General features: G+C 43.2%; 3 protein-coding genes, 1 long non-coding RNA gene and 1 other non-coding gene across 9 annotated transcripts; 2 read left to right on the forward strand and 3 right to left on the reverse strand.

The window, feature by feature from the left end:
• The first annotated feature begins 25,556 nt into the window (after positions 1-25,556).
• On the forward strand, positions 25,557-46,950 carry LOC4350436 (phospholipid-transporting ATPase 2). Of its 4 annotated transcripts, XM_015761888.3 has the most exons (26): positions 25,557-25,688; positions 27,393-27,591; positions 27,717-27,930; positions 30,106-30,222; positions 31,585-31,677; positions 31,755-31,929; positions 34,322-34,488; positions 35,775-35,879; positions 36,302-36,399; positions 36,481-36,623; positions 37,204-37,297; positions 37,385-37,494; positions 37,592-37,756; positions 38,025-38,179; positions 38,259-38,339; positions 38,422-38,542; positions 39,365-39,471; positions 39,544-39,675; positions 41,112-41,265; positions 44,101-44,218; positions 44,351-44,524; positions 44,838-44,889; positions 45,457-45,584; positions 45,677-45,827; positions 45,911-46,033; positions 46,713-46,950. In XM_015761888.3, the coding sequence occupies exons 2-26, from the start codon at positions 27,470-27,472 to the stop codon at positions 46,722-46,724; spliced, it is 3,111 nt and encodes a 1,036-aa protein (XP_015617374.1). In that variant the 5' UTR covers positions 25,557-25,688; positions 27,393-27,469; the 3' UTR covers positions 46,725-46,950. The 4 variants fall into 4 exon arrangements, with proteins under 4 accessions (XP_015617374.1, XP_066161601.1, XP_015617373.1 ...); XM_066305504.1 differs by having other exon boundaries at positions 37,204-37,494; XM_015761887.2 differs by lacking the exon at positions 46,713-46,950 and having other exon boundaries at positions 45,911-46,526.
• A 3,150-nt stretch (positions 46,951-50,100) lies between these two features.
• Positions 50,101-52,848, reverse strand: LOC107276133 (cyanidin 3-O-rutinoside 5-O-glucosyltransferase). The gene has a single exon (XM_015761016.3). The coding sequence runs from the start codon at positions 51,752-51,754 to the stop codon at positions 50,240-50,242; it is 1,515 nt and encodes a 504-aa protein (XP_015616502.1). The 5' UTR covers positions 51,755-52,848; the 3' UTR covers positions 50,101-50,239.
• Positions 52,849-55,551: 2,703 nt separating this feature from the next.
• On the reverse strand, positions 55,552-55,967 carry LOC136354005 (uncharacterized). Its single transcript, XR_010737669.1, has 2 exons — positions 55,766-55,967; positions 55,552-55,697 (listed from the first exon to the last, which is right to left on the reverse strand). It is a non-coding gene; the product is annotated as an uncharacterized lncRNA (long non-coding RNA).
• A 16,240-nt stretch (positions 55,968-72,207) lies between these two features.
• LOC112937227 (small nucleolar RNA R71) lies at positions 72,208-72,314 on the reverse strand. The gene has a single exon (XR_003239742.1). It is a non-coding gene; the product is annotated as a small nucleolar RNA R71 (small nucleolar RNA).
• Positions 72,315-83,221: 10,907 nt separating this feature from the next.
• LOC4350437 (short integuments 2, mitochondrial) lies at positions 83,222-92,516 on the forward strand. 2 transcript variants are annotated; one of them, XM_066305208.1, is made up of 8 exons: positions 83,222-83,343; positions 86,545-86,649; positions 86,799-86,876; positions 88,180-88,321; positions 88,401-88,471; positions 89,217-89,313; positions 89,524-89,735; positions 92,029-92,516. In XM_066305208.1, the coding sequence occupies exons 2-8, from the start codon at positions 86,644-86,646 to the stop codon at positions 92,272-92,274; spliced, it is 852 nt and encodes a 283-aa protein (XP_066161305.1). In that variant the 5' UTR covers positions 83,222-83,343; positions 86,545-86,643; the 3' UTR covers positions 92,275-92,516. The 2 variants fall into 2 exon arrangements, with proteins under 2 accessions (XP_066161305.1, XP_015615567.1); XM_015760081.3 differs by lacking the exon at positions 83,222-83,343 and adding an exon at positions 85,720-86,014.
• Positions 92,517-144,179: the final 51,663 nt, after the last annotated feature.

The following is a 144,179-nucleotide window of genomic DNA, read 5'->3' on the forward strand; positions in this document are numbered from 1 at the left end:
GAACCTAAGGGAACTTCGGCTGGGGACGCCCAAAGCCGATAAGGCCTTGTCGGATCCTATAGAGACGAAAGACCATGTAAGATCTAGTCGTGTAAGAGTTCTCGCCGTGCGTATTAACCAAGCCGTGTAATCGGAAATTAATTTTCAACTTCACTGCTGGGGGCTAGGATCAGTGCTTGTTCAACCGAGGCAGGTCAAAGGTCCAAGAGCCTTATCTTCCGAGAAGGATTCTCCGACGACAAGGCTGGGGGCTAGGGAGAGTGTATAACTCAAACGACTGATTGAAGTCGCGAAGTGAGAAGACACTCTTACACACTACGTCCAGACTAAGAAAGCTTAGTTATATAGATTTCTTTTCTATTTCACAAGTACTTCTTACAATTCCGCAAAAATCCAAAATTATATTACACTCTTCCCTAAGATATTTGTCATAGGACACGGAGACTACCAGGAAGGCCAACGCCAGTCCATCGACTGGAAGACCTTCTCCGCCAGCGGCGCCATCGACTTTGCCAGGCCATCTATCTCCGTAGAAGTTCTCCGAGAACAAGAGAACCCTTCGTAGAGGAACTCGAGGTGCAGCTGCAGACGATGATCTCGTATGCAAGCCAATACATGCCCTCCGGCATATCGGCTCGATCGACGGCACTCCTGCTTCAGGGCCTCGTCAATACGCTTGCCGATGCCTTCGAGCTGGGCGCAGGCCCCATTCAACCACAAGATGTATCCAGCCGCCGATTCCTCGGGATCCTCGCGGGATACTCGGAGCTCTCTACAGACTCTGGTCATGGACGTACAGCAACTCTTCAGGTACGAGTAGAACCACACCTCGCGACCTCGGAGCGTTTCCACGGCCTGGTCTTTCTTCACTTCTAGCATAGTCCTCTCGAGTTCCGCTACTTGAAATTTTGTCCTCCAATATTGGATGAGACGATCTTGGTCAGCAAGCTGGAACTCAAATGGGCCGGAACGATCACTGGCAACTCAGGCTGCCCGCGCTGCTGGACATCCTCGACATCAACATCTCTACAAACGACAACAAAGTACTCGAGATCAAATGCTAAAGAAAACTAAGGTGATGACTGCAGACACGAAGGCGGTTGGAACCAATGAGAGTTTTACAAAGCATGACTAAAGAGTACAAGGGAGCCAAAATCCTACTCTTCAAAAAGCGGGAGAACGGAGTCCCCCAGATCGCCGACTTCCTCCATCACATCCTTGCGCGCGTTGCTAGCCGCCCCCTGATCCAAGATCTTCTGCAGATCGAGTTCAGCGTGCACCAGCCTCACACACGCAAGGACATGGCATGCCCTGGTATAGATCCCGTTAGACGTCTCCTCTCCGATCCTGGCCGCGTGCTTGGAGGGGATTGCCTCCATCGCCGTCGCCAGTTCTACAAGCAAAGACGTCAGCGAGAACTCGTCGGGATTCGCCGGTATGGTGGTCTTGACGCCACACTCCCCAGCGAGCTGGTGCAGACCAGTGTAGGTGACCCGGAACGAGCCACGGATCTCCGACAAGTTGTTCTCGAGCTCTGACATACGATGCTCGAGCCCTTGCCGTTGTCGCTCATTGCCGGCCACCAGCTCCCTCATCTTCTGGAGGTCCTCGCGAACCTCCGTCAGATCACACGTCAGCCGGTCGGCGCGCTCATTCGCTGACGACGACGCCGCCGCCCTCGCCTCCACGATCTCGCGGTAATGCCGCGAGCACCAGCTTCAAGGAGGCGCCCCATCTCGACCTGGAGCTCCTCCCAGGTGAGGACGGTAGACGGCGGACACCGACCAGCCGCAAGATCGCTGGCCGGGCCACTAGGCGTCGCCTCGCGGCTCCTGGGCACAACCGCGACATCTGTCGAGGCCACAGTAGGGGACGTGCTGGAGGTCCCTCCAGATCCGTCCTGTGCTGCCTTTGCCCATGCCGCCCTGCGAAAGGTTGCAATTGAGACAGGCTGCAAGTGTTTGACGAAGTGACAAAACCTCAAATTCATCCACTTACTTCTCGCCAAGCGTCACAAGCCGCTATCGTCGCGGAGGCGGGGGAGACGCGTCCGAGGCCTTGAGTACAACGGGTATGATGTGAGGTGGAAGTTTTCCGGCTACGCGATGAAACACCAGGAGAGCTTACCGAGGGGGTGGGTGTCTTCCGACAATTTCCGATCACGGAGGAGATTTTCCTCCCCTTTTCGGAACGTTGCCACCACTTATTGTGGCAGCAGCGGCAGCGACATCGGACGCCTCCTTGACGACGTCCTCCTTCAGCGACGCCGCCGCCTGATGATCCACGAGTGGCCCGATGATATCAGTCAGAGAGAGAGAACCTACGCTTCATGAAGTTACAATGCTATCTCGGAAGAAAAATGCAAAAGGACCGCTGAGTACACTCACATTGATGGCAGTTTCGTGTTCGGCTGCCCCCTTATCGCAAAGGGGGACGGGGACGTTGTTCGCCATTGTCGGGCCGCTGATCATCAATTGGCCGACGCGGCGCTCCACGGATTCACTGCTCAAACCTGTAGATCGAGAACCAGAATTCGATAAGTCAGGAGGAACACGCACACAAGGAAGTCAATTTAAATACAAGAAAAATACCCCAAGGAGAAACCCGGGTCGCGTCCTCAGGTCCAGAATAGTCAAAGGCTAGGTGGGCTCGAGCCTGGAGCGGCTAGATCCGTCTACCAATGAAGTCGGCAGCGACTTCATACCCCGACAACCCCCGTACTTGGAGGTCATCAATGATATCGATGAAAGACTGGAGGGATGGGGCCAAGGCGGGTTTCGCGGTCCAAGACGAAATCTTGTCTGGTCGTTCCTCAGGAACAACGAAGACTGGATCCGAATTTTCTATCTGAAGATAGAACCACCTCGCCCGCCATATGCTACAAGAAGAAGGGCACTGGAACGGGATATAGTGCGACTTCAGGCCATCCCGGAGTTGGAAACCGACACATGCGGATACCCTGTTGGGTTCCATCCAACGCAACTCGTAGTAGAAACGAAAGAGGTCAAGAAACGGCTCTACCCCAATGTAGGCCTCACAAAGATGTGAAAAAATACTGAGGAAGGCGATGGAATTGGGGCTCAAATGGAGCAGAGAAAGGCCATAGAAATTCAAGACCAAGAGAAGAAATTCAGAAGGCGGAGGAAGAAAACCACAGAGAATGTAGTCCTCGATCGCAACCATGCGACCCAGGACAGGCTGGGGTTCAATACCTCCTGCTTCTCTCTCCATGGTCCCGCGACCGGGAAGGGCGCCATCCGCCTGTAGTTTCTTTAGCGACGCGCTGGTGGAGGTGGACTTGTCGAGATCCATTGCCGCCGGAGATCGCCGGAGAAGGGACCGAGATGAACTAGCTAGGGTTCTTGCGGGAGCGGAGAAGACAAGGAACGCTCGGAGGCTGGAGGGTCTTTTCACAACAGGCGGACTTCGAAATGGATCCCCAAAACTCCCTTAAATAGTCGCACTTCCGACGATGCGAATTCCAAGGAAAGGAGAGAGATAGCTGCCGGAAATTTCTGGGTCCGTTACACGCAGCAGTTTTTCATACTTCAATTTAAATTCACTCATGACCGTTGAGTTTCACTGGGCGTTGTCGATTAATCCTCGTCTCTCGGTCCTCACATCGAGAACGACAACAACCTCGACATCAGAAGTCACGATCGGTTACATGAGTTCATTTAAGCAGAAGTCGGGGGCTACTGTCAGGGTTACGGGAAAGGTATACCCTCTACCCTTCGATATATGTCACATATCGATATGGTATACTTGCGCGTATACGGACGTTTTCGGCATATGTTAAGGAAATTCGCCATGGAGTTCACAGATGGAAGGAGTCCTACTCGGACAGGACTGGGTCGTCATTGTATCGTGCCGGGTCCGATGTCTCCGAGTCCTACTTGGAGACCAGTTGACCTGCGATATAAAAGGGAGCCCCCGGGAAGACCTAAGGCATCAAATCTCATAGCCAACACATCCACCACAGCCTACGGAGTTGAAGCCTACAGGAGCCAAGTCGCCGGGAGATCTAGTCGTACCTTCTCGATTACGATCTCGGCGGTATCATCGAGTTCCGCTTTCCCTTTGTAATCTGCGGTCTCCATCATATAATCCCATATCAACTGGATTAGGGCTATTACCTATCGAGGGGCCTGAACCAGTATAATCTTTGTTTTCTGCCTGCTTGATGTCGTATTACGTAGATCCTCGTACCAGCGTACCCCAATACCCTCTATATCCGGTCTACGGGTATCCCCCGTCGACAAAAACCATCTAAAATATATAATGGGGTGCCTAGTCATTGTCCGTATGTGATTTTTACAAGAGGTCATCTTAAAGAACCGTCTATAAAAAATAGAACTTTATTTTACACATAACATCTCTAGTTTATTTTGTGCTAACGCTCCACCCAACCCAACTCCGCTCACATTTCAGGTCACTATAAAAATACGATTTTTCTATACGAGGACCCATTTAGGTTGCAGACAACCCATTTAGGTTGCAGACAGACCGTAATTGGCATCGACCTTCATTTTCGCGTACGGCTCATTAAGAGACCCGCATGCAAAAATCTATTTTTGCAGACGGGCCTCTTAAGGGGGCCGCATGTGAAAATAAGACCTCTTAAGTGGTCTGCATGCGAAAATACCACCCCTTCACATTTTTTTTTATCTTCCTCCACTATCTTTTCCCTCTCACTACTTCAATTTTTTTTTTGAACTCCTCTCCTCTCTCTCCCCCTCTCCTCTCCTAATTATTTACTCTCCTCTCTCTCCCGGCCCCACAATGGGCGGCGGCGGGCGGTCATGGCGCCGCGGATCTGGTGTTGGCCCCGCGACGGCGGGCAACATGGAGCGGCTGGCAGCGCGTGTGGATCCAGTGATGACAGCGGGCGACCGGGAGCAGAGCAGCCGAAAGCGGCGAGCGGCACCGACGAGGTAGCCTAGAGCAACGCCACCCTGTGTGAATTCGACAATGACGACGGGTGCCGGCGACCGGGAGCGGGCGGCGATGGCTCGTCCCCTCGTGGAACTGGCACCAGCGACGACGACGCCGACCGGGAGCGGGCAGCGGTGGTGGCCCATCCCCACGTGGATCTGGTGCCGGCGATCTCCATCGCGTGGATCTAGTGCCGGCAACGACGGAGGGAGGTGGGTCCGGTGGATCCGATGGCGCCGCCGCTGACAACGATGGCGGGCGGCGGATCTGATGGCACCGACAACAACGACAACGGTGGGTGGTGGATCCGGACGGCGGCGGCGGCAGGCCCGAGTTCACCCTGGTTATTTTTATTTTTATTTTTTTCACTAAATTTATTTTTGTATGCGGCTGGTATATGAAACCGCATGAGAAAATGGAATTTTTGCATGCGGTTGTCCTGGCCGTATGCAAAAAAAATCCCATTTTCACGTACCTTTTGGTGCATGCAGTTGGGATGGCCGCATGCAAGGGATCACTTTTGACCGTTTGTAAAATGGTTTCCGTAGTAGTGAGTGAGGCTAAAACTATTTGACTGAGAGGTGGAGTTGGAGCTGTGCTAAACAGCCCGGAGTATACACTACTGCACTATATATGCTACTCCTTCCGTCTTGAAATATAAGGGATTTTGAATAGATGTGGTATATACTAGTACTACGAATCTCTTATATTTTGGGACGGGTGAAGTATTTATTGAAGAGACTGTGCATGGATTGGGTCCTCTCTAAATCCTAGGTATTGTTTAGATCAGGGACTAATCACATCGGATGTTTGATACTAATTTGGAGTATTAAACATAGAGTACTTGTAAAATTAATTATATAAATGAGAGCTAATTCGCGTGAAAATTTTTTTAAGCCTAATTAATCCATAATTAGCCCATGTTTACTGTAGCATCATATAGGGTAATCATGGATTAATTAAGCTCAATAGATTCGTCTCATGAATTAGTCCGGGTTATGGGAGTTTTAGTCCATCCAAGCCCCCCAAAGTTGGCTGCTTACAAGGGTAACCTACGTACACGTCGATACATCATACATGGAATGGGTCCTTTTTCAAAGAAATGATTACGACGTTCGGTGCGCAAAGAACTGGACAGACATAAGAACACGAAAGGCAGACCAACGCATGCTAGAAAAATTTAAACGAGAAGATTAGACCGTGTGCTCACCAAGAAATGGTTTCAAAACATCCTGTGTATCTCACCACTATATAGAAATAACTATCTGGAACGTCTGAACGTGTCGAGTAGAACTGTTTGTGACGTACCATACCATCGTGGCTAATTCTACTGTCTGTCACGTCTACAAGACCCTTGTATATATGTATCGGTTTTTAGATGTTGGCTCATTTAAAATCAGCATATAGATAGTTTTCCATCTTCGAGCAATGAAAATATATAGAACCGACACCTTTGAGAAACTATAGGTGTTGGTTCAATAGGAAAAAATCGGCACCACTACTATAGGTGCAGAAATTTTAAAACAACCGACACCTATAAATATATGGAATAATTGCTCATTTGACCATGTTTGGAAGTCTAACTATTGATCTGACCTTGCTTTTCATAGTTTGCTTATTTGACCATGCTTTTCAAAATCTAATACCCCATCTGACCCTCTTTCCATTACACCGTTAGTGTTTCATTTAGAAAAAAGAAAAAAAATATATTTACTATTTAAACCGACTAAAATACCCTCAAGACACTTTAACCCTACCCAGCCCAACCCTATATATCTCTCTCTCCTCTCCTCTCTTTCTATCCTCTCTCTCTCTCTTCATGTCCTCTCGTACTCCGAGCGGGAGTGGGCGGTGGCGGGCGGCAGTCGGGAGTGGCTTCGGTGGCCGCGAGGACGGGGGATCAAGCAGCGCCACCCACGGGAGGGCTGGATCTACCGTCCTAGGGAGCGGCAACTGGCGACAGCGGGCGGCGAGGGTGGTGGATCCGACGACGCCGTCCCCGGGAGGGCCTGATCCTCCACCCTAGGGAGCGATTGCGATGACGACGGCGGGTGGCGGATCCACCTACGCTGCCCTCGAGGGTGGCGGATCCGCCAGCTCCCCCTCTTCGGATGTGGTCAGCAGCAACAGGAGGGGCGTGTGTGCCCTCCAGCCCCTTCCCGGCGCGCGGCGGCGATGGCGATAGCTGGCGAAGGTGCATCCGTCGACGCTGGCCTCGAGGGTGGCGGATCCGCGCGGGCTCCTCCTCCGATGAGGTCTGCGGCGACGGGAGGGACCTGCGCGCCCTCACCCCCTTCCCAGTGCACGGTGGTGGTGGCGGCAGTTGGCGACGGCGGGTAGGGCGGCGACGGATGGATGCTCCCGATTTTTCATTTTTTATTTTTATTTTTTTTGGCCGATAATCATTTTCGCAGTCGGACCACCTAACACTTCGCATGCGAAAATCCCGTTTTTGCATGCGGTTGGGCTGGCCGCATGGTAATATCGCCATTTTTACATACACCTAAGTGCATGTGGTTGCTACATCCGCATAAAAAATGCAATCTAACTATATCAAAAAGGGTTCCTGTAGTAGTGTTAGTAATAACGAGTGTAAACCGCTTCTAGATAAATCATCTTATAATAAGTGCCCTATATTAAGGAAACAATCAGTATCGGACTAGCTCATTTGGATTCTCTACTAGTGTCTATAACTTCCTTAGACCTTATCAAAACAAACGGGCTCATATATTACAACACGAGACTATTCACTCAAGAGATAGGTGTTGCAGCCACAGCAGTCTGTGCAGAGAAAGGCAGTAGTGCATGGCCGTTGCCCAAGATATTCTTCTGTGCTAAAGCCGGCCAACGCAATGCCTAGAGGACAGTGTGGGCGTGGATTTGGAGGCACGGGACGACGGTGCCGTCTAGAACCAACCCTGTCCGTTGGTGGTAACATCTCAAAGTGGCAGCCATCTTTCACTCTCTCCCTTTCCTTTTAACACCAGAGAGATGTCACAGAGAGGGTGCGTGCATGCTGTATAGTAGTAAACCGGTGGTCCAAACGGCTCCCCATCCCGTGCACGCCTTTGCATATGTAATCACCCAAAAGTTGGGGCCTTTTGGGCGAGCCATATCGAAGAGATATATCACGAACTCTCACGCATGTTACGGTCGATCTGATCTGACGACCGTCGTCCAACCTACGCTCTCACCAAAGACAGCCGTGGAATCGTATAGATTCCCTACTCCGTTCTAGGTCATCACCTCTTATAGATTTTAGCTATTGTTAAAGATATAAGAGGTCAGTGATAACTTCACCTCATCTCTAATGAATAAAGACATGTCAGTGATGATCAATACCTCGGATGTGTGTAAGCAGTCCGTCACATTAACCATTGACCCAGCGGTGTTGCCACATACTCCCTCCGTCCCAAAAAAAGACAAACCCTGATTTCCGTGCCCAACGTTTGACCGTCCGTTTTATTTGAAAAAATTATGAAAAAAAATTAAAAAAACAAGTCACGCATAAAATATTAATCATGTTTTATCATCTAACAACAATGAAAATACGAATTATAAAAAAAATTTATATAAGACAGACAGTCAAAGTTGGACACGGAAATCCATGGTTTGTCTTTTTTTGGGACGGAGGGAGTATCATAGATGTGAGCTCACAAACCAGTTCTAACCCGTCACAGGTCATGAGCTTAGCTCTGATGGATTTTACCATTAATGATGTGTTCTTCGGAAAAACAAAACCCACGTCCTTGATAAACCCAGAAATTCCTTAGATCTGGGCATCCGGCAACATATCCACATCCATACATAGGAGAACTCACAACTGTCAGGTTTGTACATGAAGCTTGGTAGGTGCAAACTCTATACCTGTCGCAAGTGAGAGGTTACCTCTGGCGGACCTATGTGTTTGCCCGTTAGAAGTGATTTATCAGGTGCAAATTAAATAAGAGGCCCATCACATATAACCTAGCTCTTACCTGTAATGAGCCGCACCCTACAGCTTCATCTATTACCCTAATTGAATCTGTCACACATGTGATCATTCACGATGAGACACTTTTATCCATCACAAATAAATCGATATATAGCGTAATGATATTCTCGTGGTCATGCTAGCTGCAGCCGCCTGTAGATCACTTGCAGCTAGCTAGCTAGCTTTGGGTAAGTAGGTAATTGGATAGGTTAGGTATATATGTCGCTGCACTTTTGTGTTGGGGTTCATTTCGCCATCGGTTAAACGGAATGTGAACTAACAGCAACACGAAGATTAATTACCAAACAGATTAACGGTGAATTGGATGTACGGAAACAGCTAGTAGCGAGTACCTTGTTGCCCGGGCAAATTTCATTCTTCGAGCACAGCTAACTGGCTAATTAACAAGCTGTTTGGGTTTGGAGCATTGTACCGCTCAACTGAAACTTGGCAACGGAGGTTGGCAATAATCATGAAAAGCTGTAATACTATACGTGAAAGGTCATTAGAGTAGGTATAATACCAGACTATAAAGCTAGCTATAAACATATTTTAAGAAGATAAAGAGAAGATAGAAGAGTTGCGGGCTATAGATTTATAGCCAGCTACAGCACGGACTATAAAATACATCTGTGTATGATAGATGGGACTATATATTAATTATGAAGTATATGTTTATATGTATCTATCTATCTATTATAAACTAAAAGTCCATTAAACTTCCTAAAAATACTCTTAAGCCGCCACGTGGCACTCCTATAAACTCTCCTAGACCGCCACATGGCACTATCTAATCTCACCGTTAATTTTCACTTAAATTGGTGGACCCATTAATTTAAACCATTAGATTAGATCTATTATTAAAAAGGTGATATCTTTTCATGCAAATAAAATATGCAACTGGTGGCTTGGGGAAAGGAAAGAAAACAAAAAATGTCCGTACGTAAGTATAATCGAAAAAAAGAAAACAAATGAACCTTCCTCCCATTAGCCGGAAGGAAAAAAATGACATCTGCGATAAAAAATAATAAAACCAAAAATAAAAGCGTACTTATTACTAGGAAAAAACGACGGTCTAAAATAGGATTTTGTATAATATAATATAAATATCAAATATCAAATCAAAGTCTCTAAACATCATCTTTTAAATTATTTATAATTATATGCCCAATTTATGATCCATTGTATTCGTTTAATTATATAAACTATCGATGTATAAAAGTTATTTTTTAGTCTTAAATACATCACGACACATCGAGTCGACATATAATAGTTAACGTTGGAAACTAAAAGTCCATTAAACGTTATATAAACGCTCCTAAACAGCCTTAGGACACTCCTAAAAACGCTTTTACGCCACCACGTGATGCTCTAATAAATTAGAGAAAACCTTATAAATTTAGAGAAAAAAGAAAAACATCCAACCCTCATTTTCATTGGTGGACCTACTATTTTTAAACCATTAAATTATATTTATTTAAAATACATCCATGTAACCTCCCCGAATAAAAAAAACAACCGTGAACTACTCACGAAAAAAAAGATAAAAAAAAATGTAATTACAATTGGAGAAAGAAGAATTAGCCCTGCCACGGTCCCACCTAATTGTCAAGAGTGACACGTACATACGTTCCGTTCACCCAAAAACTGAAAAAAAATTCTCACATGTACAATACGTACTATTATTCACCGGATTAAGAAAAAATGTACTATTATTCACCTGATTAAGAAAAAATAAATTTCCAGGGTACGTACATACTACGCACCGTACTTCCCTCATTGAATCTTATACATACAAGAAAAAATCACCCGTCCCCTAATAAACTTATCTAAATTAGATGTACATGGGAAAATATTAGGACTACATTTGATATTAACTATATTTTAATTTAAAAATTATCACATGGAAACATATTTAGCTCTTCGTCCATTAAATATCCAATAAACACTATTAAGCAGCCATGTAGCACTTCTACAAACGCACATACACCGCCATGTGACATTTTAATAAATTAGAAAAATCAGAAAAGTTATGAGAATAAACAAAAAATCCGTTTATCGATTTTCACTAATATACAGTGGACCCATATTGTGCGGACGTATCTCTCCACCTATTTCCTTTCTCTCCTTTTTTTTCCAGTTTATGTTAGATGGAAAAACTATTTTAGGATAACAAATTTAAATAATTATATTATCTAAATCATATAGCTAACTTTTTATTGGTGCATACCATTAGATTATTTACTATAAAACTTAAAATTGAAGATCCATGTTAACTATATTATTAAAAAATTCATGCTTTGGGTCATATATATTCTATGGACTAGTTATTGTTCACTCATCCATACTTTTTCAAGGAAAAAATCATATAGATTTTAAAACCTTTCGATTAATAACGTACTCTTAACTTAGAATAATTTTAAACAATTTAATTGGTTTAATTAAAAATACAACACCCAAAGTACTTCCTAAAAGATTTATGATTAAATGTATTTATGAAAATAGATGACTCAAAACTAGGACCGACTTGATCTATTTTAAAAACAATAATCTCCTCTGATCCTCCTGCCTCGTGTATATCTCTGACCTTCCCTATCTGCCTCAGCCATCAACTCCTCTCCAATTCAATTATCTCCTCTTCTATTTTTTTAACTTAACACAATATAAAAATATTCATAACTATTGTTTTATTTATAATTAAATAAATAAATCGAGATCGCATTAGCCATATTTTACTTATAGAAGTTAACATACAACATTTGATGGTAGACCTTATCGTTTGCTTGGCAACTAAATAACAACGATAAATTAATTGAACATATGTATTATGTTATACTAAATCACTGTATATAACAAAAATCAACTAAACACCCCTATAGCGCTCATGAATTGCTGTATAATATGTCATAAAATTATAAGAAAAACCAATTAAATTGACGTATCCATGATTTTTAACTATTAGATCTATTTTTTTTAAAAAAATATTAAGTTGCAATGTGTCACATCCTATAAAAAACAGGAAAGACAAGATAATGAAACATCCCGTTATTGGCTTTCACTTAAAGCACTTAGAAAAATTAGAAAAATAAAATCTCCACCACCTCCTCACATGTACAAAATACTATCGTCCCCTCCCTATTATTTTATGTATTAAATTAAAAGAGAAACAATAAATAATATTTGATACTCTTTTTGAGAAACAAAGTATAAACGCAGACGCTCACAATGCGCGTACATTTACTCCTATGAATGTAGACATACCGCTATGGGTACTTCCAAGAGACTAGGCTGACATATTTTGACATTGACGAAGTCGCCACATATACCTCGCTGTCGACGGGTACATCGCCTACCACTAAAAGAATTTGTCAAGTCCGGGACTTAAACTCGAGTGGGCAAGTTCCACCACAAGGAATAATATTAGATATTAAAACAATCATAATATTTAAGCTACATTTCTAGAATACCCCTATGACGTTTAAACCGGTGGAACTATTATTTCTAACCGTTAGATATATCTTATATAAGAACAAAAAGCGTGTATTCATGGTACATCACATTTCAAAAATATTATTGTGTAATTATATTTCGTCGTTATTGTATTCACGTCTACCTTTGTTTCAAATGATGAATAAGATTATAAATAATTGCTTATAGATATTACTTAAATATAATATAATATAGTTAGAAAATTATAAAAGCATGCCGACTAAAACAATTTAGGGAGAAATCGTGGTAAATGTTCTCCGGTTAATATTTCACTCGTACAAGTGTCTCAAACTTAGTGTACGATGTATATCCACGTATCCGGGCGGGCTACCTTTCTATTGTATGAATTGTCTATTGAGTTGTACTTGCTCTTAGGACGTGGTTTTTGATGTGGACTTAATTAAGGACATAGGGGTGCTACGTGCGCACGTGGCGTGGCAGTGGGTCGCAGCCTCGATCGTCACACTTAAACAAATTGCGATGGCCAGTCAGAGATGCTGGATCACTTTGGGAGGAGCGCGGAAACTATACTTAGGAGGAGCTGATAGTAATAGCAAGTTTAATAGTATAGCCAACTCGCTGCAAATTATCTATATATAGTCAACTTAATAGCCAATTTATATAATAGTTACCTATAAATATATACTACACAATTAATATATGGTCCCACCTGTCATACACACATGTGTCTTGGAGTCCGTGTTGCAGCTGGTTACAAATCTATAGCTCGCTGCTCTTATCTCTTCTCTTTTACCTCTTTAAAATATATTTATAGTTGGTTTATAATTTGTTATTAAAATATATTTATAGTTGGTTTATAATTTGTTATTGTACCTGCTCTAATACTCTACTAGAAAAAAATTTGCAAACAGGCTAAATCGGTCTATCCAGGCAGCCTTCGGATTTGCCTGCAGGCAAAGGCCTGTGAACGCAGGCAGCCTTTGGATCCGCCTACGAAAATCATTTTGCAGGTGGCCTCTTCTTTTTTGTAGCCACCAAATTCACCCGCCTGCGAAAACATTGCCAGCGCACAAAAAAAAAATTGCCTGCCACCACCCCTACCCGCCGCCGCCCTACCAACTCCGGCTAGATCTAGGGTTTTGGGAGGGAGAGGGAGGGGAGGGAAGTCATACTGCTGTTGGCCGCTGCCGCCGGAGCTGGAATGGAGGGAGGGAGGAAGCCGCAGGCCACCACCGTCAGATCTGGAAGGAGGGAGGGAGCAAGCCGCATCGCCGCCGTCCTCCCGCCCCCTCCGGCTAGATCTGGGAGGTGGGGCCGCCGCCGCCACCACCACAGCTACAGGGGGGCCACTGCCAGATCTGGAAGGAGGGAGGGAGGAAGCCATGCCGTGGCAACCCTCCCGCCCTCTTCGGCCAAATCTGGGAGGGGGGCTGCCGCCGGATCTAGAAGGAGGGAGGAAGTTGCCCCGCCGCCGCCCTCTCCGACCAGATCTGGGATGGGGGGCCGCCACCACCAACGCTGCACCCTCCGATCGGATCTGGAGGGAGGGGAGCCGCTGCCGCTACAAATGTGCTCCGCGCCGCCGAGTGACGAAGGGAGCCACCTCCGCGCCACCACCATCGCGTGCCCGCGCCACCGCCCTTGCTGCGTCCGGGGGAGCCGTCGTCGCCACGCGTCCGTGCCGCTACCTTTGACGTGTCCAAGCCGCTGCCGTTGGGATGAGAGAGAGGGAGAGCCGCCTCCCATCCACGTCGCGCCGCCGCCACCCTCCCTCCTCTGGTCGGATCTGGAAGGGGGAGGGAGGGAGGGGAGGGGAGGGGAGGAGGGAAGGGGCACAGTGAGGGGAGGGGAGGCAGCACAGTTAGCAGAGGCAGGTGAGCGACTGTAAGGGGAGGGAGGTGAGGAGTGATTTTTATAACTAAAAAAGCCTTTTGCAGGTGGTATTTTTGCAGGCGGAGCTCTTAGATGGTTCGCCTGCAAAAATCGATTTTCGCGGGTGGACAATAATCTCATCCCACGGATGAGATTTTCGTAGGCGGCGAATTAGCTCCAAGAGACCTACCCACCTGAAAAAAAATGCCATCAACTAAAAAAATGGTTTTTCTAGTAGTGATAGATGGATCGATTATCAATTGGACTAACTGTATTGGGCGAGCGCTTGCTTACACGGGTTCTTTATATATATTTCGATTGATCTGTAAAATATATGGAGACCAAACAAGGATCCAGGTTGAAACCGATATAGCCGTAGAAAAACCTATAGATGCTGGTTCTAATGAGTCCATATAGGCATCGGTTCCGGTATCAGCATCGATTATTCGGCACCAATGACACAACACATTGGTGCCGGTTCTTAAACTGGCACTTATATGACACCATAGGTGCCTTGCCGGTTCTAAATTTAGAACCGACACCTATAGTGGTGCAACCTTTTAATTTTCCAAGTGCTAAAAAATAAAAAAATAGTATTTAATTAGGCACCTATACAGTCACAGTTCACTTCCCACAAGTCATATGATTTTCTCAACCCATATCATGTACATGCTTTAAGGAAAATTCAAAGTCAAGACCTTTCTCCGTGTCATATTATATGCTGTTTTGATTTTTTATAGTCAAATTTTGTTAAATTTGACCAAGTTTATAAAAAATTAGCAACATCTAGAATATCAAATTAGATTCATTAAATCTAACATCAGATATATTTTAATAGTATGTTTGTTTTATATTGAAAATACTACTATATTTTTTTTTAAATTTGGTTAAACTTAAAAAAATTTGACTAAGAAAAAAGTCAGGATGACTTATAATATGAAATGGAGAAAGTATTGTCTTGAGACTATTGTTATCCAAACTTATAATCCATATTTAACATCATATATGAGCTTAAAAGAAAATTGTGTCAACTACAAAAAAAAATTGTATGTCATCTATACCTACAACTTTCAACTTTCAAATAGATTTTGCATCCATCCGAGATCGTTTTTAGAAAATTTAAATATTCACTTATGTAAATAGATCTAAGACCTTATAACATATTTTCGGACATCCAAACAACTATCAACTACAACTTTTGTAGATCTCATCGAGCTCTACAAATTTGATATTAAGTTTATCTTTATCCGAATTTATATAATAAAAAAGTGAGATAAAAACACACACATATGAGTTGTGTTATCATAGGTGACAATTTTAGTTGTGAACTGAAATTTTTATTAAGAATCGGCACATATATGATTCCCATACGTATAGATTAGGAGAAATTTACTGAGCTGCCTCTTCTTAGTTTGCTAGTTGATTAATTACACATTATTATTTAAGAGAGAATCCCTTATATGCCACTAGAATTTGGCCAGCTTCCTTATATGCCACTCAAAATTGGCTTCTCCCTTATATGCCACTAGTTCAAGTTTTTCCACCATTTTATGCCACTCCCACCACTATAGTGTTAGTTGACTGTTAGTCAAAGGTTAGTTTTTTCGTAAATGACCAATATGCCCTCTCAACTAAAAAATGTGTAAACTTCAAAAAATCATAACTAATTTATTTTAAATCCTTTTTGAGTGAACAAAATTTTGTCAGAACCAGTGAAAAATGCTCTTTATATTAAAAATATTGTTGGAAAACTGCATGTTTTATGCTTACATTGAAAATTTATTTGTGATGGTAATGGCTAAAATTGCATGTGATGCAGAAAAAATCAATTTTCATATGTTGTATCCTAGCTATATTAGTACTAAAATATCTATTATTGGTTGTATACTAATTCTAAAGGGCAAATGCGTCTTTTTACAATGAAGTTAACGGAGGAGAAACTTGAACCGGTGGTATAAAAGGGAGAAGCCAATTTGAAGTGGCATATAAGGGAGCCCGTTAATTTAGAGTGGCATATAAGGGATTCTCTCTATTATTTAATCCATCATATTAGATGTATTCTCTATTCTTATTTAGTGTACATCCAAACAGTCCTGCTCTGATTTATGGCCAACTTAGTTAAGTACTCCATATGTATGTTTTGCATCTGTTGCTTTTAGTTTATTTGAGCATACACATCAAAGCTAATTTGAAGCACTTTTTCATGATAATATTAATGTGTATAGTACTACTCTCTCCAAGCAATAGCTAGATGTCTTTTTTTAGTAACTTGAAGGACAATATACATATATGCCTAATCTTACATAGTTCTTTTGGTCTGTAGAGTTCCTCAAGATGTATTGAACATCCTAATAATTTGCCTTATAATATGTTACAACCTGTATTTTGATCATATGCATTCTTAATATTTGACATCTGATTTTTCCTTTACGTTACTAGGTAGTATTGGATTGATCATGGATAAGGGATGGATAGAAGCATCTAGGTCGAGTGTTGAATATAGTATCGGCGTTAGTATATTTCTAGAGCTCGCCTTGTCCAATTCAGCCAATGACAATACAATTCTTGTTGGTGTTTATTACGGTCACAAATAAAATCCGCAAGCGCACGGATATACCGATGTAGCACTTCAGGAGGAAGTATTCCCATGTATGGAATCTGCAGGGAACATGTGAGGTTATCTCTTCTTCAGGTTTATCCAAGGACACAAAATAAATGTGGGCAAAGGATAGAGAAGATTTTCTAGTAAGAAACAGTGTTTACAGAAAGCTTGGTTTAATCCTATTGCAATACTTGCAATACTTTAGGCACTGGCTTGCTCGCAGCTACCATAGCGCGCTCTACTCCGTACTCGTCCAGGGAGGACTGCAGTGATCTCGAGTGCTGTCACTACCTCTACACCAACCTCTAACTATCTGTGGGATACGTAGCAATTGCTGGTAATTAACTACCTAGGCATCGCGTTTATGCAATTAATTACCACTCTAGTGTTAGCTAAATACTAAAGTAACACTATTACTAGTGACATTAATCCAGTATGCTAATAGGAACTAACTAAGATATAATTCTCACAAAGTAAATCTTAATTACTCAAAAGAATATTTCTATTAAATCAGAGTAATTAACAAGATACAAAAAGTAAAAGTAAGAGTAGATTAGTGACAACTCCGGAATTACTCCGATTTCTTCTACCTTACTCTCTCTCTCTCTATTCCAAGTATACAATAAAGCATACAAAGAGCATGTTATAATTGAGCTTAAGCTATATCTTGGTGTGTGTTGTGTATGAGGGAGGAGAGGGGTATTTATAGGAGGAGTTTGCTTGAGAGGATGATGATGCTCCATGGAATCCAAAGGGCATCTTCACTCTTGAGCCTCCACCTATCCTCTCTATGACGGTTTCTACCAGTAAAAACGCTCCCAACCGTCATAGCAAGTCGGCAAGTAATTGCCTCTGAAAAATGGGGCCGATTGGGCTCCTTTTGGGTTTGGCCAAACCATGGGTTCAGCCGAACCCTTGCCGGCTCTTTTTGCCCCGAATTTTCTCGTGGGCTCTGGTGAAGAATCCCTCAGCCCATATGTATGGTGGATGGGCCCATTTGAATGTGTTTTGTTAGGTTTGTGGGTGCAAAACTCCATAGGCTTGAATGTGGAAGTTTAATTAACCTCCTTCTTTATGTATCTTTTGTCTCAACTTTGGTAGTTTGTCACCTGCATCCAAATATACACCAACACTCGTGGAAATTATTAGAAATAAACCCTACCACTATGTTGCATGCTTTATACTTTCATATTTATGTAGGTATTGACGACGTAAATTTGGCATTTAACAGCCGCCAACAATCCTTTGCCCTTGCAAAAATCGTGGAAATAGATATTGGTTAGTGAGCATCTGATTTGTGATGGATTCTTGGTTGTGCACACCTCATGTATTCATCATGGAGGAAGCATGTTTACTTCCAAGCCAAGTGTTGCCTCAAGTTCACACCTCATGGATTCACTAGCCTATGCCGTCGTACATTCTCGCGACCCTAAACATTCTATTATGTTACATGGTACGTGAAAGTCACAGTATATATATTGCTCACAAAAAACGTGGGTCACATAAGTGATATTATCTTGATATATATATATAATGAATGGCTTAATATATATTGCAAACTTTACATCCATATGAGTCATCATCTTATAACTGTATGTATTGTTGCATGACCCCCTTATCCTCTGCTTATTTTCCGTTGGTGCGTATGCTTTATATGTCATACACATATTTTCTAAGGTTTTTAAGCATTTAGGTTATTTTAATTTTAAATTTGTATGAAATCATTAAACCTATAGAAAAATCATTATGAAATCATTCTAAAAATTCAGGTGATCATGCCTGTCTTGTTAGAGGGAATGTGTATCTCCTTGTAGCGATTTTTTTTTCTCAAACATGTTAAATATTAATTGTTAGAAAAAAATAATATTTGGTCATATATTTCGAATATGCCCTGAATAGTGCAATATTGACTAATGAATCCTTACTAAAGAATGAGGGTTTATTTGTAAAATAATTTTCTATTATATGTGCAAATCGTAAAATTATATACACAAGCTTATCTCTTCGGGTGCTTATTCTGTACCATTTTTTCCCTTTTGTCTTTCTTTCTAGTAGCTTCATGCATTTCCAAAAACCTCTTGAATTTTATTATCTATCTAATTCAGTGGTCAAGATTGATTCACTCTCTTTTCGCCTAGTGAATCCTATGGCTAATATTTTATCGAGAAGCAGTGGTAGAGGTAAATGCGGCGTTTAATCTGGACATGGCGAAACTTTCACCATGAAATCCATTTTTCTCCTCAGCATTGTTTGTTTTTGTTTTCCTCCTTCTATGGTCAAAGTTGCCTAGAGCATTTATACTCCCACACGTGTTTTCTGGATCCTTTATAGTGAAGTGTCCTGACTCTGCCCTTTCTAGATCAATCTAACTCTTCTCCCTAAATCCAATGGCCCAGGTTATGTTGCATACGTGGCACAATAATAGATGGAATGAACATCCTTCGTTCATTTGATGATGATGATGATGATGATGATGATGATGATGATGTATGCTTGCTTAGTTGCAGGGGTGTCTTTTGAATAGTTGGGACTGGATTTAGTATTTTAATTAAGTAGTGCTTGTAACTATTTGCTTTCATTAACTATAATCTACCAACACAACTGATTTTTCCTTGCATCTGATATGTTTCTATTTATGTATCTTGCATCTGATATGTTTCTATTTATGTATCTTGAATTGTTTAGTTCTGCTAATATATGACGCTACCTTGCACAAGGTGCAGAAGGTACTCCCCAAAAGTGAAGCATAGGGTAGTATGTTCAGGCCAGTTAGCTGAATATATATAGTCTTTGCATTATGAGAGGCTCAACGAATAATTGGTCATATATTTTGGATGAAGCCACCATATTGGATCAGCTCTTTTGTTTCCTCAAACAGTAACGTCATAAGTCCATTCGAAATGCTACTAGAACCTTGATGCTCACTTTATTCTTGAGCCAAGGATTAGAATGCCAATTTTCTGTGGGATATTCTGCACACAAGTTTTTTCCCCATAAACTTTATGCACAGTTATAATTTGGGTTATAATTTTCTACAAATGCCTCCCTAGATTTCTGTGGTTTGATGATATGTTTGAAGAGTTGAGCTGCTATCTGTCAGACTGTCACAAGTGCAATTAACATCGGAAACGATTTGAAGCTACTCTGTCAGAATTGTCATCATATAAATGGCTCTTATTAATTGTATTAATTGGTTGATGTCTTTTTCTTTCACTTGTAACCAATACTTCACTCTAACATCTAGTTATATCATTTTGTTAGCTGTAAATTATGTTGTGAGACGGCATTTGTAATTGTTGGTGTTGGATAAGTCCTGAATTGGTTGTTTTACTAGTTGGTATGTTGCAATGTGTGATGCTGTTAATTGGCCACAATTTAGGAGGTGGGGGAGGGGGGGAGGGTTCACATAAACGCCTCAATAAACCTTTTAAGGCGTTATGGGAAAATGCCTTCCAAAACTACAATGGCATCTTGAAAATGGCCTCCAAAAAAGTTTTGAAGCATTCTTAAAAATGCCTCAAAATGTATTTTGCAAGGCGTTTTTTAGATACGCCACCAAGCACTTTTCCCGCCCATAGTATATTGGGTGTTCTAAAAACCGCTTGCAAAGGTCAACTGAGGCATTTTTTTTCTGGCATCTAAAGCATTGCAGAATGCCTTGAAATCTCAGTCGTGCTGTAGTGTGAGGGGCGACACGGTCTCACGGTCGGGTGCGAGCGCGTGGGGTGGAGGAGGTGGGCAGGGTGGTGTGGAATCGGCGGCAACGTTGGCGGCGTGGTTCGGCCGGTCAACCAGCTGGATGTTGAAGGAGAGACCGATAGATGGGCCCCACCTGTCGGCGGCTCAGGAGAGAGGAGGGAGGTTGGGTGGACTTTGAGGGAGAGGGGAGCCAAGCGGGCTGGGGAGGCATGGGCTGGCGGAGGGAAAGGAGAGGGGGCTAGCTTGAGAGAGAGGAGAGGAAGGAGGAGCGAGTGGGCCGAGGGATAGGAGGCAGACTTGGGCCGGAAACGCCCCAAGGACAAGGAAGGAGAATTTTAATTATTTTTTCTTTTTATTTAATTGATTAAATGAACTTTGTGCTTTTTTTTCTTGAGCTCCAAAATTCACGGGAAATTTCATAGACTAGTCTAGGGCATGGAGAATATTTAAAAAATATTTCTAGCCATGATTTTTAAAGGAAATTTTTAATTCTCTCGTTAATTCACTTGATTAATTTGCTTTAAATTTTAATATAATTTCTAGGAATCCCTAACAAAAATCGGGGCATGACAGAGGTGGCCCAGAAGTTCAGCCGAACTGGGAGTTTGCCCGAACTAACTTCAGCTCCTCTCGTCATCTGCTTCCACGTGTATGCTCTTGATGACTCCCGAATGGCGGTTATGACGGTTTCCCCAAAGTTATCGACTTAAACCACCGTCATTGAGTGCTATAACACTACTACAAAATGGAATTTTCCTGGTGGCCAGATTAGGTTTTCTACGGCGGCTAATACTTCCGGGAGCAACTAATGCCCAGTGAAAATACATCATTTTCACCTGTGGCCACCAGCCGCTAGCAAAAAATCATTTTCACTGGCGGGCGACCTAGCCCAGTCGCCAACGGAAGTGGTTTTCGCTGGCGGCTACATTAAGCCGATCATCTGCGAAAGTCCGATTTTTGCAGGCGGCTAGTTAAGAAAACTGCCAACATAGATGGATTTTGGCAAAAAAAAAAAACCCCACATGCATGCAGCTGCCCATTTCCATGTATCAAACACGACATTCAAATCAAATCATTCCATTTCCACATATCAAACATGAAATTCAAATCAAATCATCTGCATCAAATGGAAGAACAGTAAAAAAAATTTCATCACTGCAACCCTCCCAAGCGTATCCCTGAATTCACAAGAATCTTAGCCGCCATGGACGAGCTTGCTGATGACCTTGGGGTTGCTGAAGCCACTGTGGATGAGCCACCGCCGAAGCCACCTCTCTATTTTGCTGTCGCCATCCATCGGCTGCTTCCCCTCTGGATAGATCTAGAAGGGGATAGGAGGGGATGGGAGGGCGGGGGGAGGGGGCGCCACTGCTCATTCTTCTGCGCTGCCGACCATTGCCGCCGTCACCAAGAGCTCCTCACGAGGGAGTAGCTGTCACCAAGAGCTCCTCGCGAGAGCAATTGAGGGGGAGGGTGAGAGAATGAGGATTCAGAGAGAAGTGGAGAGAGAGGGTGATTTAATACTCCTCGCGTGCCTGGCAGCACCAACTTAAATATGACAGAATTTTTTTGAACGGTCCTCTTTTGTAGCCGTAAGTAAAAATTGATTTTACCCTCCAATATATTCTTACAATTGTGTGTTTATTAGACCCGCCAGTAAAAATAAAAGTGTGGTGTCATGAAAAATGATTTTTTAGTAGTGTGAAAGGTGGAGAAGCTCTCACTCTCAACACACACAACTCAAGTGGAGTATAACTCAATTTAATATCTATCTATTATATTATTAAAACATCTTTGAAAGGAGTAACCACGTTCACTGTGGGGGGGCTAGAAATTCCCACATTAATCGAATAAAAAGAAAAGAAGAGTCCAAGTAGAAATACAATTTAAAAATAGCTGAAATTCAGAATTAAAATAAGCAGTATTGAAAAAGAGTCCATATAATAACCCAATACGAGATTAATCAAAATTTAGAATAAAAATAAAATAAAATCTAAAATTAGAAAAGAAAATGAGAGTCCAAGTAGGAATACAATTTAAAAATAACTGAAATTCGGAATTAAAAATAAGGAATATTGAGAGAAGAGTCCATATAAGAACCCAATACGAGATTAATTAATATTTGGAATAAAAATAAAAAAGGTCTGAAATTAGAAAAAAGAAAAGAAGAGTTCAAGTAGGAATACAATTTAAAATTAACTGAAATTCAGAATTAAAAATAAGCAATATTGAAGGAAGAATCCATATAAGAACTCAATACGAGATTAATTAAAATTTAGAATAAATAATAAAATAATACCCTAAATTAGAAAAACTAAAAGAGAGTTCAAGTAGGAATACAATTTTGAAGCAACTGAAATTCAAAAATAAAAAATAAAAATATTAAAAGAACACTATACGGTATTAATTAAAATTTGATTTTTTTTTCTGAAATTAGAAAAAGAAAAAAAATTCAATTAGGAATACAATTTATAAATAACTAAAATTAGTGATAAAAAATAAAGACTGTTGAAAGAAAAGGCCATCTAAAACACATGACGAAATAAATTAAGTATTAGGCCTATAAAGGAGTAGAGTGGTGGCGGTTGATAGGACATATAAAAATTGTTAATAAAACACAAAATAGAATCCTAATGATGATTAAAAGGAGGGACGACAGGCAGGCTATGAAGCAAACGGGCAAGGCGGTTGCCGGGACTTCTAGAAAGTAAAAAAATAAACCCCATTGATAATCATATTTGATTTTTAAAATCTCAAGGACAATAAAAAGGAGAAACAGTGGGCGGGATGTATAGGAGTATAGTTGCAGAGCCGCCGACGGTTGGCGGGACTTCTAGAAAATAAAAAATGAATTCCAACGATAGTTATGTTTGATTTTTAGAATCACAATGACAATAAAGAGTAGGCAGCGAATGGACCGTAGAGGAGTATAGTGACATCGTTTGACGGGACTTCTAAATATTATAAAAAATGAAACCCAACAAGACAATAAACACTAAAAACTAAAAGGTCCATTTTTTAAAGGTTCGGAACTTCTGAAAAGTAAAAAAAAAAACCCAATGATAATCATGTTTGATTTTAAACTCTCAATGATAATAAATAAGGGAGGCAACAGGCAAGCCATAAAGGAGTATAATGGCAAAGCCAGCGATGGTTTGGCGGGACTTTTAGAAAGTAAAAAATGAACCCGAATGATAATTATGTTCGATTTTTAAAAATCCCAATGACAATAAAGAGAAAAGACAATGAACGGGTCGTAGAGGAGTATAATGGCAGCGTTTGACGGGACTTCTATAAATTATAAAAACGAAACCTAACGAGACACTAAACTCTAAAAACTATAAGATCCAATTTTTAAAGGTTTCAAAAAGAATGAATAGAAATATTGGTAGATCAAGCAAGCAAATAAAGAACGATATGACAGAAGTAAGGGGTAGTAGCTGGTGTGACTTTTAAAAACTATATAATTAGAAATACGGGGATGATAAGGTTTGGTCTTTCAAAATCTTAAGACAACGATATAGCAATTTAATAAATTTTAAGTAAAATCATACTGAAAAATATATGATTTTGTTTATGTGCTAGCTACGCAATTGCGTGAGCCACCCAGCTAGTTTAGGCTACTCTCTAGTTGAGTTAGAATATGGGGAAAAAGAGAGGGGAAACTCCGAAAGGGGTGCAGCAAAGTTTGGAGTTCTCTCTAGGGGAGTTCCAGAGGAGTGCTAGGGTTATCGGCATATTTCCCCCTATTTTTACCGTATTTAAGTGTATGAATTATCATGTATATTTTTGTCAGGGTTACGGATAAGGTATACCCTTCTACCCTTGGATATATGTTGTATACCGAAACGGTATACCTGCACGTATACAGATGTTTCCTATATACATTAAGGAAATCTATTATATGATAGAAACAGAATCCACATATGGGAGAAATCCTACTTGGACAAGACTGGGTCGTTACTATATCGTGAAGGGTCCGGTACTTCTGAGTCCTACTTGGAGGACAACTGACCCGCGATATAAAAGGGACCCCCCGGGAGGATCTAAGGCATCAAATCTCACCACCAACACATCGAGCACAGCCTACGAAGCCGGAGCCTACAGGAGCCAAGTCGCCGGGTGATCTAGTCGAACCAATTCAACTACGATCTCGTCGGTATCATCGAGTTCCATTATTTCCTTTGTAATCTGTGACTTCCTTCATAAAATCCCATACCAACTGGATTAGGGCTATTACCTGTCAAGGGGCCTGAACCAGTATAATCCTTGTCTTCTATTTGCTTGATGTCGTATTACGTAGATCCTCGTACCAGCGTACCCCAATACCCTCTATATCCGGTCTACAGGTATCCCCCGTTGACAGTTTTAGCTTATAATTTGAGCCCTAGGCGTCGAGAGATACTGGTCCGCCACTAAATTGAAGGAATCCATGGCGAAATTCGACGCCGCCGTCACGCTCCGGCTCCTGACCTTGCCGGCAACCACGGCGAAGCACTTAAGCTTCACGATGAGGAAAAGGAGAGAGGAGGAAGGAGTGATGACGTGGGTTTTACTATATTTTTTTATTTGTAACCGGACACTCACCAACATGTGGGTCCTACGGTTTCTTTTATTTTAAGTGCCATGTCAACACCATGTAGACACCACGTCAATGTAAATTACCATCCAAAGCGCCTTGAGATTTTATTTGCATTAGTTTTAGGAGTTGAGAGACACGTCGTATCTGGTATTGCGGTTCATGGATAAATTTCGGATTCAGCGACAAATTAAGGAACCGAAAGTGAACTTATTACAATGTTGATTTGTTGGACCATGGCAACTTAGAGAGCTGCCTGGCCTGGCGGCGTCTGCAGAGGGGGAAGTGAGAATGCGAGCCTAGCGCCGGTTGGGCCGACTGGGCACGACGGTGACCGGGCTGGGCCTGAGCGAGAAGCCCAATCGAGGAGCAAAGTTTGGCTGGGCCTGGATCCAGCATTCCGCACGAGGAATATTTCCGCTCCCCGTCCGCTCGGCGTCGACTCCGAGTCTCCGACTCGTCGTGAGTTCGCCCGCTGTCTCCGTCTCCGCCGCCGCCTCCGCCTGCGCGGATCCCCATCCATCCCGCGAGCGAGCAGGGGCGCCGTCGTTCGTCCTGCCCTCTTCCGCCGCATCCCGGTGAGCATCCACTTGTTACGCACATCCTCCTTCTCATCTCTCTCTACCCACGCACTTTTTTTTCTCGAATTTGCGTCAACCCTAGCTTCAAGTTCTAGAAAATTTGCCTTAACCTTAATACTAACCTCAGTTTGTTTGTTCCCAAAATGTTTGGGTGTTCAACTGAATCCCCATGTCCCATGTTAGATCCGCCCCCTGATTTTTGTATGTGTACAAACAGTAGTAGCGTGGAATGGCCGTGATCTTGTTTGATATCTTGTGAGATTTTGAGACCATTTGTAGAATAATTGGTAGTACGTAGTTGGATGGCTATGGTTCAACCGTTTAGGATATGGGTATATTTTTGATGCGGGAACGTGTAACACATGCCTTATTTTAGTGCGTTTGTTTTTTGCTGAGAACGTTTGTAGATTCACGATCTCTTGTTTGTTCATGACCAACTCAAGAACATGTAGACAAATCCGAAATTTAAGAGACATTTTTTTCTAGGTTCTCCCTGACATGACTTTGCCAGAAAGCATTTAGAGAGCTGGAATTTAAGTTCTCTTTTCAGTTCATATGAGAAACAACATTATTCTTGTGCATGCCATTTTCTTCTATCTGTACAAGCTTTATTATGCCATTCTTCAAGGAATGGTTGTTGATTTGGAAATAACTGCAGCATGTGTGCCCACTGTATGTGCTTATATGACCTGACAGGTTATTTGCTCTTTTTAGTTGTACATACATTGGATATGCCATAAACTAGATACATAAACAAATGACACCTAAAGGGTATGCCATATATTCAGTTTAACAGTAATAGTGGTTACCGAGTAATTGAGACAGAAACAGGTTAAGTTGGTGTGCTCAGAAAATCCAAATGACTCTCATCCTATTGGTGAATATTTTATGATCTGATGAATCATTGGTGAAAAGTGAATGTAAGACCCACAGAAGCAATATGGTATAGTTACACTGGGCCTTTTGTAATCACTAGCGGAAGGGGAAGCTGAAACTAAAGAGCAGATGCTACAAATTTCATGCGTTAAGGATGGGACCAGACCACTGCCTATAATATATGGAGCAAAGCAATAACAAGAGATTAAACTAATTGTGGGAAGAAATAATATTTCACATCAGTGTGGAAATGCTAGAGTACACATAACTAATTTTTCCTGGTGCATTCATTCGACCTGGATCTGTTCAGTTTGTCAGATCATCTGTCCTTCTACCTTCTTTGCAGTTGGCCGTAATAGTAATACTGCAGCAGGCAACCCTAGTTTGTAGTAAATATGAATGGCTTGACTAGATTTCACGGCATGCTGTTTAACAGGATATTTTAAGCGAGGTTGGGGTTGGGGGATAATAATTTTTCACTCATGTATTCTGAGTGCAGTTTAATTGTGCATCAGTCACTCCCTTTTGTTTTTCTGCCAAAAGCACCAGTTATTGTGGATTAGGCCAGTACTTCTAGTTATGTAACATCACTTCTTCAGTTACACTTTCGTTAGCTCACCATTGGAATCCAGTTTCCATTCACTCAGCTGGTCATATTCTATGTTGATTATCTTCATGGTATGAAGCCCTTGAATTTCTTTCACTTCCAATTTTAAGCTGATGTTCTTAAGTTACACAGCTTGCTGTTTTCATTATTAATGTTGATTCACTTGTATTTTTCCATATCGCTTCCATTTTAAGCTGATGTGCTTAAGTTTTCTGCAGGACTTATCAGTTTCAGTTAATCTCATGTGGGCAACCAGAGGGACAAATTACCATAGATTGCATGGTTATTTTTAGCAATGAAGCGTTTTGTCTACATAAATGATGAATCTTACCAGAATGACTATTGTGATAACCGGATTTCTAACACAAAGTACACCCTACTAAATTTCCTGCCAAAAAATCTATGGGAGCAATTCAGGTTTGTACTTATTAGATGCATTTATTTTATGTTCTCTTAAAATGGAAGTCTATTGGCTTTTACATCATTTGGAGAAGCACTGACTAATAGTTAGTAGAAGCTGATATCTCCATTTCATGTTTCAGGCGTTTCATGAATCAATATTTCTTGCTGATAGCATGCCTCCAACTGTGGTCACTTATCACTCCTGTAAATCCTGCAAGCACATGGGGCCCGCTTATTTTTATATTTGCCGTTTCAGCAACCAAAGAAGCCTGGGATGACTACAATAGGTATATTTCAGACAAGCAAGCAAATGAAAAAGAAGTGTGGATTGTAAAGAATGGTACCCGGAAACATGTACGTTTATATGGCAATTTTTCCCATTCATAAAAATTTGTCTTTCTTTGGTATTGTCCTTGTGTTCTTATACTAAAACATTTAATGGTATCAATGATATACAAGCAAGAAACTGGAGATGTATTTTTACGTGAAAACCTGGATTGTATGTTAGTTTTACACATGAACAGTCCCGCTACTGTAGATTAGGATCACATATTCTATTTCAATGAGCAATGAGTTAGTTTTCTAGGATAGGGGTTAGTCAATTGCTGTCCTATTAGTTAGAGAAAGTTACAATTGATTAAAAATTTAGAGATGATTTGTTTGGAAAGTATAGATATAGTATGTGCTAGATTGCATTTGCATTAGCTGCATTGTGTCTTGTCTTTAGATTGTTTCATGTAGTTTTATCCTTGAGCCCCTTATAAATGATAAGGCAATGCCACCACTTTTCATTGAGTAAATAGGATGAATTAGACTCTCTCATCTAAAGTCTTCTTCCTGGTCTTACGGTCTACTTCTCCTTTCTTTTCCCATAATCCTCTCCCAACTATACTGTTGATTTTTAAAGGCATACCCTGGATTCAAAAGGTCAAAGTTTGTAAGGTTTGGACCAACGGTTAATCAAATTACAAATACATGTAAATGTATAAAAGTTATACCAATAGATTCGATTTCAAAAATGTCTTACACAAGGTTGGTTTTATACCTAGTAAATATATATGATGAGAAATCATTGGTCAAATTTTTATCTTGAAGACCTTTTGAAATTATAATACATCCTATAAAACACAACAGGGGTACTACCATTCAACCCTCCTTTCCTCCAGGCATAAATACATTTTATTTTGGAACACATCGAACTGAAGTTACTAAACTATTAAAACTTTGAGTATCTACATATTTTTTTTTGAATAAGTAGAGTAAATACATGAAAAGCAGGCGTGTATTATCTCAAAGTGTATTTTCATAATATTATAATTTTATTGGATTTTGTAAAGAGTAAATTGCGCCTACGATACAACAACTTGGCAGGTGGGTGCGATATAGTGCAAGAACTTAATAATTGAATGTCCAAGTGCAACAACTTGACAAATAGGTGCGTTCTAGTACAAGAACTTGACAATTTAGTATTTTGGTGCATCAACTTAGCTAAGCATTTGCTAGGTGATTTATTTTTCACAATATCAATATGTCATTACATAGCAATCCTATGGATATTACCTTATAATATTGAATTTAATCTTTAAGAATTATACTGCACATCCAAATTACCTTTAAGAATTTTTGTTTTCTTCACCTTCTCAAATCTCAACCGAAATATAATAATTTCTACATCCAGTTATATTGACTTTCAGTTATTAGTTATTAGGATAAAAATATAAATATGCTTATACAAATCCACACTAATATATTGACAAAATAAGTACTTAAAAATTAAATCTGTATAAAAAATGCTCCAAATAATTAAGTTGTCACATAACTTCTTAACTTATTGTATCAAAATCGTACCTACCTTGTAAGTTGTCGCATTTATACGATCACTTATAAAGTTCTCATACTAAATTTCATCTATCTGATCAAGTTGATGCACTGTAGGTGCAATTTACTATTTTGTAAATATATTACTATAGAAATTACTGATCAAAGTTGCATTTTGGAGGGTGCCATATGTACCGACTAAATATGTTTTAGTCATCATTCTTTCTAATTAGCAGAACAGAAGTATCTCCGTGCCTCTATCTCTCCTGCTCTTTTCCACAGAACCCCTCTGTCCACCGAGCTTCACTTTCTATCTGCCATGTGATTGCCATCTTAAGTGCTACTCTCCCTGCCTTCTTCACTCCACTAGGCTGTATGACCATGGGGGCTCATACGCATATCAACCATAGCTATCCATCGTGTTCTATCTTGAAGGAACATGAAAGCATAACTAGACTGTCTGTGTGCTATGTATGGCCAACAACAGCCCATTACAGATATCAGATAGTTCCATAAATCCAATACTTTTTTTATGCTATCTGTTTCTCATTCTTCCTGGATTCGATATTATTAGGAAACACTGAGGATCACAATTGTATAAATTTTGCTAGTAATCACACCATTGTAATCTCAACCTTTTCCGTAATATCTGATTCTGATTTTTTTAATACTTGTATGCCTATGAAATGACACTTTTCAATTGTTATGTAGATCCAAGCACAAGATATTCGTGTTGGTAATATAGTATGGATTCGAGAAAATGAGGAAGTACCATGTGACCTTGTTCTGATAGGAACTTCCGACTCGCAAGGCATTTGCCATGTTGAGGTAAGACATGAATGAATAGACTAAAAATGTTTAACCCCTACATTTGTTGCATGACTGATATCAAGTGAACACCTATTTTTCTTCAAACTAAGAATTTTCTAAAAATTACTAGCTAAAGGGCCAGTGTTCACTTAGTCGCTAAACGCTAGTCGGACGGCCACCTACTGACTAGCGACTAGGCTGATTAGGCGGCGACTAGACGGATTAGGCGAATTAGACGTTTTTTCTATTTCTTTCACACAAAAATACTGATTCTAGACATTCGGTACTCGGTAAATATAGGCATTTAGGCAAATAGCATAAATCATAGTTAAGTTCAGAAATCATCAAGTCCATACAACGCACTGACACTGCACACGAAGCATTGGGTTTAGTACAAATCTATAGGGATAGCGAACACATCAGTATTGCCACTGTACATGCACATCATAAATCATAAATCATAACTTTATAGATCTGAGGGGCTGGAGCTAGGAGAGAGGAAGAAAAATTTATCTAGAACTGGAAGAACAGAGGAGGTGAGGTGGTGGAGGGGAGTCTGATCCCCTGATGGCCTGATCTAGGGTTGGCGTAGGCTGCTTGAGTGGTTTGGTGCTTGACTGCTTCAATCGGTGTGTTTGCCACCTTCCATTGACGGCAAGGATGAAGGATGAGATGGAGAGCAGGAGCAGCAGAGGAGGGGGAAGAACATGGAGCAGCAGAGGAGGAGAGGGAAGAACGTAGCGGCGTGGTGGAAGATCGATGGGCGCGGCGACGGAGCCGTCGCTCGTGGTGGTGTGAAAAAGGGGGTAGGCAGGGATTGCGCTCTCTCTCCAGGCCCTCAAATAAGGCAACCTAAATCCCCTTCTATACTGAGTCGGTCCCGCGTGGCGCTTCTAAATTTTATCACGCCCAAATTTTGATTTCTATCACCTAGTCGCCGCCTAGACGCACTGTCCCGTTGTCTAATTGCGCTCAGGCACCGTCCTGTCCAGGCCGTCCAGGCCGCCTAGGACCGACTAGGACCGTCTAGGCGGTAAATCGACTAATTCACTGCCTAGGGTGTAAACTGGACAAATTTTCGTCGACTAGCGATTAATCACCGTCTAGATGGGCTAGGCGGCCATTTAGGTGAACATTGTAAAGGGCCATGCATTTACTACGGAGAAGAATGAATTGTACATACTGTCGACCTTTATTGTCAACATAGATGTTGACCTAATAAAAAGTATTGGTCATTCGTACAATTTTTTTTCACCTAGTTTTGTAAATTCATCTGTTACCTTGATCTGTTTTATTCCTTGTCTGATATCAATTTATAATTTGTTTTACGTATTGAATCTTCATTTGCCTAACATTCTTGAACCCTAATTATTTCCTTAGACAGCTGCTCTTGATGGGGAAATTGATTTGAAGACGAGAGTAATCCCATTGACATGTGTAGGACTGGACTCTGAACAGTTGCACAAAATTAAGGTATCATGCATTTTTGAAAACATATTTTGGTGCTTCTTTTATTTTCTTTTTCACCCTTGCATGCCGTGACTAAACAGGGTGTTATTGAGTGCCCAAACCCGGATAAAGACATCCGAAGATTGGATGCAAACATACGGCTGTTTCCTCCATTTATTGATAACGACATTTGTCCATTGACTATTAGTAACACACTGCTACAGTCATGCTACTTGAGAAACACAGAATGGGCTTGTGGTGTGGCAGTTTATACAGGTACCTTGAACTAGCTTTCTCCTAATTCACAAGACTGATGTGTACCTCTTTTTCCATCAATAGTATTATATACTCCAATGAAGCTGAAGTTGTTGTAAAATGTTTCCCCTGATATTTGTGTCAATCTTAGTATATTGTTTATTTCTGTATCTCCATTTAGCGGGTTAGGCAAAATGTTGTGAATATGGTTGCTTGTTGGTAAGTAGCCAAGATAGACAATCTGTCATTCAGACTACTTTGCTATTCTATCACTGCCTTGAAATTAGCATTAATCTTTCTATGTACTTCCAGGAATCTGTTTCATGTAGCTTGGCAAGGAAATTTTCAATCATCAATACAGGGTCCTTTATGTTTAAGACCTATTGCTCATTGATTTGGAATTTTACGCTTTGATTGTGTCAGTCAGATGGAATCAATAAAGTGGTTCTTCTTCATTATTAATAATCAAGTTAGGTTCAAAGAGTTTCATAGAGTAGTTTGTCATTGACTTTCTTCTACAATGAAGAGCTGCCAAGCTCCAAAACTTATTTACCCTTCTCCTCAACACGGGATCCTCCATGATCTTTGCTGGATATGCTTGACGATCTCCTAAAATACACTAAACTTGGGGACTTTTTGGTCCATCCTTTCCAAGAGTCTCCGCTAACCGCATCCAAGGCAATTTAACAAGTGCAGAACGTAAATAACTATTTGCACAAACTGAAATTTGACAAAAAGAACACTCAATTAAACAAATGAGTTCCTAATGCACTATATATTTTTAAGGAAATCCCTTGTTTCTCACAGAAGAATGTCCCTTCAGTGCGATCTAGGTGTACACACAATTGGTTGCGCTTATTCAATATTGTTTTTACTTGCCGTTTTAATATTTTATTTTTGTATCTGCTGAGTCATCAAATTACCTTCCTTTAATATGTTTTAAAGTACCTGATCAAATATATGGGAGGTACATGATTTGCTTTGACAGGCAAACATGGTTTGCTTTTGATTGTGTATAATGACTTGTAGTTAATTCCTAGTGTGATGTTATGATATACTCCCTCCGTCCCACTCAACAGGGTGTGTAAAAATTTTCATGCAGTCCGACGGAACAAGGTGTGCAAGTGCCTCATCTCCTCTTTTCCTAGCAATGCCCCTATGAATGCATTTGTGTTGCTTCGATGCCTCCATAAATTCTGCATGCAGCTTCTGCATGCAACAGCTTTGCATGCGCGTGGAAGGCTAAGCGATTTCTGTATGGAACTCTGCACATATTCTGTGGATATATTAACTAACCATGCGATTAGGTAGGGGTAGACAACAGCTTTGCGAGGAAGGCTAAGCGATTTCCAAATGGAACTCTGCACATATTCTGTGGATATATTAACTAACCATGCGATTAGTTAGGGGTAGATTAGGAATTATAGAACCATGTCCAGCTGTCTTGGTATTGCAGAAAATTTTTATATGCCCTGTTGAGTGGGACAGAGGGAGTACTTGGAAGTAGGTGTAAATGGTTAAATCTTGTTCTGTATTGCTAACTGACCATGTATTGCTGATGGTGAGAAATCTCTCCAGTATTATTTACATAGGGAAATAGCCCTAAATTTATCAATAAAGTTTTTAATTTTTTGAAATGAAGAGCATTCTATAATCATTGTTTGGTTGGGGCATAACAAATATCATGGTCATGAAGGCCTCTATTAGAACAGTGACTTGTGGACAACATATTCACTCTACGTTTCACATTATATTCCTAACTTTTTTACGACACATTAATAGTATGTTGAGGAAATATGTAGAGGAGACGTATCCTTCAGTATTGTATGCAATTCAGGAAATAGAGCAGTTCTGCAGTTGTGTATGCTTCATAAAGTTTAAATAATTTGCATCAAGGACTAATTGATAATAATGTGAAGTGTCACTAATTTGCTTGCAAGACTAATACTGAAGGATACAATATATGTGGCAAATGTAAGCCTTCAATCATGATTCTGACCATAATGCACAGGAAACGTTTATGATTTCAAAAACTTTCTATGGAACATTTCATATATTAATAAGAGCAATTTTACGGTTCTTGAGGAGGTACCATGAGGTACCAATTTTTCTATGGTAAATTTGGTACCTCTTGGTACCTAGGTACTATGAGGTACCATGAGGTACCAAATTTTACACTAAATTTTTGGTACCTCATGGTACCTCCTCAAGGACCGTAGAATTGCTCTATTAATAAAATTCCAGTGACAGAATAACAGATCATAGAACTATGAATGGCATTTTTTTATTTTAATTCTTACTTTTATACAGGTGAAACAAATTGCTATCCAAGTTTATCCTAACTTGATCTACAAGGCTAAGACTGAGGTCGAGTTTACAAAAGGGCTGATTATTGTCAATTTCAACTTTTCAGGCAATGAGACTAAGTTGGGAATGAGTAGGGGTGTCCCAGAGCCCAAGCTTACCTCCATGGATGCAATGATTGATAAGCTTACTGGTGCAATATTCTTATTTCAAATAGCTGTTGTTGTCGTTCTTGGATCTGCAGGCAATGTGTGGAAGGACACTGAGGCCCGTAAGGTACTTCTCTTTAACTGCTGTAGATGAAATGAGCTTGTTTGATTAGGCTACATGATGCATGCCTCCTGTTATTTTGTGCCATGGTTCGCTCCAACAAGGAGATGGAATCATGGAAATAACAATTTTTTTATTCAAATGAATATCAACATTGCATTTTGACAATAGCAGATGGGCTAGGTATGTTGAGCAAGCAACATAGTCAGTAAACTACATTGGTTTTAGGCACAATATCCTCTCAAACCCTGTTTCCACAGTTTAGTTGCTCCTGTTCCGATTTCTCTCCATGGTTACTTCCTAGGGACTTCCTGTGGTTTGAAAGTATAGTATTTCCACCCAAACTTCAGATAAAAGCCATGCCTGTGTGAGTTGCCAATGACGATGTGTCCTTGGTGCTGCAATAGCCTGTGCCTTTTGTTTGATTGACACTAGATGGTTTAGATGGAGTTTCCCAGGAAAAGTAGATGGAGCGAATCTATCTCTCCTCTTTTTTTTGGCTACATTGGTTGGAGTAATTGAAACTAAAGATAGCACATAGCTACATACAACTTAGAATTTTCTTGAACTTGACTTCTGTTATGACAGCTCATTTGTGATAGAGGGGATTTTCCATGCTATTTGGAAATTGAGCTGATTTGTAAGATTTCTTGTCATTTATGATCCCTAAAGTTGTGGTCTAGATTCATATTCTGTATTCTCTTAGCTTATTATGCTGGTAGTAAATAGTTGAGAAGATAGTAGCTCTGAGATTGACATACAAATTCGAGTGATTTAATGCATCTTGGTGCTACTTTAGACTTGGTCCCTAATGCATATTATCAACTAGTTCCTGGAAATATTTATTTGATTTTCTGGGTGCAAAGTCATAACTTGATTGCATACGAATTCGAGCTTGTTATACACTATAATCAAGACAAAGATAAAAATGATCATGTGAGGCAATGCGACAAACATAACATGACTGATAAAAATGGAAGTATGAAACATTGAATGGCAGTTGAAAATTATTTCGGTGGCGGCATCTCCAGAAGCAAAGATTTATTAATAATGATTGTTGTCTGTAGCAATGCATGGTCATTTAGCTAGTTCCTTCAATAATTTTGCGGCAAAGATTAGCTTGGAAGGGAAACCGCCTATACTCAGACCTCCTAGTGGGATTCAATGAACTAATTTTTATTATTAAGTGGGCTAATCACTAGGTGGACATGGCCCTATACTAATCTCATTACTAATATGAGCCATCAATATTTCTTCAATACATACCTGACAGCATTTTGCATTTTTTTTAGCAATGGTATGTCAAGTACGATGATGATGAACCATGGTATCAGATTTTGGTTATCCCCCTGCGGTTTGAACTGTTGTGCTCCATTATGATTCCCATTTCAATAAAGGTATGACTCTTTGAAGTATTTAATCCTAGTTTACTTGCTTGTGTTTTATGTGGCGATGTTTGTGTAATCATAAAAAAAATTTCTCATGCTTAATATTCCATCATTGAAAAAATTAAATACAATTTTGAATTTTGATAGCAGTAGTAGCTTGAACAAACTTCTTTCAAATGTTTTGTCCTTCAGTTTGAGTTTCCCTTGCACTTTGAGACCATAAGACACAACCAATTTACAAGGAAAAACTCTATACCATGATCACTAATGTGTCCTGTCTGGTGCCGTTGGTTTTGATTTTTAAATGTGAACACATGAATTTAGACTTCTGATTCTGATAGACAGGCAATGTAGGATGTGAATGTTGCCTCAAGGTATAATGCAGAATTGGAGGAACCCTTGTTAAATAAAGTTATGAATGTGTCTTGCAGGTTTCTCTAGACTTTGTTAAAAGTCTCTATGCAAAGTTCATAGACTGGGATGAGGAGATGTATGACCATGAAACAGATACACCTGCTCATGCTGCAAAGTAAGTAGGCATTTTACTTTTATCTTGGTAAGCATGATCTTGTTTGTTTCTTATATCTAATCATCTCTTCATAACTACCAGCACAGCAATTAGTGAAGACTTGGGTCAAGTTGAATATATTTTAACAGACAAAACTGGGACCCTGACTGAGAACAAGATGATCTTCAGGAGGTGCTGTATTGGTGGCACCTTTTATGGGAATGAGAGCGGAGATGCACTTAGAGGTCTTCTACAATCTTTCATAAGCAATTTTTTCTTCATTCTGTCAGTAGAAAATATAATAAAGCCAGGGTTCTAATCGTGCCATTGTGAGGTGACCTGCTGCTGATGAATTATTTTCATTTTTGAGCTGAACATATTAGGTAGGATCATAATGTTTCCACAAGGAATGCATCTGTAAAATCTTTATACTCCAGCAGAGGTACTATATTTAAATATATGATGATATTATGAAAACTTATGGTGGATCAAGACTCTGAAAGGAGATAAATTTGAGAATCTTGTGGGTCTGTCATGTAGCCTAGACTCTAATGGAGAATTCTCCAGATAGTAATGTGGGGGTTATAATCTTATTTTTGTAAAATATGTACTGTGGATGATCGGATTTTTATCAAACGGCTCGGATCATTTGAGATGGGTGTGTGATTTCTTTGCTCTTCTTCACTCAACTTTAGAAGATAGATAATATGCGGATATGCCTTATATTAATCAATGAGTGCTAATAATCTATTCTTACTCTGTAGAACTTTCATGATGCACATTGCAAGTTTGTTAGTATGTGTACTGATCTACTGTTATGTTCAGATGTCGAACTCCTCAATGCTGTTGCCAATAATTCTCATGTCATCAAGTTTTTGACTGTCATGACCCTTTGCAATACTGTCATTCCTATAAAAAGGTTATATTTTCATCTGTTTCTCAATTACTCTTGGCACATATTTATTTCTTTCACCTTAACATTGCCAATTTTGTTGTTAAAAAACAGTTCTAGCGGAGCAATTTTATATAAAGCTCAGTCCCAGGATGAGGATGCTCTTGTTAATGCAGCCTCTAATTTGCATATGGTGCTTGTCAACAAAAATGGAAACACTGCTGGTAGGTTTATTACATTTTACCTGTCTCGTTTTTTCATCTATTTTCCTTTTCTTGTTCATGTTGTCTTGACAAAATAATAAGACATGTATTTAAGCAGAAATTCACTTCAACAGACGGGTGGTTCAATATGAGATACTTGACATTCTAGAGTTTACATCTGATCGAAAAAGAATGTCTGTCGTAGTATTGGATTGTGAAAGTGGAAAGATTTTTCTCTTATCCAAAGGTGCAGATGAAGCAATTATTCCATGTGCTTATTCTGGTAATCATAATATGCTGAATATCTATTTTCATTCATTTTTTTTGAACTGTAATATTTTAAACATTGGTGTTTTTATTCACTTGTTTGCTCTTTATTTCATGTGACAACTTATAGTTCCTGCTGCGAACTAATTGTAGTATCTGTTCTGTTTTGATCCTTGACCTTTGTAAGAACAGCACATAAGAAATAAAAAACAAGTTCTTAGATTCTGTTCAACCAATTGAGAGCTTGTGTTGGTTTTCAGGTTGATGTTTCTATTATTTTTCAGGACAGCGGATAAAGACATTTGTTGATGCAGTCGACAAATATGCTCAACTGGGATTACGGACACTCTGTTTGGGATGGCGTGAACTGGAATCGGAGGAGTACCTAGAATGGTCTCGATCATTCAAGGAAGCCAACAGTGCATTAATTGATAGGGAGGTAAGTATCGTGTTGATTTCTTTTATTAGATATATGCCTAATGCCATGAAACTAATGTTGCAACATTGGTTCCGATCAGTGGAAAGTTGCTGAGGTGTGCCAGAAACTAGAGCACAGCTTAGAGATTCTTGGTGTCAGTGCTATAGAGGACCGCCTCCAGGTTTTATCTTCGCCTTGATTTCTAGTCAAAGTTTCTTTCATCATTTTATATTCCTTTCTCATGAATCTGTTGATCTGTTTAGGCTGGTGTACCAGAAACTATTGAAATACTGAGGCAGTCAGGAATAAACTTTTGGATGTTAACTGGCGATAAACAAAGCACTGCTATTCAAATCGCGCTTTTGTGCAATCTCATTTCTTCAGGTGACAATCTTCTCACTGAACATGTTTCACTAAAAGATTCCACTATTTTTTTTTACTCATGTTATTAGTATTTATGTTAGTGTTCCACCAATGATAGTGGGTAGAATTGCCAACTTGATGCCCTTCCACTAGGTAGAATGGTCAGGAACACTGTTCACACAGATGAACAGTATCCCTCGGTACTGTAGGTTAGAATTTGTTAGATAATATATTAGAGTTAAGATTAGATTGAGTTGTTGCCTATTTTGATAATTTTAAAAATAAGTTTAAGGGTTGAGGTATCCATTTATGTAAGGATGGGGTTTTATTTCCTTTCCTGAAGCAAGCAAAGGCAGATTGAAAAGTTCATAGTCCCTAAACTCTAGGGTTTGTCTCTCCCAAGACCAGCTGTAGATCTATTTCCCCCACCTATCGGTGCTGTCCTTCGTCTAGCATGTTCTTAATTCATTGCTGTCTGACCTTCCTGCAACAGATATTTACCCCATGATGCCATAGGGAACCAAGGATCATCACATTTCACTTATAAACAATGTTCCTGCCCATGAAAAATTATCTATGCCTAGAAATGTTCCAGTCAGTAACTGTTTTGTTCAAGTCCTTTTATTACTTCCAACTGTGATATTTTTAAAACTTTTCTCGAACTTAACCCAAGATTTGCATCAATCCTTCTCAAGTAAATTATAATCCTGAATAAGCTTTAAGTAATGAAATAGGTGTTCAATTGCTTGAATCCCAGGTAGGTTGACCTCAATTTTTTTAAAAAAGGGGCTGTGTAGGGTGACTTCATTAAGGTGTTGAATGACTTCTATTTTCCATATGTAGAGCCCAAGGGGCAACTCTTGTATATCAATGGAAGAACTGTGGATGAAGTTGCTAGAAGCTTGGAAAGAGTTCTACTTACTATGCGGATAACTACTTCTGAACCTAAGGTTAGTTTAAATGTTGTGTATTAAGACGACTGTGCATTTTGTATCCAGTGATGTAATATTTGCATGGAACAGGAGCTAGCTTTTGTTGTGGATGGTTGGGCTCTTGAAATCATCCTGTCACGCTACAATGAAGCCTTTACTGAATTAGCAGCTCTTTCAAAAACAGCAATATGCTGCCGGGTTACACCGTCTCAGAAAGCACAGGTAAATTCAGTGGCATTGGTTTGCTCATGTTTGCTGGAGCCAAATATATTCATTAGTCATTACTCCCTCCATTCTAAAATATGAAGCATATTAGCTTTTTACATGGTCTGCAATGGTGTACTTTGACCATTTATTTATTTTATAATATATTATCAGTAACTATGAAATTAACATCATATAAAAATACTAATTTCAAATACGAATATAATGATACTACATGCATGACACTAAACACACATATTATTAGTCAAAAGTTTTCATATGTTGACTTTTCTAAAAGCAAGGATGCCTTATATTTTAGAACAGAGGGAGTACTATCTTTATTTTTACTGTTAAATTTGATAGCTCAAAGAAACATTGCAGTAAGTATGACATGCCCTTTTTTTTTTTTTGAGGAAGCAGTCCATTTAGCCTCCACAGTGCAGTTCACTCTCTTGATCTCCTCTGATTAGTGTTCGCTTGCACGGCCTAATAGCTAGTTGGCGGCAAGATGTCCTGTTTACACCCTAGTCAGTGGATTAGTCGTTTCGCTGCCTAAATGGTCCTAGTCGGTCCTAGGTGACCTGTATGGGATGACGTTGTGTGTATTTGGACAGTGGAGGGGAGCGTTTACGCGGTGACATGGCGATAGGTTGTGACCAAAGCTTGGGCGTGATGCACGGCAACAAAAAAGGGAAGCACAGGGCTAGCTGCATTATAGAATGGAAGGGTATTAGGTTCTTACCTGCGTGCGAGCCATTCTATAGCACCATTACGCTCTTCCCCTCTCAGCTCGAAGCAAGAGGGGAATGCATAAAAGCTCCCCTCCGTGGGTATACCAAGTCATACATTGCTATTTTTGGTCAATATTGTGTATTTCTATGGAAAAAGTAGAAAAAACGCCTAGACCGCCTAATCTGCCCAATTGCCACCTAATCAGCCTACTCTACTCAGTGGGTACCTGCCCGACTAGCGACTATCGTCTAGGTGAACACTAGTAGCCCAAATTTTGTCCTGAACTCCTGGAACCTGAGAAAATATCACCCTCCCCACAAAACCACCACTTTTTACTTATGATGCAGTATACTGTTTTCCTAAATAATATGGCATTCCAATTATCTGTACATGTTAAATAAGAGAGAGTATGCAGAGGCAGAGGAAGTTCTGTATCTCATTTTTTATTTACTCTTAGGAAGGGAGAAAGGGGCTTCGAGTTTGCAATCTCAATCATCAGATTCTTGTTTTCGACTTGTGCACAGCTATGTCATGTATTTAAATTTAAAACTATTTCATGTTTTTAGAAAACCGACCAACATCTATTAGCTTATACGTATGCAAGAAACTGACCTGTCCATGATATCCATCAGTAATCTACCTGGGCCCTAGTTTTAGTAAACATTGTGTAATTGATGGATTTCTATTTCCCAGTGCTTATGTTGTCGTAATTCATTTTGTAGCTTGTAAAGCTTCTAAAATCATGTGACTATCGAACTTTGGCTATTGGAGATGGTGGGAATGATGTCAGGATGATACAACAGGCTGATATTGGTGTAGGAATTAGTGGCAGAGAAGGTCTTCAAGCAGCAAGGGCTGCTGACTATAGCGTTGGCAGTAAGTCTTTCTTATCAAATTGCCCTTCATGTTATCCCCCATTACTTAATGAAGTTTTGTACCTCATCTTACTATTGAATTGATGACAGATTCATAAGATCTTATTATTTTATAATAATTTGCGTACTATGTATAAATCAAGTATTGGATGGGACACATCCTAGTACTATGAATCTGGAGCTAAAACTATGAATCTGGTGCCTATCCAGATTCGTAGTACTATGATGTGTCCCATCCAGTACTAGGTTCTTATATTTTGGGGCAGAGTTAGTATGTGTTTTCATTTTCTTCTAATGTGAATTCTAATATGTTAAGCACATGAGCAGTTATTAGATTGTAAATACTTTTATCTGTTATTCTGGTTACCAAGATTGATTTATAACAAATATATTATCAAATATCCACTCTTTAGTGTAAGTCATATGTAGGTCTTATCTGCTTGAATGGATGGGAACTTATCCTATGCACACAAGCATTCTCGTGTACATACCGTGCACACCAACTAACAAACTTCACCAAAAATTCTAGAAAAATTTGTACATGTACTTTTTGTAGCATCACATTTATGTGTAAAATCCCATCTTCTAATTCATTCTATATATGGAGCACCAAAAAAGACAATTCTGACCGATTTATACCCTTAAAACTGTTAGAAATTTTATCTTTTTTGTTACGGCTAAAATATAATGAATTTGAGGTTAATACTTTACACATAAGTGCAATGTTATTTTAAGTACATGTACAATTTTTTCTATATTTTTTGGTGAAATTTGTTAGTTGGTGTGCATGGTGTGTACATGGAAAACTTGTGTGCACAGGATATTTTCCCTGAATGGATTGCTGGAAAAACAGAAGAAATTGAAATTGATATGCCTGCGTGTGTTTTGGACTAGCGAAGTTTTTGCCTTCCAAAATAAATATCCTAGTGTAGCAGTAGGATTAGGGAAAGTTTTACGTTCCAAAACAAGAAATTATTTTATAAATATTTAATTAGTTTCCTAGGGATTAGTTAAATGGTATTCTATCTAGAAGTTTGGAACCTCTCGATTCAGTTAGGAAATTAGAGATATGGGTTTTTAGGAAGGTAGAGATTATATTCTTGAGGGAGAGGTTATATTATAGTACCAACAGGTACTTCAAAACACGAATCCCCCTAGAAAGGAGTCATTATGTACAACAATAAATCTACAAAGTTAGTCCAGCAAGCCTAGGAGCCTCTCTTGCCATGTCAGAGAAAATAATTGCCGGCATCGTCGTGGAATCTTTCATTGTGTTTCGGCAGTTCCTGGTCATGCCTTGTAGTGGCACCCAAGGATGGTCTTTGGTAAGTTGGAGCTGCTGTGTCGAGACATTCGATGAGCTAGGCAACGATGCCTCGAAGCCATGCTTGCTTGCAGGCGGTGCTTGGCTATTGTCCACTGGAGAAGTCAGAGCTGCTGCGTGGGTGCAAGCTCGGCAGCGATGACTCAAGCCTGACCCTGTGAATCCTGTTTTGTTCTGGTGTGTTTCAGCAAGTTGTTGAGCAAGTCAGTCGCACGATCACGAGGGTGATGGTGTGATGATGATGATGATGCCACGTTGTTGCCAGCATGTGGGGAGTTCTTTTTGTTCTTTGAGCTTGCTAACCGTATCTGGAGTTCAGTGTTGAGCTTGGAGGTCATACTCCCACGGTTGTGGTAGTTTAGGTTGGTTGAGTTTGTTGTAATTATGGTTTTTGCCCAATTTTCCCCAATTAATTGTGCACTGTAAGGTTTTGCTTAATTTCTTCTTAAAATGAGGCACCTTCTTATACAAAAAAATGCCAGCAATGTGCAATGGCTGGCTCGGTTCAAAAAAAAAAAAGGAAAAGCATTGCCAGCACTGGCACTCTCTTGGGGAGCGAGTGGGAATATGAACAGGACTGCATTGATAATGAAATTATGCTGGGAAAATTTGAGTAGTATTAAAAGAAAAAAAATGACTTATTGATTGTCCTCTTTTTCTTTGTCAGGACTTACTGAATATTCTCAACCAGATAATCGAGTATCAAACTAGTCTGTTTTGTGATGCATTTCAGGGGAATAATCTCTTAGATGTGGTTGTTGTGGAAGTTATCTGATGTTGATACTAGTTATTAGGAACATTTCCTATCTTGAACTGGAAGATATCCGCATTTTTCATTTGTAAGATGCAAATAGTTGTCACCGAGGGATCACAGAGTGTATAAAGGTTTCTTTGATAAAAAAACATTTTTTAGGCATTTATCAATATTTCAGTTAACTTTTTGACTGATGCACAATCAATGTCACTATAAGAGTTGCTATTGTACATAAAAAATTGAATGTAAGAGCATGTTACCCATAAGTCCAACTGTTGGCTGGACAAATCTCCCATGAAAACCAAAATGCATTTGCAAAAACATTGAACGCCAAAACCGGCACTAAGCTTCTTGTTGGCTGTCTCCTCCACCCCTCAATGGTGCATCCGTTTTGTGCTAGCCCAGCAGTTTGTTTATTGTACATGAAATTGGCATTTGTTATGAAGGAAAGTAGGATGTTTAGACACCGTGCATCTGATTAAATTTACCTTGTTATAATAGCACTGACTTTCATTTTACTTTCTTTAGAGGCTTCATGTGTAAAAGGAATGTAGCTAATGGTGTTACTGAAGTTGTTGCAACAGTTCTGGTTGTACATTACTCATTTGGTATCTAAAAATTCATTTGTAGGGAGTAGTCCCTGGAGCTATATGTTTCATATTTTGACTTTATTCTCTGATATTTTGACTATGTATTGGTTCATACACTGTAACTAAGATTATTTATGTTCTTATGCTTCTGTTTTTCTGTCTTGGCAGAGTTCAGATTTTTGAAAAGGCTGATTCTTGTCCATGGGCGATACTCATACAACCGTACAGCTTTTCTTTCTCAGTATTCTTTCTACAAGTCATTGTTAATTTGCTTTATCCAGATACTGTAAGTCAAACTTAGTCTGGCATCTTTTTGCTTATTTGAGTTCTTAATGCAATAGTATTCTCAGTCCATTTATCTGTAAAAGAATGCTGGATATATGCTTCTCTTATCAATGTTCTCATTTTATGCATGCAGTTTTTCTTTTCTTTCTGGTATTGCTGGAACAAGTCTATTCAACTCGGTTAGTTTGATGGCTTATAACGTCTTCTACACAAGCATTCCTGTTCTAACTACTGTCCTGGATAAGGACTTATCTGAAAAGACAGTGATGCAAAATCCAGAGATATTGCTCTACTGCCAGGCTGGAAGGTAATTTACACTTCATTACCTGCTTATAATATTTGAGTTGACAGTAGCAATGTAAATTTCTGCACCTGCACCCCTCACTCCCATCACAACTAACAAGACAACTCAAAACTCATCTTGTTGGCAAGTTAGTGTGCAGTTAAGCTTTAGTATTATGAGTTCTTTTGTGCTGCAACACATGGACCCACTGCTACAGTGCAAGTTATTAAAAGTTCGTTCATATTGTATATGTGGTCTGTAACTTGTATTACCAGAAAATTACTTGAAGCTCTTTATATTCAGTTTTGGTTGCTCAACTAATTCATGCCTTTTACAGGCTTTTAAATCCAAGTACATTTGCTGGTTGGTTTGGTCGATCATTGTATCATGTAAGTTCATCTTTCTAAATGTAACGTAGTTTTGCATATTGTGCAAATAACAATTGCAAATGGTATGGGGCAAAGTTCCATCATTTTAATTTTGTTAAAAATAAGAGAATTTCTGAATTTTTATTTGTGTGCTCTTCTATATCACAGCACAGAATCTTTTTTTTTTTTTTTTGCTTTTTGGTACTTCAGTTGTTGAAGTGGTAAATGAGCAAGTGATTACTAAAAAAAAATGGGATGTGCTAGGAGGAGACGCTAGGTTGACTTGGTATAAGAGGAAAATAGGCACCCAAATTCGTTTCGACGAGGATTCGAACTTGGAAGGTGTAAGCGTACACGGTAAACCTACACCATCGGTTCCTCAGCAAGTGGTTACTGACATTATTTATTTGAAAAAAGGATCAATCAGTCTAAACTAAAAAACTTTTTTATATGTTCGCTTCATTTCCATTACAAAATGTGGGCTCACTATATTGGGTTGGAGCACATGTTTCACTAATGCATGAGCTACAGAGGTACCTGAACCATTTCCGGTGGTTGATGTCAGTGCCTTATCTTGGTTGATTTCAGGCGATTGTTGTTTTCTTGATTACCGTTCATGCTTATGCTAATGAGAAGAGTGAGATGGAGGAGCTGTCAATGGTTGCCCTCTCAGGAAGCATTTGGTTGCAAGCATTTGTTGTGACATTGGAGATGAAGTAGGAAAACAGGACCCTGACTCATTACGCTTTTAAGAAATGCAATTCAGATTATATTTATCCTGACCTGTCTTCTCTTTTCCATTTTGTAGTTCTTTCACGTTCGTGCAATTTCTAGCCATATGGGGAAACTTCATCGCGTTCTACATCATAAATTTCTTCATCAGCAGTATACCATCTGCTGGGATGTACACTATCATGTTCCGGCTTTGCAGACAGCCAACATATTGGGTAACACTGCTGGTAGGTATATTACACACTTTTGATTTGCTGTGCAAAAAATATGGTAGGTTTATTAAATTAACACTGTTCTGGCAATGTTTCAGCTAATCAGTGGAGTTGGCATGGGCCCTGTATTAGCTCTGAAATATTTCAGATATACATACAGACCTAGTGCTATTAACATTCTTCAGAAGGCTGAGCGATCACGTGGGCCAATGTACACACTGGTAAACCTGGAGTCTCAACTGAGATCAGATATGGAGAACACGAACATTTCCATTTCAACACCACCAGTGAAGAACAAGAATTCTGTTTATGAGCCCTTACTTTCGGAGTCACCCATTTCTTCCCGAAGATCTTTAGTGTCATCCTCATTTGACATATTTCAGCCAGCACAATCGAGGACCACATCCTCTTTCCCCAGAAATATCAAAGCAAATTAATCTTTCCTGGTGGTTGTAGCACAGATTATACCCTCAGTAGTATTGTCAGAAGAACAAAGACCAAAAAAAAAAAAACCTCCAAAAAAGGAGGCAAAACAATATAAATTGAATTAGATATGATGTACAGAGCCGTAAAGGATTTGTTTGAAATGTCTAGGAAATAAACAGGAGACTGATAAGTGAAGGATTTTGTCTTATCACGCTAATTTATCAACATAGTTCACATATAAGGATGCTCAATGTTGATGTCAGATATAATGAAACTAACTTGGTGCTATAAGTGTTGCTATTTTTTTTATAAACTTGATCAAACTTTTAAAATTTTTTGACTTATAAAAATTCAAAGCGACTTATAATATGAAATGAATATGAAATGAAGGGAGTACATATTATTTATTTTAGAAAAACGCTTATGAAATGAAGGGAGTTGATATTAATATATGTGTAACCTTTTTTTTTTCAGATATGCCCCTGAGTGTGTTTTGAGCTGATTATTCCTAGCTCCAAGGAATCATGTGGTTGGCGTTAGGGCTAGACGAGGGTTGTTAGAGAGATTTTAGTTTTACAGAGGTGACTGATACCTCTAATTGTAACCATGTTATCTACTAATTAATTAACTAAGAGACAATATTAATTAATTTACTAAGAGACAATATGTATAACATGTAGTATTAAAAAAATATGTACTACTATAACCTCAATCAGTCTCGTTCTCTCTTTGCACCTTCTTACGGTTTGGGTAGAGGTTGTCCTTTATACTAGCGGTGAGTCATCCTCCATCTTTTCTCCTTCATCTCATCATCTAATTTTATATGGCACTTTTAGAGGTTGCACTATATGAAAACGGATGGATAATGCTCATATCATAGTTGTTTTTTTTTTTTTGCCAGATATGAAGATGATTAACTTACATGACGAGTACGTACTGCAATATCATGCAATTTGAGCCTTGCTTGAAATCAAAGACCACATGGTGGAGCTCACCCACCATCAGTCAACTGCCGCTCGTCGTTGGCCACCCCGCGCGCCGCTTGCCGTCCGCCACCGCGCCCGGCGCCGGCGAGGTGGACGGCGACGAGTGGCGGGGAAGAGGAGATCGACGACGAACGACCCGATGATGAAGATGACCCGACGACGACCCCGCGACGGAGACGACGGCGATGACCCCGCGACGCTGCGTCTCGCCCACGCTGCTCGCTATCAGCCACCAGCGGCGACGGGTGGAGGGAGAGGGGTGGCGGCGCATTGGGATGGAGGAAAGAAGAGAGGAAGCGTTGAAGACGAGAAGAGGAGAGGAGGCAACAGCGGGAGAAGACAAGAAGAGCGGGTGAAGAGACAGAAATGAGAAAGAGGAGAGAAAGAGGCGTGGGTGGGCTGGCTGGGCTAGAAGGTAGGGGCAGGGGTGGCATTTTTCACCTGGGGCTACCTTGGGCCGGAGATACCCTGTTGTGGGCTAAAGTATCTTCATCAAGTGGTCTTAGATTTTGAAGAACCTATTAGGGTTATCCTCCACTAAGAGATAAGTTTCCTAGAGATTACCTTGAGTTAGTGAGGATACTCTTAAAATAGCTTTGGTTGTAGATGCCCTAATCCAGACGGAGGCCTGTTAATCCATACCTGGCCACATGCGTAGCTCAGCCCTCCGCCTCTCTAACACCCACACAGCCATGAACATGAGCGTGATTGGACGGTATCGACGGTGCAGCAACAAACTAGCGACGAGCCGATGAGGAATGAATGGATTGTACGTGTGGGCACCAATAAACGTGGACAGGGACTTTTTTTTTTAGCTTTTTTTATTTATAACAAACCGTCCGACTCAACGCGAGAAAAAAACCAGTGTTTATAAAAAAATTCTGGTTATAAAAAAATCATCCGACTTAACGCGAGAAAAAAAACCACCGTTTATAAAAAAAAATATGGTTCGGCACCGTGCAATGCAAAAAGAAAAAAAACCATCCGATTTGAGTAAAAAAACATCCGATTCCAAAAAAAAAGATTTGTACTCCCTCCATTCCAAAATATAAAACACAACCACTCTTACCCCAAAGACCAATAAATAATTATTATCACCTCATAGTTTGAATTACCCTAATAAATAGAATGCATGCACCCAATAAAATTAGAGATCTTGATGGTGGATGATTTAAATAATAATATTTTAGTGGAAAAGAGGTGCTAGTTAATGAGATGCATGCATACATATTTTATATTATGAAACATCTTTAAAAAATAGTTGTGCCCTATCTTAATATGTGAAAGCAGCAAGCTTTCTTAAAAAATGATGAGCCACGTCATTAGAATTACAAGAACCGTCCGATGAAATTGGTAGAAGAATGTAGACCGTTGGATTATTTACGAGGTGATACGTTGGACCAATCATGGGAGACTCAGATCAACCGGGAAGTTTCTGGACAAAAGGCCCTTAGCAGCAGCAAACTCACGTTGATAGTCAAATAGTCTAGGGAAAGACAATACGAAAATTTTCATAAACACAATACTTCACAGTACACAAATATAGAAGATTATCTCAGTAGCTCGCAGTGGCAGAGTATCAATTTTTTCACTTCCTCCATCTATCTTTAATATTTGTTATAAAATATATATAGCTACCACTTCACATATTCCTTCATTTCAACTAATTACAACAATCTTATATTTATTTATTTTTCCTCTACTTGATTATCTCAACCAAATATAAACTTCACCCTTTCTGTAAAAAAATAAAAACAGAGCATGACCTTCCCGTTTAATTTTATTACCCTCTTCTTAATTAATTAATCGCTTCAAAACATATACATATAGCTACTCTCTCTATCTACAGATATAAGCATTACATGTATTTAAAATTCTCCCGCAAATATAAGAATTTATACAGTACTACTTGCCCATCAATTTCACCTCCCATTCAAAATTATTTTCTACTCCCAACTAGACAACTACTGTCTCAACTCCAACCATTCCTTAGTAAGTAAAGGAAATAAAAGTCTTCGCTCGATCTTAATCTTTGTTAAACAAAATAAAAATTATTATATTTGAGAACAAAGAGAGTAGTTTCATGAAACCTGTCATGTAATTATCAAGAACATTAGTCCACTAATATACCTAGGTTATGCCGGTACTTAGAGTCGCGCGAAGTGCGACGAAGTGGCTAGTATTATGGAATGGAGGGAGTAATGTTTTTATCATTCATCGTATACCACGTCGGTTTGGTTTTTCCAAAGCGTTGGTCGAATTTTCTGATAATCGGATCTAAAACAAGTCTTGCTTAGATTTTTTAATCTTAGAATGAGATCAAGTTGATGGATGCTTGGGTCTGGTAGGATCCATCGATTTTTTTTCCATCTATACGTCTTTTGATTTCTCATCTATTCTCCTATATTGGAGGTCATGTATGTCTCTGTTGACAATTATCAGACTACTTTTTTAGATATAGCTACTATTCTTATAACATATTATATGGAAATAATATGAAAAAATAAACATGTTTTTAAATTGTTATTCAGAGTGAAGTGCACGGTGGTTACCTGACCATGCGAGACAATGTAGGATTTGATTGGTTGCAAGAATGAGATTGAAACAATATTTAGATTATATGCATGCTGCCACATGAATAATCTAATTCTTTTGGGCAAAGCAAGCATTGGTAAGATTGTCATCGCCGAGGTTGATTTATTAAATTGAAGATGTTCCAATTTTTCTTATGAAGCCTTAGATATAACGATCGATACAAAATATTATCATTGACATGATTATACATGAAAAGCGTATATTGTCATTAGATTTTTTTTTATCCGTTGCAACGCACGAGAATTTTGCTAGTCATCTTAAAAATATCAGCACACAGCTATCCAAGTATATCCATTCATCTATCTGTTTATAACACAATACCACAATATAGGGGGATTCTAAATGTCCAGAAATCATTAAATCATAGTCAATTCCCAAACTACCCTTGTACAGGGAAATTAAACCCAGGCTGCCCTCCAATTAACTCTGCCCTGCTTGCTTTTGCTCGCGCTCCCGTTCTCTGCTACGTACGCCCTGCACAAATCGTCTCAGGTTGCGCGCCGCCGTGGCGTCCCCGTCAAACTCGGCGTCGTCGGCGGCGGCGTCCAGCGCCATGGCGGCGCGCGCCTTCCATGTTCTTGCGCGCCGGCGTATCGCGCGGGCGCCGTCGCTGTCCCCCATGACGGCGTCGATGCCGCGTGAGAGCTCCGACGAGAGCACGGTGCCGTCGGCCGCGGTCTCCGCGCGCACGCCGACGCCCCACCGCGCCTCGGCCATGCGCGCGTTCGTCGCCTGGTCGGACCACTGCGGCGCCATTACCGCTGGCACGCCGCACGCGACGGTCTCCAGCGTCGAGTTCCACCCGCAGTGGGTGACGAAGCACCCCACCGCCCGGTGCGCCAGCACGCGCGCCTGGCTGCACCACTCCACCACCATCCCGCCTGCCGGCGGCAATAATCCGGTGGCCGCGCCGCCGCCGCCGCCGCCGTCGCGGCTGTCGCGCCGGACCACCCAGAGGAAGGGCCGTCCGGTCACCTCGAGGCAGTGGCGTATCTCCTCCAGCTGCCTCGGCGAGAGCACGGCGAGGCTGCCGAACGCGACGTACACGACGGAGGCGTCCCGCTGCTTGTCGAGCCATTGCATGTAGCCTGCGTCGTCGTCTTGCTCGAAGAGGTCGCCGCCGCCGTCGGCCTCCGTGTCGGTGACCATGGGTCCAACCGGGATGAGGTCAATGCCGGGGACGGACGCGAGCGCCTTCGGCTCGAGCGCGTCGAAGGTGTTCACAAGCACCCACGGCTTCGCGCCACTCTGGCCATGGGCATGGCACGACGCGGCGGCGGTGGCCTCGACGACGTGGAACATCTCCCGGAAGGCCGGGAGGTAGGGGCTTGACCCGGTGAGCAGCGACGGGAGGTCGCGGGCGCGGAGGAACTCGAGGCCGGGGACTTGGACGCGGCGGTTGGGGTCGTCCCGGACTCCGGCGGCGGCGTCGACGAGGCCATGGCGGCCGTGGAAGTAATGGTAGTAGACTGAAAGCACGGCCGCCGGCATGGTCCAGAAGAAGTACGCCGGCACGTCGAGGTCCCTGGCGACGGCGGCGGCGAACGGAAGGAGCAGGGTGTACACGACGCACGTCACGGGCCTCCCCCGCGCGCGCAGCGCCGCCGCCAGCCGGGCCAGCGACGCCGGGCCGACGAGCTGGAGCCTCCCGACGAACGCCGCGCCGTCGCACCGCTCGGGCTGGAACCCGTCGTCGAACCCGTCGGTGAACGCGGCGTAGTCGACGCCGGCCCCGTCCGACAGCACCACGGCCCCTTCACCGGCGGCTGCGCCGGCCGCCTTCCCGGGGAACATCCTCCTCAGCGCCGACAGCGGCACGGCCAGCGTGGCCCTGATGATCACCCCAGGCTCCGCCGCCGCCACCAGCGCGCGCGCCAGCCGCCTCGCCGGCGTGATCTGCCCCTGCGCCGCCCCCGACACGATCAAGAAATGCATCTCCTCCCTCCCTCTACCGCCGCCGCCGCCGACGACGACGACGCTCGATCACGAGCCAAGCACAGGTGTTCGACACCAGAAGCGCTAGTTTTTGCTGGGGGTGACAGCTCGTGACACTTGTACGCGCGCAATTCGTTGTGGCGGGAAGCGATGTGAAGCTAGGAAGCTTGGCGCGGGGGCCTTTTAATGGCGGGAGGGCGGCCGGGGCGGGGGGGCCGTGGCTTATACGGCGGCGGATAGTTTATGATATCCGCGCGCGGTGGGCCAGGCGAAATCGGTGGTCCGCACGCCGGCGACACAGTGGTGGTGGTGGCGGCGGCGGCGGCGAAGGAATGTGAATTTGCGGCGGTGGCAGCGTTGAGCTGTAGGCGGCAGCGGGAAGATGTCGGTGGCGGGAGAGGTAAGAAAAACGCGGCAAAGGAGTCGATCGGTTTTGGTTTAGAGCGCTGGGTGCTGTGTATGTCCTCCTACCGTCCTATGTCCCAGTGCTTTGAACTCTTCTCTTCCACCGGTTACTTAGTCTCTCCTTTCTTGTTGGTTTTTTTCTTCCTTTTTTTTTAAAAAAAAGAAGTTTTTTTTCTTATACATGGTTTTCCTCTATATTTACATCATGGCCAAGAGAAAGGGTTGCTACATATGTCGCCCCTGGTTTTCTTAGTATGGATCTTAGTAGGTTTTTTTTGCCTAAACAGTTGAACGGTACAATCCTTTAAAAAATATAGAAAATTTGTTTTAAAAAATCATATTAATGTTATATTTAAGTTTTTTTAAGCTAATAGTTAATAAATCATGCGCTAATCCGTTGTTCTGTTTTACTTGCTGAGGAGGAAGGATTCCCAACACTCTCTAAAGAACGAGCATCATTTGGTTAGTGGTGATGTGCGACCTTCACTGGGGTTTTAGCCGCTTTTTTAAATGACTATGTAGGTTTAAGTTTTTATCGGTCTGGTTTTTCTTATAAACTCAATCATTTCTCTTCTTTTTATTAATAGAAAGGAGGAACTCTATGTACTTTTGGAGGTCGCTTTGAAAAATTTACTGCAGTACTTATCAATATATATAAGCTCATGTTAATAAGCTTTTAAAATTTAATATCAACATTGTGTTAAGTAGTTTTCAATAGATAAAAATTGTTTTCAATTTCACAAATACGCCACAACAACGATGAAAAGAAATTTAAATAATCCACTAGGAAACATTATAAGTACGTTTTATTTTCAGTACATACGTCAACATATATGAATAGTTTTATCACTGCAAACGATTTTAATACGTCTACATAAATAAATAGTTTTATCACTGTTTTGCAAATATAGTGGCTCTAAACTGGCCCTATGGCTACTTGTGATGATTGAAGAAGCTGGTGTTATGTGTATATCATACGTACGAACCACCTAGGATATATGGACACGAACTACATCAAGCTCTATGTGCATGAAAACTGACCAGAGACCTACATATGACTACTGTTCATTCAGATTGTATGTCTTCAGTTTCCAACCGCTTCATCTGTCTCCCTGTGTATGTGTGGGCAGTAGTCATTCTTATTTAGATAGATGTTACTATATGAGTTGCAGGAAAGTTGTATGATAATAAGTAAACAGTAGGTAAATAATAAAATTGCTTTATATCTAGACAATTTGACTTCACATGCTTACACAATTCCATCTTCCATGAATCGTCCAATGCTATAAATATATTTGATGTGATTCATAACAGAGAATAGGTAGACAATAGGTACTGAAGGATCTAAATGCTCGAAATAATTTGAAGTGATCCTCCAATGCAAGAATATAGATATATAGTTAAATTAGAGACAACACGATAGTATATCAACAATCCTGATGCTAAAAATGATTTGAGGTTTGATTGTGGTTGAGATGATTAGTGGTTATATCTTGTGCGTCATATCAATTGTCCTTGTGTTCCAACTGGATTAGGTGCTCTCTCCATTCGAAAATACAGCTGAAAATATAGTTTATGTAGTTCAAAATTTAAACTACAAATGTAGCTGTATTTTAAAACAACGTAAACGCGCGGCTAGTTGGAACAAACTTTTCCCAATTAAATTTCAAGGAATGAAATGGAATGGATAACGGGCCGGGTATACTTAGCTCCCCTTAAATGGTAGTATGATTTTGCTGCAAAACTTTTTTATATATGAAGTACTTAAAATATTTTTAAATTGCATTGATCGTTTGTATATATCATCGAATAAATTATTCAATTCAGCACAAATAACACAACGTAACACCGGTTATACATTTCGGACACTCCTAACACCCCCCTTGTTTCATATTATAAGTTGTTTAACTTTTTTTTTTGTCAAACTTTGTTAAATTTGATCAAGTTTATAGAAAAATTTAACAACATTTAAAACATAAAGTTAGTTTCACTAAATCTAATATTGAATATAGTTTGATAATATGTTTGTTTTGTGTTAAAAATACTATTGTATTTTTCTATAAATTTAGTCAAATATAAATAAGTTTGATTAGAAAAAAGATCAAACGATTTATAATATGAAACGAAGCGAGTATACTTTCCCACACGATGTCATGTCTTTTATTGAGCGTCCTGACAAAACATGCAGACCTCCAGATCGTCTGTTGGTTCAAGCAAACCTGACTAGCCTGGCCAAACTGGACTGTACGTAGAGTTGTTCCAACTTCCAAAATGGCATTTAGTTTGAGATTCGCCAATTTAGTCCATTATTTCTCTCAAAATTCAAACCATATCAAGTCTATGACTTTTTCTATACAGATCACAACTATATATTCCTAGATGGCTAGCTAAGTTTACATCAAGCGACTATGTTCGACTCCTATAAAACCAAGAAAAAAGATTGAGCTCTATCCGTTCCCAATTATATATACTTTCCTCCGTGTTTCACTTTCACATGTGGAGCAAGATATGGTTCTTAGCTTTCTCTATCCAGTTTTTGCCACTATGTACACTTTTTAAGGTTATAAGCAAAGTCCAACGGCATATTTGTGGTAACTCCTTATGTATGTTAAGACAAACATTGTTCTTACCATGTTATCATTACTCACCTAAGGATATGCTCTTTTAAGGTGGAGTATTGGGAAATTGAGAGAAAGTGGTATATAGGTCAAGTCAACTCATAATGTCATATATGAATATATTAACACCTACCAATATCATATTCCGAACTAAAATTTAATGATGGCATATCTCAAAACTGTCATATTCGTTGTGACATATAGAGTTTCCTTTTTATTTTGATTTACTTTGATGATCGATTTCCCTTTGAGACGACACAAGTACTCCATGAATATAAGCATTTTGAGAATTTAAAATTTGTCCACTCGAATATGAAGATTCCTATAATATACTTATCCTAACAATTACCTTTCATTTATTTTTTCCAATCTTACCTCTGAGCACCCACCCATACCCTAATTATCTCTCATTTGACACTAAGTTTTTTTTTCCGAATCTTAATCTATGCTAAACAACTTAAAACGGGACTACGAATCCGGGACTAAACCATTTTTAATCCCGGTTGAAATATCCGGGACTAAAAATAGATATTTAGTGTTGGTTCATAACACCAACCGGGACTAAAGATTTAGTCCTGGTTGGTGTGTTTTTTTTCTTTTCTCATGCCTAATATCTCCAAATCATTAAAAAATAGTAAATCACAAATCACAGATTACGTTCACACATATCACACATCACAGATCGTTCACTAATCTCAACATCCCAAATCATCCACAGCAACAACCCAATATCTCAACATCCCAAATCATCCAACAACAACAAACCACAGATCATTCACACATCATTCTCAAATCACATATCAAATCAACAAACAATTATTCACATTATTCACACAATTGGAAGGAAAAAAGAAAAAAAAAATCTATGGAGCCTGCCACCGCGTGGCATTCCGCGCTGGGCCGCCGCCTCCCCAGCCCGGCTCGGGCCCGGCCGCCGCCGCCTCCCCAGCCTAGCTCGGGCCTGGCCGCCGCCGCCTCCCTAGCCTACCTCGGGCCCGGCCGCCACCACCCCTGCCTAGCATGAGCCCGCTGCCACCAACCCCGCCCGGCACAGGCCCGGGCGCTGGCGGCCGCTTCTCCCACGGATCTGAGGAAGAGAAGAGAGGAAAACTTAACAGAAGAGTGGAAGAGGAAGGGGAGAGGAAGAGATGAGTGAAAGAGGAAGGTGAGGAAGAGATAAGGGAGAGACAAAGGGTGAGGGGAGGAAAAGATAAGGGTGAGGACTCAGATGCGGAGAGAATGATGGAAGAGAGAGAGAGAGAGAGCGAGACGTAGGAAATTGATTTTTAGACCTAGTTGGTATAAACAACCGGAAGACCTGCCACATCGTGACGATGAATAAACCGAGACAAAAGATGATCTTAGTCCCGATTGGTAATACCAACCGGGACGAAAAGATCATTGCACTTTTAAACAGGGACTAAAAATATTTTTTTAGTCCCGAATTTTTAAGCAACCGGGGCTATTGTTGTTTTTAGGCAATTGACTAAAGATGGTTTCTCCAGTAGTGGCATTGACTCTATACAATACCTCAACAACAATCCATTGACAAAATATATATGTTAATGATGGCCAATGATGACAAATTAAATTATCAATATTATTATGTTAAAATATATTTTTATTTTTTTTCAAGGCTGTTGTCCACCGGATAGGTGGGTCCCCTAGGGAACAGCACCCAAGCCAGCACGTGCAGTGCCTCAACATACATTGCACATGAACTTGGAACCACATATGTGCTACTTAATTTATGCTTTTACAGGTGCATCCAAGTTGGTGAATACCACTATAGTGTCGTGTAGGCTCTGACAGCCACTCGTTGGGGACAACCGGTTTAGCAAACCAGCCAGGTTTCTCTGTCCCTGCCAATAAAGGTTGTGCTTGTCACTTAGCGTGCAATACGCATGGCTTGATCACTCCTGTCGTCTGGAGTGTAGGCAAGTGTCCCAATTGCGTTTGTACATCACATATTTATTTATTTATTTTTGTTGTTACCCTGTCAACCATTAGGTGTGATCTGTATTTTCAGAGGTCCCTAAATCAAATAATTAATGGTCATATGAGAGAAGACAAATAGATCTCGATCGCGTGTACACATCCTGAGGTTTATAGTATTAAAAGCTAACAAGGACAACTACTAAAAATAGTTAGACGGGTCCTGATAGATACTTCCTCCATTTCACAATGTAAGTCATTTTAGCATTTCTCATATTCATATTGATGTTAATGAATCTAGATAGATATATCTAGAATATGAATATGAGAAATGTAAGAATGACTTACACTGTGAAACGGAGGAAGTAGCTATAATTAGCTGCACATTTGTTTTATCAGGACATTTGTTCACTTGAGTTTTGATTTTTCGATCTCGAGCACGGAAGCAAACTTATTTTATACTATCAAGAAATAGCATTCGAACTTCCATGTGAATATATATTATATGAGTGAAAGTACATTTCAAGGTTAAATGAGTATTGAATTTAATTAATCAAGGTCCATAAGAAACCTTATAAGTCAGCTTTTAAATTACAAGTGACCTCTTCTTTCCGGCCCCACTGTCCTATTTTAGTCACCAGTACGTCTCCTTTTCACTTGTTTAAAGAAAAAAAATGTTATCTGAGAACTCAGTACTTATTATACAATCATTATTTGAGTTATTTTGGTATATTTATTATGAACACGTTTGTGAAATTGTATGGATTTTGTACTTGTTTACACTGAAATTGCGTACGACAAGTACCAAAATTGCGTACGACAAATTATATCGAACAATGTAGCTCGAACTCAAATAATTCAAACAAGCAACTTATAATCATACAATGATGAATGGCACCAACGTGTGTTATTGCAGTGTCCTTGCATAGTATCTTCCACCATTTCATTTTACTTAGTGCAAGTGGCCACTTTTTTCCCAAATACTTATAATCACACTCTGTCGATCGTGGGAAAATATGTAATGCAACCCTATATATAGTGCAAACTTAATTAGAAACTATTGTAGGATCGAAAAATGGACGTTCTAGTAAAATTTTTACTCGTGGTGACGTGGACGAATCTCGGACGTCTATTTTTCGATCCAACAGTAGTTTCCAGGTTTCCACTGCATATATAGTTTACACCCTATATTTTTCCCGTCGATCGTTTCATTTTCAAAACAACTGCCCCACATAGTGTGAGGTCTCATATTGGTATAGTAGAAAGAAAACTAACAAAACCATAGCACACAGGGAGGCTACAACCAGGAAAAAAATATAAACAACAAGCTACACTACACACCTACAACAAAACGAACCCGCTGAGGAACAAACATGAGTGTAACATCTCAACTGCACTCAACTCTAGCCACATCTTTGGGTTGGAGAGGGTGAGGGCGAGAGAGGAGCGAGATGGATCTGCTCTGTCTCGCACAGACCCACAAACGTAGCCATCCTATGGCGGTCAGAAATGGAACCACAAGAGGACAACATACCATCTATAGTAGAGATCGATAGGAAATGGACCATCAAATTGATGTTTCTAGGAAGGTCGCGATGCCGAGGATGCCACCGTCGCCCACCCAAGTAAACCAGGACTGTCGGAGGATGAACTCCTAGAGCAGGGGACTAAGGGGCCCCCTTTCAGTTCGGCCGGAGGCAGCCGGTGAGAATCAAAGTTTGGTGGAAGGAGTGATGTGGAGGGGGTCGGGCCCCTCAAGAACGTTGAGACAAAAGTAGTTTATATAGGTTCGGGCTGCTGAGAAGCGTAACACCCTACTCCTGTGTGTGCTTAATTTCTGTGAGGAACACAATGTACTAGTTGGTTCAATCATAGTCTACAGTCGATCCCCCCTTCACTAGACCTAGACCTCCTTTTATACCTCAAGGGGTTACCACAACAACTCCACAAGGGCCCAAAAGATCTACATAGGGGAAAAGGAAGACATCCTTTACATTTATTACACGCCTTATTCCTCTAACAAAGGAAATCATGCCTTCGGCCCTCCAACATAGCCCTATCAAATCACGGCAGGTGACACGGAGGACGTGTGCGTCATTCCCCATTAACCATCTGCAGACTTTGGGTACCCGTTCCCACTAGGGAATGGATATCCTGATTTAAATTAGAGTAGGAAATCATTCCCGGCTTTCACTCGGGACAAGGGGTTTCTTATTATGGTGATGTGACTAGACGGCACTGGCCATACGCCGCCTAACAGCGGGCCAGTGTGCAGGCGGTCAGCATGGCAAGCGCACTCACCCTGCCACGCTGGTCAATCAAGCATCACTCAACCTGTTAGCCACTCTCGCTTTAATGCGGTGTGACGCGGCCGCAGCATCCGCCATAAATGCGGTTAAGTGGGTGCTACGCATGCCTACCTAACCCGCGCACGCCGGCAAATGCATGAAGGGGGTCGGGGCAGCCCGACCCCCAACTGGGAGGGGCAGCCGCCGCTCCATCCCAGGCCTGACCCCCTCGGGGAAGTGCCACGTGGATTTGGGGGTGGCCTCCTCCCTCTAGACACAATACCCCTGGGCCCATATCACCGAGAAGGACATTGTTTCCACATGAGGTATTCCACCAGCGAGATGAAGGATCCACAATACCATCTAGTGAGGTTATGGCGCCGAAAAGTGTCGATGTTGCCGGCTCGTCTCTTGGTTGGGCTTTCACCCGAACACATCCTTCCCTTGCTTGCCATCACGTCCCTGTAGCTTCTGTTGACTGCTACCATCTGAACACCATAAGTGCACCGCCATAGCGTTGCCCTAACATCAACCAATTATTGAGAGCACCGATGACCCGCATTATGCCAAACTGGCGAGTAGCCAACATGCCAGCTGTCATTTCCCCCACACCACCGGGTGTACCAAACCCTCAAGCTCTGCCGCCGCCGCCATCTTCTGGCTGTCATTATAACCCCTCTGTGTTGCCACCGCATCGCAGCATAGCGTCCGCACTATTGCGATCTCACAGGACACCGCCCACCCATCATAGTGCCAAATCTAACCTCGATAACTCCAGCCAACACCTCATGTTGCTGCCATGGCTATCCCATTGTGGCATTGTCTCATGCCAGCAAAGCACTGTCTCATGCTGTTTGCTCGCGTCACCGCCGTCTTGCACCATCGTTGCTCAGGCCTCGTTGGGTCCGGCCTCACCTAGTACCCAGGGTGCAATCCACGCCCACACCACATTGGACCTCATCGTGTGTCCCTCCCACTGTCATCCTCACCAGGAAGGGGATTGGTTTTGGCCATGGGGATGCCAGACCTGACCGCACAAGCATCCGCCTATATGTCGTCTTCCCCGTCGTCACTCTAGTCCATGCTGTTGTTCTTGCCAGATAAACACCAGCGGATGCATCAATTGCGCTCCAACCTGTGGCGCAGATCCTTACCAGATCCGCCTAGGAAGAGCTTGGATTTAACTGGTACCGCTCGGGTGGCGCCAATGTATGGGGAAGAGAGGGGGTGGAGGTTGGTGGGGGGTGCCCTGGGATGGAAGTGACACACAATAGATTCTTTCTACATTTTTTCACATAAAGTTTTGGCGCTTGACATCCTTTTATGCAAAAGATTTGTCATGGCTGTGTATTTCAAGTCAATGCTATGCAATATTGTACAATAGTACACCGTTAGTTACCTCAGCTGGAAAATACGAACAGGTCTAGGATACACATGTTAATTACTACGAAAATCATTTTTCCAAAGACGGTTAGAAAATATATGTTTACACACGAATGGGCGAAACACTTGTGATTTGGGGCTCATGTAGAAATCAATCGGATTTTCATAGGTGGCTCTCTTAAGAATCACCGGCGAAATTAAATAAATTTCCAGTATTGTTATTTTTGTAGGTGCAAAAAGAACAAAAAGAAATATTTTGTACTTCATAGTCACAGCTCAGGAGATTTTAATTACATGTGAAATATGTGCACGTGCGGAATATAGGATTTGAACATATGACCTCCCACTCCATGCGTAGCCTCATTAGCATCTTAATTACCTAAAGGACTTTGTGGCTGGGATGAATGCTATTCGTTTAACTTCACTTGTTAAAACTTGTAAATTACATTTGGCACTCTAAATTATATTAAAAAAACATCATCACTATAGTTGTAGATGTCGTCATGCATATGTTTACATACAAGTGGTTTGAAAAACTAAAAAAAATCATTTTTGAAAAACTAACATTCGTTTTTTCAAAATAGATTTGAGCGCTTGTAACGAATATTTCAGTCTCTAAACGATCTCAAATGAATAAAACCTTGAGAGCCATAAAATAAATTTAAGGGTGGTTCCTTAATACAACATTGAAAATATAATTTTTAAAGGATTTTATGAGAACCGCCAGTAAAAACGGTTCTTCTAAGTCTACATATGAAATTTTTTAAAAATTTCTTTGAAAATAAATAAACTTTAAATTTCTTTAAAATAACATTTTTAAATATAGTCGGGTCCATATTTCTTTAGAACATTTTCTTAGTTCTTTAAGTAATTTGTATATGAGGGTTATACAACGTTTAATTTGTCTCATTCTGAGTTCTTTAAGATCCTTACTACACCCAAGCATCGCAATTGGCCAATGGGGAACGTATCCTATAAATACAAGCCTTCTCATATACACACCAACTAAAAAATATCACCAAAATATCTAAAAAATGTACATATGTTTTTTACTCGTATTACATCTATGTGTAAAGTCTCATCCTCAAATTCATTATATATAAAGAGAAAAAAAATAAAATTATGACATATTTATATTCTCAAAACTGTCAGAATTTTTATCGTTTTTGTTACGGCTAAATATAATGAATTTAAGGTTAACACTTTACACATAAAGTGTAATACTATATTGGAAGTACTTGTCAATTTTTTATACATTCTTTTTTGTAAAGTTTGTTATTCGGTGTACAAACGGTGTGTACATGAGAAGGTTTGTATGCATACGATATATTCCCTTACAATTGACACACATATAATGTATATAATAATATAATCGACCCATTACATGTAGGGAACATTTTCTACGGTAATTTTCTAAATAAAATAGTTACATATTATAATTTTATACAACGATAAATGTAATACTCCTGACAATGTTGACTTTTTAAATATAAATTTGACTATTTGACTTATTGAAAAAATATGTAATTATCATTTACTTTGTGAAAATTTGTTTTAGCTTTAGGTAGGACTTATATTGTTATATAGTTGTATAATGAATTGCTTAGATAACACGAATGATAAATGTATATTATAAAAATCAATGAAATTAAACTTTAAAAAATGGAGGAAGCATGTCCTACCGGACAATACGGTTGGTGAGGCAAGTTACTATTCCCACCATCCAATAATAAGTTCAGTTTTGTCTCCTCTAGTTTATCCTAAATAAATTTATTTTTAAATAATCATAAGTAAATTGTAGTTTAGGTTATCCTTTATTACAAAAGTTTTACTTTGACCATCCCTAAACCAATCATTTCACATTGAACCGGGTAACTTTGTCATATATTCGTTTTTGACCACCTAATTATCCTTATTATTCATATCTACTCTCTATTGGGTGATCCACCCAAAGTAAAACTTTCATAATAAAATATGGTATAAATTATAATTCACTTAATAATCATTAGAAATTATATTTTAGGACGGAGGTAACGATGGTACAATGCGATCTCGAGACAGCAGGGATTAATTAACAGCAGCACGCACGCACACATCCGTGCGCACACACGTACGCAAGTGCAACCACTGCAGTACGAAATCCGCGTGAGATATCGATGGACACAGACTCCATGGCACTAGCAAGCTAGCTAAGTTGATGTTTGGATCCAGAAACTTAATTTTAGTCTCTGTATTTAGACACTAATTTAGAGTATTAAATATAGGCTACTTACAAAACTAATTACATAAATGAAAGCTAATTTGCAAGATAAATTTTTTAGCCTAATTAATCCATAATTAGAGAATGTTTACGGTAGCATCACATAGGCTTATCATGGATTAATTAGGCTCAATAGATTCGTCTCGCGAATTAGTCTAAGATTATAAATGTGTTTTATTAATAGTCCACGTTTAATATTTATAATTAGTGTCCAAACATTCGTTTAACAATTAGTGTCTAAATATCCGATGTAATAGGGATTTAAGAGTTTTTAGTTCTAGCTGGTCTCGGTCGGTCGGTCAGCTGTCATTGGACACACACTCCATGGCACTAGCAGGCTAGCTAAGCTTGTGCATCCATGTGTCCCCTAGATCACATGAATAACAGAACAAGAGCGAGCAGGCAACCTGCATAATGGCTGCATGGAAACAGCAGCAAACATTGCACACGCCCCCATTGTTAACACTATACAAGCCCCCACATACAAGAGCTGGAGTAGTACCAAGCCGGCGCATATACGCTGTCTTGTTTACGATATTTCTTTTCTACATATCTATATCATAAATAGATAATTAAATTTCATTACAAATTACTCCCTCCGTCCCATAAAAAATCGATTTCTGGGGATGAACCTGGACAAGCATTTGTCCAGATTCATCCTAGGAGTTGTCTTTTTTTTTACGGAGGGTGTACTTTGTTATTAATATATAGTACCATATAAAACATAATATAGTGGTATCATCCCAACACCACTACTTTTGCATGTTTTAAAAATTAGATATTTTTTTATATTGTGAAACTAGAAGCAGAAACATCCATTATCAGGTGAAAGGGGTTTAGAATATGAGGAGGGAAAATGCACTGGCCGGGAGCCTAATCGACGCCAGAATTCATCACGAAGGGAATCCCCTGTTGGGATATGCGTAGGCTATGATAGTATAAATTAAAATTTTTCTACTGCGTAAACCAAGAATCATGCAAGTATTAGATCATATATCGTTACCCCTCGACGCGCTGCGCAGCGGAAGAAAGCGTTAAGAAGGCGAAAGAACCCTCACGATGTAGCGCGCGTCGATGTAGAGGAAGTAGTTGATTGCACCGGCTCGACCTTCTCATCCTCGTGCGTTCTCCTTGCCGTACTCCCACGCTGATCAGCACCGCAAAGCAGTGGCGCCTCTACCGGTATGCATACGTATAGGGACAGAACGCCACGCGCAGATGTGCTAGCACCCGCGCGTTGGCTAGGTTTTTGCTTGGGGAGGGGAGTGGTGGCTACGGTTTCTTAGGTGATGCAATGCATCCTCCGGTCACACCCCTCACGAATATATAAAGATCCATGACTCGGGCCTCCAAGGCTCGTAGGACTCCTATTTGGATCTCTATTGGAATTAAGCTCATATTGGATCTCCGTCCAATTCTCTTATTCCGGCCCAATAAGCGTGCGACCCTGTAGGTTCATGCACACTCGGCTGTAACCCGAAAACTCATTTTCGGTCCACGTGTCAACAGCGGCCCCTAGCAAAACGTATTGATCGACCGGGCATACACAAAGATCATATCGGTTGAACCTCTAGTGTATACTTGTATGAACCCCTTTGCCTCACGATATCGATTAAGCTCAAGGCTAGATATGTGACATCCTCTAATAGCTCAATCATTCACTCGAATTTGTGATAGATTATGTAACTTGTTATTGACTTCTCAATCACCTTTAGCATAGTCATGCACTTCCATAATCTATAACATCGAGGGGCCCAGAGATATATCTCCATAGGAGGAGCAAATCCTGTCTTGATTATTCATATCCCACTACATGTTTCATAGTATACCCCGAAAACTACTTTTATAACTACCCAATTATGGAGTAGCGTTTAGTAGTCCCTAAGTAAGCTACTACACATGTTGGGAATCATAATAATCTCAGGTCTAAGGATTCAACACCAACACTAAATGAGATCACTGATGACACAACACATATAGCTCTTGCAGTGTCTCATGTTAGGTCTATCGAACAACATGTTTCCTAACATGTGTCCACATTATTAATTTGGTAGAGATACCATGATCCATGAGACATGATCATCAATTAATACATGTGCTGATCATTTAAACATATTTGTTCTACATATGATATTTGATCAGGAATCCTTTAAAAATAGTAACATACAACATAAAGAGTCTCATGAAATAATCGCATATTTATTAACCAATAATGAGTTATCTATTTTAATGAACAATGTTGGATAAATATGTAAACATAATATGTGATACAATCATCTCTATGATTGCCTCTAGGGAATATCACCAACATCCCCTGGGAGAAATTCCATCCCCTCGGCGGATCATCAGAAAACGGGGCCACCATAGCAGTCAGCCAGTCGCCACTCCGGCCGTCATCCATGTCCTCTGAAGACCTTAACAACTAGTTGTTGTATCAAATTAAACTAAATACTATATCATCATCAACATATTTTAATCGTTGGATCAAATATTTTCCCTATTAAATTACGTACCAGGCCTGAAACAATGGATAATCAGGCCCAAACTAGAGGTTACGCCCAGATGGATTCCCACCTCACTTGTTTTTCTCAGCCCACCTTGTAAATAATAATTTCTCAAATATTTTTGGGGCAATTTTGTTTATGCCCCTCTTTTTTATATCTAATATTGATTTTATCCATTTTAGGTTTTCATTTTTACCCTACTTTTTTTTAAACGCTGGAGGCGTTTGCTTCTCTTTTTTATGGAAGTGAATGGAGCCGGATTTATTGTGGTAAAGAAATAGATAAAAAAAGAAATAATGATTTTCATACATATGAAGAACATCAAAACGGAGTCCGAATGAAATCTGGGCGATAATTTTGGTGTGGTATGCTCCCTAGATTCTGAGGTAGGCTCGAACTTGATATGATTTGCGCCTCCATCTCCAAACCTCTCTCTAAGTGCTTTTCCAATTCTTCCTCATGTGTATCCAAAAGAGTGGTGTCCTCATCATGTCCTAGCAAAGTTGTGAAAATATTGAGCTGAACAATTGTGGAATCACTATCCGCTTGAAAACTGAAATGTGGAGGAGTGCGGGAGGGGAATAAAACGGAAGAAAAACCAGAAGAATAATGAAAAAAAACAGAAGGAAGAAGGCTCTCGGAGACGTTCGAAGTATTAAATAAAGAGTTGCACATGAATTAGCGCTACCACTAAATTGCACCTATTTTACAAGTGTGTACCATCAATATCAATGCAAGTTACTCTTCTAGTTTGACACCAAGCAAGCAGTCTCTAGCAATGACCCTTCAACTAGGTGGTCACTAGCTGATTTTTTTTTTATTTTTACATTTTTTTATTAACATATTTACAAAAGTAATTCTTTGTTTCCAAAATTTACAAATATATTTGCTTCTCGCCCTCCGGAAGGGCGGTTTTAAAAATGGCCCATCCAGAGGGCGTTAAGGGACCGAAACGCAAATTTTTATTTGTGTTCAAACCCTTTCCACTGGTTTTAATTGCCTAAAAATAAATAATACTTATTCAACACTCTAAATGATTTTAAATGGAAAATTAATAAACTATAAAGTTGTAGATATCATCGAGATCTACAACTTTTATATAAAGTTTATCTCCATCCGATGTCGTTTGAAATGTAGATCTGAGATTTTTTAAATAGGTTTTATATTTTGTAACGAATATTTGGATATCTAAAAGATCTTAAATGAAAAAGTTGTTAACTGCAAAATTGTATATCTCCTAGAGCTCTACAATTTGATATAAAGTTTTATTTCATCGGACTTTATATGATATAATTTTAAATTGTAAAATCATATAACTAACAAGTTATGCTGGAAAATTTACATTTAGATCTCTTAGCGTCATCTTAAAGGGCGATTTTTAAAAATCGCTCTCCACAGGGCGAGAGGCGACTAGATTTGTAAATTTTCGAAACCAAAAATTATTTTTGTAAATATTTTAATAAAAAAATGTAAAAAAATCGTCACTAGCTAGACTAAAATCATCCAACTGGGACACATAAATGGAGCCCAATCAGTCCATGGTCTCGTTTGGTAATTAAGATAGTGGGTTGTGTAGTTGGGTTTGTCTTTGAACTAGGCTCCCAGCTTGGACTCCGTGCTTCCACAATTTCACTATTCACCCTCGTCATAATGCATTCAGCAGGCACAACGCCAACCATGTGCAATTGTACACAATGATACAGCGGAAAACATAGAAATACCAACCGTACATGAGCAAGTATATATGAATAGTGACTTAGTGAGTGAAATTAAGGAGAGGCTGAGTACGTTACCACTAACCAGTAGCGAATGCTGCCTAACCATGTCTAGTGTAAGTGAACGGAGTATAAAATGAGTAGTGAGCTCAAGGAGGGGGAGGCATGGCAATATTGCCCGGGAATCCCTTTTTTTTTTAAGATGACGGTAGGAGCCCTGCCGAAATTTAATTGAGAGGGAAAATAGTGCTTACAGACCGTTGTTTACAAATAAAAATATGATGCGACTTAAGGAGGCTTAAAAGCCCAACTACGAAAATCCATATCCTAAATAGGCAAGGTCCCTTTCTGAGAGTGTATTGTGGTGGAAAATTCTTCAATTTCTCTCTGGCCAAACATTTCACCACGTAGTGAGCAATGCTCAGCGCAACTTATTATGCATCACAAGCCCGGGAATCCCAGTTAACAGATGCTTTTTCATGTATGTCAAACAAGGTGTGTGCATATGCTAGATCATTGGGATGGGAAGCACCAGGAACGTGTGGCTCAAACCTGACTTGGTGTTGTATCAACTAAGTTGCTCTTCGGCCTAAGCATTTCTCCGATGCTAGGGATGCTTTGCAGTGATGCACTCCCAGTCCTTTCGCTATTGGTGACCAGCAACATAAACATTGCCGCCACATGCTAGCTGCATCGGTGCAGGGGTTCCACATGTCGGCAGAGCTTGTGTGGTGGTGGAGCATCGGTGCTTCAGCCGTGGTTTCGCAGGTGGTGAGCGGCGGGTGAAAACCCAGTTCCGGCCTTGGCCAGACCGACAACGATGATTCCCCCTCCTGAGGGCGTTGTCGTGCTGTCTCACCCCTCAAGGGTGATTGCCGGGCGTAAGCCCAGTCTTGGCTCCTTTGAGTCCTGATGGATGGCGGCGGCGGTTCTTCCGTCGCTTCTCTTCTTGAAGACGTCGTTTTTGGCATCCCCTACGGGCGATCTCGTCTGAGTCCCTTTGTTGGTCTAGAGGCGGTCGGTCACGCTTAGCGGCGACCGGTCCGGTGTTAGTCTTCTCCTGGGCATGTGTGTTGGCGATGTCGGTGTGTGGTTGGTGGTTTATTTCTTTTCTTTTCCTTTTTCCTGGTTACAACCCTCCAGGGTTATAATCTTGTAATTTTTTCCTGCTCTATCAATAGAACTTCGCACCGTCTCGTGCAAGTCATTCAAAAAAGCATACTAGCTGCATCTGTGCCTCAATGCATCTGCGCTGGCAATACTTTTAAATTGTGTTTAGTTTAAACATTTTCTTTTCTAGAATTGAAGAGGGTATAAACCTGAATATCTCCTCACACTGTACAAATCCGGTAATCTGGGCTTCAACATTTGATCCAAGAAAAGTATCACTTCAAACTATACCTCATAGACAATTCTATCAAGCAAACCATGCAAATATTTATATTTTATTTAAAGCAATATATCTAGAGACTATTGAATTAACTTCTCTCCAGTGAAGCAAATTTATTTCTCAATAAAATAATTACGCTATCTTAAACTAAGAGTACATAATACTTATTTCAAAACCAAATCTTTTAGTTGAAATTAAAGTTCATCTATGCAAATCACAAATCAAATCCAAATCAAACTTCACATATATAGTGGTAAACAAAACAAGCCCATATTTTTATATATAAATGTATTGTTACCGAATAATGCAAACAAGTCATATACTTGAGTCGAAGCAAAATATTTTTTCTGCTAAATTAGAAGTACAAATATAAGTTTAACTCATCTTGACTAATTCCTAGTTGACTTAACATTTTCCACAGTCTATACAAATCAAATACATCATAATATATTAAATTCAACTAAAAATATACATGTTAAGTTATCTAGTTGGGTAGTGTTCTAAGTTCCTTTAGAGTGTTATTGTGGACCTTAAAATGAGTGTCGATAACCATAACCTATACCATCATAGACCAAGCATCTCAGGATTAGACATCTCATATGCATCATATTAGTATCGGTGTTCTTGTACTTAGTTTTTCTTTGTTGTATTTCTTTCAGTTGGTTGCTTATCTCGTATTTCTTGGAGTTATTCAATTCATTGGTTTATTTGTTCTTCAATTTGTGGGTATCTCATGCAAGTCCAATACCTTTGACCATCTCTTGTTATATTTTCGTAATTGCAATCTATATGTGCCATATTGTATTAAATTATACCTTTTTGTAATTAAAACAAATATGATGGATTTGATTCACTGGTGGAGCAGTTGGTCATATTGTGGGTGCATTCCAAACTTGCTATTGTGATGGCGGTTCCATTGTACATATTTATCATCGTAAGGTCAAACAACAATTATTGTATGGCATGCAGACGCCATAGTGATCGTGTCGACCACATCACATGACCTGGAATAGGATGAGATAACCTAGTACTTCTTTTATAGGGTGTGTTTGGTTGGGCTATGGCTTTTGAAAAAGTAGCTGTGGGTTGTGGCTCTTTGAAAAGTAGCTGTGGAATATGGGTTGTGGTTTTTGAAAAAGCTCGTTTGGTTCAACAGCTGTGGCTTTTGAAATAACTAATCCCGCTGACAAGCGGGCCCTACATGTCATACACACGTTGAAAAAAAAAAGAGAAGCTTGAGATGGAGATGGCCATGGTGAGGAGGAGCGGCGGCGGCGGTTTGGCGAGGAGGACGTGCGGCGGGGAGGTAGACGCGGCGGCGAGGAGGATGTGCCGTGGGGCGGCAAGGATGTGTGGCGGCGACGGGGAGGCAGACGCGCGGCGGCATGTGTGTTGGCAGACGCATGGCGCAGCGGGCAGGTGTTGACGGTCGTTATCGATCAGTTTTGACCGTCAATATTACCAAAATAGGAGAGAACTAGTGATGCTTGCAATGCATATGTTTGTTAGAATAATAATATTCTACTAGTATTAGGTTTACTAACCTTTTGCAGAGAATGATCATAAAGTAGAGGAGAATCGACATCAACTCAGACGATAAATCAATTGGACGATGTCGAGAACCAGACTTGTGTGTGAATAGGCCAATAACTCAGAATTGACACGATGAATTAGGCCAAAATTCACAAGTCTACGGAGTGGAGCAATAGAGGAGGCCACCAGCCGAAATTGGGCTGGATTGGGCCAACCCCAGGTTCGGCCGAACCAATCCTGGCGCCGTTGGATCCAGGTTTTGGCATGGACGTCTAGGATTGCATCCCAATGACGGTTGGAGGGCACTTCGGACAATTCCCCTTCCACAACCGTCATAACTACCTCTATATAAGGAGCTCACTCTCTTCACTTCAACAGACACCTCAAGCAATAGCTCTCTCATTTCTCTCAAGTTTAGTTTAGTAGTAACTAGCTGGTGGAATAGAATTAGAATAGGAGTCAGGAGTCCGGATTCGGGTATGGCTCTAGTAGCTTTTCTCTTCTCTTTTGTAAGCTTTGTACTTTTATTAGAATACTCTTCTATATACATTTATGGTATTGAAATACTTTCCGAGTATATGAGTACCTACTTTACATTATGTTCTTATTATACTGAATATACGGCTAGCTTATCTGGGAGATGCTTTGGTGCGGGTATAATGTTTGCTTATGCAATTACTCTATGTCATGACGATGATATTAGAGTAGTATCTGGTAGTTTAGACGTGGTGTCTAGATTACGGGATATCATTATTTGGGGTTATATATTGCGGAAGAGAGGTGAGCCGCTGATGGTGACAGCTCAGTACGGGTATTCCTCCGCGCCTATATATAATCCTAAGTTAATTTCCTGGGGAGGGTATTCCTCCGTATTTAGCCCCGGTTGTATGGTCATGACGGGCTGTCGTAAGGAACTCGGCAGTCAGGGGTGGCTTCTCGAAGTACCAGGAGGGCATCAGATAGAGGGTATTAGCTAGTATATCAGTTAACTAGAATGTATGTATACTATATATATTAGAAGTATAGAAATAGATTCTCTTTCTCTTTTCTTTCCACCTAGCTTAGATTAATTATTATGAGGATGAGTAGTAATGCTTGTGTGTCACTCTACCCTTGGATTATCTTAACCCCTGCTTAGAATATGATTATCACAAGTAATATATAAGTTATTAGTTGAGTTCTCTCTATATGTTCTTCCTATGGGATAAAATAAATACGATGCCCTTGGAATACTCTCGGGTGAAATGCTATAATGGTATATCCGTGCGCTTGCGGATGAACTCTATAATCATAATATACCAGAAGTATTTCTGTGCCATTGCTGGGAAATATATTTCTAGTAATGTTGTCAAAAAATACCAATAAGCATTTCTGGCGCCGTTGCCGGGGAAGATTCATAATAGATATTACTTGAACTAATACTTTATATTACCGCTGTATAATCATTTCCTTTGCAGGCTAACCTTGGTTGTTTTCACTTTTCGTTGTGAAAACAGGGTAGTGCATGACTGGTTTCAACCTGCTGGAAAACTTCAAAGAAAATCCAGAAGCTTTCTTCCGGAGCTTCAGGCCGCAAGTCGTTGCTCCGCAGAAAACTCTACCGACACCCACGGGATAAAATAAATACGATGCCCTTGGAATACTCTCGGGTGAAATGCTACAATGGTATATCCGTGCGCTTGCGGACGAACTCTGTAACCATAATATACCAGAAGTATTTCTGCGTTATTGCTGGGAATTATATTTCTAGTAATGTCGTCAAGAAATACCAACAAGCATTTCTGGCGCCGTTGCCGGGGAAGATTCATAATAGACATTACTTGAACTAATACTTTATATTTACCTCTGTATAATCATTTCCTTTGCAGGCTAACCTTGGTTGTTTTCTCTTTTTGTTGTGAAAACAGGGTAGTGCATGACTGGTTTCATCCTGCCGGAAAACTTCAAAGAAAATCCAGAAGCTTTGTTCCGGAGCGTCAGGCCACGAGTCGTTGCTCCACAGAAAACTCTACCGACAAAGAAACCAGCCGTACCAACGCCACTGACCTTCAAGACAATGGCCAGCAAGACTCTTCGCGAGTTCGCTTTTCCCTCTGCTGACAATGTGGCCGTCGAGCCACAAGTCAACATAGGAGATGTGGATTTCGATTTGAAGTCCAGCCTCATCATGATGGCGCAGGCTAGCCTGTTCTGTGGCAAGCCTAATGAGGATGCCAATGCTCATCTGCAACAGTTCCTGGAGATTTGTAGCACGTACACTATCAAGGGCGTCAGTCCCGACGCCGTCAGGCTGCGGCTGTTTCCGTTCTCCCTTCTCGGGAGAGCGAAGCAGTGGTTCTATGCCAACCATGCTGCTGTCAACACCTGGGACAAATGCTCTACGGCATTCCTCTCGAAATTCTTCCCAATGGGCAAAACCAATGCTCTTCGTGGACGGATTTCTAGTTTCCAGCAGACAAGGGACGAGTCTATTCCGGAAGCATGGGAACGACTGCAGGACTATGTGGCCACCTGTCCTCATCATGGGATAGACGACTAGCTGATCCTGTAGAATTTTCATAATGGACTCACTCCAATGTCCCGTAATCACCTGGACACGACAACTGGAGGAGCCTTCTTCTCTAAAACGGTCCAAGGAGCCGTTGAACTCATAGAGAAGATGGTCTCCAATATGGGTTGGAGCGAGGAACGACTCCAGACCCGTCAGCGAGGCATGCACACCGTCAAGGAGACGGAGTTAGTTGCTGCCAAGCTGGAACTCCTCATGAAACACTTGGACGACCACGAGAAAAGGCCACAAGGCACCGTCAAGGCCTTGGACTCACACGTCACGTGTGAAGTCTGCGGCGGCACGGGTCATCTTGGGAACGACTGCCCGGAAACCCGTGAGGAGGCGATGTACATGGGCAACAACAACGGGTACCGTCCATAAGGAGGTCAGGGGTGGAACCAACCACGCCCATATTATCAAGGAGGTAACAACAACGGTAACTTCTCTAACCAGCCCTCCTTGAAGGATCTTGTTTTTGCGCAAGCTAAAACCACTGATTCGCTAAGCAAAAAGCTTGCTGCCAATGATAAGATCCTAGAGAACATAAATGTCAAATTAGATGGCTTTGCTTCCGCATTTCAAAACCAGCTGAGCTATAATAAGATGATAGAAACCCAGTTAGCTCGGTTGCAATCCTTAGTCCCTACAAATGAAACTGGGAGGATTCCGGGGCAACCCGACTCCTCCATTGAAAATGTTAAGGCGATCACGATGACGGGAGGTAAGTCCACTCGTGATCCGCCGTATCCTAACCCTGCAGGAACTATCGGGATGTCAAAAGAAGCGCCATCTAATGACTCGGCTGGCAAGGAGATTCAGCCAGAAAAGACCGTGCCGCAGGAGTACTGCAACACGCGGTTGCTGCCGTTTCCCCAACGAATGAGGAAACCGTCAGTGGATGAGCAGTTTGCTCGTTTTGTTGAAGTAATCCAAAAGATCCACATCAACGTGCCATTGTTGGATGCTATGCAAGTGCCGACATACGCCCATTATCTCAAGGACATACTCAACAACAAGAGACCGCTCCCAACAATGGAGGTGGTCAAGCTGACGGAACAATGCAGCAACGTCATACTCCACAAGCTCCCGGAGAAGAAGAAATATCCGGGGTGTCCCACGATCACCTGCTCGATCAGGGCACAACAATTCGACCAGGCCTTGTGCGATCTTGGAGCTAGCGTCAGCGTCATGCCAAAAGACGTCTTCGACAAACTCAAATTCACGGTGTTGGCACCAACACCGATGCGCCTCCAACTGGCTGACTCGTCAGTTCGTTACCCGGCAGGGATAGCGGAGGATGTGCCAGTTAAGATACGGGATTTCTTCACCCCGGTTGATTTTGTGGTGCTAGACATGGATACGGGGAAGGAGACGCCACTCATCCTGGGACGTCCGTTCCTTAGCACCGGAGGAGCCAACATTGACATGGGAACGGGGAGTATCCATTTCCATATCAACAGGAAGGAGGAAAGGTTTGAGTTCCAACCGAGGACGGAACAATGCTCCATGGTCAAGATAAAGTACAGGCCGAACCCGCAGAATATTCAAGTAGTCGAAGTGGAGCCACCCAAAAAGGACAGCCTGGTGAAATTTATGCAGAACTTCCTGGAGAAGGAAACAATGATGCCCAGGAACCGTTATTGGAAAACACCGGTAAAATCACCCGTACCGGCCAAGAAGTTAGAGCAGCCGGCTCAGAAGAAGCTGTCTTCCGCACCGAAACCAAAGAAGGTGTGGAAGGAAAAGCCAAAGACACCCGCTCTATCACCTCCGGCGACGGGTGGAAAATCCGTGAACTAAACCGAAAGGAGGTACGGTCTTGCACGTCGGACTTTAAATGACGCGACCTTCGCCAACAGGTAAATTGGTATGTATCCGCATATTTGCTTTCAACAATTCGATATTTTGCATCATCACATATTTGAATTTCAAATTTGCATTTAGGTTTTTTGAATTTTGAGGAAATTCTTCAAATGAATTTTTCAGAGCAAACCAAAATAAAATTCTCAACAAAATTTTACTGTGCCATGACCACACTGACCGTTGGAATCCAACGGCCGAAAGTGGGGCCGGTTGGGCCCACCAGGGGTTCGGCCGAACCGGCCAGGCAACGGTCGGCTGCCTCACTTTTCGAGGCAATGGCTAGTGGGCCCCACAGGTCGGTTTTGACCGTTGTGGGTGCACTACTTAAGCCAACCGGCCGGGAGAAGGGACTTCACCCCATTTCAACACATTTTCATTCCCTCTCCATGTTTGCTCTCAAGTTCATTCAAGCTTTGATAATTTCCCTCAAATTAAAAAATTTAGTTGCATATATACAAGTTGCTTTGGTGAAACTAACCGGCGGGTGAAACTCTTGTCATTTCTAACCCCCACCGAGTTAGTCTGTTCTTGCTCCATTGTGCAGTATGAGGAGGCGACTGTCTCGTCTGTTCAAAGGGTCCGGTTCTTCATCAAGTCATCATGACGAGTCTAGTATCATTCATCAGTTGATGTCTTGATGGAAGACGCCGAAGCTCCGTGACAACTCTTGAACGACGCTGACCTCGACCTTGTCAGTGATCGGGAGAGACAAGCCTACTACATGCTGAGCGACCGGGAGTATGCTCACACGCGAGAATACTCACCGGAGTTGCTGAAAAAGATAGGTATGGATGTTGAATTTCGTTCTATTTGGAAAGCTATTGGTTGGCAGAGATTTGCTGTGGTAGATGAGCCTAGTTCTCGTCTGCTTACTTTTCAATTTCTATGCACTTTGAAAGAAATAGAAGATGGTATTTCTTTTCGCTTTTTCCGTAAGGAGTTCACACTCACATGGAAAGGCTTGAGTACACTTCTTGGTTTTCACGATTCCTATAAAATCGATCTCCAGAAAGGAATTTCTAGGTTCAACAAAAATAGGTTTTGGGAAGACATTTCTGGTGCTCCAATTTGCAAGAAACCTAGAACGAATGATATCCATAATCCTACACTTAGGCTCATGCACAAAATGGATTGCTATGACTTTGTTTCCTAGAAGTGATCTGAGACCCATTAGGGGAGATGAATTAATTACCATGTTTGCCATGGTTAGAAAAATCAAAATTTCTCCTATGAAATGTATGATAAGGCAATGGTTAGAAAGTATAAAGTCCTCTGCTCCTGTTGAGTGCACTTCTCTGATTACTCGGTGTTGACGAAAAAATCGAACACACCGGCCTGGGAGATCTGCTTAACTCCAGTGCAGGTCCAAAGATTGGTGAGATAAGAGCGTGCCAGTCAGTTTGATCCTGCAACTGACAAGATATACAAATAGTAGATCAAAACAGCCGATCGGCTGACAAGCCAATGGAGTAGTTCCAGTCGATAGCGATATTAGCCGATGCCGATACCAGCCGATAGTGATAGGGTTTAAGCAATCGGCTATATGTCCAATGTAAATAATGATATGAAGGCAATCGGTTGATGTTGATGTAATAAAATAACAATATAATCCAGTAGAAACCAATCGGCTAGAAACAAAATATAATAAGCATTGATCCGAAGGTTAAAGCATACATCGGCTGGAGGTCCGATGTCATGAAATCCACAAGATTAGATTAAACAGTGAAACCTTTGTCGTCATCGACTAAATCCAACTTATATGTATATGCAATCCTTATGAGCCGATGCAACGTCCAGATAACTCACTGGCTGAAACCCCGATGAAACCCTTATTGGCAGTCAAAAAGCAGGCTAGAGATTATGGTTCTAAGCACGACTTAGTAGATCAAACTTAACTGATGCAACACTAAGTATGAAAAGAAACATAATATCTAGACAATCAAGCTGTTGACTGAGTTTTTAGGGTGGTAGATGTCTAAACTAATCTAATCTAGCAACACGATTTAGCCGATACCGGTAGAAACCCTAAAACGAGAAGCAGCCGATAGAGCTAAATTGATATGCTAAGACTAGATTAACAGAGACATATGATAAATAGGTAGGCAAATATATCATCCAAACCGGAGCAATCCAAGAGGTCGAATGTACTGATGCAGCCTTAAACGACGCCGACGTAGACGATACAATTGCCTGGGCCGACGGAACATTGGACTTACCCCTTCGCCGGAGATCGAACACCGATGCAGCCCCGCGTCAGGTGCCAAGTCCCGCTGGACGATAAAATAAAGTAGAAAAGGTAAAAGGTGGCGATGCGCCGAATTGTATTAATCGTGAGGATAGATTACATAGACCCCGGGTGTACATATTTATACCCATGGGTTGATACAAGTCCTTGTCGAACAAGAAAGAAACTTTCCTAAAGATAAAAGGAAAAGATAAAGTCCTTATAGGACACTAAACACACTTTCCTAAAGATAAAAGGAAACTAACAAACTATTCCTAATTAATAGATAACTTGCCATGCCGCATTCTCTTTGAACTCGGTCTCTTCTAGATAAGCTTCCTTTAGTAGATCAATTTCCTTAACAGAATATAGCAAGAATCCGACAACTGACGACTTGACAACTCTCATCGGCTAATCTCAGGACTTCGAAGCCGATGCTGACTCTAAGCCGATGACTACTCCGGGCTTACCAAATTTCACTGTTAACACTCGGATAGCAAAAGGGCTAGGGGTCATTAGCGACCAAATTGCTTTTATCTCAGCCGCTCGTCCGCGTATTGATGAGGCTTATCTAGTGCATGGGCATATTTTGAAACATGGAGCAGATGGATCTTTGATATACTTTTTTTCCGGTTGTACAAATGAAATCCCGTTGCCAAATGCGGGGTATCATTTGTACAACTGCCATGAACTAACCATTCCCCTGCAGACCATAGAAGAATCTCGTGCAGGTGGAACATACAGGGAGACGTGTAACATGACAAGGAACGAACGAGAAAGTTCATCATCCTCGACACCCGTGCAGATGTATGAGGCAGGTTGGGCACCAACTGGGGATGCACCTGGATGGACCCAAGCTCCACGCCATAGTGTCGGAGTCTCAACCTGGGCAAGCGCCAATGAGGACCGGTGGCATGCGCCTCATGACATCCACTGGGGGACAACCAACCCTCCAGATCAAGTGGTGTGCCTCCATCTCCAAGTGAATGGCACTCGAGTTCCTCTCGGTTGGACTTGGGTGAAATCACTAGGAGAATGGACACCCTTGATGTGCAGACGGGGGAGATCCAGTACAACCACACGGAACACATAGCTCAAACGCAAGAATGGCAATAATCTGCTGATGCTCAGTTCGCCAACATCAACAACATGATGGACTCTGAGCGAAAGCCAAGCTTGGGGGGAGAGATCGCTCCCCCCACTGAGGTAACTTGTATCACATTGCATATTTCCCTTTCCAGTTGCATATTTGCTTTCCAATTGCATCTTATAAAACTTGAATACAACATAAAAATTTGCAAAATAGAAAATACCAAAAAGATAGGATAGGTTTGAGTCATGCTAGGTAAGACAAGCTAGTTCTCTTTGTTGAAATGATGAATAGTTGCTGTGTTTTATATCTCTGATATATGGGTTCTTGGTAAATACTCTCTCAAAGGTTAAATATAAGTAGCCAACAATTATCCGGGAACCTGAGGTAAATGGGCTGCACTTGCTGATCTAAGTCTAAGCTGTTGCAAGATATGAGATATTAAATGTGAGTTGCTATAATCCTGATAATAGTTTTACTTGAATTCCGGATGTTTTGCTTTTCAAAAATGATAAAATTGAAAGTTCCTCATTTGATATAGATTCCTACTAGAGCCAAAAATGTGCTATCATGATTAAACCATATACATTTTAGTTGCTTGACATTCCATTGAACTTTGTCAAACTCTTGTGACTTGTGTAGATACTCCTCATGCTCTATGATCAAGATCATACACCCACATATATGCACATGCTAAACTCCTACACTGGGAGCTAAGCAATATTCCATTCCATTTCCATATTACCACCAAAATAAATTCTCCATGCTTTCATTTGCTTTTTGCTCCTAAAAAGAAAAAAATCCTTTTGAGAAAAAAAAGAGAGAGGAGGGAAAAGCATGGTTATGAAAAAAAAATAATAATAAACAAAGTTATGCTCCATCAAGCATGAGCATGATGTTGAAAAAAAAATGTAGTCATGCCCTCTCCTAATTAATAAAAGAAGGATTTTTGGGAGAAGAGAGTAAGCACAAAGGAGAAGCATTTTTTTTTATTTTTCATCATATACCATTTCCACTATATACCACACACACATTATGTATGATCTTGATCTTGAGTATGTGTAGTTATCTGCTTTACTCTAAGTTTTTGACTTAGTAATAAATGTGAATGCAAGTATACCATGTTTGATCCTTACCGAGCTCCACATATCAAAACCTTAGAGTAGGAATCAAAAAGGCACCAATTGGTGAGGAATTCAAATTGATAAACTTAGAGAGACTGAGTGAATCATTTGAGGAACTTGGCTTTCTTTTTCAAAATCATTTGAAAACTTCTGGAATAAGAGTTGAATAAAGATCGGGTGATTGGTGCTCTAATTGTTGTTCTGTCTTTCAATCGCCCAAGGCAAGGAGAAGCAGTGTCTCGTGGGAATCAGGGGTAAGGGTAAGCCACTGTGCCAAAAATTATTTAATCTGAGAGAGTACATATACCTTGCACCTGTATCTTTGAGACATGCAGCATAGTAGCAACTCCTGATCAACAACCAAGGCTTTGTGTCCTTTCGTCCTTCACTCGGGATGAGCAAAGGTTTAAGCTTGGGGGGTTTTGTTGACGGTCGTTATCGATTAGTTTCGACCGTCAATATTACCAAAATAGGAGAGAACTAGTGATGCTTGCAATACATATGTTTGTTAGAATAATAATATTCCACTAGTATTAGGTTTACTAACCTTTTGCAGAGAATGATCATAAAGTAGAGGAGAATCGACATCAACTCAGACGATAAATCAATCGGACGATGTCGAGAACCAGACTTGTGTGTGAATAGGCCAAGAACTCAGAATTGACACGATGAATTAGGCCAAAATTCACAAGTCTACGGAGTGGAGCAATAGAGGAGGCCACCAGCCGAAATTAGGCTGGATTGGGCCAGCCCCAGGTTCGGCCGAACCAATCCTGGCACCGTTGGATCCAGGTTTTGGCATGGACGTCTAGGATTGCATCCCAATGACGGTTGGAGGGCACTTCGGACAATTCCCCTTCCACAACCGTCATAACTACCTCTATATAAGGAGCCCACTCTCTTCACTTCAACAGACACCTCAAGCAATAGCTCTCTTATTTCTCTCAAGTTTAGTTTAGTAGTAACTAGCTGGTGGAATAGAATTAGAATAGGAGTCAGGAGTCCGGATTCGGGTATGGCTCTAGTAGCTTTTCTCTTCTCTTTTGTAAGCTTTGTACTTTTATTAGAATACTCTTCTATATACATTTATGGTATTGAAATACTTTCCGAGTATATGAGTACCTACTTTACATTATGTTCTTGTTATACTGAATATACGGCTAGCTTATCTAGGAGATGCTTTGGTGCAGGTATAATGTTTGCTTATGCAATTACTCTATGTCATGACGATGATATTAGAGTAGTATCTGGTAGTTTAAACGTGGTGTCAAGATTACGGGATATCATTATTTGGGGTTATATATTGCGGAAGAGAGGTGGGCCGCTGATGGTGACAGCTCAGTACAGGTATTCCTCCATGCTTATATATAATCCTAAGTTAATTTCCTGGGGAGGGTATTCCTCAATATTTAGCCCCGGTTGTATGGTCATGACGGGCTGTCGTAAGGAACTCGGCAGTCAGGGGTGGCTTCTCGAAGTACCAGGAGGGCATCAGATAGAGGGTATTAGCTAGTATATCAGTTAACTAGAATGTATGTATACTATGTATATTAGAAGTATAGGAATAGATTTCCTTTCTGTTTTCTTTCCAGTTATCTTAGATGATATAATATGAGGATGAGTAGTTAATGCTTGTGTGCCACTCTACCCTTGGATTATCTTAACCCCTGCTTAGAATATGATTATCACAAGTAATATATAAATTATTAGTTGAGTTCTCTCTACATGATCTTCCCACGGGATAAAATAAATACGATACCCTTGGAATACTCTCGGGTGAAATGCTACAATGGTATATCCGTGCGCTTGCGGATGAACTCTGTAACCATAATATACTAGTAGTATTTATGCGTCATTGTTGGGAATTATATTTCTAGTAATGTCGTTAAAAATACCAACAGCAGGCAGATGCGCGCAGGGGGAGGAGGAGGCATTTGTGACGACGCCGCCGTCGGCCACCTCACCTCTATCTCCCGCATCCACGGCTGATTATGAGGAGGAGGAACGGTGGTGGAGGCGGCTCAGCAGCTCAGCAAGGAGGAGGACGTGCGGCGGCTAGCCGGGGAAGAGTAGCGTCGACGCCGCTTCGTCTGGAGGTTGCCACCTTGCTGCTTCGCCAGGAGGTTGCCACCTCGTTGCATCGCCGGGAGGTCGCTGCCTCGCTACTTCACCGGGAGGTCGCGACCTCGCCGCTTCGCTGCCTCACCGGGAGAAGGGGCAGCGCCACCATCGGGCGGGGAGGGCGGCGGAGTGGGCTGGAGGGGACGAGAGGAGTGACGGCGTCTTGCCGAGGAGAAGGAGGAGTGTCAACGGCGGCGGCTCGTCGAGGCGGCGCGGCGTCAGGCGAGGTCATCGTCAGACGGGGAGGGCCGCGGCCTGCGTCAGGCGGGGAAGGGCGGGGAGGGCGGCGGCCGACCAGCTAGAGGGTAGATGTGCCGCTCCACCCCCACTACCGCGCGCCTGTGACGTAGCGAGAGGAGACGGGAATAGATTGTAGAACCATTTTCATAATGGCAGAGATGGGTGTTGACGGCGGTTTAAGTCACCGTCAATACCTGCATAAAATCATAAATGTGAAACATCCAACATAGTGGTAGGATTTATTTCTAACAATTTCCATGAGTGTTGGTGTATATTTGTATGCAGGTGATCAACCAACAAAGTTGGCAGAGAATGAGCATAAAGAATGGAAATATATTATGCGCTGATGGACTCACATGGTTTTGAGCTACAACATATAAAATGTGCAATCATTTGGAGCCAAAACATGGAGTATCATAAAGTGAGGCCCACATGTCAGCATCTTGAAGAAGGATGTGGGCCAAGGGAGCCAGCCAGGGTTCAGCCGAACCCTTGGTTCAACCGACCAGCTGGTCCAATCCAGCCCAACTTTGGTATGATGGTTGTGCTCCTCATCCTATGACGGTTACGAGCGTTAATACCGGTAGAAACCGTCATCAAGAGGACACGTGGCAAGAGGAGAAGGAAGATGCTCTTTGGATTCTATGGAGAATATTCCTAGCATCAACACATTCCCAAGCAAGCGCCACACTATAAATACCCCTCTCCTCTCCCTTATTCACACACACCAAAGCATGAGCTGAATTACAAGAGTCTCTAATGTACTTTATTGTATATTAGAATAGGGAGAGAGTAAGGTAGAAGGAATCGGAGGAATCCCGGAGTTGTCGGTAATCTCCTCCTACTTTTGTATCTTGTTAATTACTCTGCTTTAATAGAAATATCATTCTGAGTAATTAAGATTTTCTTAGTGATAATTACTTCTTGGTTAGTTCCTAATTAGCATACGGGATCATTGTTCGCTATAGTTCATTTATTTATAGTGATTGCTTTAGTGTTTAATCGATACTATAGTAGTTATTAATTGCGTAGACGCGGTGTCTGGGTAATTAATTTCCAGTGGTTGCTGCGTATTCCACAGTACGTTTGAGGTGGGTGTAGAAATGGTGACAACCATCAAGAGCACTTAAGTCCTCCCTGTCCGGGTATGTAGTAGAGCGACATCTGGGAACAGCGGGTTGCCAGTGCCTGAAGTATTGCATTAGGATTAAACTTAAGCTTTCTCTAGACACTGTTTCTCATTAGGAAATCATCTCTGCCCTCTGCCCATATTAGCTTTGTGTCCTTGGATAAACCTGATGAGGAGATAATCACACAGGTTCCCTTGGATTCGATACCCTTGGAATACTCCGTAGGGGAAGTGCTACATCGGTATATCCGTGCGCTTGCGGATTCTATCTGTGACGTTAAGAAATATTAACCGTGGGTAATTTTTTCCCCCAAAAGGAGGTGAAAGCAGGGGGTAGAGATGCTTTTGATTTGTGCAACACCAAAAGTTGGCTTTGGGCAAAAGCAGTTGTGTCTTTTGGACCCTTTGGTTGGCTTTTGGCTTTTGCAAAAGCAAAAGCAAGTTGAAAAGCCCAACCAAACACACCCTTAATGGCTTTATCCTGCGAGCTTAAGGACTTTCATGAACCCTGTAAGCGTGAGCTATCGATGAGGATTGTTGTTGTTGCAGAATCAAGTAGAGTATGTGGATCGTTGTTTCTTTGAAATATGATGATATACTATTGTGGTAGAGATCACCCGTAGTGATAAGTGTCAAATGTGATTGATGAAAAGCTAGTAACCTTAGCCTTGCCACATACACCATGAAGTATGCTTAGGCACTAGCATGGTGGCAATGTAGTGCGATGTTAACAGGTTTAAGGTATCTATGGGTACAACGACACACATTTGCAGAGTATATGAATTGTGATATGTCACTCCCTATTTCTGATAGAAAATGCAAACATGGCAGAAAAAGAACCTGTCGGAGGTTTTAATACCTATGGTGCCATATATGCACAATAAAATTAATGTGATCTTTTGCAACAATGTTTATAGGCATGCATGGTACATTTTGTGGACCATGGGTTTTTGGTGGTATAGTGATGCAGGTAATTATGAACATATATGTGTTGAATTGCTATAATTGGGACTTGTTGAATACCTTTCATATGCATCCCCTATGTATAACCTCTTTTGTAGATAATTGTGCTAACTTTGTTACTGTCTAAAAAGTTCAACCTCGAATGATCAAGACTAAAAAATCAATTATTCAAGAGTTTACCAAGGAAATGAAGAAGTTGGTATCTATATTGATTCAGTATAGAAGATCTTGATGGTGGCAAGGTTGTCTAAAGGTAAATTTAGTTATTATGTTGGTAAAGGCTAATTTCTAATGTTTATTAAATAGGTTGCACTACAATTGCTTCTGCTATGCTACTTTAGTGTGCCAATTTCTCAAAAAGTTGATTTTTGCCGAGAAATGAGCCATGGACCATTATTCGACCTCGGAAGTAGAATACAAGGGTTGCTATACCGCCTCCCTAGTCGCACCGCCGTTCCTTGGCGCCAGCACCCACCATAGCTCCTGCATTGCATCCCCCTTCTCCTCATTGCCTCCCCGATCCACCATCGGTGATGGCAAGCCACACGACACCAAGAACACAACAGGTGGCATCACCGGGGTTCTTGGCGCTGCAACGGATGTACTCTACTCACTCTAGCAACCAAACTCCAACCTCCTTGCAACTCCCCTTCTCTCTTTTTCTTGGAAGAGAGTCGGATTGGCCATCGCTTGGGGAGAGAGGGGGAGGGAGAGGGGTGATAACATGTGGATCCCACTGTTTTGTATTTTACTTTTTTAACCGGATACCTACCAATATATGGGCTCGGCCTATTGATTTTATTTTTTTAAAAAAAACATATTCCCACTAACATGTGGCCCTCGTTGGTGTTTTTTTATTTTTAGTTTGCTGTGTAAGCAAGCAAGGAAAAAAACCCTGAAACCATCAGTAGTAATACTACCAAGAGATTTAATTTGCACTTATTTCAATAGTTGTTTGAGGGACGCGAATTGTTAAGGGATATAAAATGGACTCTTTTCCTCCACATTCCCCGTCACTTCGCTCTGCTCCCACTGTGTACACACTGCGTCGCGATCCACCGGCCTCCCAAGGCAGCGTAGATAGGAATAAGTTCACTTTGACTCCCTTAAAAGTGACCCAAACCTAATCAATGACCCTAAACCGCAAAACCGGATATTTTGACCCCCGAACTATTGAAACCGGTGTAATTTAACTCCCTAGGTGGTTTTCGAGGGCGGTTTTGCTGACATGGCGTCTACGTGGCGGTATTGACCGAGTCTTCTTTACGCGTGGCGTTGACGTGGCGCTTAAGTGGCATTAGAATTAAAAAAATAATTCATTTATTATTCACACAAAGGAAGACATGTGGGACCCACTGGCATGGAGGCCCACATGTCATCCTTTCTCCTCCCCCTTCTTCCTCCTCACTGACTCTCCCTTCTCTCATTCTCTCCCCAGCCTTTCTCTACACCGCAACACCACCAGAGTGGCAGTGGGGACGGCGGCGGTGTCCGGCGGTCGGGACGGGTAGGGATGACGGCGGCGTCCGGCGGTCGGGATGGCCAGGGACAGCGGCGGTGTCCGGCGGTCGGGGCGGCAGTTGGGAGACGGTGGAAGGGTGACAGCAGCGAGCGGCGGAGACGCGAGTGTGGCGGGGAGTGAATACGGCAGTGGGGACAGCGGCGGCGTCCGGCGGTCAGGACGGCTAGGGACGACGGCGGCGTCCGACGGTCAGGATGGCCGGGGACGGCGGCGGTGTCCGGCGGTCAGGACGGCGGTTGGGAGATGGTGGAAGGGCGGCGGTGGCAAGCGGCGGAGACGCGGGCGTGGCGGGGAGTGAATACGGCGGCATCTGGCGGCGGCCGCCATGGACAGGGTGAGGTGGGGGATCTCCTCGACAACATCCGCTGCACCCGCTGCCCTCCTACAGCTGGATCGACGGCCGCCGCCGCCATGCCGTGCAGGCCGGCCGTGTGCTCCGCCTTCGTCCTCGCGCCGCTGCACCACCGCCTCCTCCCCCTCGTCTGCGCAGCTCGCCGAGATCCCCGCTGCCGTGACCATGTCGCTCTGCCGGCGCCGCGACCACATCGCCCTACTCCTCGCGGTGAGCCGCGCCGCCAACCTCCTCCTTCGCTCGCCACCCAACTCCCGCCCATCGCTGTCAGCCTGCTTGCTCCCGCCCGCCGCTGCGGGCTTGCTTGCCGCCACGCGCTGCGGCGGCCGAAGGGGAAGAAGAAGGGGGAGAGAAAAGAGAGAGAAGGGAGAGAGGGAGGAGGAAGAAGGATTGAAACAGGACTGACATGTGGGCCCCACCTGTTAGTGAGCCCATATTTTTTTTATGTGAATGACTAAATTACCCTATGCATATTTTTTAATTCTAATGCCACTTAAGCGCCACGTCAATGCCACGTATAAAGAAGATCCAGTCAATACTGCCACATAGACGCCACTTCAGCAAAACCGCCCTCTAAAACTGTTAAGGGAGTCAAATTGCACCGGTTTCAATATTTCGGTTTTGTAGTTTAGGGTCATGGATTAGATTCGAGTCAGTTTTAAGGGAGTCAAAGTGAACTTATTCCTCGTAGATATGATACTCCACTTCGGCCCAACCACGGTGTAAATACGATGCCTCCACTTCGGCCCAGAAGAGAGAGGGGTTTTTCAATTTCGAAGTCCATTCACGCGCAGCCTACGCGCGGCGACACGCCGTCACACCGTCTGACCGCACCGCCGACTGCACCATCCGGCGCCGCCGCGGCGCGCTCGCGCGGGGGTGGGCACGATGCGGGGGCTGGCGCGGGCGGGGAAGCGCGCCAGCGAGATGGCGTTCAACGCCGGGGGAGGCGCCGTCAACTGGTTCCCCGGCCACATGGCCGCCGCCTCGCGCGCCATCCGCGACCGCCTCAAGCTCGCCGACCTCGTCCTCGAGGTCCGCGACGCCCGGGTGAGTGCCGCGCTCCGCTCCGCTCTGTTTGCGCTCCTCGGTATACCTGCCTCTTTCTTCGCCTTCTCGAATAAATGCCGCTCGGTGGGTGATTCTAGTCGCTCCGACGGTGTTCGACGAAATGTCTCGCCTGTCTGTGAGTGTGTCATGTAGGAATGCGGTGGAACGTGAGTAGTGGAATCAACTCCGAAACAGCACTTGATTGTGCAGAGTTTCATACTCTATGTACTATAATTGTGATCCTCGTGCTTAAGTAGCTTCTACTTACTTTAAAACTAGTTCTTTTTTTTTTCTTTTAGAAATTGTCTTTTACAAGTTGGTGAATAATTTGGCTGTGTGCCTACGGGCAGAGGCTGGAGATGTAACCCATTTCCATTATCTAAAAAAAAACAAGTTGGTGAATAATGTTCCATTCAATTCAATTATCATCTTTTGATTTTTTATTGCTGCATTTTCATGTGCAGTTCGTTTGTTCGTCTGTATTGTATTCCTCTGATTACTGATGTACACCTATTGTAAGTTATGTCCAGATTCCGTTGTCCTCAGCGAATGAAGACCTTCAACCTGTGCTTGCATCTAAGAGGCGTATCCTTGCTCTAAACAAGAAAGATCTAGCAAATCCTAATATAATGAATGTAAGTGTACACTGATTTTTAGCTCAGCTCCTCAAACTTAGTTGTCAATTCATGTTGAAACATTATTACTTTCATGTACCTTCCCAGTTATGTTGTTTGGCAAATATGATTTATTATTTACTCACAAGAATTTTACATATTATTTGCAGAGGTGGCTTCATCATTTTGAATCATGTAAGCAGGATTGCATTTCGATAAATGCACATAGCACCAGTTCTGTTAGTCAGGTCAGTTGACTGTTAATTCCTATTTTATCCATTTTTTTTCTATTGTAAACTTAACATAATATATGTCTCTAAGCTTTAAGAAGAGGAGTTGACAATGCTTTTGGTGTACTCTATACTGATTCTCTATAGATGAATCTATGTAATAAGATGTGGCATTCTTAGGGTTTTCTAAAATTATTGCATCCTCTATATAATGTATATGTTTGATTCATATGATTCTATTTAGTTTCAGATTTCAAGTTGATCATTTTGTCATTTTAAAATTAGAATATACTCCCTCCTATTCTTTGTTGTGTTCCTCTATGCTCAAATTCCTAGAAATCCAGTCACTTACCAAAGTAACCAATAAAAACATGCAGCGGTCAAGATGCAAGTATGAATGCCTTGCCTCCAACTGCATCCATGCATGAATTGATAATAAGTATCTTGTAGAGGAGCATTACTGTATCAGAGAAACATAACAAAGCTAGGTGCTTTCGAAATTACATGCATCATGCATGCAACGGCCATTCCTGAGTATCAGGAAATTAATTTTACAGCACTGTTCAACAAAAGAAGTAGAATGGTATATACTTACATGAAAACCAGTGCAATACACAGGAGGTAGCTACCTATATCATAAGTGGCAGGTGGTGATGTGCTCCAAAACCTTAGCGTAATGTTGAGAGTAGGCTATTGTTTATCCTATTAGCATTTAGAATACTGATTGGTGTTTGCTGAAATTTGTATAACTGGTATTTCTAAGGTGCAGTGGACCAATCGTTTTGTTAAGTATTTTAAATAGTTTCCAACAAATTAGTAAATTTACACTGCATTCAAATTTATTTGATTTTTTTTAAGTTTTCTTGGGGTCATTTAGTGGAAGTGTACTATCTTTATTTTTATAAGGTAATTGCACTTTGCATATAAGTAACATTGCTCCTCCTTGGTGCATCCATCCGAAAATTCAAAACAATGCTTCTTGAAATGAATGAAGGAAGCAAATCTTTTTTGTTTCGTACAAAATGCTGATACATATGTCTATCTGCGCCAGTAAAGTCCTCAATTATTACATTTAACCACCTAAATTTGCTCTCCTTACCCCCAGACATTTTCTATAGGAAAAACTAAAAACTTGAATGAAATGCAGCTGTATATCAGTATATGTTCTGCAACAATGCTATTCTATTCATGCAAACATCCTTCATCCTTGCAGCTTCTGTATGGTACAGACTGTGTTCTGGCTAATTTAACATTCCATATGACTTAACCAGTTAAGATACTTTACATTCTTAGTATTTTTATAACTCTTGTAAATTAACAGCTTCTTGGGCTAGTGGAGTTCAAACTAAAGGAAGCAATCTCAAAAGAGCCCACACTTCTTGTTATGGTTGTTGGTGTTCCCAATGTTGGCAAGTCTGCCCTCATAAATTCCATTCATAGAATTGTCACTTCTCGTTTTCCAGGTATAATATTTACAGAGTAAAATATCTATGCATCTAATTTATGATTGACTATTCATGTTTGTTGTTTCTCTACTCCCAGTGCAAGATAAGAACAAGCGAGCTACAGTAGGACCATTGCCTGGTGTTACTCAAGATATTGCAGGATATAAGGTGAGTCTGTAAGTCCAATATTTTCTCAACATCTCTTAGTTTGCTAGATTGATGAATCCAGTCCGTCGGTAATATTGAGCTAGATATGAGAAATATTCATGATAGCACATGTTAATCTGACGTTTTTCAGTTGTATTATTCTATCCCACATGTGTTATATCTGCGTTTTGTTTTGCTTGTTGCTCTTTAATTTTCATATTAAATACTAGATGTGACAAAATGAATGGATGAGGCTCATGTCCATGGATATGGATGGTAACAAGCTTAGACTCTTTTCCCTTTCTTTGTCTGAAAATATATTAAGTTTCCACAATTCACGTTACAATATAGTTAGGCCTTTCTTGTTCAGTCCTATGTTAGGATAATAGGTATTAACTGTGGAAGAGTACAGGAAAAATGAGGCTTAAGAGATAAAGATTACCTTTGTTTGATCCAAAATTTACCTCCTGAATCATTTTGCCTACAAATTAAACACATCCCACACCACAGGCCACTTAGACCCACTTAAGCTGCCATATCCAGTTCAGCATATCTCATGTCCAGCCTTATTACGGTTCCAATCCATTTCCTGTTGCCATCTACCCTGACTCCGTTCTTTTGTGCACCATCAGTTTGCTTAGTTTGCAATTACATGGTTCAAGTAAATGCATTCATAGTGACTAATCATTGATCAGATGGTTTCTTTTTTTCTTGTTTTCTTTTTGCTATAATCGAGTGGATTAACAGCAATACTTGTGTCGGATAGATTTCAAGCCAGCCGAGCATTTATGTACTTGATACACCAGGTGTTCTAGTACCAAGCATTCCAGACATGGAGACTGGTTTAAAGCTTGCTCTGACAGGTTAGATTATTTTAGCTTCTGTATTTTCTCTTCTGTGCACGAATTCATCTGAAGAATAAGAATATTATCGTGTTCTCTGCTTAGAGAACTTATCCATATTTGATAAACACAAGATTAATCATGGTTTACTCTTGTTTTACCTATCACTGATATCAAGTTGTCCATACTTGTACTGCCACATTGCTAGAGCCCTTTTTATATTATTTACAGGAGCCGTCAAGGACTCTGTGGTTGGAGAGGAGCGTATAGCGAAATATTTATTGTCTCTTCTTAATATTAGAAAAACCCCTCTACATTGGGAGCGACTAGTTTACCGAAGAGAACAATTCAATGAAGATGCATTCAATAGTAATGAAAAAGACTATAGAGATTCACCACGAAGGAGGAGGCGACCAAATAACTCTGACGCCTTATATGTACAGGTACCAACTCTTATCAGAAAGTTTACTGCATGAGAAACCATCGTTATGGGGATATAACTGGGCAACATAATCGGAACTCCCCATGTATACATATGATGAAATTTGGATGGAATAAATTTATCCAGGCTTGGCGACCACATTGATCAATATTTTGCAGATTATACCACAAAATAAATAATCATATATGAGTGATCTCACCATCTGGATCCGTTTCAAAATCTGATGCAGCCAAAGATCATAAAATTGCATCCGAGTATACAGCTAGCTTTTATAAGTTGCAGAATAACATGCAATGTTTGATATTACTAACCTGTTGTATGTACAATTATCTCACTGTTTTTTCCCCTTTATTAAATGAAGGCATCAATTGACTACTAAATGGATTAAGCATTATGTAACATTTGATCAATCCTTATAACACTAACTGTCCATCCAGTGGTTTTACGGTGCATTTTCTCTTTTCCTCTTGAGGTTGAATGGCTGCCCTTCAGAAAGGGCGTGTTAAATGAAATTTAAGAATCGCATATCATTCTACCATGTTGTGGTTAGAGGTTTGCTGAAAAATTGTGTTTTCATGCTTAGATCTCAAAACATTATGCAGTTATGATTATAGAAGTCCAATGGTAACTTATCCCTTGCTAATAATGTTTTCTTGCCATGGAGTGTCTTATTTTTGCTGGTGTTCATGTTGCTATACACTGGGATATGCTAGTTTGTTGGCTTTTAAGTAGCAGATCATTCAGAATTCTGGCTTAGTATCTCGCAAAACATGTTGGAACAACCAGGTAGATAATAATCTGTTTTTTCCTATATTATATATTTATATTATTACCGTTCAGAAGGTGGTGAAAAAAAATGTTCTCGTTCTTTTTTTCATTAAGTTGTGCTCCTTAAATATTATATTTTTGTTGATCAATTTTCAGTATTTCATTGTCATGTCAAACCCATCATCTCAGAATATGTAGAGCAATATCTATATTTACATTTTTAGTGCAAATTTGTTTATTTTACTATAGCTGTCATCGAGCAACGTCATTTAGTTGGGAAATTTCATGTGTTCCGTGGAGCACAGGAGCACTTGAGCTTCAAACCAACAAAAATAGTGTGCACATATTTATAAAAATATCTACGAAAAAGTAGCATACAGTATGTCGTTATCCATTACTCTGTAAAATTTCAAATTGAAATTTGAACATGGAGTAAAATTAACATAAACTCTGCTGAAAAAGGCATTGGAAATAAAAATTATTACTGTCAGAAGAATGTCTTTTTTTATTTCTCCAAGTGTACATCAAATCTAGATTTGAACTTGTGTGGAGTGATGGATGACAACACATTTTAAATTTATTCAGAATTTGCTATGACTGTTGGGATGTGTTTTTGTTGGTTTTAAGCTCAGGTGCTATTCTGCTCCATGCAGCACCTGAAACTTTCAACCAAAAAAAAAAACAATATTACCTTAGCGTTGATACAATATGTTTCTCCAATATTATCAGTGGAGAAAGAGTGTATTCAGTTTTGCAACATGTTTCCATTGGTGGAGTTGTACGCGCTTTAGTTCAACCCTTGGCTTATAGGAGACATTAATGGTGGTTGAGATTTGAGAAAAGGCACATCATCAGCTAGCAGCCTGTTCTTGTTGGGCTGGAGTACTTATATGGACATGTTAACCTCAATGTTGTTTGTCACACACACACATTGGGCCACTCTGCCTGTGTGGCATGTGTAGTTGGTGTATCTTACAGAAACATTGGGGTGGCTGGTGGGATTATGGTTGTAAGCTTGTATGATCATGCTACTTTTGGGTTGTCTTTGGCACCGTGGACCATGGAAAGCATCCCCTGGATAGACTTGATGCCATGTGTGGTTGGTGACACCATGTGATTATGTCCAATGGTTAGATCTGTCCATTATTATTTTAATGTAGTTGAACAATTAACATGGTACGTCTGTTGACTTGCCAATCGCTCATGTTTGATATATTTTCTTTTGTGGGATCGTGTTTTTAGTATATATTCTCCTTATGACATTATTGACTGACTGCATTTCAAGATTGCCGTGTGCGCTAAACTTCCTAGTTAACTCTTACCGTTATTTTCTGTCATGTCATGAACTTGTTGCATTACAATAGGCCGTTCTATGTACATTTAATCAGAAAACCAAATTTGTGCAACTATTTGTAAGGTACAGATTGTACCTTCGCACCTAATTGTGCTGCCCATCGTACTGTGGCAATTAATGAGTTCTCTTATCTATTTTGTACAAGTTCATAAACCTCGCCCCTCTTCTCCAGGACATGGTGATGGAGGTCCAGAGAACACTTTGCAGTACATTTATGGACTTCGCGGACAACACTGAGGATGAGAACGAGCTTGAAAGCCTGATAGACTCACAGCTTGTCGCTCTTCGCAAGGTGTTCAGGATACCTCACAAACCGTTTGATGAAACGCATGGTCCGGCCTCCAAGAAGTTGTTGACTCTTTTCAGATCAGGGAAGCTTGGCCCTTTCATCCTCGACGACCTTCCAGATAATCAGTAAAAGGCTGGGGTGCATGGCGGAGCTTAGGACTTTAATCCTGTGAGGTCAATTACTAGTAATTTGTATTTAAGTGGAGTCATTTCTCTAAATTTTTTGAATTTATACATGAAAATCAAGGTTTGTAGGGTGTTTTTTAAAAAGCTGTGGGGTCAGCCGACCCCCACAGAATATGCCTGGATCCGCCACCCGTGCATGTATGAATTATATGTATGTTTATGAGCAGCTAAGGATTTCTCCTGATAGAGATGGCTCGATATGATAATGATAGATGGTGATGGGCGTCCCTCTAGGGAGCAGCTTTTTTTTTCTTTTTTAATCCTCTTCCCTAAAAGTAAAGCAAGATCCCTTCAGGCTTCAAGATGTGATAATGTCGGACCTGTTCATTGTAATGTATGCTGTCTTGGGTACGCACATTAGACCTTTTCATTGGGTCGAAGCTTAGGACTGGTTAATAGCAGGATATGTTTTTCCGTCTGTCATTTTCTTTCTGTCTGCTTGGACAGAGCAGAGCTTCTGCTTGTTTCAGAATTGAAATGTTGGCCTTTTGGTAGTACTACGTTTTGTGCTCACACTGAGACAGGTTATTAACACTAAGCATGAGGAGGCACATGTAGCTTGCCGTTCCAAAAGAGGATTAATTTGGATTGAGCAGAGCAGGTGTTGCCCTTCCAAATAGTAGCAGAACCTGGCGGTTTCAAGTTTCAACCGATGGCTCTTTGAGGGGTGCAGGATTAGTTGCTCCGCTCATTGCTGGCGCTCCCAATTTGACCGGTTTTTCACCGGTTCTTTCCGAAAACCGGCGGTTCAATCGGGTTTTCTCAGGTTGATTGCACGTCTGATCTTTAAACTAAGGGGCGGACCTAGGAGTGGTGCCAGGTATGCACCGGCATACCCAAATATTTAAAAGAAATTATAAGATGTAGTATTCATTCGTGGCCTAAATATTTGGTAAATGCCCTTCTTCCTGAGCAAACGGAAGACCAAAAGGCCTACTTGTTCTCGCTTTCTAGTTGTCTTGGTCATTTCTGTTGGTCAGTTGGTGGTGCAAGCAAACTAGCGGAAGCAATGGCCATACAGTATATGTTGTGGCGGCCGACACGGCGAGGCTAAAACCAATGGACAACGCAAACCACGTTACGCCGGCGCCAATGTCCTGGAGCCTTGAAGCCCTAAATCCATCACTGAACTAGTAGCCTTTTACCCTTCTATAATTTTTCCTCTGAATATATGATTCTCAGACCAGTATTACTTGATTCAAATTCACCAAAACTAAAATGCAAAATAAGTGAGCTATTAATTGAATACTACTACTTTTAGGAAAAGTCCTAGTGGTACACACTAAAATAACCTTGAACTACTTAAAACAACAGATACGGATGAACTCGCTTAGCTGCTCTCTTGGTGAAAAGCTTTCCAATGTTTATGTAATTTGTATGATTAGATTGAATTGAATCAATTAAATATGAAGAGTGTGTTTTTTTCAATTTGAAGGGCATTCACCATGGTTTGTGACAATGGACCAAGCAGGTGGTGAAATGGGTTCTTTCAAAACTTTTCTACATTTTATCAACTTTTCATGAATTAATTTAACTAAATTTTGATCAAATTACATAAAATTTTTGCTACCTACAACCAGGTAAGTTTTAGTTAAAAAATGGTATTATACACCCTAGCGTGGGCACACCCAGTATGATTTTTCTGGGTCCGCTACTGACTAAACCGGTTGAGCACTTGGTTCTTTTTTTTTTCCAGTCGGATTGCCGGTCCGGTCTGATCCTAATAACTATGGTTTCAACGGATGGCTCCCTCCCTTTGAGGGGTGCAGGATTGGTTGCTCCGCTCATTGTTGGCTGCCACGTCATCCACATAAAAGAGAAATTAGTGGCCCTCTGTTGCCAAACCACCTTTTGAATCAGCGGCCTTTTGCCGCCATATCCCACATCGCTTTACGCAATCTCGGCCTGAATCTCTCGCCCATTTTAGGGGAAACGCATACTAGTACTACTACTATATGCCTTTGAGAGCGCCGTACTCGTGTAGTCCGAGTCTTTTCATCTGGTATTTCTGGCGAGTGTGATGCTATGCTATACAGTCCGTAATGCAGTAATGCTACCCGTACCAACCTTTCGGTCGATAGCTTTTCATTTATTGCATTGCATGCGCGCTAGCTGTTTGCCTGTTTCTGTGTGTGAATATCAGTGAGTTTAGAAAGACAAATGGAGGGGAAAAGGGAAGTGAAGGCACATTAGAGCAGATACAATAGCAGAGTATAAGTTAGCTATAAACATATTTTAAAATGATAAAGAGAAAAAGAAAAGCAGCAGGGCTACATATTTGTAGTCAGCTGCAGCATAAACTCATATGACAGGTGAAATCAAATATTAAAGAGATAATCCATTATATGCCACTGACTTTGTCGCACATCTACGATTTACCACTGACTTTGTCACGTTCTACAATATGCCATCGACTTTTGCTTAACTTCTACGATTTACCATCGCCGTCCAGTTAGCCACCATTAGTACTGTACAAATTTGTCGAAATGACCAAAATACCCCTATGACAAAAACTTCCAAAATTTGGATAAAATTATCAAAATATTATATTATAAACATAAGATTGTAAACATCCAAAATTTGATCAAAAACTTGAAATATGATATTTCATATTTTTTATCCAAATTTTGAAACCTTTTCTCCCAGGGGTATTTTGGTCATTTTGACAAATTTGTACAGTACTAACGGAGACTAACCGGACGGCGATGGTAAATTGTAGAAGTTAAGCAAAAGTCAATGGCATATTGTAGAACATGATAAAGTCAGTGGCAAATCGTAGACGTGTGACAAAGTCAGTGGTATATAATGGATTCTCTCAATATTAAAAGTGTATTAAGTAACTATTGAATGAGTTAGAGCATCTCCAACAGCATCTCCAACAGCATCTCCAAATTAGACTCTCCAAATACCCATATAGTCAACTCTCCAATTGATTTGGCTAATCAAACTAAGTGTTCGCTCCAACAAACTCTCTATTTACATCTCTAAAATCATAAAAAGACCCACATGTCAGCCTCCATTCTCGATCTTCTTCCTCCACTTTCTTTTTATCTTCCTCTTCTCCCGCATCGTCTCCATCGATCCATCCTCGACTGCCTCGCGGCGGCGACGGCGACGGCGACCAGCGCACGACGCAGCGGCAGCGACGGCTCCCCGCGCAGGCGAGGCGGCGGCGACACGGTAAGGGCATGGAAGGGATCAAGTTAAAATTTCACGGGTATAGAAGGGATCGGGTAAATTTCAGGGGTATGTAAGGAATTGAGCAAGTTTTTAGGGAAACACATGGAATTTACTCATAAAACATAGGTTTTGTTGAAGTTTACTTATTTAATTATATTTTTTCCCAAGGAATCTCACTGGTCAACCCTCAAATCTAACCTCCCTAGCTAGATGCGATGTTGACTCCTGATAAAATTGTCATTTGTTAATATTCTTTCACGTAACATGCATGGGTTTGATGTTGACACGCATACGTAGCATGCAGCCTGATTAGTATATATGTTTTCTTTGATAGATGCTAACTAATTATGAATATCAGTAATGATCTTATTGAGCCCCCATATTTCGGCTTGAATTCGTGCTTCGAGTTTTGACTTACATTAAACAAAAGGATTGCCTAGCTTAAATTCAGACCGACACCTTTTCATAAAATAATTCACACTCCTTTTTAAATTGGTGAGGTTTTGTCAGAGCTGCCGGCCCATGGTCGTTATAGGTTTTGTTGTAGTCGGTGTCACTGGTGGAAAAACCATCTTTCGTCGGTCTGCCAAATTCCATAATAGTCCTGGTTGCAACAAAAACCGGGACTAAAGATGATCTTTAGTCCCGGTTAAAAAGGGTAACGGGCATATTTGATCTTTAGTCCTGGTTGGTAATCTTTAGTCCCGGTTCAAATGCTGTCAGGGCTTGTCAGCCCCCCCCCCCCCCCCCCCCCCCCCGCGGGATCTTTAATCCCGGCTGTTAACACCAACCAGGACTAAAGTCCCACCCCTTTATATATATGTCTTTTTCCTCCTCCAGCCCGAGCAAGCTTCAAATTTTCTTCAAAAAGAGGGAAGGTCATGCCAAAATTTTTAGTGAATTTATTTTGGTGATTATATACAAATCGGAGGTGCCTAAAAGGTTAGCAACTTTATCCTCCAATGTTTTTTTTGTCGTATTACATTTGGAGCTATGTTTTACACACTTTTTTGTCTCCAAAATTTTGTTGTAAGTTGATGAGAGAGAAAATGTGTGTGGGGAAGAAAGAATATATAGAAATTTAGTTTATTTGCTAAAGAAGGTTTTATAAAATAGTTGAGAAGGAAAATATAGTGAAAGTTAATCTTAAATAATAGAAAACAAACTAAAATGAAAATTAAAAGAAGTACAACACATTAATATTAGTTTAAAACTTTAAAAATAGTAAATAAGAATTATTTGGTGGAATATTTTATAATTTTTGTATGAATAATGATATGTCATTATTGTATGACTGTTGAAAGAGTTTGTAATTATTTTATCATTTGTATGACTGTCATTATTGTATGAATAATTATTTGTGTACGATTTTTTTTCATTTCATGTAGATGGATCGGCAATGGATGAATGCTGACCGGCGGTCCAAAGAGTTTATTGACGGCGTGCATTATTTTTTGAGAGTGGCCGAAGCTAACAGGCATAAGGGTTTTATTTGTGGTCCATGCAATAAGTGTAAGAATCAGAAGGAGTATTCTGCATCCATGACTATTCATTTCCACTTGTTTGAGTCGGGGTTCATGCCAAGCTATAACTGTTGGACATCCCACGGAGAGTAAGGGGTTGAAATGGAAGAAGATGAAGTGGAAGACGACAATATTCCGGACTTTGCTCAGTACACTGGATTTGAAGGAAATCAAACGGGCGAGGAGGAAAGAGATGCTGATGGTAACAGCGTTGCGGATGATTTTGGTCAGATGTTGCAGGACGCCAAGGAGGACTGCGAAAGTGAAAAGGGGGCCCATAAATTGGACAAGATGTTAGAGGACCACAGAACGTCGTTGTACCCAGGTTGCGAGCAAGGGCACAAAAAGTTGGATACCACTCTAGAGTTCTTGCAATGGAAGACAAAAAATGGTGTTAGTGACAAGTCATTTGGCGATTTATTGAAACTTGTCAAGAACATTCTTCCGGAGGGAAACAAATTGCCCGAGACAACGTACGAGGCTAAGAAGATAGTCTGCCCTCTAGGACTGGTAGTTCAGAAGATTCACGCATGTCCGAATGATTGTATCCTATATCGCGGTGAGGAGTACGAGAACCTAGAAGCATGCCCTATTTGTAAAGCACTACGATACAAGATTAGACGAGATGATCAAGGAGAAGTTGACGGGCAGCTAACGAAGAAGAGAATTCCTGCTAAGGTGATGTGGTATTTCCCTATAATACCACGGCTAAGACGTTTGTTCAGGAACAAGGGGAATGCTAGAATGATGTGTTGGCACGCTGAAGAGCGTCAACAGGACGGGATGCTGAGACACCCCGCCGATGGTTCGCAGTGGCGAAACATCAACAGAAAATTTAAAGACTTTGGAAAGGACGCACGTAACATATGGTTTGGTTTAAGTACGGATGGCCTGAATCCTTTTGGAGAGATGAGCAGCGGCCATAGCACTTGGCCCGTTACGATGTGTATCTACAACCTCCCCCCTTGGCTATGCATGAAGAGGAAGTACATAATGATGCCGATTATTATTCAAGGCCCTAAGCAACCTGGGTAACGACATCGATGTGTACCTAAGACCACTGATCGAAGATCTTAAACTGTTGTGGAAGAAGGAAGGTGTCCCCGTGTGGGACGAGGAAAAACAGGAGGAGTTTAACCTACGAGCGCTGCTGTTCGTAACCATCAACGATTGGCCTGCACTTAGCAACCTATCCGGGCAGTCCAACAAGGGGTTCATGGCTTGCACTCACTGTATGGATGAATCAGAAAGTATGTATCTTAAGCACTGTAGGAAGGTTGTGTACATGGGTCATCGTCGATTCCTTGCAGCAAACCACCCAGTACAGAAGAAAGGCAAGCACTTTGAACATACGGCGGACCACCGTACGAAGCCAAAACATCGCAGCGGTAAAACAATGTTTGCTATGGTGAAAGATCTTAAAGTAGTGTTTAGAAAGGGGCCTGGCAGCCAGCCTATAGAGAGCGAAGATGGTCACGCGGCGATGTGGAGAAAAAACTCCATATTTTGGGAGTTACCCTATTGGGAATTCTTGGACGTCTGCCACGCAATCGACGTGATGCACCTCACTAAGAATCTTTGCGTAAACCTTCTTGACTTCCTAGGTGTATATGGAAAGTGGAAAGATACACTGGAAGCACGTAATGATCTGAAGCATATGGAACAACACGGTGACCTTCACCCGGAATCAAAGGAGAAAGGAAGCCATTACTTGAGTCCAGCCAGCTACACTCTTAGCAAGGCAGAGAAGGAAAGTATGGTTGAATGCTTGGAGAGCATCAAGGTACCGTCAGGATACTCCACGAATATAAAGCGAATAATAAGCACGAAGGAACGAAGGAGAAGAAGTTCACAAACCTAGTCTCATGACTGTCACGTGTTGATGACACAGCTGCTACCAGTTATAATAAGGGGTATCCTCCCAGACAATGTCTAGGCAATAATAACAAAGCTATGTGCTTTCATGAACGCAATTTCGTAGAAGGTCATCGATCCGGATATATTAGAAGCCCTTCAGAATGATGTGGTGCAATGTCTTGTCAGCTTTGAGTTGATATTTCCACCTTCATTTTTCAATATAATGATGCATCTGCTTTGTCACCTTGTCAAAGAGATCGGTATTCTCGGCCCTGTGTACCTACACAACATGTTTCCTTTCGAGAGGTACATGGACGTTCTGAAGAAGTATGTTCGTAACCATGCTCGTCCAGAGGCAAGCATCGCCAAGGGGTATGGAACAGAGGAGGTCATTGAATTCTGCGTAGAATTTATCGAAGACCTTCGCCCAATCGGGGTACATGAATCACGCCATGAAGGGAGACTATGGAGAAAGGGGACTCTCGGAAGGAAAGCAATAATGACGGTATACAACAATTTATTCCGTAAAACCCATTTCACGGTTCTGCAACAATCTTCATTGGTGGCTCCCTACATCGAGGAGCACTTGGCTCTAGTTCGCGCCAGAAACATCGGTAAGTCCGATGCATGGATTACACGGCATCACATTGATACCTTCTATGCCTGGCTGCGACAACATCTCATGGGTAACGAGACGATTAACCAACAACTGGCCTTCCTAGCGAGGGGACCATCTGGCTCGATCGCGACATTCCAGGGATATGAGATCAATGGGTACACATTCTACACGAGAGCCCAAGACATGAAGAGCACGAACCAGAACAGTGTTGTTCGTATCGATGCCATGGGACACGATGGTACAACTATCACGTATTACGGTGCCATCGAGGACATATGCGAACTTGACTATGGACCTGTCACGACCGGAAATAACCCAACGGGCGTTCCTTACGTGCGTGCATTATTCCTTGTCCCAGGAGGCAAGGTACACCAAAAGTTGATACAATTCAGAGTTTAACAAGCGGAAGCGTAATTAATTAATTTATTACATGGGCGGCGAAGACCCAGCACACAAGAAGACAAACGAAAAACAGCGGAAGACTAGGGCGACGACCACAGGCGCTTGACGGCAGGCACGAGCTAGACACCAAAGCCTTCATCTTCCAGGAACTCCTCTTCTGGGTTTGGGAAAAATTGAGCAAGACTGGGTACAACCACCGTACTCAACAAGACACACCCACAAGTGTAGAATAAATGCAAGGGAGTACAAGGGGGTTATAGTATAAAGGGTTAGGGTTTGTAGTAAACAGCATTAAAAGACACTTAGTTGCTGAAAGCTATTTTGTAAACACGATTCTAGAGCTATAAAATATTATTAATCAAGGCCGTGAACCCACACGAGCCTGCCTTAACCCAAGGCCTTACTATGATTCAGACCAAACTGGTAACCCGACCCTGGGTCCCAGCTCGTCCCAAGCCAACCCAGGCCAACCATTCCACATTTTAGTTGTTAAGCAGGTTTTAAGAATTAAAAACACTAACTTGGGTACATTGCTCGGCTTGCCCATAACCGAGGGCGCGGCTATTCGAATAGGTTATACTCTGATCAGAGGTGTACATCTTTACCCACAAGACATATCTTCCTCACGTGTAACCACGTGCCACATACCACCACGGTATACGGACGGAAGACGTGACATAGTTTCCAACCCATCCTAGCCATAGACAAGAGTACCGACCCAACCCCACCTACGGCCGGAACCCCCGGGACAGGTAAGCAGGACTGAGCCCCTAGCAGCAGGACACCGGCCCTGTGCCATGACATCTCGACTACCGGGCCGCAGCTCGTGTAGCCTTCATTTGTCCTAGAGATGTCCATCGACCCCCGACTTCGTCCATCTCCATCCGTGTACTTTTGTTTATAACCAGACTGAGCCACAAACTAAGCCTTACCCACTAGACATGTGGAAGTACGGTAATGCTTTGCAACAGAGGCCTGAAGACCGGTCCTTATATGGCCGAGGTGCTACTATCAAAACCATGCACCCCGAGTCCAGCCTAAAACCATTTTGAGGATTTTGAATAGAGGGGGAGGTGTGAATCCAATTCCACAATAATCCATCCATTCCATAGTGTCCAGGTGATGAGAATATTCCCAAAGTCTAGAGTTGTAAAACCACCTAATGTTGCCTAATTAACCAGCGAAGCATCTACCTAAAATTCATACTAGTGGTACCATGAGTAGAGTGTCCACTAGTTGGGGTTTTGTTTAATCTAGGGTGAACAAGGTAATAATACCAATAACAATAATAATAAGGTCATAACAAAGGTAAATAGGCATGGCTAAATAAAACAGTGATAACGCGGGAATTTAAGTAAAGCGATAATGCAATAATTTAAATCAAAATAATTTTATAAACTGGGATTCAATATGCTCAAGGATGATGTGACTTGCCTTGCTCGCTTTCCCAAATGTCGGCTTCAACCTCCACGAAGAGCGGATCTTCCGAAGCTGCAGCGTCTACGCGACCAACGGAAAATAAAAGGCTTTTACTCTAATAAACTCCATATAACAAGTAGGAACAAAGCACAAAAATGGGTTCTTAACTTCTTAAGGAAAAATTAGAGACTTGAACGGTCCAATTCCGAGTTCAAATGGCCAAGTTATGGCCATTTGAAATTTATATGCTCTTTAAATGAATATTTGTGAGTTTCTTCATTTAAAATTTAATTTAAAAAGGGTTTATTGCGTCAGCCGAGGGGAGGGGGCGCGCGGACCGGGTCCACGGGAGTGGGTCCCACGCGGCAGCCTCACGGTCCACGGTGGACCGGGCGCACCCGGGTCGCACCGGCCGGCGTCGTGGGCCCCACACGTCAGCCGCACCCAAGGGCGCGGGCGGCTGACGGCCGGACCCCACGCGGCAGCCACTCGGCGCGCACGAGGGCGGCCACGCCGGCGCGGTCGGCGGGAGGCGGCGCGCCCGCGCCCCGATGGTCACCGCCGGCGACCACCGGCGCGGCGGAGCGGCGGCGGAGAGAGGGGAGGGAAGGGGAAAGGAGGTGACGGTCCACGGCTCACCCCGGGGCGACGGCGGCGACGGAGGGGGCGGTCGGAGCGGAGGGAGGCGGCGGCGCGGCTCGGGTCGACGGGGTCGACGGCGTTCCAGCGGTCGGCGACCGAAACGGAGAGGTGGACGAGGTCAGCGAGGATGCGGCGAACCCGAAGGAGGCGGCGCCGAGGTGGGAGGCGGTCCGGGGCGACGACGGCGGTGGACCGGAGCTCGGTGGCGACGGCGGAGAGAGAGAGCGACGTCGCGAGCTCGAATCCGGCGAGGAGGAAGAGCGGCGAGAGGCGGAAACGGACGGAGGAGGTGCGGGGAGGGTTTAAATAGGGTTGGAAGGGGGAGAGAGCGGCCGGAGGGGAAGGAAACCGGCGCGGGAGGTCCGGCAGCCATCAATGGCGCCGGCGAGATTTGCGGGGGCAAATCCGCCTGTTTGAACGCGAGAGAGAGAGGGAAAAATGGGGGGAAAGGGAGAGGGGATCACGGGGAGTAATTCCCCCCACTTTATTGCACGCGGGGACGGCGGGAGGCGGCGGGATTCGCGGCGGCGGCGGCGCTAGGGCGCGGGGGAGGCGGCGGGAGCGGCGGGAGGAAGGGGATGACGGGTGGGCCCCACCCGTCAGCGAGGGTGGCGGGCGGGCCTGCCCGTCAGTGGCGCGCGCGCGGGGAGAGGCCGGATGGGCCGTGGGGAGAGGAGAGAGAGAGAGAGGGGGGGGGGAGAGATGGGCCGGGCCGGTCCAAGGGAGGGAAGGGGGATTTTTTAGGGTTTTTCTTTTTATAAAACCTTTTTAACTTTGTTTATTTCTTAACAATTATTATTTGTGCTCTGAAAATTCCACTAAAATTTATTTACGTATTTTAGGCTTTTAGGAAATATACAAAAATCCTCTAAGCATTATTTGACTTTTAACTTTGCACATTTTAATTGTTGGAGGCTTTCACACGGTTTTTAATTATTCTAGGCATAATTTAGAGGATATATTTTAGGGTCGTTTTGGGACGCGACAAACCTACCCCCCTTAAACGGAATCTCGACCCCGAGATTCGGAAGAACTGGCGAAGAGATCGGGATGGGCTGCCTTCAGCTCGTCTTCACGCTCCCAAGTAGCTTCTTCTTCAGCGTGGTTGCTCCATTGGACCTTGCAAAAACGGATTATCCGGTTCCTGGTCCTGCGCTCCATGCCGTCCAGGATTTTCACTGGTCTCTCCACGTAGGTCAAGTCTTCGCGAACTTCAATCTGCTCGGAGTCGGCCTGCTCGGACGGCATTCGAAGGCATTTCTTGAGTTGCGACACATGGAACACATCATGCACGTTGCCCAATGATGCGGGCAGCTCCAACTGGTAAGCGACTTCTCCGCGTCGAGCAATGATACGGAAAGGACCCACGAACCGAGGTGCGAGCTTCCCTTTCATCTGAAACCTGTGTACGCCCCGCAATGGCGTGACCCAAAGGTACACAAAGTCATCCACTGCGAATTCCAGGTCACGGCGTCGGTTGTCTGCATAACTCTTCTGCCGAGACTGGGCCACCTTTAGATTCTCCCGAATGGTTCTGACTTTCGCTTCAGCTTCTCTCAGGATATCAGTCCCGAACACTTGGCTTTCCCCAACTTGGTCCCACAATAGCGGTGTACGGCATTTGCGTCCATACAACGCTTCGTAGGGTGCCATTTGTATGCTGGCTTGGTAGCTGTTATTGTAGGAGAACTCGGCGTAGGGGAGACTCTTATCCCAGGTCTTCCCGAAATCTAGGAGGCATGCGCAGCATATCTTCGAGGATCTGGTCAGACTCTCGGTCTGCCCATCTGTTTGCGGGTGATACGCAGTGCTAAAATTTAATCGGGTACCCAACTCTTCTTGGAGCTTCTTCCAGAAGTGAGAGGTGAATTGGCTTCCCCTATCAGATACAATTTTCTTAGGAACGCCATGGAGACTCACGATCCTAGCGAAGTAGAGTTCAGCTAGTTTGTTCCCTCCATAGGTGGTCTTCACAGGAATAAACCGGGCTACCTTGGTTAGTCGATCCACGACTACCCATATAGAATCATATCCGCCCTGGGTTTTTGGAAGTCCGGTGATGAAATCCATCCCAATTTCATCCCATTTACATTCTGGTACTTGGAGAGGTTGGAGGAGTCCGGCCGGTCGTTGGTGCTCTGCCTTGACACGCTGGCACACATCACAAAGGGCCACGAACTCTGCAATTTCCCGCTTCATACTAACCCACCAGTATTTCTCTTTCAAGTCTAAGTACATCTTCGTACTGCCAGGGTGGATGGAATAAGGACTTTCGTGAGCTTCCTGAAGTATCAGCTGTTTAAGTTCCTTGTCGTCCGGAACGCATACACGATTTCCGTTCCATAGGGTTCCATGTTCATCTTCTGTGAAACCAGCGGCTTTACCTTGTTTCATATTCTTGAGGATCCCATGCATATCTGGATCATTCTTCTGAGCCTCGCGGATTTGATCGAGCAAGGTAGGCTTGGCTTCCAGTGTAGCCAAGAATCCACGACTAACTATGCTTAGATTCAGGGCTTCCATCTGTTGATTAAGTTCCGGTGGAATGTCACGGATGCCAAGAGTGTTGCAACGGCTTTTTCGACTTAGAGCGTCGGCGACCACGTTGGCCTTACCAGGATGAAAGTGAATTCCCACATCATAATCCTTGATGAGTTCTAACCATCTCCTCTGCCGAAGATTCAGATCCGACTGAGTGAAGATGTATTTCAAACTCTTATGATCAGTATATATTTCACAGCGATTCCCAATGAGATAGTGCCGCCAGATCTTTAGAGCATGAACCACAGCGGCTAACTCCAAATCATGGGTAGGGTAGTTGCCTTCATGAGGCCGAAGCTGCCGTGAGGCATAGGCTACCACATGACCTTCCTACATGAGCACACAGCCCAATCCTTGGCGCGAAGCGTCACAGTACACCATGAAGTCCTTGCGAGTATCCGGTAAGATTAAAACTGGCGAGGAAACTGGCTTTTCCTTGAGAGTTTGGAACACCTTCTCGCATTGCGGGCTCCACACAAATTTTTCTTCCTTCTTCAGCAACTACGTCATGGGTCTGGCAATTTTGGAGAAATTCTCGATGAATCTTCGGTAGTACCCGGCCAAACCCAAAAAGCTGCGAATTTGAGTGACTGTCTTGGGTTGCTTCCAATCAGTGACGGCGGTCACTGTTTCAGGGTCCACAGCAACTCCTTTAGCAGATATCACATGCCCTAAGAATTTGACTTCGGACAACCAGAACTCACACTTGCTAAGCTTGGCATACAATTGATGTTCCTGCAACTTTCCCAACACCAGACAGAGATGCTGCTGATGGTCTTCCTCTGATTGCGAGTACACCAGGATGTCGTCGATGAAGACCACAACAAACTTATCCAAGTATTCCATGAACACTTTGTTCATTAAGTTCATGAAGAAGGCAGGAGCATTGGTTAGACCGAACGACATCACCGTGAATTCATACAGCCCATATCGCGTGGTGAACGCGGTCTTCGGGATATCTTCTTCACGAATACGCAAATGGTGATATCCGGAGCGAAGATCGATTTTTGAAAAGACAGTGGCACCTTTAAGCTGATCGAACAGATCATCGATCCGAGGAAGAGGGTACTTGTTTTTTATAGTAACTTCATTGAGAGCTCTGTAGTCAACACACATCCTCTTTGTCTTGTCCTACTTTTCCACAAAAATCACGGGAGCACCCCAGGGGGAAGTACTCGGCCGTATATACCCCTTTTCTTTCAACTCTTCCAACTGTTTCTTGACTTCGGCCAGTTCATTTGCTGCCATACGGTAGGGTCGCTTGTACAGAGGAGTGGTTCCTGGAGCAAGATCTATCCGGAACTCAATCTCTCGCTTGGGCGGCATACCGGGTAGTTCTTCGGGAAACACATCTCCGAACTCACTGATGATGGGGGTTTCCGACAGTCCTATCTGATGAAGTTTGGAACTGCCGACAGAGGTTGGGGGTGCAAAGAAAACAACCGGTTGTTTCGGCCCTCGGTACAGAGTGACAGTGCGTCTTGCGCAATCCACTATTCCTTGGAATTGAGCCAACAAATTCATCCCAAGGATCACATCCAAGTTCTTGGTGTATAGAAGAATCAGATCCGAGGGAAAAGGAATTCCCTGGATTTCTATAGGAACGGCAGGGCTATAATACTTTGCTGTCATAACCCCTCCTGGGGTGGTGATGAGCAGAGGGTTCCTAAGCCTTTCTACCCCCAACTGATTTCTCCCCACGAATGGCACAAATATAAACAAGTGGGAAGCTCCAGAGTCGAACAAAATGGTAGCAGGGATGGAATGAATGAGGAACGTACCAATGATGACGTCTGGAGTTGTCAGCACATCCTCGGCAGTCACGTGGTTCACACGACCCCGAATGACATCCTTACCACCGTTGTTGGGGCGGGGAGGCGCTTGGCCTTGCTGGCGCCTTGGCTTTGGGCATTTATCCGCAAAGTGCCCGGGCTCGAAGCAGTTGAAACATAGACGCTGCTGACCTTGAACGTCTCTGCGGCCTTGTCCAGGCTGCACGGCTGGCGTAGGAGGAGGACGGGGTGCACGGGTCCCTTGCTGACTCTGCTGCTGCTGCGGCTGTGGGACGCGCACCATGAATTGAGGTCGGGGCGCGGAGCGAGGTTGCTGCTGCTGCGAGGAGGATCCCCTTGGATAGAGATTGGTGTAGCGGATCCTTTGGTTAGCCCCCTGTTGGTTGCGGAAATTCGCCAGGCGACGCTTGTGCGACTCCAATTCCTTGTGCTTGGCTTCCAAGCGGATGCTCTTGTCCACCAAACGCTGGAAATCCGGATAATCCCCGGAGACCAGACGCACGGACAGCTCAGGGTCCATCCCTGCCAAGAACTTCTCTTGCTTCTCCTCATCTTCACGAGCATCCTCCGGGGCGTACCGGGCCAGGTTGTTAAACTCATACAAATACTCCTTCACAGAGCGGTTTCCTTGCTTCAACTCTCGGAATTCCCTTTTCTTAAGGGCCATGACTCCGGCGGGCACATGGGTCCTCCGGAAAGCGGCGGTGAAGCGGGCCCAAGTAATAGGCTGTCCTTCTGGCCTCGTAGCCTGGAAGTGGTCCCACCAAAGAGATGCGGGCCCCTGCAGTTGGTGAGCGGCAAAGATGACTTTCTCCTCATCGTTGCACTGCACGGTGTCTAACTTTTTCCCCACGGCATGCAACCAATCCAAAGCATCCACGGGGTTACTGGAGCTAGAGAAGGTAGGCGGACGGATGCGGAGGAACTCGGCGAGTTTAGAGTGTTGCGGGGGTGGTGGTGGAGGTGGAGCATTATGCTGTGGCGGATTTTGGATGTGGTGGAGGAAAGCAGCCATCATGTTGGCCTGCTGGGCGAGGATTTGGGTGAGGATGGAGTTGGTGTCTGGTGGTGGTGGTGGAGGCGGGGGAGGAGGTGGAGGTGGGCTGCCATGGTTGTTGTGGTTGCTACCTTCGGGTTGGTTGCCATCACCGGTAGTAGCACTTCTCCTGGTTGTCACCATCTGAAAATCCCACACAGAACCGGCAAACAGAGAGAGCTGACTATTAAAACTAACCACCCACGACTACCATAATTCTTGAATTTATTACTGCTATTAAATTGGTTCATTAAGGTTCAAGTTGCTTAAGCAAATAAAATAAAGACAGGCTCCGACACAGTTATACCACACACCGGTATAACCATGCCCCACACGACTCTAGCAGAAAAACAAACTGCTCGTCTACTTCTGCGACGGGCCAAGACGGATGGTGAGCAGCAGCGCATCCTCCGTGCTGCCAACGCCGGAGGCTCCCTCCTCCTGAGGAACCATGGGCGCGGGCTCGGCACGAGGGGTCTTGACGAAGCAGGTCCACGCCAGGGACTGACGAACAAGCTCGGGCCTGGAGGTACTCTTGCGGGCGGTGATCTTCAGGCTGCGGCAGACGCGACGGCGCTGGGGGCGACAGACCTCTCCCTGGGCGATCTTGAGCTGACATAGCTGTGCCTCCACTACGTCTAGGTCCTTCTTCAGCTGCAGATTCTCCTGATGCAGCTCCAGGATCTTCATGTTGTTCTCGACCAACCCACGACGCACCATATGATGGAAGTCGATACGAGCCGCGTCGTACGCCTCCACCATGCGCGCCAGGTGCATGATGGTAGCGTCATCCTCTGAGCTAGCATCCCGGAAGGTGGCGTAGTCGCGGGCTCCTCCGCGACGAGGGTGGTAGCGGTAGGGCGAGTGCTGCAACTCGTCCGGGTAGCGCTGGTGCAGAGTGCCGATGGCGAGGAGAGCGGCGTTCTGGCAAGTGGCGGAGAAAGAATCTCCACCCGCAGTGACTGCCAACGAAGTCCTCTCGGGTGAGCCAGTGAGGATCACTGCAGTGATCTCCCAAGCAGCAGGACAGAGAGAGACTAGAGGATTTTCACAAATAAGAAAGGATTTTTATTTCGAAAATATTGCTAAGCCTTGGGATCTAAGGCTCGTCCTAGGGACAAGGGGGCTCTGATACCAACTTGTCACGACCGGAAATAACCCAACGGGCGTTCCTTACGTGCGTGCATTATTCCTTGGCCCAGGAGGCAAGGTACACCAAAAGTTGATACAATTCAGAGTTTAACAAGCGGAAGCGTAATTAATTAATTTATTACATGGGCGGCGAAGACCCAGCACACAAGAAGACAAACGAAAAACAGCGGAAGACTAGGGCGACGACCACAGGCGCTTGACGGCAGGCACGAGCTAGACACCAAAGCCTTCATCTTCTAGGAACTCCTCTTCTGGGTTTGGAAAAAATTGAGCAAGACTGAGTACAACCACCGTACTCAACAAGACACACCCACCCACAAGTGTAGAATAAATGCAAGGGAGTACAAGGGGGTTATAGTATAAAGGGTTAGGGTTTGCAGTAAACAGCATTAAAAGACACTTAGTTGCTCAAAGCTATTTTGTAAACACGATTCTAGAGCTATATAATATTATTAATCAAGGCCGTGAACCCACATGAGCCTGCCTTAACCCAAGGCCTACGATGATTCAGACCGAACTGGCAACCCGACCCTGGGTCCCAGCTCGTCCCAAGCCAACCCAGGCCAACCATTCCACATTTTAGTTGTTAAGCAGGTTTTAAGAATTAAAAACACTAACTTTGGTACATTGCTCGGCTTGCCCATAACCGAGGGCGCGGCTATTCGAATAGGTTATACTCTGATCAGAGGTGTACATCTTTACCCACAAGATACATCTTCCTCATGTGTAACCACGTGCCACATACCACCACGGTATACGGACGGAAGACGTGACATAGTTTCCAACCCATCCTAGCCATAGACAAGAGTATCGACCCAACCCCACCTACGGCCGGAACCCCCGGGACAGGTAGGCAGGACTGAGCCCCTAGCAGCAGGACACCGGCCCTGTGCCATGAGACTTGAACGGTCCAATTCCGAGTCAAATGGCCAAGTTATGGCCATTTGAAGTTTATATGCTCTTTAAATGAATATTTGCGAATTTCTTCATTTAAAATTTAATTTAAAAAGGGTTTATTGCGTCAGCCGAGGGGTGGGGGCGCGCGGACCGGGTCCACGGGAGTGGGGCCCACGCGGCAGCCTCACGGTCCACGGTGGACCGGGCGCACCCGGCTCGCACCGGCCGGCGCTGTGGGCCCCACACGTCAGCCGCACCCAAGGGCGCGGGCGGCTGACGGCCGGGCCCCACGCGGCAGCCACTCGGCGCGCATGAGGGCGGCCACGCCGGCGCGGTCGGCTGGAGGCGGCGCGCCCGCGCCCCGATGGTGGCGGCGGGAGGAAGGGGATGACGGGTGGGCCCCACCTGTCAGTGAGGGTGGCGGGCGGGCCCGCCCGTCAGCGGCGCGCGCGTGGGGAGAGGCCGGATGGGCCGCAGGGAGAGGAGAGAGAGAGAGGGGGGGAGAGATGGGCCGGGCCAGCCCAAGGGAGGGAAGGGGGACTTTTTAGGGTTTTTCTTTTTATAAAACCTTTTTAACTTTGTTTATTTCTTAACAATTATTATTTGTGCTCTGAAAATTCCACTAAAATTTATTTATGTATTTTAGGCTTTTAGGAAATATATAAAAATCCTCTAAGCATTATTTGACTTTTAACTTTGCACATTTTAATTGTTGGAGGCTTTCACACGGTTTTTAATTATTCTAGGCATAATTTAGAGGATATATTTTAGGGTCGTTTTGGGACGTGACAGGACCTCTCAAGGTCCCTCTGTTCCGGTGCCAATGGGTTAGGTTGACTGGTGGAGGCGTAACGATTGATGACAGTGGGATGACAACGGTTGACCTTAACAAGGTTGGATACTTGGACGAACCTTTTGTCCTCGCCAATGATGTAACGCAAGTTTTTTACGTCAAGGACATGCCTAGCAAAGGAAAAAAGGGCAAATTGCCTGACGAGCCGAAGCGCCACGTGGTTTTCCCAGGAAAAAGAAAAATCATCGGAGTAGAGGATAAGACTGACGAGGATTACGATCAGTTTGATGAGAAACCCCCTTTCACGGTGACGATTGACCCTAGCATCCTCCTATCAAATGAAGACACCCCTTACTCACGTAGCGATCACAAGGAAGGAACAATAGTGAGGAGAAAGTACGTGCGGTCAACCGTCACCGCCAATGTATTGCCGTAATTGTTGTGTACACGATGTAAACTATTTTGGATGTATTGAATATCCATACAAATCAATTGTTGTATGGCATATGTTAATTATGTATGATTATTAGAATTTTTATCAAATTGAAATCATCCATATGCTAGTTATATATGATTATTAGAATTTTTAAAAGTTTTAAATCATGCACGTGGTATTTACATATGTTAATTAGAATTTTCAACAATTTATTATCATGATATGCTAATTATAATGACTATTAGAATTTTTATTAATTTTAAATCATGCATGTGGTATTTACATATGTTAACTAGAATTTTCAACAATTTAATATCATGATATGCTAATTATATATGATTATTAGAATTTTTATTAATTTTAAATCATACATGTGGTATTTACATATGTTAATTAGAATTTTTAACAATTTAATATCATGCATATGCTAATTATATATGATTATTAGAACTTTTAACAATTTTAAATCATTCATGTGCTTATTATATATTATCCACTTAGTTTACTACAGACAACAATAATTTTTCGAAGGTTTTTTCATTAATTTTTCGACTTTAAATAATTGTAATGCATTATTTACTATTTTAGAAATACATATGTACTGAAATTCAAAATTCAGTGCTATCATCTTTAGTCCCAGTTCTTAGCCCTAACCGGGTTTAAAAAAAATTTAGAAATAGTGGGAAAAGATCTTTAGTCCCGGTTGGTGAGAACATCCGGGAGTAAAGATATCTTTACTCCCGGTTCGTAAGAGCAATCGGGACTAAAGTTCTTTTCTTTAGTCCCGGTTGTTGTTACGAACCGGGAGTAAAGATATCTTTACTCCTGGATGTTCTCACCATCCGGGACTAAAGATCTAGGGGTATATATATTCCCGGTGCGCCCTCGTCTCCTCCACCAACACTTAGACGTTTTTCCATCGAGATCGATCTCGGCTTCTCCTTCGCCGCCACTACCTAGGGCAACCCCGCGCCGACGCCGCCGTCGTCTCTCGCCGTCACTTGGCTGTCCTCGCCGCCTCCGCCGCAGATGCCGCCGCCGCATCTCTTGGGTGAGAGCCGCCGCTGCCTCTCTCTCTCGATCTCGATCTCTCTCTCTCTCCAAACTGCCGCCGCCTAGCTCGTTACCGACGCCACTGCCACGTCGCGTTCAACCGCCACCACTGACGACCGACTTCGACGCGGCCGCCACCGACTTCGACGCCGACGCCACTGCCACGCCGCTGCGCAATGCCGCTGGGCCGCTACGCCACGCTGCCGCCGCGCCCCCATGCCGCCGGGCCCCCACGCCGCCGCTACGCCACAGCTCCGCCGCCACGACTGCCACGCGCCCCGACATTGCCGAACGTGAACGAACGTGATTGAAACGTGACCGAACGCGAACGAACGTGAACGAAACATGAACGAACGCGAACAAACGTGAACGAAACGTGGACGAACGTGAACGAACGCTTAATGAACGTGAACGAACGTGAACGAAACGTTAACGAAGTGGTAGAACGTGAACGAACGTGAACGAAACGCGAACGAACGTGAACGAAACGTGAACGAACGCGAACGAATGTGAACGAAATGCTTACGAACGTGAATGCACTTGTACTAAAAGTGTGAGAACGAACGCGAGCGAAACGTGTACGAACGAGATAATTAAATGATTATTAAACTTAGCATACATATATGATTATATATATAGGTTAAAATGTGAAATACAATATATGTAACTTGGCCTGTTTAGACTAATACATTTTCCTGGTAATGTTGCAGAGAAGACGTCGTCGTCGTCCCTCAAGCCGAAGTGGTAGCTAGCCATCGAAGGAATTCGCACAGGCAAGTGATGTAAAGAGGTGATTGTTAGAGATTTAATATAAGATTATTAGAGTTTTAATATAAGATTATTAGATTATTAGAGTTTTAATATAAGATTATAAGATTATTAGAGTTTGAATATAAGATTGTTAGACTTAGCATATATGATTATTACAGTTTTAATATAAGATTAGTAGAGATTTTATATAAGATTGTTAGACTTAGCATATATGATTATTACCATTTTAATATAAGATTGTTAGACTTAGCATATATGATTATTACAATTTTAATATAAGATTATTAGAGATTTAATATAAGATTGTTAGATTTAGCATATATGATTATTACAATTTTAATATAAGATTAGTAGAGATTTAATATAAGATTAGTAGAGATTTAATATAAGATTGTTAGACTTAGCATATATGATTATTACAATTTTAATATAAGATTAGTAGCGATTTAATATAAGATTGTTAGACTTAGCATATATATATATGGTTATTACAATTTTAATATAAGATTAGTAGCGATTTAATATAAGATTGTTAGACTTAGAGTATATGATTATTACAATTTTAATATAAGATTATTAGAGTATTAATATAAGATTGTTAGACTTAGCATATATGATTACTACAATTTTAATATAAGATTATTAGATATTTAATATAAGATTAGTAGAGTTTTAATATTACGCTTAGCAAATATGACCTATAGACTTAACAAATATTTTTTGTATGCACAGATGGCTGATCGCGATGAGGAACAGATACTGTACGATACAATCGCAGAGGGAACTAGCCAGTACTGGAACGAAGAAGAGGGGAACGATGATCCAAACCAGTACTTGAATGAGGAGGGGAACGTGGAGAGGGATGCGGAGGGGAACGAGGAGGAGGAGGCTAGTGGAAGTCATCCCTCTGCTGGACAGAAGAGGGCATGCGGACAACGAGGTGCCGCGAAGAAGATAGAGGGTCGGCACATCATAACTGAGGTGGACGAAGACGGCCGACCTAGTGCCCCGGCAGAAGCAGCCAAGAATTTTGTACGCCACAGCGGTTGGGTTGTGAGGGATAACGTGCCTGTCAGCACGGTGTACTGGCACAGAACAAGGGCACGTGAGGATAATGATAGCTTTGTCCCGGAACCAGAGAAAGAGATGTTGTGAACCACAATGCTCGAGACGTTCACGCTACCCGCGGGTATGGAGAACGTAGTGAAACAGTGGACTCTAAAGAAAATGGCAGAATAGTTCCAGAGCTTCAAGGGAGATCTCTACAAGAAATACATCTTGAAGCGACTAACACCGAACTTCGACGTATTCCCAAAGCTAAGGGATCATTGGGACGAGTTCATTGCTTACAAGACAGGGCAACAAGGGCAAGCGATGATGGCCAGAAACAAAGAAAATGCCGCCAAGAAGAAGTACCATCACCACTTGGGGTCAGGCGGATATAGCGTCGCAATGCCAAAGTGGGAGGAGATGGAGGCAGGATTGATTGAGAGGGGTATCGAACCGGCCACCGCTAAATGGCCGGATCGATCGAAGTTCTGGTACTATGCTCACAGTGGAACGCTTAACCCAGTTGATGGCTCCCTTGTCTTCAGCGATCAGATACGTGAGGCTGCCAGTCGACTAACGGATGCAGTGGAAGCCTCTTCTCAGGGAACATGCCGACCCGATAGAGAGAAGGACGAGCTGTCACTCGCCCTACAGACTCCCGAGCATCCAGAACGAACACGAGGGAAATGCGTGATTCCTTGGAAGATTGGATTCAAGGAGGACATCCACACGTACAGGAGTCGGATGAGGAGCAAGAGAGATACCGAGGCGAAGATTGCAGATCTTGAGTACAGGGTATCGAGCTACGAGCTCAGCATGCAAGAGGAGGTGGCAAGGAAGGTGGATGAACGTATGGCCGCACATCGGTCCCAGGATCCCCAGCCGTACATTCCTCCTGCAATGGTCAGCCCATCAGGCAATTGTAGCAGCTGCGCCTCAACGGGGCAGGTAGGATCACAGAGCATGGACGCCATTCAAACCCATGACGAAACCACCTGCCCCATTGATGAGATCACGCAGCGGACACCATGTGAGCTGCATATTCCCTTCAAGAACTTATCAATCAAGGTATGCTCGTAGTTTGATGATTTTTGACTTGTACATTCCGCAAGTTGCTGCTTAGTTTGATTACTAATAGATAACCTCTCATCACGTGAAGGTGGCGTCGGGAATGGCCATCCCAACGGACCCTTCCGGGACTTACCACTGCAGGCCGATTCCAGTAGGATACTCGAGGGTCGAAGTTGAGCTGGTGGAAGCTGCGTACGAGGACCTCGAGTTGGACTACCCAGGAGGAGATGGTGAGACGCATCTACGAGACACAAGCCACACCATTATACTATGGCGCAAGCGGTACACCATCCTCCCTGGGCGACAAGCAGTGTCTCGTGCACCATCTCCTCCGGCTCCGCCATCTCCTCCTGCACCATCTCCTCCGGTTCCTCCGCCACGTCCTCCTGCACCATCTCCTCCGGTTCCTCCGCCACGTCCTCCTGCACCATCTCCTCCGGTTCCTCCAACTCCACCGTGTCCGCCTGCACCTCCCAAGACAAGGTCTTGCCAAGCTCCACCGCCTGCCCGCACAAGGGCAACGAAGAAGGCGAAAGTTGACGCCACAAAAAACAAGGAGCTGCCGTACGATTGCAGTCAAGAGGATCTTGATGCTTATGTGGCAAGATGTCACGCCCAGAAATTTAGCCCAAATTTCCAGACTATTTTGTGTATTAAATCCCTGTCCAGGACCAGCCAGGGTACACAAAACGACAAGTAATAAACAGTTCCAAACGTAAATAACGCGTAAAATACTTACAGAAGAGGCACTTAGTCCTCACACCGAAACAAAAGCAGCAGCAGCGGAAAAAGGCGATCCTAGCGGGGCTTCAGCTCCACTCCACAGGCAAAACTCAACTGGGGTCTGAGCCTTGGTCCTCTAACTCCATCTTCAGCTCAGAAGCACTACACTTCTGAAAAGGGGGAATAATAGCAAGGCTGAGTGCAACCACCGTACTCAGCAAGCCACACCAACGATGCAGACGTGCAAGGGGAACACAAGGACGGTTTGTGGCTATTTGCATAAAGGCGGTTGTAAAACATTTTATTGAGCAAAACAGTAAAACTGTTGAGTAATTAAAGTAACATTAAATCTCCACTGATCAACGCTACACCACGTTGAACAGGCCCAACCAACCCACCTGAACTACAGTGCATTGAGTCGATTTATTAAGGTGGGACTAATCACGGTGAATCTGGTCGACCGCCCATAACCGCGGGCAGGGCTATTCGAATAGTTTTACTCTGATCAGAGGTGTACAACTGTACCCACAAGACACAGCCCCACGACACGTTTCCGTGCGCCGACATGCCACCACGACATACCGGAAAGAGGCCGTGACAGGACCCTTCGCATAACCCCCTCTAGCCAAGCACACCACACCTCAGGTTTCACCCCCACTCCTCGCAAGGCAGCGGGCAGTCCCCTCTCGTGCCTAGGTGAATCCGGAAGCCGCATAGGCCGTCGCAGGGCCCATCCAAACTCCATCACGCCCACCCTTGCTTGGATGCGTCGGCTAGAGGAAAGCTACGCTACAAGCCCAGCCGTTGCCCACGCTGGCTTGTGGTAAGTACGATAAGTTCTTCCAGGGCATCCCGCGAACTGGTCCTTAACTGCCATGGGTGCGACCAGCAAAACCATGCACCCACAGCCCACCATTCAGTCGCATTTTAGTTGGATAATTACGACCATGACACATGGTCGGATGTCTCGAGCACGCAGCTCAACAAGATACTAGTATGTCTAATACTGTAATTATCCCATCGACTGAGCTAGTGGTAATTAAGCATGGCTAAGCATATAGTTCTAGCTAGGTCACATAAGTAACACGAGCTAGTCAATTTATCACCCAAGGTTGACAAAGGATAGATATCAAGTAAACATGGCACAAGCGAGCAGATAGGTAAACCCTGACCCCGTGTAATTAGCAAAACATGCATATTTATTTGTAAACGGTAAAACATTTATAAATTAGGATCAACATGCTCAATGGGAATGTGTGACTTGCCTTGCTTCTTCACTTGGATTTTCCGAACTCTTTTCCTCGCGACCGCGGACTTCCGAAACGACGGAAACTACACGCTGGCAAGCAAAACGAGGAAAAACTCTAATAAAAACCAAGGAAACAGTACATAAAAACTAAACAAACATGTAGAGCTCAATTTTAGATGAATTTTGCAAGTTGAATGGCTCAATTCGGAGTTCGAATGAATTAGATATGAATTTTAGAAGTTTTGAGCCATTTAAATGAATTTCTACAATTAAACCCGATTTATTGCGCAATTATTATTTATTTTTACAAAGGAAATGGTCCTCGCTGACGTCAGCAAAGGGGCGGCCGGTGCCGACACGCGGGGCCCACCGGTCAGCGGCACAAGAGCGCCGGTCCACCGTGGACCGGGACCACCGAGGCGGTCCACCGCCGGTCCACGGGAACCGATGGTCCGGATCGGCCCAAGCCGATCGGACGGCCACGAGGCGGCGCGGCTGGGGCACGGGCACGGCATGAAACCGGCTCGGCCGAGCCAAGGCGCGGCGGCGGCATGCGGCCACCGGCGGCAGCAGCCGGCGACGCGGAACGGCGGCGGGCGGTCGGCGAAGAGGAAAAGGAGGAGGGAGGCGGCTCACCGAGAGGCGCGGCGACGGAGAGACGACCATGGGGAGGCGACCGGCGGCGGAAAGGATGGCGGCGACCGGCACGGGAGGCGACGGGAACGGCGTTCCGACGACGCCCGACCATGGCGGAGCCGCGGCCGAGGGCCGGCAAGACCTGGGGAAATTATTGGAGCGGTTAGGGAGGGAAATAGGCGACCGGAGCGGCGAGAATACCACGCCGGAGAGGAGAGGAATGGTGGGGCTCACCGGAGACCGAGAGATACCACGTTCCGGTGGGTTTCCGGCGATGAACAACGGTGACCGAGGTGCTGCACGGCGCTGCGAGGCGAGAGGTGAAGACGGAGCGACGCGGCGGCGGCTAAGGCGACGGTGGCACACGGCTGGAGGCGGCGTATGGTGGAGGTGGCTCGGGATGCACGGTGGAAGGGTGGTTGCGGTGGTGGAATGGGGAAACGGAGCGGAGGCCGGGGTAGAGCTTGGCACGGCGTTGCCGACGGCGCAAGCGGCGAGGTGCGGCGACGACTAACGCGGCGGCAGCGGCCGGCTGAAGGCGGTGTGTGGCGGTAGTGGCTCGGCCTCGCGATGGGAAGGTGGTTCCGGCGGTGGAGGAGGGAGATGGAGTGGATGCCGGGGTGCGGTGGGGTGGTGTGATGCTATAGGTGGTGGCGGCGCAGCGCGGCAGCGACGGGAGCGGCGGTGGCGGGCGGCTGGAGATCGCCGGCGAGCGGCGGCGAAGGGGATCGGCGTGGAGAGCTCGGTAGAGGGCGTGGGGGACTCGGGAAAACGGGGAAAAAGGAAGAGGAGTCCATGGGGATTGATTTTATAGCTCAAGGGGGCGAGGAGAGGGCCGGGGAGCGGCGGATTTCGAGGGGAAGTGGGGCGGCGTCGTGGGGGAGAGAGAGACGCGGGAGGCGGCGACGTGGCCGGATTTTGCGGGGAGAGTGGGGGGGTGGAAACGGCGCGGACGTGGGCGGCGAGGTCCCACGGACAAGCGCGCGCGCGCGGGGTGGAGGAGGTGGGCGGAAACGGCGGCGACGTTGGACGGCTCGGGCGGCCATGGCGGTTGCTGGCCCGGGCTGGAGGTTGGGGGTGACCCCGACAGGTGGGGCCCACCTGTCGGCGGCTCGGGGAGAGGAGGGAGGATGAGGGAGGCGAGGCGGACTTGCGCGAAGGAGGGGGCAAGCCGGGCCGACGGCCCAAAGAGAAGGGAGGAGGGGAAAAGGAGGGCGGCCGGGCCCGAGAGGATGGAGAGGGAGAAGATCTTGGGCCGAAAGCGGCCCAAAGACAAAGAGGGGAAATTTTATTTGTTTTCTTTTTATTTTAATTGATGCAATGATCTTTGTGCTATTAGAACTATTTCTCGAGCTCCGAAAATTCACGGAAAATTCCGGAGAGTACATTAGGGCACAAAGAATATTACAAAATATTCCCGGCCAATGATTTTTAAGGGAAAATTTTAATTCTCCCAATAATTCACTTGATTAAGCTGATTTAACCTTTATTTAATTTATAGAAAATGCATTATTTAATGATTTTTAAACCCGAACGAAACTCGGGGCGTTACAAATCTACCCCCCTTACAGGAATCTCGTCCCGAGATTCTGGGATGGCTAGAAAGAAAGCCGGTGCTGGTGGGCGGTCTGACTGATTTGCACCTTGAACTGCCACATTCTGCTTCGAACTGATTGATTGACTGGTTGATCAAACCTGCACGATTGAACTGGCTGGATTCGACCTTTCTGTTCCTTTGCTTTGCCAAAACTGGACCGACTGGTTCTGCTTAAACTGACCCAGACCAGGACTGTGGATGCTCATGGAACTTACTTATCTTGGACTGAAGTGTTGATGCTGACAATTCATCATGCTGGCTGGAAGAGGATGAAGTTGTTCCTGAAACGTGCATCTGACATTTGTAAATCATTGACTCTACGTCCGCTTGAACTGGTCTTGACTCGAATGACAAGTAAATTCCAGGAAACCTGCTTGACCTGTCTTTCGTCTGAACTGCAACTGTTCTCGCTGTTGCTTCTCTAAGCTGAACTGTTGACATGCTTCACAGGTGTACCTTAGAATTGAACCTGTCGACCTGAGATTGGGGTGACTCTGCTAATGGCTCGCAACTGACTCCTTTAATTACTAACCAATTTGCTGCACTGCGTTGAACCTACAACTGAAACGGCAACGAGGTTAGCCAAAACTCATATCTGAGACCTACCCCCCTTACAGTGGGTAGTCATACTTTCGCCTAACTGGAAACACTTGAACTGCTATCCTTGAAAAACAACCATTACTCCTCGGATTTACAAAAGACCCTAACTTTGGAAACTGACACTTCATCGATCAATCAAAATGGAGCAATGACGATGCGCTTTCTTCCAGGTCAAGACTTGGAACTTAACCCTTAGTTGCTGATAGGAAATTTCACATAAAGAAATTCTCATTTAGCTCGTGATCTTACTAACTCTTGACTACTTCCCCATCAGTTCTATTGCTGGCATATCTAGCATGCTTCAGGCCCGACTTCGGTGTCGTATGCCTAAACCGACTGCATAGTTCTTGGAAACAAGCACTGTTCGCTTAGCAGCTCAAACTCAAAAAGTCCTCCCCATGGTATGACATCATACTTAGGTTATCCTTTGTTGACTCTTCCTGGTTTGATGAACTGTCAGCCCTGCAGCTATGTTCCCACAAATACTGCAATCTGAACGAATGACAGAAACTAACTTTGATGCTGCCGATAGTTTCTGCTCTTTGATCATGACCACTTTGCTTTCATATCTTCGGTAAGGATAATCCGCTGAAAAGGGATTCTCGGCCATATACCCTGCTGACTACACATTTTTGGACTTGACTCTGTATACTTCTGACCCATGTATTGGAACAATTTCTCTTTCAACTTCTGGGAAAACTCATGAGAATTTTCTGGAATTTATAGCGGTTGCCTTGAACTATGGAAACCATTCTTGTTTCATAATCACACCACTAGGGTGTAATCGCCGATTACAACCTTCTAACAGCTTCCAAGGTTAGAGAGTTCCCAAGGTTCCTGATATAGTGTCACTTTCAAATATTCCATCCCGCTTTTCATCTGAGTGCCACTGATACTGACTTTAGAGAGATCTCATCATGTCTAGTGTTGAGGGTCCAACCATTTTCACTCCGTTGGTTTACCACTCCTCTATTGGCTCGCAAACAAGTTTTGGAGCTCAACAAAATTGCGATGAGTTAGAAGAGAAACTCTTGGTTTCTTGTAGCGCTAACAGATACACAGGTTAACTTGCTTTTGCATGCTCAAGATGGATCATATAAGTGGAAAACTAATTGACTCATACTTTATTCAATATTCCCTTTTCATTACATAACTGCCATAGACATCTATATACCGAGAGAAGTGCTACAAAGTTAAACTTTTGTAGACTGCTGCTGATTAGAGCTGCCATTTTCACGACTGAACTTGAAAAGTAGAAGTCTTGTCTAGAACTGCTATTGCTTCCATTATTCAAACCTGACTGACTTGTTTCTTTAGTTCCTACTACCAGAAGTTGCATCAGAAACATTGCTCTGGGCATTGATCTTCAGGGAGGGAATGGCAATCCTCTTGACAGCTATGGCAGGTGGGATCTTCTTGCTAATGGATTATCGAGCGGCGATTTACAGATGGGCCTCCGGATTGGAGCAATACGAGGTGCATTGCTAAGGCGACGGTGGCACACGGCTGGAGGCGTCGTATGGTGGAGGTGGCTCGGGATGCACGGTGGAAGGGTGGTTGCGGTCGTGGAATGGGGAAACGGAGCGGAGGCCGGGGTAGAGCTTGGCACGGCGTTGCCGACGGCGCAAGCGGCGAGGTGCGGCGACGACTAACGCGGCGGCAGCGGCCGGCTGAAGGCGGTGTGTGGCGGTAGTGGCTCGGCCTCGCGATGGGAAGGTGGTTCCGGCGGTGGAGGAGGGAGATGGAGTGGATGCCGGGGTGCGGTGGGGTGGTGTGATGCTATAGGTGGTGGCGGCGCAGCGCGGCAGCGACGGGAGCGGCGGTGGCGGGCGGCTGGAGATCGCCGGCGAGCGGCGGCGAAGGGGATCGGCGTGGAGAGCTCGGTAGAGGGCGTGGGGGACTCGGGAAAACGGGGAAAAAGGAAGAGGAGTCCACGGGGATTGACTTTATAGCTCAAGGGGGCGAGGAGAGGGCCGGGGAGCGGCGGATTTCGAGGGGAAGTGGGGCGGCGTCGTGGGGGAGAGAGAGACGCGGGAGGCGGCGACGTGGCCGGATTTTGCGGGGAGAGTGGGGGGGAAACGGCGCGGACGTGGGCGGCGAGGTCCCACGGACAAGCGCGCGCGCGGGGTGGAGGAGGTGGGCAGAAACGGCGGCGACGTTGGACGGCTCGGGCGGCCATGGCGGTTGCTGGCCCGGGCTGGAGGTTGGGGGTGACCCCGACAGGTGGGGCCCACTTGTCGGCGGCTCGGGGAGAGGAGGGAGGATGAGGGAGGCGAGGCGGACTTGCGCGAAGGAGGGGGCAAGCCGGGCCGACGGCCCAAAGAGAAGGGAGGAGGGGAAAAGGAGGGCGGCCGGGCCCGAGAGGATGGAGAGGGAGAAGATCTTGGGCCGAAAGCGGCCCAAAGACAAAGAGGGGAAATTTTATTTGTTTTCTTTTTATTTTAATTGATGCAATGATCTTTGTGCTATTAGAACTATTTCTCGAGCTTCGAAAATTCACGGAAAATTCCGGAGAGTACATTAGGGCACAAAGAATATTACAAAATATTCCCGGCCAATGATTTTTAAGGGAAAATTTTAATTCTCCCAATAATTCACTTGATTAAGCTGATTTAACCTTTATTTAATTTCTAGAAAATGCATTATTTAATGATTTTTAAACCCGAATGAAACTCGGGGCGTTACACAAGAGAAGTGAAGAGACAACTCAAGCCTCGAAGTCCTGAAAAGAAGATACCTATTGACCCGAGCGTGAAGAACTTCTTCAAGGGAATGTCCACAACAAACAAGGATGCCTTAAAGATATCGGACTATGACCGAACACTTCAGAAAGCCCATCACAAGAAGTCCAAACCAGTCTCTCAGCTTGGAGAACAACCAAACCAAGAGGTCGAGCCGTTGGTGACCGGCGAAGATTTTGGCATAACGGATTTCATTTCAGACACCGGTGTAACTATGGATCAGCTGATTGGAGGCACACCAATCCCAAAGGCAGAAGTGGCATACAAGTTTGAACTCGGTAAATCGCTTGTCACGCCTGAGCAGCTGTAGTCCCTACCGACACAGATGTACAAATTCTATGAACGGTACATGGAAATGAGCGCCAAGGGTAGAGAGTTGTTCGGAGCGAGGATCAGAAACCCTGACTTCTTGCAAGGAGAAGATGTTCTCTGGATCCATTTCAAGGATCTCTTCGATCTGTACCATCTGGACGCCCTCGACGTCTCTCTTCTGAGCGCATGGATTTTGTGAGTATCTTTGAGTTTGATTTGTTTCGTTCAATAATTAGCTCCTGGCATATATGTAAGCAATAATAATTTCATTTCATCGTTGTAGAATGGAGATTCAAAGGGCCCAACGGCGGAGGGTCTACGATACTGGTTTCATCGACCCTCGGAAAATCAACACCGAAATGATCGACAATTACGAGAAAGACACATAGGACAATCTCGTCCATCTCCTAACGCAGCAGCATTTCAAGACGTACATACTACTGTCGTACAACACAGAGTGAGTTTTTATTGTCGTTCGAACAAATTTCGTTCCCATACATATAGCATGTACATTTTCATATATATCTCATCTCACGCATATTCCAGATTCCACTGGGTCCTGTTATTCTTCGACTTGGACGCATGCAGAGTCACTGTGTACGACTCAATGAATAAAGAGGAGAAGATTTTTGACAAGGTCTTCCAACTGATAGACAGGTAATATATTGCCATCTATTCCAAAGTCGCGGGGATTCTATTGCTATTATGTTGATCTCGGGTAATAATTAATTAATCATAGCTTGCAACTGCATATGTAGGGCTTGGGATCGGTTCCGTCAATTGGTCCGCGGGACTTGGAAAGAAAAACTTGGACAGAGGTTTCATTTTCCAGTGAGTACATGCATGATCCAAAATTATATTGAATTGAATCTCTAATTACAGTTAATATAAAGAGTATATTAAATCTCTCATCGTTTCTCATGTAGTGTGCAAAGCAGGACCAGGGAACTAACTTATGCGGCTACTACGTATGCGAGTATGCCCACTGCCTATCAAACCAAATATGCACCACACGAGAGCTCGATGTACATATACATAAACCATTCAAAATTTCATTGCGTATCGATTTGTTAAGTTGTTTATTTATTTCATATATTGATATGTCATTATTTTTCGAATGATAGCGTATTCACATGAGGGATAATCTCCCACACAAGGATTTTATCATGGCTGTTCAAGAACAATTGATGGGATTCATCAACGAAGAAGTCCTTAATCCCGATGGTGAATTCTACTACGACGGATCGACAATTCATAACGTCGGTCCTTCCTCTTCTGACATAACCCCGGCGTCGAAGTCATAGCTATAGCTAGCGAGCAAATGAATTGTACTATATATGCATGTATATATATATTTATATATGTACACATTTACTTTAGTGTTAATATATATTTTGGTAACATATATGCACATAAAATGTTTAGTGCTTTGAATTATACATATGTGTGTAATATATGTATTTATACATATGCACATATGCACATATATATATATATGTATGCACATATATATATATATATATATATATATATATATATATATATATATATATATATATATATATATATATATATATATATATATATATATATATATATATATATATATATATATATATATATATATATATATATATATATATATATATATATATATATATAAAAATCAACCATGCAGCAAATAGGGCCATGCTAATAAAAAAAATGGTACACCGATCTTTAGTCCTGGTTGGTAACACAAACCGGTACTAAAGATGGTTCGGCCGGCCACGTGGCTGACCGATCTTTAGTCCCGGTTGATAACACGAACCGGGACTAAAGATTGATCTTTAGTCCCGGTTATTTCACCCGGGACTAGCTATCTTTAGTCCCGGATTCGTAGTCCCGCTTGGACAACCGGGACTAAAGGGGGGTAACGAACCGGGACTACAAACGGTTTCTCCACCAGTGTGGCTCAGTGCTCTCTTATTTACTATCGGAATAATGGCCTGTTTAGAGTGATGACATTTTCAACCATAATATTATTTGGTAAAATTGATAATTATAGGGCTATGTTTAGTTTGTTACTAAATATTGGCAATGTGTATAGAATTTTGACAACATTATTAAGCCAATCCTACCAAAATTTTGGCAATGTTACCAATTTACCAAAATTTTGGCATTGCCAATTTTTGGTAAGGTTTATTTTGGCACCAATCTAAATAGGACCTAAGTTCATTTTAACTCCGTTAACTAGCAACCGAATCTTATTCGTATCCTTGGAGCGCAATATCGGATATCTCGACCCTCTAGCTATTAAAACAAGCGCAATTTGACTCTCTTGGTGGTTTTGGAGGACGACTTCGCTGACGTGGAATACAAATTGGTTTTAGCTGATCGCAACAAAGGTTTCATTGTTTATATAATCTCATGGATTTCATGACATCGGACCTCCAGCCGATGTATACTTTAACCTTCGGATCAATACTTATTCTATCATATCATTATTAGCTGATTGGTTTATACTGGATTATATTGTTGCTTAATTATATTATCAACAGCCGATTGTATATATATCATTATTTACTAAAGTATCAGAATATACATTGGACATATAGCCGATTGCTCAAAACCCCATCGACATCGGCTGGAACTACTCGATCGGCTTGTCAGCCGATCGACTATTTGATCTGTTGTTTGCATATCTTGTCAATTGCAGAATCAAACTGACTAGCATACCCGCATCTCATCAATTTTTGGACCTGCATTGGAGCTAAGCAGATCTCCCAGGTCGTTGCTATTGTTAGCTTAGTTCGTGCCAACACAGATCTGGCACCATCGGCCGAGCGCGGATTTTGTTGTCAACACAAATCTATTGGAACGCAGCCCAACTTCGGCAGTTGAAGCCTAGGGCGTGTCTTGGGGGCGGTCACTCGAGCAGTGCGCGTACGACGAACTTCCGCAGCTGACACCACCGCAAGCGGTGGTCGCCACCTTGAGAACCATCGGGCCCATCAGGCGGTGCCAGAACAGCGCTCCGTAGTACTCGGGGTTGGGGACAAAGGTGGTCGGTGCTACGTGCCACGCCAACAACATAGACTAGGTCAACATTACCACATAAATGCCACGTTAGTGAAACCGCCCTCCAAAAATGCCAAGGGAATCAAATGGCGCTGGTTTTAATAGTTGGAGGGTTGAGATATCTGCTTCACATCTACATCCGCACACTATCCACACCCGCTCCGAAACCGCTTAATAAATATGGTTTAGGATATGGTATGATCACTATCTGTCCGAATCCGATCCGTTTTCACCCCTAGTCGCCGCCGCTCCAAATCCCCGCCAAAGTGGAGTCGTGGAGACTGGAGAGGAAGAGAAACAGAGAGAGAAGGGAGAGAAAGGAAGGAGGAAGATATAGAGGGGATGACATGTGGGCCCCATAATTATTTGTGAGTATGATAAATGGGGCCCGCAAAAATATATTTTTAATTCTAATGCCACCTAAGAGCCACATCAACACCGTAGACCAGGTCAACACTGCCACGCAGATGCCACGTCAGCGAAACCGCCCTCCGAAACCGCTAAGGGAGTCAAATTGCACAGGTTTTAATAGTTGGGGGGGGGGTTTCAAGATATCTGGTATTACGGTTCAAGGATACAAATCTGATTCGGTCACTAGTTAAGGGTGTCAAAGTTAACTTATTCCTTTACCATCCGGAGATCCAATAGCTCCGAATATCCATGCCCTACCGTTGTTAGTTTCTTTAAATACAGTACAAATACAATTGTCCATACTGTGCACACATCCACTCCTATAAATGCATACACACACACACCCAACGTTAGTAATTTTATATGATATTTGATCATTTGCCTTACAAGTGTCAATTATCTTATTGTTACTTATTTTATATCATTTATTTTGTGGATACTTATTTTATATCATTTATTTTGTTGATACTTATTTTATCATTAAAGATACTTTAAGCATGATTTATACTTCCATATATTTGCAATTTTTAAAATAAAATAAAATGGTCAAATAACATGTCTAAAAGTTTTTTTTTGCGAGGAACATGTCTAAAAGTTAACAATATCATATATTTTTATAAGTAAATTTTGCTAAGAATAAGTGACTTTTTAGTTCAGGTTATTGACACGGTAAAAGTTAATATTTGAAAGGAAACACTCTAATTTGTGGATATTTGCTAGAGAGCACTGCACCTATTGCAATATTCATTTTTAGTTGAATTGGAGAGAGAGAAACATGCAAAAGCTTGAAAAGACCCATGGTGCTACATGTCAACTCTCCCTTCTCTCTTTTCTCTTTCTCACAATATCTTCTGCAAGCCACAGAGGAAAGCGATGCATCTGCTCTTTCTGCTCCGTCAGGATCTTGGTTCGAAAGCGCTTCTTGCTTTGCCTCGGCGGCGCAGAAGGCCCAGGATGCCAACGCTGATGGCCACCTATGCATGGGAGTGACAAGAGGGCAGTGATAGTGGGCAAACGCTTCTCCATGTGCAGAGGGCCCAGGAGGAGTGGCACACGCTAGGAGGAGTCGGCGCAGGTGGGGCGCCGCAGAGAATTGGTGGTGGTGCTTTGGACACTAGTACAGATCCTTCCATCTGTGACGGCCCATAACAAGACTGGAATTTGCGGGCCGTCACAAAGAAGTAATCTCAATCGGGCCGATATGGTCGCACAGCCATGGTATATCGGCATAAAACTAAAGCCCGTCACAGATGACACTTATCTGTGACGGGCTATAGTTGAGGCCCGATTGAGATGAGGGTTCCATATCTCAATCGGGCCCTAAAAGAAGCCCGTCACAGATGAGGGTCATCTGTGACGGGCTCCAACTAGAGGCCCGATTGAGATAAGTTTATTGCCCGTCACAGATGACACTCTTTTTTTACGGCCTTTTATTAAGGCCCGATAGAGATTACTTGTATGCCCGTCACGGTTGATTGTTTTAGGGCCGTTACAGATATTTGTTACACAGTATAAATACCCCCAACCACCTAGTGTAACTGTATCCCACTGTTCACTATTTTGGTGGGAGGCTGTAGGGGGCGATTTTTTATCCTTTTTCTAAGGAAAACAGAAATTAAATTCCCAAAAGTGATTAAAATGGATCAATCAAGTGAGTAATATAAATCATTAATTGAACAATTTCATCACGTCTTACTTTTGCAATACTGATCTTATAATATGTGCCTCTAATTTGTTTTTTTTTTGTAGCAATTGATCGAAGTTGGATGTATGCCAAAAATTTGAAACGTCATTCTACGGAGTACCGAAAGGGCGTAATAAATTTTATGAACGCCGCGGAGGAGGATCGGATAAGAAGAAACAGTGATTACATGTGTTGTCCATGTGCAGATTGCAAGAACGAGAATATGTTTGATAGCGGAGAGGACGTACACGGTCATCTGATACAACGAGGATTCATGGAGGGCTATACATGTTGGGTGAAGCATGGAGAGCAAGAATCAGGAAGTGGAGCAGCAGCAGACAGAAGTGGTGCGCATAATCAGGAAGATGAAAATGAGCATGACATGTTTATACCTTCTCCATTGGGTGGTGAAATGGTTGATGTGGATCACGATCTGCTGCAAGACATGTTACGTGACGTTGAGGACCCAGCCCAGAATGAGAATGATGGAATGAAATTCAGCAGGTTGGTAAGTGATTTCGAGACGCCTTTGTACACTGGATGCAAAGCAAAACACACTAAGTTGTCAGTTACCTTGGACCTAATGAAGCTGAAGGCAAGTAGTGGATGGACAGACAAGAGTTTCACAGATCTTTTAGGAATTTTGAAGGCTATGCTTCCTGTTGAGAACACATTGCCCGAGACGACATACGAAGCAAAGCAGGTTCTGTGTCCACTGGGGTTAGAGGTCCATAGAATTCACGCTTGTCCCAACGACTGCATATTGTACCACAAGCAATATGCGGACTTGGATGCTTGTCCTGTCTGCAAGGCTTCTCGATACAAGCGAAAGAAAAGTGCTGACGAAGGAAATAAGTCAAAGAGGGGTGGTCCGGCAAAGGTTGTGTGGTATCTATGTATCATTGATCGTTTCAAGAGAATCTTTGCCAACCCGAACGAAGCGAAGTTAGTACGTTGGCACGCCACGGAAAGAAGGAATGATGGTATGCTTAGACATCCAGCGGATTCGATTGAATGGAGGAATATAGATCGAAAACACAAAGACTTTGCTGCCAACCCTAGAAACATGAGGATATGTCTTTGTACGGATGGCATGAATCCTTTCGGTGACATGAGTAGTACTCACAGCACTTGGCCAATTCTTATTGCGAACTATAACCTCCCGCCATGGTTATGCTTTAAACGGAAATATATTATGTTGTGCTTGTTAATCCAAGGTCCAAGGCAACCCGACAATGATATCGATGTATTCCTGGAGCCTGTTATCGACGATCTGGAGATTCTTTGGAAAGAAGGTGTGGAAACTTGGGATGCATATGGTCAGGAGAACTTCAAGCTAAGAGTTCTATTGTTCTACACCATTAATGACTACCCTGCACTCGGTAATCTTTCCAGACAAACTATAAAAGGAAAGAAGGCATGCTCCGATTACAAGGAACATACACGAAGCCGGTGGCTGAAGAAATCACAAAAGATGGTATACATGGGTCACCGGAGGTGGCTTCCGCTACGTCACGCATTTAGAAGAAAGAAGAAAATTTTTAATGGTAAGAGAGAACTTCAGCCTGCTCCCAAAGATTTGTCCGGAGATGAGGTCCACAATATGGTCAAGGACATAAGCAATGAGTTTGGGAAGAAAAGAAAACGTAGCAAGACAAAGGAGAAGGGTATGTGGAAGAAAAAATCCATATTTTGGCGGCTACCTTACTGGAAAGATCTTGATGTCTGTCATTGCATTGATCTCATGCATGTAGAAAAGAATGTGTGTGAGAGTTTGGTTGGCCTGATGTTGAATATTCCCGGGAAGACAAAGGACGGGTTGAACGCGCGCCTTGATCTACAGGACATGAATATTCGCAGCGAACTCCAGCCCATACGAGATGCAGAGACAGGTAAAGTGTACCTTCCTCCAGCCTGCCACACACTGTCGAAGGATGAGAAGATCGCAATGTTATCATGCTTGAAGGATATTAAAGTTCCATCGGGCTATTCAGCGAGGATAAGTAAGTATGTTAAATTGGACGATCTAAAACTTGTTGGAATGAAGTCTCACGATTGCCACGTGCTAATCACACAAATCTTGCCAGTTGCTATCAGAGGCATTCTACCACCGAAAGTGCGTCACACGATCCAACGTCTATGTGCCTTCTTCAATGCATTTGGACAGAAGGTTATAGATCCAGAAGATCTAGATGGGCTGCAGACCGATATTGTGAAGACCCTCTGTCACCTGGAGATGTTTTTCCCACTGTCTTTCTTTGATATAATGGTTCATCTCCCTGTTCATCTGGTGAAGCAAACAAAACTATGTGGCCCGGCTTTTCTAAGGGAAATGTGGCCGTTTGAAAGGTACATGGGAGTTCTGAAGTCGTACGTTCGTAACAGAGCTAAACCCGAGGGGAGCATCATTGAAGGTTACACGACCGAGGAGGCTATTGAGTTCTGTGTCAATTAGATGTCCGATGCCGATCCTATCGGAGTTCCAGCGTCTCGTCACGAGGGAAGGTTGTCAGGTGTTGGCACAATCGGAAGGAAAAGAATTAGGCCCGATCAAGCGTCGTAAGTGCAGGCTCATTACGCTGTGCTCCAACATATGGCAGAAGTTGGCCCATACTTTGAGGAGCACTTAGCGAAAATCCGAGATGAGAACTTGGGGCGATCTGATGCATGGATTAACAGAGAACATAATTCTCGGTTCAACGAATGGTTCAAGAATCGTGTGACAATGTCCACGGATGTCCCAAATGAGACAGTACAGTTGTTGGGGTTGGGACCGTCTTGGACCATAGACACATGGCAAGGATACGATATAAATGGATACACATTTTACACCGTCAAACAAGATGACAAAAGCACAGTTCAAAACAGCGGCGTCCGTATAGATGCATTCCAGGATCAAGTTGGGTCAAACACATACTACGGCCGCATTGAGGAGATCTGGGAGCTAAACTACATCAAGTTCAAGGTTCCTTTGTTCCGCTGCCGTTGGGTGAATCTACGCACTGGTGTCAAAGCCGACAAGGAAGGTTTCACTTTAGTAGATCTATCTAAGGTGGGATACGCCGATGAACCATTTGTACTTGTGAAACAGGTCGAGCAGATATTCTACATAAAAGATCCTTCAAACAAGAAGATGCACATCGTGAGGGATGGAAAGCGCCGAATTGTAGGAGTTGACAATGTCGTCGATGAAGAAGAATACAACCATAATCTTCATGTAAGACCTCACATTGACCTTGACGATGATCCTCAAGAGCCTGTGGCATATGCTCGTTCAGATCATACCGAAGGCATAACCTTGTGACTGATGCATTTGTACTTATCTATTGTAATGAATGAAGTATTTTGTTTTATTGCAAAGACTTGATATGTGTAGTCATTAATATGGCTAATTTTGTTTTATTACAAATGACCAAAATAAAAGTTGTAGATCGTGATGAGAGGATCAACTTTGTTGTTGACCATATTTCAATTTGAAATCATTTAGTATTTACAAATGCTGCTAATTAGATTTGTCATATTGTCGAAATTAATTTCAAGCTGTTGGGAAAAAAATTATATAGAATAATGACCAAAATAAAAATAGTAGATCTTGAAAGGCTCTACAACTTTGTTGTTGACCATATTTCCATTTGAAATCTTTTACTATCCGAAAATGTATTATGACTAATAAAATGAATTATTACACAGCTGCTATATATTTTGCACTCACAACAAATGAAAGATGGAAAATGAGTCATCGGTGACAGGCCTTAGTTTACCGCCGATAGAGATTAATCTATCTCAATCGGGCTTTGCCATAGAACCCGTCACAGATGACTCATCGGTGACGGGCTCCATACTAATGCCCGATTGAGATGACATTCAGGCCCGTCACGGATGACTCATCTGTGACGGGCCCTAAGATAATGCCCGATAGAGATAGATTAATCTCTATCGGGCTTGAACTAAGGCCCGTCACCGATGACTATTTTTCCATTTCCCAGATAAGTCTTTATATTTGTGAGTACAAAATATATAGCTGCTGTATAATAATTTATTTTATTAGTCATAACACATTTTCGGATAGTAAATGATTTCAAATCGAAATATGGTCAACAACAAAATTGTAGAGGTTATCAAGATCTACAACTTTTATTTTGGTTATTTGTCTATATAACTTTGTTTCCAACAGCTTGAAAATGATTTTGACAATATGACAAATGTAAACAGCATTTGTAAATATTACATGACTTTAAATGGGAAAGCCATAAACAGCTAACTTGTATAGCTAATCAAGATCTACAACGTTTATTTTGGTCACTTCTTCATCCGACAAAGTGATAGTACCAATGTTTACAAAATTGACATATCTGTGTTGATATTTATAAACCAGATGAGAGAAATGTGATTTTTGTGAATAATATAACTATCACTTTGTCGGATGAAGAAGTAACCAAAATAAAAGTTGTAGATATTGATGAGAGGATCAACTTTGTTGTTGACCATATTTCCATTTGAAATCATTTAGTATTTACAAATGTTGATTATATTTGTCATATTGTCAAAATCAATTTCAAGCTGTTAGAAACAAAGTTATATAGATAAATGAACAAAATAAAAGTTGTAGATCTTGATGAGAGGATCAATTTTGTTGTTGACCATATTTCGATTTGAAATCATTTACTATCCGAAAATGTATTATGACTAATAAAATGAATTATTATACAGCAGCTATATATTTTGTACTCACAAATATAAAGACTTATCTGGGAAATGGAAAAATAGTCATCGGTGACGGGCCTTAGTTCAAGCCCGATAGAGATTAATCTATCTCTATCGGGCATTATCTTGGGGCCCGTCACAGATGAGTCATCCGTGACGGGCCTCAATGTCATCTCAATCGGGCATTAGTATGGAGCCCGTCACCGATGAGTCATCTGTGACGGGCTCTACGGCAAAGCCCGAATGAGATGACTCATCACTCTAATATAACTAGGGTTTCTCAGATCGGATCGAAAATTTTTCTAAGTCCCGCTACAGTTTCCCGCCTCCTTACAACCCTAGCGCCGCCGTCATCCTCCCTCGCTCCAAGCCCGCCACCGAGCCCGCCGCCGCCGCAGTCGTCCTCCCTCGCCAAGCCTGCCGCCGTCACCACCGAGCCTCCTCACCGACGACCCCCCCCCCCCCCCGAGCCCGCCGCCGCCGCCACCGAGGCTTTACACCGACCGGACCGGTGTTGGCCTTCCTCGTCATCGCCGCCCGCATCCTCACCAACCCACGTCGCCGACCCCCACCGAGCACGACGCCGCCCGCCCGGTGCCGACCTGCCCGATCGGCGTCTCCACCGACCGGCGCCGCCCTCCACCGAGCCCGGGCACCGCCGCCACCGAGCCCCACCGGCCATCCTCAGATGAGTCCTCCATCGCGCCGCCCTCTACTAACTGTGAATGACATGTCATTGAAATGTGGATGTGGATGATATGTGATTGAACTGTGAGTGAGACATATCGATGTTGGGATGAAATGTGGTGCATTTATGAATTTTGTGATAGATGATTGTAGTGATTGATGAAATGTGGTTCATTTAACTTTATTTACATGCAATGTAGTTCATGTTGGGATGAAATGTGGTTTATTCATGTTGGGATGAAATGTGGTTTATTCATGTTGGGATGAAATGTGATGCATTAATGAAATTATTGTGAAATGTGGTTAATAGATTGTAATAGATTGTAGCACTCAATTGTGTTTTTTTTGTTTTTTTGGAAAAAAGTAGACAATGTCTCATCAAGGCGAACCAATGTCGACGACAACTAGTGGGTCCTCAAGGGCACGTACTCCTAGGACAGGGAACAAAATTCCTAAGGAACGGTTCCGCATAACAGCGGTGGACGCCGTAGGGTTGCCGACATCTCCAAGGAAAATGTTGAGCCGATTTAGGTCTATCTGCGGGGTCATAGGGAGGTAGAAATTCAGTATTCTGCAAGACGACTTCAAGCTCGTGCCGGCCGCAGACAAGGACATTGCTTGGCTAACGTTCAAGGAGAGCTTTGATTATCCTGCGGAGCATGAGGACCGTCTCAGGCGGGCTGCTTTCAAGGTTATGGGCACTGCTTGGAAGAACTTCAAGACTAAGCTAGTCGGCGAGTTCGTCTACAACCCGGCAAATCCAGATCCAAGAGAGAAATTTCCTTGGATCACGGAACAGGTCTGGGAGGAATTCCATGCGAAGAAGTCGACCCCCGAGTCTAGAGCTAGAAGCGAGGCATATCGCTTGCTCCAGACCAAGAACCAGCATCCGCACCGGCTTGGTACCGCCGAATATGCCGGTAAGGAAGAGGAATGGCAGCGTGAGGATGAAGAAGCGGAGGAATTGTGCACACCGCTCGTGTTTGGTGATATCCCACACCCTCGGGCTAGGAACTGGGCCAGGGCTAGGTACCAGAAACATGATGATGGCACAATCTTCATGCCAAATGCAGAAGATCAACGAGTATACAAAGCTATAGTAAGTGTCTAGTCAAACTAGATGTTCGCATTGTTTCCCATCGTGCAGTTTATTTGACCCCACTAAATTGTAATGCAGAAAGAGTTGGTTGCCGAGCAACAAGCCTCGCAAGAGGCCTACTCTCAAAGACGCGAGGACGACCTCCTCACGAAAGCATTGGGCAACAAGGAACACCGTGGACGGACACGGGGTGTTGGGTCTTCTGTTCCCTGGAAGTATGGATTTCCAGACTACGCGTGGCAGTACAAGAAGCAGACTTCCAACAAGGCGGAGAAAGATGCACGCCTTGAAGCCAAGATCCGGGAGTCGATACGAGCTGAGCTGACATCTGAATTCGACGAAAAGCTCGAGTCGATGAGGGCCAAGATTAGGCAAGAGATCCGAGAAGAGCAACAGATCCCCCAGGCCGCCGCTGCTGCTGCGCACAAAGAGTTAGGAAGTCCCACCGAAAAACGCAGCAATTGCGCATCAACTGAGTTGGCGGAAAATCCAACATCGGTCGACAGCGCCGTCGACCACATAACGGTAACCGTGAACTTACTCAATACATGAAAGACGTAATGAATCCATATGATATATAATATTCTAAAAAAATTGATTAATCTATCGCAGGAACCAACGAGCTACACCCTCACAGTTAGGGTGATGCCGACCTTCACTGTTCCAGCAGCCGAGGGACTTGCGTACAAGCCGACCCCAGAGACAAGAGTGCATGGAGCGCAACTCAGGGCCGACTGTGCAAAAGTTCAAGTCGACTCGGTGAAGCCCGAATACGAGCTGTTCCCTCTAAAGTATCCACCGAACGACAAGGTCCTCTCACTAGGAAATGCCCGTGGTACCTTCATCCAATGGCCCAAGGACCTCATTGAGATCAGGGTTACAGCGAGGCCAACCACTGCACCAAGCGGTCGTCCACCAAAGAGACCCGCCTCTGCTCCTTCAGCCCTTCCTGCTCAAGATCGTCATGCACAATCTTACGATGTGCAGTTACAGTACGACACGGATTTTGGGGAGGACCGAACGGAGGCCGACAGCAAGGCGATTCATGAACCCCCACCGATGAAGAAGAGCAGGAAGGCACACTCTTCCCCTCAGAGAATTACTCTCGATAAACCCGAAGCAAAGGGGAGAGGAAGGGGAGGAAAGGTGCAGGCCTCGCTTCTAGCTCCAAGAAAGCTAGATCTGGGCAAGGGCCAGGAAGAGACTAAGGGCAAAGAGGTCAAGAAGAAATAGGTCGCTCCACAGGAGTTCCAACTAGGCATGCCATTGGTTGGAGATGACGTGCTTGCCGCAATGGGCACCGCTTGCAAGGACCTTCACTTATACTACATGAAGAAATCTAACGCTAGGAAGCCAAGTAAAGCTACCGATATCCTTGGACAGCACGATGGAAAGCCATTCCTTGGTCCAACAAATTATATCGTGGTCGACTTCAAGTATCTTTTCGACCTCTACAGGCTCCGAGCGGTGGACACAAGCCTCCTTAAGTGCTACTCCTTGTAAGTATTGTCGCCCAACTCATTCTGGTAATAACAATCGGTTTAACTTGCTTACAAGATCGTTGATCCTGTGTGTAGGTTAAGTTGGCAATGGTGTCAGAAGCATGCACCGGAAGTTGCCTTCCTTGATCCACAAGTGGTCACTGTCACAAATCTCCAGAATGACCGTCAAGGAATGGTCAACTACATCTACGACACCTTGTGGTCCCGCCGAGACAAGGAGTACATTATGTGTGCCTATAATCAATAGTAAGCGTGTTAACTAAATATACACAACAGCATGACACATTCCTTGAGTACTTAATTAACTTTCACTATGTTAATGCCGCAGTGCCCATGGGATCCTTCTGGTCATAACACCTAAATGGAGTACATGTCATTACCTGAACTCCAGAATTGATAAGAACGCATATGATTAGACCCCAATTCAACTAGTGATAGATGAAGCGTGGGCCCAATACGTGCAAAGAGGAGGCCTCAGGAAGACAGGAAATGACACCCTCATCCACAAAAAAGACTTCCCGGTGAAGCAACAAATAGGTGACCAGTGCGGATTCCATGTGTGCCACAACATGCGACTTCTGTATAGAGAAAAGGTGAAGACTTTGGCTGAGTTTGAGGTCGGTGGTCTTAATTGTGATAGACTAACTACATTTTAGTACTTATATATGATCGATCAACTAATCTGGAATTATGACAATGTAGGGCACAATAACCAAGTCTCTGACTACCAGCTTTGAGGAGGTTCGCGAGGAGATAGCCAGCTTCATCCTCCGCGAAATAATTAACCCCAAAGGAATGTTTAGGCTTAAACTAAAATGATGAACAATGTTGAACTTCTATGTTTAGGCAATGATGAACACTTATTATGCAACTGTGATGATGTAACTGTGATGCTTATATTTATGTATATATTTCATATGTTTATGTTAAGACTTGCTAAATAAATATTTGATCCAATTAACTCGGTTTTGCAGGTGAAATATGATAAATATTTGAATGGATGTGAAATATGTGAATGGATGTGAAATATGAGATGGCTGTGAATGTGTGGTTGTGTGAAATATGTTGATGTCTGTGTATGTGAATGCATATGTATGAATGGGTGATGCTGGGGAGCTGGGGATATTGGATATCTGTGTTTGTTTCTGTCATTTTTGCAGCGGGCATGGCTAGCAAAGGCCTGAGGCTAGCCAAAAAACAAAATTTATTTTTTTTGTGGATTATAGTCATCTGTGACGGGCCATAACTAAATGCCCGATTGAGATGAGGTCATCTGTGACGGGCTCTAGTTTAGGCCCGATTGAGGTCAGTAGTCATCTGTGACGGGCTCTAGTTTAGGCCCGATTGAGGTCAGCAGTCATCTGTGACGGGCTCTAGTTTAGGCCCGATTGAGGTCATCAGTCATCTCTGACGGGCTATAGTTTAGGCCCGATTGAGATGAGTATCATCTGTGACGGGCTCTAGTTTAGGCCCGATAAAGGTTAGTAGTCATCTGTGACGGGCGCTAGTTGTGGCCCGATAGAGATAGGTCATCTGTGACGGGCTATAGTTTGACTGGTCGTCTGGGTCAAAGCTATCGGTGACGGGCTTTACTTAGGGCCCGATTGAGATATATTCATTCGTGACGGCCGTTTGCCCGATTGAGATAACTCTTCACATCAGTGACTTCTAGCCTATGACGGACGATGTGCCCGATTGAGATGGGGCTTACCGCCCGATTGAGATGAGGGTATCCGTTCTAGTGGGATTTCGATTTTAGCATGTTAGAAATAGGAGTACTGCCCTATAACAGGTTCGAAGTTGTACTAGAAAAAAATGCCTTCCTAGCAAGCCCCATATACTAACAAGAGAAGACCAGCGTTTGATATTATGATTATACACTTAATACTAGTTGAGTCAAATAGATAGGCCGGTTGAAGGCCCTATTCAACTCATCGATTATTAATGGAAGTAAAGTGAGTATAACTGATGAAATTAATTAAATAATGCTGATGGAAGTCATTGAATTATGGGATAAGTCCATTCACTTTGTCTAAAACACACACCTAATTTTCAAAACCAGGTATTAAACACCCTCAAACATTCAATACAGCGCATTTTACCTCCTCGAGCGGTTTTTACCCTGTCCCTGCTTCCGTGGTGGTCCAATCAGCAATGTTGGTGTCGCTGTCTTTGGGGTCCACATGCTAGTGTAGCTTTCTTCATCCACATACACTCCCTTCTCTCTCATTTCATCTATTCGAGCCAACCTCCACCATGCAACCATTGGAATCATGCCTACACATAGCCATCGGTGAAGCGCCCCCTCCCAATGAGCGGCAAGCTCCACCTCTGCCATGCGGCATTGCCATCTCCTTCTTGAGCTAGCCACACTAGATCCAGTTTGTCTTCCTTAGTGACAACAATAGAGAGAAGGATGGGGTGGAGAGGAGCTCGATATCGACTAATGGGGAAAGGTAGAGCTCACCAGAGCCACCACACGCGCTGGGTGGAGCTCAAGCTTGGGGTCAGTATGACTGGCATCAACAAGCTAGCTCTGTTGTCACTGCATCAACGAGCTTCACCTCAACCAACTCTACTTAGTAGGACGAGGAGCTAATATCATCCGAGCTCAGGAGGAGCTTGACGGAGATTGGGGAGGAGACCATAGTCGAGCTAGGTGAAGAAGGGGACCGTGGTTAGCTCGCCCTTTTCTCCTATATTCCTTCCATCTTTGTCTCTCTCTACTCCTCACTGGCGCCCGATAGCCCCTAGATTGAAAGCATCGGCTCTAGGCATCAGATTTGAAGGTGGCCTAGATGTGGATCTAGGCAGCAAGGGGCAGAGTGGTGCAAGCACCGCTTGCCTTGAGCTCGCAAGAAGGAAGCTCGAGCAGAGAGGCGCTATGAAGGGGAGAAGGCAAGCTTCTCGTAGCCTCGATCTTGAGCTCCACCTCTAGCTCTATCAAGCTCTTTCTCCCCCTTTGGCGAGCTCCGCCTCCACCTGCGTCGAGCAACTACACCGTACTGCCATCATCTTGGGCTTTAGCTCAAGCTCGGATGCTGCCTCATCCCAAGTTCAATCTCCTCCTTCTGTTGCCTTGTCCGGTTGAGGCCGACTATGAGAGGTTGAGGTGGTGCTAATAAGGACATGCCAACGTCAAAGACATACTAGGGAGCTCAAAATTCTCATCAGCATATGCGATCTGGCTTGGGAGGAGGGGTTGAGAGAAAGAGAAAGGGAGAATGAAGAAGGAACGTGGCTATCTAATAGATGGCCCTAGCAAAATTTTAATTTATTTTTGTTGACTAGATGCAACAAAAGCAACATGCATGGTGGTAAAAGAAACACACTGAGTTGGTTAGGGTTAAATTAAACGATTTTAACTGTTGGGGTGGAGGAGGCGATAGAAAACATGGCCGGTTGTAGGTGCCGGTTGTTTTTAAAAACAGCACCTATAGCTTTGAGCCAAGCCGACGAGTCGAGACCATCCGTGCACGCACGCGCACTTCACCCACCACGCGTCCTTATCTACTCCCTCCCCTTTTCTATCTCTCACATATCTCTCCCTCTCTCTCTCGCGTCTCTCTCCAACTCTCTCTCACAGCAGCTGCCCGGCGGAGGCAGGGTGGCAGCGGGCTCCCGTAGCCAGTGGCGGCGGGCTCTTCTCTTCTCTCTCCCATGTTCTTCTCTTCTCTCCCTTCTAGATTTGGATCTGGGGCGGGTTTGGGGTGGCACCTCTGGCCCCCACGGTGGCGCACGGCGGGTGGCGGGCGGCCTCCCTGGTCCAACTGGAAGGGAGCAGGCGGGCGATGGGCGGTGGCCGGGCGGAGGCGGTCGGGCGGCCTCCCTGGTCCGACGGGCGATGGCCGGGCGGATCTCTCTCTCTCTCTCTCTCTCTCTCAGGCGACGGCGGCCGGGCGGCGGAGGCGGCAGCGGCGGCCCAAGTTCATGCAGAAGCGGCGATGCACTGTTTAGTTTTTTTTATTCTTGTTTAGGGCGGTTTCTAACCGGCACCAATGAGTATTTGTGTACTAGTAGTGATGGTGGTAAAAGAAACACACTGAGTTGGTTAGGGTTAAATTAAACGATTTTAACTGTTGGGGTGGAGGAGGGGATAGAAAACCCGGCCGGTTTTAAGGTTGAGAAGAGTATTTTAAATAAACGCAATTGTTAAGGGGTAAAATGAATTTACCCTTGAATTACTTTTTTTTTGTTAAATTATAAGCGTCTAACGCAGCAGATAGTTGCTAGCTTTGATAGGTGGGAGTAGTACGTATTACATGCATGTCTACTGTGAATATTATATAATCGATCAGTATTTTTATTATAATTAGTTAATTGCTAGCAGATAATTCTTTATGCGACAATTAATTAATTAATCCAACATGTTAATTAGCCGTGTCGATCAGGCCAATACATACCACATGCATGCACTGTCGTGCCAATTACGTCGTCGATGCATCGATCAACATTCAAGAATGCCATATACTATATCTCAATCAGGCATCGCGGTACCAGGTGCACAGTGCACAGTTTGTTGCTTGATGCCTTGTCGATAAAAAGATACCATTAATGTTGCAAAATTTATGCTTCTTAATAAAAATATACTACTTGCCGAAACAAGATTTCGGCAATACTAAAAAGAATGGCTATCAAGCTGGAAAAGTGGATGAGTTTAGAGACAAGGAATTTTATACAGGTTCAGGCCTTCTTAATCAAGAAGTAATACCCTACTCCTATCCGGGGATTGATCCGCTGAGTGTATTATTGATCGTATGATCTGGGTGAAAATCGTGCCCCTAGAGGCACCCGGACCCCTCCTTATATAGAGGAAGGAGTCCGTATTACAAAATACAGTCCATATCCCTAACGGAATATGTAATTATAGATAAAATACAATCGTAACCGACTAGGATCTCAGGTATTTCCTGACATACAAGTTTGGAATTTAACCCGAGTCCTCTTAAAGATATTCTATCTATACATGGCACCCCATACCCAGTCGGACTATACATGCCGTGTAGGTATAGGGTATCCATAATCTCCACAGTAGACCCTGAGACTTTTACAGTCGACGAAATAGCCTTTTCTCGTAGCGCAAAATGATAATCCAAGTGCTTCAATTTCTTCTGCATTGATCTCCCGAGTACCAAAATCAAAGACTGTGAAGGGCTAAAAATAAATAATCGGGTGCATCGAATAGATGCACCTAATTAGGTGTAGCCCCCGACTATGTGGGTAGCTAAAGGCTAAACATATAGTCAAAGTGCAAATAATATCCATCCGAGTGGTTTTACAACCGAATTACCCAAAGTACCACACAGCTAAGCATATGCGACGTTTAATAAAACATCCAGCCGACTGCTTTAGCTTTAATATACCAAAAATGAAGATATAAAGAGGCCCGAGTAAAAAATACTCTAAAGGTCCATAAACCAACACATATGGCAAGAATCTGAGTAAAAACTCTCAAAAGATCCATCAAATGTGGTATAAATATGATATCATGATAATTGATGAGTCTAAATAGCCTAGGCTATGACTCACGCCATAATCAAAATAAGCATATAACATGCCGAGAGAATGACTGTTCAAAAACCAATCATCTCAACAAAACCCAAACAGCCTTCGCAGCCTAAAAAGGCTTACAAAAGTAGTATAACACCTTTTTGTCGGGTACCTTTTTATTTGCATCGTAGTAATTCCAAGGAATTATCTAACTGCGTCAAAAAGGATTTTAACAGCATTGGGCCGTACTGTTGTGAGCAAAAATTGCCGAAGCAAAAATGTCTAAGTCCCTAAGGATCACAACTAGCCACGCTGGTAATAAAATTGGGCCGAAGTTCTGTACAGGCCCAGGCCCATTAGCACTCCCGATACCCTAATAACAGCAGAAAACAAAACGCCGCTTCGTCTTCCCCGCCGAGACTTTCACCATTTTTTCCCATTCCCCGCTACAGTACAAAACCACTCCAGCGGAACTAGGGTTCTCCGATTCTCCCAAATCCACCTTCCAAAACTCCACAGAAATCATTCGCGCATCCACCGCATCAATCCCCCATCCATTCCCAGCCATTCACCGAACCAAATCATATTATCCAGATCGCATCTATGGCGGAAGAGAGAGAGAGCTTTGAGAGTCAGTGGGCGCCCTCCGATGTAACGGAGGAGAACCTGAAGGAGATGGTGGCGCACGGTGTTCTTCCGGCAAAGGAGATCATTGGGTGGCGTCCAGCATGCGGCGAAGCATTCCCAACCCCTGACACACACGAGGTCGTGGTATTTTCTCATTTCTTCTATGACGGGTTCTCTCTTCTAACCTCAAGATTCTTCCGGAGGATTTTGGATTTCTATGGGATTAGTTTGCATCACCTAAACCCGAATTCCATAGTCCATATTGCCAACTTCATACATGCTTGCGAAGCTTTTTTGGGCATTAGGCCTCATTTTGCCCTATTCCACCGTATCTTCTTCCTCAAACCCTAACCGAACAAGAGCAAACCATGCGTAGTTGGGGGAGCTGGATTTCAACTGAGAGGAACACTGAGCCAAAAATATTTCTCCATGCCCTTCAACACCTTAAACAAAGGCTGGCATGCAAATTGGTTCTATGTACAAAACCCCGAGCCTACACTCCCCGAGTACTCCTGTCTTCCTCCAGTTTATCAGGACACATGGAACTCACTTCCAATGGGAGAGGAAGCCGCTCAGGCGCTTGCCCTGATGGACCGTATGCTGAAGCTGAAGGAGCAAGGTCTGCAGGGAGAACAGATCACCCGGCATTTTATCAAGAGCCGGCTAGCTCCAATTAAAGAGAGATCCCGTACAACCTTTGAGTTTGACGGCAAGCATGACCCGAACCGTGAAGATCCAGACTCTCTTGACTTTAAAGTCATGAAGGAGAGAATGTACAAAATCTTCTCAAACGCTATCGCAGTTAGTTATTCGCAATTGCTACCAGTGGTGCCATACAACGCTTTCAATCCTCCTCCACCGGTATGTATTCAAACATTTCAACCTTTCTCAAAAACACGCTTTTACCTTCTGTTAAGCTAATTGAAAGTTTGAAATATCATGCTCAGGAATTCGCCTTGATGAAGTCGGATCCTCCGATCGCTCAACGCCGATCACCCTGCCGACAGACTGGTCAGGCGAGTGGGGGACCAAAAATTCGGTCTGATACTCAACCAAACACCACGAGGTCAACTAGCCAGCCAGACTCTCGCAAGAGGAAATTGGTTCTGAGTGATGATGAGGGCGATGATGCCGAAAAAACTGGCGACAAAGAAGCAACTGGAAAACAACCAAGGCAAACTAATCCGAAGAAGAAAACATCCAGTCGTCCCATGCCGAAAATCAGAAAATCTTCTAGGTACAAATCATTTGGCCATCTTCCTTGTATTGCTGCTTACCCACTATTGAAATAGTATTGATAGCATAACTCAAATTTGTAGGAAGCCATTTGACATAGATCCTTCTGGAAAAGACTCTGAGCCGACTGACATGGAGACAGGCCCTTCAAAAGAAACCAGGCCAACTGCAGAAGATCACCCGAGTGACAATCAACCGGCCACCGACAATGTAGAACCCAGCAACAAGCCCCCGACTGGAAACCAGTCGGCCGAAGCTGGAACTGGCGCTAATCAGGAGCCCCCGACTGGAAACCAGTCGGGTACAGAGCCAGATAAAGATATCCTAGAAGTAGAAGCTCAAGCTAATAGCCCTCCCAAGACAGACACCGGTGCTGATCCTGGAACTAGATCTCCTGTTAGGGTACAAGGACCTGCTCGTCCCCGACCGGTAATCACAACAGGTAAGCAAACCCTTCAAATCTGCTTTGACCCAACAGATTTTCTTCAATTGTTTCACCATTATTCATGAATGCCTAAGGCCCGATGATCGGCGACGAAGAAGAGATCCTCCGGATACAGTCAGCTGAAGATTCTCGCCCACCCATTTTAGTCAAGTGGTGGGATGACGACATGCAACCATAGGGAATTGTGATAAATAAGAAAAAAGAAGATGAGGAAGTATGCCTACTTAAAAAGGCACTCGGCCAAGCCACTCGTCTTGTAAATGTAAGTCTTGTTGTACAAAGCTTCAACCATCCTGTCAGCCACTTTGCTCAAATACGGATAAATTTGCTTTGCAGAGAATCCATCTCAGGAACGAGGCGAAGACTGCGACTCTTGAGAGATTAGTTCCCCATCTTGGAACCCTTGAGGCCACCCGAAACCAGCTGCACGAAGCTAAAGAGCTTGCCAGGAAGATTGAACATGATCTGAGAGACCGAATCGCCGAGCTCCAAGATTCCAACTTTGAGCTGAGTGGTTCGTCAAAAGGTAATTCTCATCCCTGTCTCACTTATTTACGCTGCTATCCTGGTGATATCAACCAACAAGAAGCGATACAGTGCAAGCCGCCAAGATATCTGAACTGGAAAAACGGATCCAACCTCCACAGAAAGACAAGGTCGAATTGGCAAAACAAAGAGACTCGGCTCTGAAAGACGTCGAAGGTACTGGTAACTAATACTTCAAAACACCACTCTCATCTTCATGCCTAGTCATTGATATAGATTTATTTGTGTAGACCGCAAGATCAAATCCCAAGCTCAATTCGACGTC

Source organism: Oryza sativa, chromosome 11, assembly GCF_034140825.1.
Source record: "Oryza sativa Japonica Group chromosome 11, ASM3414082v1".
Lineage (NCBI taxonomy): Eukaryota > Viridiplantae > Streptophyta > Magnoliopsida > Poales > Poaceae > Oryza > Oryza sativa.

What these genes read in the sequence shown, in the direction of transcription:
- LOC4350436 (XM_066305503.1), top strand. Translation starts at nt 27,470, where the DNA reads ATGAAGCGTTTTGTCTACATAAATGATGAATCTTACCAGAATGACTAT. An exon ending in ACACCTGCTCATGCTGCAAA is followed by an intron (nt 36,400 to 36,480) that starts GTAAGTAGGCAT and finishes CATAACTACCAG; the next exon opens with CACAGCAATTAGTGAAGACT. An exon ending in TTGGTCGATCATTGTATCAT is followed by an intron (nt 44,890 to 45,456) that starts GTAAGTTCATCT and finishes GGTTGATTTCAG; the next exon opens with GCGATTGTTGTTTTCTTGAT.
- LOC107276133 (XM_015761016.3), bottom strand. Translation starts at nt 51,754, where the DNA reads ATGCATTTCTTGATCGTGTCGGGGGCGGCGCAGGGGCAGATCACGCCG.
- LOC4350437 (XM_015760081.3), top strand. Translation starts at nt 85,853, where the DNA reads ATGCGGGGGCTGGCGCGGGCGGGGAAGCGCGCCAGCGAGATGGCGTTC. An exon ending in TCGAGGTCCGCGACGCCCGG is followed by an intron (nt 86,015 to 86,544) that starts GTGAGTGCCGCG and finishes AGTTATGTCCAG; the next exon opens with ATTCCGTTGTCCTCAGCGAA. An exon ending in TGTCACTTCTCGTTTTCCAG is followed by an intron (nt 88,322 to 88,400) that starts GTATAATATTTA and finishes CTCTACTCCCAG; the next exon opens with TGCAAGATAAGAACAAGCGA.